The following is a 144,179-nucleotide window of genomic DNA, read 5'->3' as shown; positions in this document are numbered from 1 at the left end:
ATGACAAGGGCATGGAGCATTGTGATGAAAGGGGACATGTGGCATTGTGAAAACAAGGGCCATGGAGCATTTTGATGACACGTGCATGGAGTACTGTGATGACAAGGGATCTGGAGCATTGTGATGACAAGGGCATGGAGAATTGTGATTACAGGGGCCATAGAGCATTGTGATGACAAGGGCATGGTGCACTGTGATGACAAGTGCCATGGAGCATTGTGAATGAAACGGGTACTGGAGCATTGTGATGAAAGGGGTCATAGATCTTTGTGATTACAGGGATCATGGAACATTATGATGACAAGGGTCATGGAACATTGTGATGACAGGGGTCATGGAGCATTGTGATGAAAGTGGTCATGGGGCATTGCGATGCAAAGCGCCATGGAGCATTGTAATGACAAGGGCCATGGAGCATTGTGATGACAGTGGTCATGGAGCATTGTGATTACAAGGAAATGGAGCCTTGTGATGACATGAGTTGTGGAGCATTTTGATGACAAGGGCATAGAGAATTGTGATTACAGGGGCCATGGAACATTGTGATTACAACTGCATTTAACGTTGTGATGACAAGTTGAGTGGAGCATTGTGATAAACGGCGTCCTATAGCATTGTGGGGAAAGGTGTCATGCACCAGTGTGATTACAGCCATCATGGAGCATTGCGGTGACAGGGTTCATGGTGCATTGTCATGACAAGGGCCATGGAGCATTGTGATTACAGGGGTCATGGGGCATTGTGATGAGTGGCGTCATGGAGCATTGTGATGAAAAGGGTCATGGAGCACTGTGATTACAGGGGCCATGGAGCATTGTGATGACAAATGCCATGGAGCCTTGTGATGCCAGGTGTCATGGAGCATTGAGATTAAACGTGTCATGGATCATTGCGATGACAGGGGTCATGGAGAATTGTGATGACAGGGCCCATGAAGCATTGTGATGACAAGGGCATGGTGCATTGTGATCAAAGGGGTACTGGAACATTGTGAGGAAAGGTGTGATGGATCATTGTGATGACAGGTGTCATGGAGCTTGGTGATGACAAGGGCCATAGAGCATTGTGATTAAATGGGTTATGGAACGTTGTGATGAAAGTGGTCATGGAGCACTGTGATGAAGAGCGCCGTGGACCATTGTGATGACAAGAGTCCTGGAGCATTTTGATGGCCTTGTCATGGAGCATTGCGTTTACATGGGCATGGAGAATTGTGATTACAGGGACCATGGAGCATTGTGGTGACAAGGGCAATGACCACTGTGATGACAAGGGGCATGGAGCATTGTGTTGAAAGTGGTACTGGAGCATTGTGAAGAAAGGGTCATGGATAATTGTGTTGGAAAGGGTCATGGAGCTTTGTGATGAATGGGGTCATGGATCACTGTGGCGACAGGGTTCATGGAGCATTGTGATGATAGGGCCATGGAGAATTGTGATGACAATGGTCATGAAGCATTGTGACGAAAGTGGTCATGGAGCATTGTGATTAAAGGGAACATGGGGCATTGTGATGACAAGGGCATGGAGCATTGTGATGAAAGTGGTACAGGAGCATTGTGAGTAAACGGGTCATTGAGCATTCTGATGACAAGGTCATGGAGCATTGTGATGAAAGGGGACATGTGGCATTTTGACAACAAGGGCTATGGAGCATTGTGATGAAAAGGGTCATGGAGCATTGTGATGAAAGTTGTCATGGAGCATTGCAATGAAAAGCACCAGGTAGCATTTGATGACAAGGGCCATGGAGCATTGTGATGAAAAGCACCATGGAGCATTGTGATGACAAGTGCCATGGAGAATTGTGATGACAGTGGTCATGGAGCATTATGATGACAAGGGAATGGAGCATTGTAATGACATGAGTTCTGGAGCATTTTGATGACAAGACCATGGAGAATTGTGATTACAGGGGCCATGGAGCATTGTGATGACAAGGCGTGTGGTGCATTGTGATAAAAGGCGTCCTGGAACATTGTGGGGAAAGTTGTCATGCAACATTGTGATTACAGCAATCATGGAGAATTGTGATGACAGGGTTCAAGGTGCATTGTCATGACAAGGGCCATGGAGCATTGTGATTCCTGGGGTCATGGGTAATTATGATGACTGGGGTCATGGAGCATTGTGATGAAACGGGTCATGGACCACTGTGATTACAGGGGCCATGGATCATTGTGATGACAAACGCCATGGAGCATTGTGATGACAGGTGTCATGGAGCATTGAGATGAAACGGGTCATAGATCATTGAGACAACAGGGGTCATGGAGAACTGTGATGACAGGGGCCATGGAGCATTGTAATGACAAGGGCATGACGCATTGTGATGAAAGGGGTACTGGAGCATTGTGAGGAAATGTGTCGTGGATCATTGTGATGACAGGGGTAATGGAGCTTGGCGATGACAAGGGCCATGGGGCATTGTGATGACAGGGGTCATGTGGCATTGTGATGACAGTGGGCATGGAGCAGTGTGATGAAAGTGTACATGGAGCACTGTGATGACAGGGGTCATGTGGCATTGTGATGACAGTGGGCATGGTGCAGTGTGATGAACGGGTTCATGGAGCACTGTGATTACAGGCGACATGGAGCATTGTGATGAAAGTGGTCATGGAGCATTGTGATGCAAGGGGTCATGGGGCATTGTGATGCCCAGGGCCATGGAACATTGTGATTAAATGGGTTATGGAGCATTGTTATTAAAGTGGTCATGGAGCATTGTGATGAAAAGCGCCGGGGACCATTGTGATGACGAGTCATGGAGCATTTTGATGACACTTTTATGGAGCATTGGGATGACTCGGGCATGGAGAATTGTGTTGAGAAGAGTTCTGGAGCATTGTGATGACAAGGGAATGGAGCATTGTGATTACAGGGACCATGGGACATTGTGATGACAAGGGAAATGACAATTGTGATGACAAGGGGCATGGAGCATTGTGATGAAAGTGTTACTGGAGCATTGTGATGAAAGGGGTCATGGATTATTGTGATGGCAAGTGTCATGGAGCATTGAGATGACAGGGGTCATGGAGCATTGTGATAACAAGTGCAATGAGGCATTGTGATGATAGGTATCATGGAGCATTGTGATGACAAGTGAATGGACCATTGTGATGACATGAGTTCTGGAGCATTTTGATGACAAGACCATGGAGAATTGTGATTATAGTGGGCATGGAGCATTGTGATGACAACTACACTGAACATTTTGATGACAAGGGGTGTGGAGCATTGTGATAAATTGTGTACTGGAGCATTGTGAAGAAAAGTGTCATGGATCATTATGATTACAGCGATCATGGAGCATTGTGATGACAGGGGTCATGGAGCATTGTGATGAAAGGGGCCATGGAGCATTGTGATGACAAGGGCCATGGAGCATTGTGATGATATGTGGCATGGAGCATTGTGATAAAGGCGTCCTGGAACATTGTGGGGAAAGGTGTCATGCATCTTTGAGATTACAGCAATCATGGACCATTATGATGACAAGGGTCATGGAGCATTGTGATGACAAGTGCCATGGAGCATTTTGATTACAGGGCTCATGGGGCATTATGATGAGTGGGGTCATGGAGCATTGTGATGAATCGGGTCATGTAGCATTGTGATGACAAGTGAATGGAACATTGTGATGACATGAGTTCTTGAGCATTTTGATGACAAGGCAATGGAGAATTGTGATAACAAGGGCCATGGAACATTGTGATGACAACTGCATTGAGCATTGTGATGATAAGGGGCATGCAGCATTGTGATGAAAGGCATACTGGAGCATTGTGATGAAAGGAGTCATGTAGCATTGTGATGAAATGGGACAGTTGGCATTGTGACGGCAAGTTCCTTGGAGCATTGTGATGTAAGAGGTCATGGAGCACTCGGATGTAAGTTGTCTTGGAGCTTTGCGATGAAAATCAGCAGGGAACATTGTGATGACAAGGGGGCACTGGGCATTGTGATGACAAAGGCCATGGAGAATTGTGATGACAGGGTTCATAGAGCATTGTGCTGAAAGGCGTCATGGATCATTGCGATGACAGGGGTCATGTAGCATTGTGATGATATGGGCAAGGAGCATTGTGATGAAAATGGTCATGGGGCATGGTGATGAAAAGCGCCATGGAGCATTGTAAGGACAAGAGTCCTGGAGCATTGTGATGACATTTTCATGGAGCATTTTGATGACACGGGCATCAAGAATTGTGATGACAAGAGTTCTGGGGCATTGTGATGACAAGGGCATGGAGCATTGGGATTACAGGGGCCATGGAGTATTTGATGACAAAGGCATGGACCATTGTGACAACAAGGGGCATGGAGCATTGTGTTGAAAGTGGTACTGGAGAATTGTGATGAAATGGGTCATGGATCATTGTGATTACAGGGATCATGGAGCATTGTGATGACAAGAGTCAAGGAGCATTGTCAAGACAAGGGTCATGGAGCTTTGTGATGACAAGGGCCATGGAGCATTGTGATAACAGGTGTCATGGGGCATTGTGATGACAGTGGGCATGGAGCATTGTGATGAAAGGTGTCATGGAGTACTGTAATTTCAGGGGCCATCGAGCATTGTAAATACAAAGGCCATGGAGCATTGAGATGACAGGCATCATGGAGCATTGTGTTGTAAGTGGTAATGGATCATTGTGATGACAAGTGTCCTGGAACCTTGTGATGACACGGTTCATGGAGCATTGTGATGACAAGGGCCATGGCGAATTGTGATGACAAGTGCCATGGAGTATTGTGATGACACGGGCATGGAGCATTATGATGACAAGAGTTCTGGAGCATTGTGATGACAAGGGCAGGAAACATTTTGATGATAGGAGTCATGGAGCATTGTGATGAAAACTGTCATGTAACATTCTGATGACAGGTATCATGTAGCATTGTGATGAAAGGGGCCATGGAGTATTGTGATGACAGGCGTCATGGGGTATTGTGATGCCAGAGGACATGGAGAATTGTGATGACAGGGATCATGCAGCATTGTGATGACAAGGATCATTTGAGCATTGTGATGACAAGTGTCATGGAACATTGTGATGACAAGATTCATGAAGCATTGTGATGACAAGGCCATGGAGAATGTGATGACATGGGCCATCGAGCATTGTGAAGACAGGGGTCATGGAACATTGTGTTGACACGGGCATGGAGCATTGTGGTGAGAGGAGATCTGGAGCATTGTGATGAGATGGTATGGAGTATTTTGATTACAGTGGGCAAGGAGCATTGTGCTGACTAAGGCATAGTGCATTGTGATGACAAGGGGAATGGAGCATTGTAATGAAAGTGCTACTGGAGCATTGTGAGGAAAGGGGTCATGGATCACTGTGATGACAGGGGTCATGGAGCTTTGTGATGAAAAAGGCCATGGAGAAATGTGATGACAGGGGTCATGGGGCTTTGTGATGAGAGGGGGCATTGGGCATTGTGATGACAGGGGGCATGGGGCCTTGGAATGACTGGGGGCATTGGGCCTTGGAATGACAGGGTGCATGGAGCATTGTGGTAACAAGACCAATGGAGCATTGTGATGAGAAGTGTCATGGAGAATTGGGTTGACATGTGTCATGGAGTATTTTGGTGACACGGTCATGGAACATTGTGATGACAAGAATTCTGGAGCATTGTGATGACATGGGCAGGGAACATTGTGATCACAGTGGTCATGGAAAATTCTGATGACAAGTGTCATGGAACATTGTGCTGACAGGGATCATGGAGCATTGTGATGAGAGGGGCCTTCGAGCATTGTGATGACAGGCCTCATGGGGCATTGTGATGACAGTGGTCATGGAGCAGTGTGATGAAAGGTGTCATGAAGTGCTGTGATTACAGAGGCCATGGAGCATTGTGAATGCAAGGCCATGGGGCATTGAGATGACAGGGGCAATGGAGCCTTGTGACGAAAGTGGCAATGGATCATTGTGATGACAAGTGTCCTGGAACCTTGTGATGACACGGTTCATGGAGCATTGTGATGAGATGGGTCATGGCGAATTGTGATGACATGTGTCATGGGGCATTGTGATGACTGTGGCCATCAAGCATTGTGATGAAAGGTATTAGGGAGCACTGTTATGACAGGGGCCATGGAGCATGGTGATGACATAAGCCATGGAGCTTTGTGATGACAAGTGTCATGGAGCATTGTGATAACACGGGCAAGGAGCATTATGATGACAAGAGGTCTGGAGCATTGTGTTGACAAGGGCATGGAGCATTGTGATTAAAGGGGCCATGGAGCATTGTGATGACAAGGGCTGGCATTATTGTGATGACAGGGGTCATGGAGCATTGTGATGACAAGGGCAGGGAACATTGTGATGAAAAGGATCATGGAGCAATGTGATTACAGGGGCCATGGAGCATTGTGAATCCATAGAACATGGAGTATTGTGATGACAGGGGTTATGGAGCATTGTGATGAAAGTTGTCATGGATCATTGTGATGACAAGTGTCCTGGAACATTGTGATGACACGGTTCATGCAGCATTTTGATGATAAGTGCCATGGCAAATTGTGAGGACACGTGTCTTGGAGCATTGTGATGAAAGTGGTCATCTAGTATTGTGATGAAAGGTACCATGGAGCACTGTCATGACAAAGGCCATGGAACATTGTGATGACAAGTGTCATGGAGCATTGTGATGACACAGGCATGGAGCATTATGATGACAAGTGTTCTGGAGCATTGTAATGACAAGGGCATGGAGCATTGTGATTACAGGGGCCATGGAGCATTGTGATGACAACGGCATGGAACATTTTGATGACAAGGGTCATCGAGCATTGTGAAGACAGGGGTCTTGGAGCATTGTGATGACAAAGGCCATGGAGCATCGTGATGAAAATGGTCCTGGAGCATTGTGATGACAGCGGTCACGTAGAATTGTGATGTCAAGGATAATGAAGCATTGTGGTGACAAGGGTCATGGAGCATGGTGATGACAGGTGTCATAGAACATTGTGATGACAAGGTTCATGAAGCATTGTGAGGACAAGGGCATAGAGGATTGTGATGAAATGGGTCATCGAGCATTGTGATGACAGGGCTCATGGAGCATTGTGTTGACATGGGCATGGAGCCTTGTGATGCGAAGAGAACTGGAGCATTGTGATGACAAGGGCATGGAGCAATTTGATTACAGGGTCCAAGAAGCATTGTGCTGACAATGGCATGGAGCCTTGTGAAGCGAAGAGAACTGGAGCATTGTGATGTCAAGTGGCATGGAGCATTGTGATGAAAGGGGTACTGGAGCATTCTGAGGAAAGGGATCATGGATTATTGTGATGACCGGGGTCATAGAGCTTTGTTATGAGAAGGGCCATGGAGCATTGTGATGACAGGGGTCGTGGAGCATTGTGATGACAAGTGTCATGAAACATTGTGCTGACAGGGATCATGGAGCATTGTGATGAGAGGGGCCTTGGAGCATTGTGGTGACACGGGCATGGAGCATTGCGATGACAGGGCTCCTGGAGCATTGTGTTTACACGGGCATGGACCATTGGAATGAGAAGAGATCTGGATCATTGTGATGACAAGTGCATGGAGCATTTTGATTACAGGGGCCAAGGAGCATTGTGCTGAAAGGGGCATGGTGCATTGTGATGACAAGTGGCATGGAGCATTGTGATGAAAGGGGTACTGGAGCATTGTGATTACAGGGGCCATGGAGCATTGTGATGACAAGGGCAGGGAATATTGTGGTGATAAGGTTCATGGAGCATTGTGATGACAGGCGTCATGGGGCATTGTGACGACAGTGGTCATGGATCATTGTGATGACAAGAGTTCTGGAGCATTGTGATGACAAGTGCATGGAGCATTGTGATTACAGGGGCCACGGAGCATTGTGATGACAATGGTGTAGTGCATGGTGAGTACAGGGGACATGGAGCATTGTGATGACAAGGGCAGGGAACAATGTGATGAAAGGGATCATGGAGCAATGTGATTATAGGGGCCATGGAGCATTGCGAATACATAGGTCATGGAGCATTCTTATAAAAGTCGTCATGGATCATTGTGATGACAAGTGTCCTGGAACCTTGTGATGACACGGTTCACGGAGCATTGAGATGACAAGGGCCATGGCAAATTGTGATGACAGGTGTCATGGGGCATTGTGATGACAGTGGTCATCTAGCATTGTGATGACAGGTATCATGGAGCACTGTGATGACAGGGGTCATGGAGCATTATGATGAAAAGAGTTCTGGAGCATTGTGATGACAAGGGCATGGAACATTCTGATTACAGGGGCCATGGAGCATTGTGATGACAAGGGCAGGGAACATTGTGATGACAGGTGTCATGGAACATTATGATGACAGGGGTCATGGAGCATTGTGATGAAAGGGATCATGGAGCAATGTGATTACAGGGGCCGTGGAGCATTGTGAATACAAAGGTCATGGAGCATTATGATGACAGTGGTCATGGAGCATTGTGCTGAAAGTGGTCCTGGATCATTGTGATGACAAATGTCCTGGAACATTGTGATGACATGGTTCATGGAGCATTGTGATGACAAGGGCCATGGCGAATTGTGATGAAATGTGTCTTGGGGCATTGTGATGACAGTGGTCAGCTAAATTTGTGATGAAAAGTAACGTGGGGAACTGTGATGACAGGGGCCATGGAGCATTGTCATGACAAAGGTCATGGAATACTGTGATGAAAAGTGTCATGGAACATTGTGATGAGACGGGCATGTAGCATAATGATGACAGGACTACTGGAGCATTGTGATGACAAGGGCATGGAGCATTGTGATTACAGGGGCCATGGAGCATTGTGATGACAACGGCATGGAGCAATGTGATGACAAGTGTCATCAAGCATTGTGATGACAGGGATCATGGAGCATTGTGATGACAAAGGCCATGGAGCATTGTGATGACAGGGGTCATGGGGCATTGTGATGACAGGGGTCATGGAATATTGTGATGACAAGGTTCATGAAGCATTGAGATGAGAAGGGCATAGAGCATTGTGATGACATGGGCCATCGAGCATTGTAACAACTGGGGTCCTGGAGCATTGTGTTTGCACGGGCATGGAGCCTTTTGATGAGAAGAGAGCTGGAGCATTGTGTTGACAAGGGCATGGAGCATTGTGATTACAGGGGCCATGGAGCATTGTGATGACAAGGGCTGGCATTATTGTGATGACAGGGGTCATGGAACATTGTGATGACAAGGGCAGGGAACATTGTGATGAAAGGGATCATGGAGCAATGTGATTACATGGGCCATGGAGCATTGTGAATCCATAGAACATGGAGTATTGTGATGACAGGGGATATGGAGCATTGTGATGAAAGTTGTCATGGATCATTGTGATGACAAGTGTCCTGGAACATTGTGATGACACGGTTCATGCAGCATTTTGATGATAAGTGCCATGGCGAATTGTGATGACCCGTGTCTTGGAGCATTGTGATGAAAGTGGTCATCTAGTATTGTGATGAAAGGTACCATGGAGCACTGTGATGACAGGGGCCATGGAGCATTGTCATGACAAAGGCCATGGAACATTGTGATGACAAGTGTCATGGAGCATTGTGATGACACTGGCATGGAGCTTTATGATGACAAGAGTTCTGGAGCATTGTGATGACAAGGGCATGGAGCACTGTGATTACATGGGCCATGGAGCATTGTGATGGCAACGGCATGGAACATTGCGATGACAAGGGTCATCGAGCATTGTGAAGACAGGGGTCTTGGAGCATTTTGATGACCAAGGCCAAGGAACATTGTGATGAAAATGGTCCTGGAGCATTGTGATGACAGCGGTCACATAGAATTGTGATGACAAGGATAATGAAGCATTGTGGTGACAAGGGTCATGGAACATGGTGATGACAGGTGTCATGGAACATTGTGATGAAAAGGTTCATGAATCATTGAGATGACAGGTGTCATGGAACAGTGTGATGACAAGGTTCATGAATCATTGAGATGACAAGGGCATGGAGCATTGTGATTACATGGGCCATCGAGCATTGTGACAACTGGGGTCCTGGAGCATTGTGTTTGCATGGGCATAGAGCCTTTTGATGAGAAGAGATCTGGAGCTTTGTGATGACAAGGGCATGGAGCATTTTGATTACAGGGGCCAAGGAGCATTGTGCTGACAAGAGCACGGTGCATTGTGATGACAAGTGGCATGGTGCATTGTGATGAAAGGGGTATTTGAGCATTGTGAGGAAAGGGGTCGTGGATCATTGTGATGACAGGGGTCATGGAGCATTGTGATGACAGGGGTCATGTGGCATGGTGATGACAGGGGGCATGGAGCACTGTGATGAAATTTGTCCTGGAGCATTGTGATGAAAAGCACCATAGAGCATTGTGATGACAAGCGCCATGGAGCCTTGTGATGACAGGGGTCATGGAGCATTGTGATGACACTGGCATGGAGTATTGTGATGAAAAGTGTTGAGGAGCATTGTGTTGACAATGCATGGATCATTGTGATGACAGAGGCCATGGAACATTGTGAGGAAAACGGCATGGTGCTTTGTGATGACAAGGGCCATGGAGCATTTTGATGAAAGGGGTTAGGGAGCATTGTGATGAAAATGATCATGGAGCATTGTGATGAAAATCGCCATGGAGCACAGTGATGAATATAGCCATGGAGCATCATGATGTCAATGGTCATGGAGCGTTTTGATGACAGGGGTCATGGAGCATTGTGCTAAAAGTTGTCCTGGAGCATTGTGAGTAAAGGTGTCATGGATCACTGTGAGTACAGCGATCCTGGAGCATTGTGATGACAGGGGTCATGGAGAATTGTCATTACAAGGGACATGGAACATTGTGATTACAGGGGTCATGGGACATTGTGATCACAGGGGTCATGGAGCATTGTGATGACAGAAGTCATAGAGCATTGTGATGAAAGGGGCATGGAGCATTGTGATTAAATGGGTTATGGAGCATTGTGATGAAAGTGGTCATGGAGCATTGTGATGAAAAGCGCCATGGAGCCTTGTGAAGAAACGTGTCCTGGAGCATTGTGATGACACGGGCATGGAAAATTGTAATGAGAAGGGTTCTGGAACATTGTGATGACAAGTACATGGAGCGTTGTGATTACATGAGCCATGCAGCATTTGATAACAAGGTCATGGATCATTGTGATGACAAGGGGCATGGAGCATTGTGATGAAAGGTGTCATGGAGCACTGTGATTACAGGGGCCATGGAGAATTTTGATGACAATGGCCACGGAGCATTGTGATGACAGGCATCATGGAGCATTGTGATGAAAGGGGTCATGGATCATTGCGATGACAGGGATCAAGGAGCTTTGTGATGATAGGGGTATGGAGCAATTTGATGACAATTGTCATGGAGCATTGGGATGAAAAGTGCCATGGAGCGTTGTTACGAAAAGCACCATGGAGCATTGTGATGACAAGAGTCCTGGAGCATTGTGATGACACGAGCATGGAGAATGGTGATGAGAAGAGTTCTGGAGCATTATGATGACAAGGGCTTGGAGCATTGGGATGACAACGGGCATGGAGCATTGTGATTACAGGGACCATGGAGCATTGTGATGACAAGGGCCATGGAGCATTGTGATCAAATTGGTTATGGAGCGTTGTGATGAATGTGGTCATGGAGCATTGTGATGGAAAGTGCCATGGAGCATTGTGATGACAAGAGTCCTGGAGCATTGTGATGACATTTTCATGGAGCATTGTGATGACACGGGTATTGCGAATTGTGATGACAAGAGTTCTGGAGCATTGTGATGACAAGGGCATAGATCATTGGGATTACGGGGGCCATGGAGTAATTTATGACAAGGGCATGGACCATTGGGACAACAAGGGGCATGGAGCATTCTGATGAAAGTGGTCCTGGAGCATTGTGATGAAATGGGTCATGGATCATTGTGATGACAGGGATCATGAAGCATTGTGATGACAAGGGTCATGGAGCATTGTGATGACAGGAGTCATGGAGAATTGTGATGACAAGGGCCATGGAACATTGTGATGACAGGGGTCATGGAGCATTGTGATGACAAGGGAATGGAGCATTGTAATGACATGAGTTCTGGAGTATTTTGATGACAAGGGCATGGAGAATTGTGATTACAGTGGCCATGCAGCATTGTGATTACAACTGCATTGAGCACTGTGATGACAAGTGGCGTGGAGCATTGTGAAGAAAGGCGTGCTGGAGCATTGTTGGCAAAGTTGTCATGCATCACTGTGATTACAGTGATCATGGAGCATTGTGATGACAGAGTTCATGGAGCATTGTGATGAGAATGTCATAGAGCATTGTGATTACAGGGGTCAAGGGGCATTGTGATGAGTGGGGTCATGGAGCATTTTGATGAAACGGGTCATGGAGCACTGTGATTACAGGGGCCATGGAGCATTGTGTTGACAAAGCCATGGAGCATTTTGATGACAGGTGTCATGGAGCATTGAGATGAAACGGGTAATGTATCATTGCGATGACAGGGGTCATGGAGAATTGTGATGACAGGGGCCATGGAGCATTGTGAAGACAAGGGCATGGTGCATTGTGATGAAAGGGGTACTGGAGCATTGTGAGGAAAGGTGTCATGGATCATTTTGATGTCACGGGTCATGGAGATTGGTGATGACAAGGGCCATGGGGCATTGTGATGACAGGGGTTATGGAGCATTGTGATGACAGTGGGCATGGAACATTGTGATGAACGGGTTCATGGAGCACTGTGATTACAGGCAATATGGAGAATTGTGATGAAAGTGGTCATGGAGAATTGTGATGAAAGGGGTCATGGTGCATTGTGATGAAAAGGGCCATGGAGCATTGTGATTAAATGGGTTATGGAGCGTTGTGATGAAAGTGGTCATGGAGCATTGTGATGATAAGCGCCGTGAACCGTTGTGGTGACAAGAGTCCTAGAGCATTTTGATGACATTGCCATGGAGCATTGGGATGACACAGGCATGGAGCATTGTGATTACAGGGACCATGGAGCATTGTGATGACAAATACATTGAACATTTTGATGACAAGGGGTGTGGAGCATTGTGATTAAAGGCGAACTGGAGCATTGTGAGGAAAGGTGTCATGGATCATTGTGATTACACCGTCATGGAGCATTGGGATGACAGCGTTCATGGAGTAGTGTGATGACAAGGGCCATGGAGCATTGTGATTACAGGGGTTATGGGGCATTGTGATGAGTGGCGTCATGGAGCATTGTGATGAAACAGGCCATGTAGCATTGACATGACAAGTGAATGGAGCATTGTGATGACATGAGTTCTGGAGTATTTTGATGACAAGGCAATGGAGAATTGTGATTACAGGGGCCATGGAGCATTGTGATGAAAGGCGTACTGGAGCATTGTGATGAAAGGGGTCATGTAGCATTGTGATGAAATGGGACATGTGGCATTGTGATGGCAAGGTCCATGGAGCATTGTGATGAAAGTTGTCATGCAGCATTTCAATGAAAATCAGCAAGGAGCATTGTGAAGACAGGGGGCACTGGGCATTGTGATGACAGGGGCTTGGAGCATTGTGATGAAAGCGGTCTTGGAGCATTGTTATGAAAAGCACCATGGAGTATTTTGATGACAAGGGGCATGGAGTATTGTGATGCAAGGCGTACTGGAGCATTGTAATGAAAGGTGTCATGAGTCATTGTGATTACAGCGATCATGGAGCATTGTGATGACCAGGGTTATGGAACATTGTGATAACGGGACTCATGGAGCATTGTGATCACAAGGACCATGTAGTATTATGATGACAGGTGTCATGGGGCATTGTGATGTCATGGGCATGGAGCATTGTGATGAAAGGTGTCATGGAGCACTTTGATTACACAGGTCATGGAGTATTGTGATGAAAAAAGCCATGGAGCATTGTGATGACAGGTGTCATGGAGCATTGTGATAATAGGCCTCATGGGTGATTGCGATGACGGGGGTAAGGAACGTTGTGATGACTGGGGTCATGGAGCATTGTTTTGACAGGGCCATTAAGCATTGTGATTACAGGGGTCATGGGGCAATGTGATGACAAGGATTCTGGAGCATTGAGATGACGAGGGCATGGAACATTGGGATTACAGGTGTCATGGAATATTGTTATGACAGGGGTCATGGAGCATTTTGATGACAGGGGCGATGGAACATTGTGATAAAAGGGGTCATGGGGCATTGTGATGACAGTTGTCATGGAGCATTGTGATGACATGAGTTCTGCAGGACCGTGATGGCAAGGGCATGGAGCCCTGTGACTACAAGGGCCGTGGAGCCTTGTGATGACAGGGTTCATGGAGCATTTTGAAAACAGGTATCATGGGGCATTGTGAGGACAGGGGCATGGAGCATTTTTATGTAAGTGATCATGGAGAATTGTGATGAACGTGATCATGTGGAATTGTAATGACAAGGGCCATGGATCATTGTGATGAAAGAAATCATGGAGCATTTTGATGAAAGATTTCATGGAGCATTGCAATGAAAAGCACCAGGGAGCATTGTGATAACAAGTGTCATGGAGCATTGTGATGACAGGTGTCATGGAGCATTGTGATGAAAAAGGCCATGGAGCATTGTGATGACAAGTGTCATTGGGCATTGTGATGAAAGTGGTCATGGAGCACTGTGATTACAGGGGCCATGGAGCATTGTGATGACAAGGGACCTGGAGCATAGTAATGACAGGGGTCTAAGAGCATTGTGATGACAAGTGCCATTTAGGATTTTGACGACATTGGTCATCGAGCAATGTGATGACAGGGGTCACGGATTATTGTGATGAAAAGGATCATGGAGCACTGTGATTACAGGGGTCATGGAGCATTGTGATGAGAAGGGCCATGGAGCATTGTGATGACCGGGGTCATGGGGCATTGTGATGACAAAGGCCATGGAGCATTGTGATGACAGGTGTCATGGAGCATTGTGATGAATGGGGTCATGGATCATTGCGATGACAGGGTTCATGGAGCATTGTGATGATAGGGCCATGGAGAATTGTGATGACAATGGTCATGATGCATTGTGATGAAACTGGTCATGGAGCATTGTGATTAAAGGGAACACGAGGCATTGTGATGAAAGTGTTACTGGAGCATTTTGAGTAAACAGGCCATTAAGCATTGTGATTAAAAGGGCATGGAGCATTGTGATGAAAGTGGACATGTGGCATTGTGACAAGTGCCATGGAGCATTGTACTGAAAAAGGCCATGGAGCTTTGTGATGAAAGATGTCATGGAGCATTGTGATGAAAAGCAACAGGGAGGATTTGCTGACAAGGGCCATGGAGCATTGAGGTGACAAGTGTCATGGATCAATGTGATTACAGGGGCCATGGAGCATCGTGATGAGAGGGGTCATGGAGCATCGTGATGACAGGGGTCATGGAGCATTGTGATGATGAAGGCCATGGAGCATTGTGATGACAGGGTGCATTGGGCAATGTGATGAAAGTGGTCATGGAGCATTGGGATGAAAAGCGCCATGGAGCGTTGTTATGAAAAGCACCATGGAGCATTGTGATGACAAGAGTCCTGGAGCATTGTGATGACACGAGCATGGAGGATGGTGATGAGAAGAGTTCTGGAGCATTATGATGACAAGGGCTTGGAGCATTGGGATGACAACGGGCATGGAGCATTGTGATTACAGGGACCATGGAGCATTTTGATGCCAAAGGCCATGGAGCATTGTGATCAAATTGGTTATGGAGCGTTGTGATGAATGTGGTCATGGAGCAGTGTGATGAAAAGTGCCATGGAGCATTGTGATGACAAGAGTCCTGGAGCATTGTGATGACATTTTCATGGAGCATTGTGATGACAAGGGTCATGGAGCATTGTGATGACAGGAGTCATGGAGAATTGTGATGACAAGGGCCATGGAACATTGTGATGACAGGGATCATGGAGCATTGTGATGACAAGGGAATGGAGCATTGTAATGACATGAGTTCTGGAGTATTTTGATGATAAGGGCATGCAGAATTGTGATTACAGTGGCCATGCAAAATTGTGATTACAACTGCATTGAGCACTGTGATGACAAGTGGCGTGGAGCATTGTGAAGAAAGGCGTGCCTGAGCATTGTTGGGAAAGTTGTCATGCATCACTGTGATTACAGTGATCATGGAGCATTGTGATGACAGAGTTCATGGAGCATTGTGATGAGAATGCCATGGAGCATTGTGATTACAGGGGTCAAGGGGCATTGTGATGAGTGGGGTCATGGAGCATTTTGATGAAACGGGTCATGGAGCACTGTGATTACAGGGGCCATGGAGCATTGTGTTGACAAAGCCATGGAGCATTTTGATGACAGGTGTCATGGAGCATTGACATGAAACGGGTAATGTATCATTGCGATGACAGGGGTCATGGAGAATTGTGATGACATGGGCCATGGAGCATTGTGATGACAAGGGCATGGTGCATTGTGATGAAAGGGGTACTGGAGCATTGTGAGGAAAGGTGTCATGGATCATTTTGATGTCAGGGGTCATGGAGATTGGTGATGACAAGGGCCATGGGGTATTGTGATGACAGGGGTCATGTGACATTGTGATGACAGTGGGCATGGAACATTGTGATGAACGGGTTCATGGAGCACTGTGATTACAGGCAATATGGAGAATTGTGATGAAAGTGGTCATGGAGAATTGTGATGAAAGGGGTCATGGGGCATTGTGATGACAAGGGCCATGGAGCATTGTGATTAAATGGGTTATGGAGCATTTTGAGGAAAGTGGTCATGGAGCATTGTGATGATAAGCGCCTTGAACCGTTGTGGTGACAAGAGTCCTAGAGCATTTTGATGACAGTGCCGTGGAGCATTGGGATGACACGGGCATGGAGCATTGTGATTACAGGGACCATGGAGCATTGTGATGACAAATGCATTGAACATTTTGATGACAAGGGGTGTGGAGCATTGTGATAAAAGGCGAACTGGAGCATTGTGAGGAAAGGTGTCATGGATCATTGTGATTACACCGTCATGGAGCATTGGGATGACAGCGTTCATGGAGTAGTGTGATGACAAGGGCCATGGAGCATTGTGATTACAGGGGTTATGGGGCATTGTGATGAGTGGCGTCATGGAGCATTGTGATGAAACAGGTCATGTAGCATTGTGATGACAAGTGAATGGAGCATTGTGATGACGTGAGTTCTGGAGTATTTTGATGACAAGGCAATGGAGAATTGTGATTACAGGGGCCATGGAGCATTGTGATGAAAGGCGTACTGGAGCATTGTGATGAAAGGGGTCATGTAGCATTGTGATGAAATGGGACATGTGGCATTGTGATGGCAAGGTCCATGGAGCATTGTGATGAAAGTTGTCATGCAGCATTGCAATGAAAATCAGCAGGGAGCATTGTGATGACAGGGGGCACTGGGCATTGTGATGACAGGGGCTTGGAGCATTGTGATGAAAGCTGTCTTGGAGCATTGTTATGAAAAGCACCATGGAGTATTTTGATGACAAGGGGCATGGAGTATTGTGATGCAAGGCGTACTGGAGCATTGTAATGAAAGGTGTCATAAGTCATTGTGATTACAGCAATCATGGAGCATTGTGATTACCAGGGTTATGGAACATTGTGATAACAGGACTCATGGAGCATTGTGATCACAAGGACCATGTAGTATTGTGATGACAGGTGTCATGGGGCATTGTGATGTCATGGGCATGGAGCATTGTGATGAAAGGGGTCATGGACACTCTGATTACACAGGTCATGGAGTATTGTGATGAAAAAAGCCATGGAGCATTGTGATGACTGGTGTCATGGAGCATTGTGATAATAGGGCTCATGGGTCATTACGATGACGGGGGTAAGGAACGTTGTGATGACTGGAGTCATGGAGCATTGTTTTGACAGGGCCATTAAGCATTGTGATTACAGGGGTCATGGGGCAATGTGATGACAAGGATTCTGGAGCATTGAGATGACAAGGGCATGGAACATTGGGATTACAGGTGTCATGGAATATTGTTATGACAGGGGTCATGGAGCATTTTGATGACAGGGGCGATGGAACATCGTGATGAAAGGGGTCATGGGGCATTGTGATGACAGTTGTCATGGAGCATTGTGATGACATGAGTTCTGCAGGACCGTGATGGCAAGGGCATGGAGCCCTGTGACTACAAGGGCCATGGAGCCTTGTGATGACAGGGTTCATGGAGCATTTTGAAAACAGGTATCATGGGGCATTGTGAGGACAGGGGCATGGAGCATTTGTATGTAAGTGATCATGGAGAATTGTGATGAACGTGATCATGTGGAATTGTAATGACAAGGGCCATGGATCATTGTGATGAAAGAAATCATGGAGCATTTTGATGAAAGATTTCATGGAGCATTGCAATGAAATGCACCAGGGAGCATTGTGATAACAAGGGTCATGGAGCATTGTGATGACAGGTGTCATGGAGCATTGTGATGAAAATGACCATGGAGCATTGTGATGACAAGTGCCTTTGGGCATTGTGATGAAAGTGGTCATGGAGCACTGTGATTACAGGGGCCATGGAGCATTGTGATGACAAGGGACCTGGAGCATAGTAATGACAGGGGTCTAATAGCATTGTGATGACAAGTGCCATTTAGGATTTTGACGACATTGGTCATCGAGCAATGTGATGACAGGGGTCACGGAGTATTGTGATGAAAAGGATCATGGAGCACTGTGATTACAGGGGTCATGGAGCATTGTGATGAGAAGGGCCATGGAGCATTGTGATGACCGGGGTCATGGGGCATTGTGATGACAAAGGCCATTGAGCATTGTGATGACAGGTGTCATGGAGCATTGTGATGAATGGGGTCATGGATCATTGCTATGACAGGGTTCACGGAGCATTGTGATGATAGGGCCATGGAGAATTGTGATGACAATGGTCATGATGCATTGTGATGAAACTGGTCATGGAGCATGGTGATTAAAGGGAACACGAGGCATTGTGATGAAAGTGTTACTGGAGCATTTTGAGTAAACAGGCCATTAAGCATTGTGATTAAAAGGGCATGGAGCATTGTGATGAAAGGGGACATGTGGCATTGTGACAAGTGCCATGGAGCATTGTATTGAAAAAGGTCATGGAGCTTTGTGATGAAAGTTGTCATGGAGCATTGTGATGAAAAGCACCAGGGAGCATTTGCTGACAAGGGCCATGGAGCATTGAGGTGACAAGTGTCATGGATCAATGTGATTACAGGGGCCATGGAGCATCGTGATGAGAGGGGTCATGGAGCATCGTGATGACAGGGGTCATGGAGCATTGTGATGATGAAGGCCATGGAGCATTGTGATGACAGGTTGCATTGGGCAATGTGATGAAAGTGGTCATGGAACATTGGTATGAAAAGCGCCATGGAGCGTTGTTATGAAAAGCACCATGGAGCATTGTGATGACAAGAGTCCTGGAGCATTGTGATGACACGAGCATGGAGGATGGTGATGAGAATAGTTCTGGAGCATTATGATGACAAGGGCTTGCAGCATTGGGATGACAACGGGCATGGAGCATTGTGATTACAGGGACCATGGAGCATTGTGATGCCAAGGGCCATGGAGCATTGTGATCAAATTGGTTATGGAGCGTTGTGATGAATGTGGTCATGGAGCAGTGTGATGAAAAGTGCCATGGAGCATTGTGATGACAAGAGTCCTGGAGCATTGTGATGACATTTTCATGGAGCATTGTGATGACACGGGTATTGCGAATTGTGATGACAAGAGTTCTGGAGCATTGTGATGACAAGGGCATAGATCATTGGGATTACGGGGGCCATGGAGTAATTTATGACAAGGGCATGGACCATTGTGACAACAAGGGGCATGGAGCATTCTGATGAAAGTGGTACTGGAGCATTGTGATGAAATGGGTCATGGATCATTGTGATGACAGGGATCATGAAGCATTGTGATGACAATGGTCATGGAGCATTGTGATGACAGGAGTCATGGAGAATTGTGATGACAAGGGCCATGGAACATTGTGATGACAGGGGTCATGGAGCATTGTGATGACAAGGGAATGGAGCATTGTAATGACATGAGTTCTGGAGTATTTTGATGACAAGGGCATGGAGAATTGTGATTACAGTGGCCATGCAGCATTGTGATTACAACTGCATTGAGCACTGTGATGACAAGTGGCGTGGAGCATTGTGAAGAAAGGCGTGCTGGAGCATTGTTGGGAAAGTTGTCATGCATCACTGCGATTACAGTGATCATGGAGCATTGTGATGACAGAGTTCATGGAGCATGGTGATGACAGAGTTCATGGAGCATTGTGATGAGAATGCCATGGAGCATTGTGATTACAGGGTTCAAGGGGCATTGTGATGAGTGGGGTCATGGAGCATTTTGATGAAACGGGTCATGGAGCACTGTGATTACAGGGGCCTTGGAGCATTGTGTTGACAAAGCCATGGAGAATTTTGATGACAGGTGTCATGGAGCATTGAGATGAAACGGGTAATGTATCATTGCGATGACAGGGGTCATGGAGAATTGTGATGACAGGGGCCATGGAGCATTGTGATGACAAGGGCAAGGTGCATTGTGATGAAAGGGGTACTGGAGCATTTTGAGGAAAGGTGTCATGGATCATTTTGATGTCAGGGGTCATGGAGATTGGTGATGACAAGGGCCATGGGGCATTGTGATGACAGGGGTCATGTGACATTGTGATGACAGTGGGCATGGAACATTGTGATGAACGGGTTCATGGAGCACTGTGATTACAGGCAATATGGAGAATTGTGATGAAAGTGGTCATGGAGAATTGTGATGAAAGAGGTCATGGGGCATTGTGATGACAAGGGCCATGGAGCATTGTGATTAAATGGGTTATGGAGCAATGTGATGAAAATGGTAATGGAGCATTGTGATGATAAGCGCCGTGAACCGTTGTGGTGACAAGAGTCCTAGAGCATTTTGATGACATTGCCATGGAGCATTGTGATGACACGGGCATGGAGCACTGTGATTACAGGGACCATGGAGCATTGTGATGACAAATGCATTGAACATTTTGATGACAAGGGGTGTGGAGAATTGTGATAAAAGGCGAACTGGAGCATTGTGAGGAAAGGTGTCATGGATCATTGTGATTACACCGTCATGGAGCATTGGGATGACAGCGTTCATGGAATAGTGCGATGACAAGGGCCATGGAGCATTGTGATTACAGGGGTTATGGGGCATTGTGATGAGTGGCGTCATGGAGCATTGTGATGAAACAGGTCATATAGCATTGAGATGACAAGTGAATGGAGCATTGTGATGACGTGAGATCTGGAGTATTTTGATGACAAGGCAAAGGAGATTTGTGATTACAGGGGCCATGGAGCATTGTGATGAAAGGCGTACTGGAGCATTGTGATGAAAGGGGTCATGTAGCATTGTGATGAAATGGGACATGTGGCATTGTGATGGCAAGGTCCATGGAGCATTGTGATGAAAGTTGTCATGCAGCATTGCAATGAAAATCAGCAGGGAGCATTGTGATGACAGGGGGCACTGGGCATTGTGATGACAGGGGCTTGGAGCATTGGGATGACAACGGGCATGGAGCATTTTGATTACAGGGACCATGGAGCATTGTGATGACAAGGGCCATGGAGCATTGTGATCAAATTGGTTATGGAGCGTTGTGATGAATGTGGTCATGGAGCATTGTGATGAAAACTGCCATGGAGCATTGTGATGACAAGAGTCCTGGAGCATTGTGATGACATTGTCATGGAGCATTGTGATGACACGGGTATTGCGAATTGTGATGACAAGAGTTCTGGAGCATTGTGATGACAAGGGCATAGATCATTGGGATTACGGGGGCCATGGAGTAATTTATGACAAGGGCATGGACCATTGTGACAACAAGGGGCATGGAACATTCTGATGAAAGTGGTACTGGAGCATTGTGATGAAATGGGTCATGGATCATTGTGATGACAGGGATCATGAAGCATTGTGATGACAAGGGTCATGGAACATTGTGATGACAGGGGTCATGGAGCATTGTGATGACAAGGGAATGGAGCATTGTGATGACGTGAGTTCTGCAGTATTTTGATGGCAAGCAACGGAGAATTGTGATTACAGGGGCTATGGAGCATTGTGATGAAAGGCGTACTGGAGCATTGTGATGAAAGGGGTCATGTAGCATTGTGATGAAATGGGACATGTGGCATTGTGATGGCAAGGTCCATGGAGCATTGTGATGAAAGTTGTCATGCAGCTTTGCAATGAAAAATAGCAGGGAGCATTGTGATGAGAGGGGGCACTGGGCATTGTGATGACAGGGGCTTGGAGCATTGTGATGAAAGCTGTCTTGGAGCATTGTTGTGAAAAGCACCATGGAGTATTTTGATGACAAGGGGCATGGAGTATTGTGATGCAAGGCGTACTGGAGCATTGTAATGAAAGGTGTCATGAGTCATTGTGATTACAGCGATCATGGAGCATTGTGATGACCAGGGTTATGGAACATTGTGATAACAGGACTCATGGAGCATTGTGATCACAAGGACCATGTAGTATTGTGATGAGAGGTGTCATGGAGCATTGTGATGTCATGGGCATGGAGCATTGTGATGAAAGGGGTCATCGAGCACTCTGATTACACAGGTCATGGAGTATTGTGATGAAAAAAGCCATGGAGCATTGTGATGACTGGTGTCATGGAGTATTGTGATAATAGGGCTCATGGGTCATTGCGATGACGGGGGTAAGGAACGTTGTGATGACTGGGGTCATGGAGCATTGTTTTGACAGGGCCATTAAGCATTGTGATTACAGGGGTCATGGGGCAATGTGATGACAAGGATTCTGGAGCATTGAGATGACAAGGGCATGGAACATTGGGATTACAGGTGTCATGGAATATTGTTATGACAGGGGTCATGGAGCATTTTGATGACAGGGGCGATGGAACATTGTGATGAAAGGGGTCATGGGGCATTGTGATGACAGTTGTCATGGAGCATTGTGATGACATGAGTTCTGCAGGACCGTGATGGCAAGGGCATGGAGCCCTGTGACTACAAGGGCCATGGAGCTTTGTGATGACAGGGTTCATGGAGCATTTTGAAAACAGGTATCATGGGGCATTGTGAGGACAGGGGCATGGAGCATTTGTATGTAAGTGATCATGGAGAATTGTGATGAACGTGATCATGTGGAATTGTAATGACAAGGGCCATGGATCATTGTGATGAAAGAAATCTTGGAGCATTTTGATGAAAGATTTCATGGAGCATTGAAATGAAAAGCACCAGGGAGCATTGTGATAACAAGGGTCATGGAGCATTGTGATGACAGGTGTCATGGAGCATTGTGATGAAAAAGGCCATGGAGCATTGTGATGACAAGTGTCATTGGGCATTGTGATGAAAGTGGTCTTGGAGCACTGTGATTACAGGGGCCATGGAGCATTGTGATGACAAGGGACCTGGAGCATAGTAATTACAGTGGTCTAAGAGCATTGTGATGACAAGGGCCATTTAGGATTTTGACGACATTGGTCATCGAGCAATGTGATGACAGGGGTCACGGAGTATTGTGATGAAAAGGATCATGGAGCACTGTGATTACAGGGGTCATGGAGCATTGTGATGAGAAGGGCCATGGAGCATTGTGATGACCGGGGTCATGGGGCCTTGTGATGACAAAGGCCATGGAGCATTGTGATGACAGGTGTCATGGAGCATTGTGATGAATGGGGTCATGGATCATTGCGATGACAGGGTTCATGGAGCATTGTGATGATAGGGCCATGGAGAATTGTGATGACAATGGTCATGATGCATTGTGATGAAACTCGTCATGGAGCATTGTGATTAAAGGGAACACGAGGCATTGTGATGAAAGAGTTACTGGAGCATTTTGAGTAAACAGGCCATTAAGCATTGTGATTAAAAGGGCATGGAGCATTGTGATGAAAGGGGACATGTGGCATTGTGACAAGTGCCATGGAGCATTGTGATGAAAAGCACCATGGAGCATTGTGATGACAAGTGCCATGGAGCATTGTGATGACAGTGGTCATGGAGCATTGTGATGACAAGGAAATGGAGCATTGTGATGACATGAGTTCTGGAGCATTTTGATGACAAGACCATGGAGAATTTTGATTACAGGGCCCATGGAGCATTGTGATGACAACTGCATTGAGCATTGTGATGACAAAAGGCGTGGAGCATTGTAATGAAAGGCGTACTGGAGTATTGTGATGAAAGGGGACATGTGTCATTGTGATGAAATGGGACAGGTGGCATTGTGAAGGCAAGGTAAATGGAGCATTGTGATATAAGAGGTCATGGTGCATTGTGATGTAAGTTGTCATTGGGCATTGCGATGAAATTCAGCAGAGAGACTTGTGATGACCGGGGGCACTGCACATTGTGATGACAAGGGGCGTGGAGCACTGTGATGTAAGGCGTATGGCAACATTGTAACGAAAGGTGTCATGGGTCATTGTGATTACAGCGATCATGGAGCACTGTGATGAGAGGTGTCATGGAGCATTGTGATGACAAGGGCCATGGAGCATTGTGATGACAGGGGCCATGGAGCATTGTGATGACAAGTTCATTGAGCATTGTGATGACAAGTGGCATGGAGCATAGTGATGACGGGGACACAGAGCATTGTGATGACAAAGGCCATAGACCATTGTGATGACTGGGATCATGGAGCATTGTGATGACAAGAGTCCTGGAGCATTGTGATGACATTTTCATGGAGCATTATGATGACATGGGCCTGGAGAATAGTGATGACAAGGGTTCTGGAGCATTGTGATGACAAGGGCATGGAGCATTGGGATTACAGGGGCCATGGAGTTTTTGATGACAAAGGCATGGACCATTGTGACAACAAGGGGCATGGAGCATTGTGATGATTTTGGTAGTGTAGCATTGTGAAGAAAGGGGTCATGGATCATTTTGATTACAGGGATCATGGAACATTGTGATGACAAGGATCATGAAGCATTGTGATGACAGTGGTCATGGAGCATTGTGATGACAAAGGAATGGAGCTTTGTGATGACATGAGCTCTGGAGCATTTTCATGACAAGGCCATGGAGAATTGTGATTACAGGGGCCATGGAACATTGTGATGACAAGGCGTGTGGAGCATTGTGATAAAAGGTGTACTGCAGCATTGTGAGGAAAGGTGTCATGGATCATTGTGATGATAGCGGTCATGGAGCATTGTGATGAGTGGGATCATGGAGCATTGTGATGAAATGGGTCATGTAGCATTGTGATGACAAGTGAATGGAGCATTGTGATGACATGTGTTCTGGGGCATTTTGATGACAAGGCAATGGAGAATTGTGATTACAGGGGCCATGGAGCATTGTGATGACAACTGCATTGAATATTGTGATGAAAAGGGGCGTGGAGCATTGTGATGAAAGGTGTACTGGAGTATTGTGATGAAAGGTGTCATGTAGCATTGTGATGAAATGCGACAAGTGGCATTGTGATGGCAAGGTCCATGGACCATTGTGAAGAATGTTGTCATGGAGCATTGTGATGAAAATCAGCAGGGAGCATTGTGATGACAGGGGGCACTTGTCATTGTGATGACAGGGGTTTGGAGCATTGTGATGAAAGTTATCGTGGATCATTGTTATGAAAAGCACCATGGAGCATTGTGATGACACGGAGCATGGAGCATTCCGATGTAAGGCGTAGTGGAGCATTGTAACGAAAGGTGTCATGGGTCAATGTGATTACAGCGATCATGGAGCATTGTGATGAGAGGGTTCATGGAGCATTGTGATGACAAAGGCCATGGAGCATTGTGATGACAGGGATCATGGAGCATTGTGATGATAGGGCCATGGAGAATTGTGATGACAATGGTCATGAAGCATTGTGATGAAAGTGGTCATGGAGCATTGTGATTAAAGGGAACATGGGGCATTGTGATGACAAGGGCATGGAGCATTGTGATGAAAGGGGACATGTGGCATTGTGAAAACAAGGGCCATGGAGCATTTTGATGACACGTGCATGGAGTACTGTGATGACAAGGGATCTGGAGCATTGTGATGACAAGGGCATGGAGAATTGTGATTACAGGGGCCATAGAGCATTGTGATGACAAGGGCATGGTGCACTGTGATGACAAGTGCCATGGAGCATTGTGAATGAAACGGGTACTGGAGCATTGTGATGAAAGGGGTCATAGATCTTTGTGATTACAGGGATCATGGAACATTATGATGACAAGGGTCATGGAACATTGTGATGACAGGGGTCATGGAGCATTGTGATGAAAGTGGTCATGGGGCATTGCGATGCAAAGCGCCATGGAGCATTGTAATGACAAGGGCCATGGAGCATTGTGATGACAGTGGTCATGGAGCATTGTGATTACAAGGAAATGGAGCCTTGTGATGACATGAGTTGTGGAGCATTTTGATGACAAGGGCATAGAGAATTGTGATTACAGGGGCCATGGAACATTGTGATTACAACTGCATTTAACGTTGTGATGACAAGTTGAGTGGAGCATTGTGATAAACGGCGTCCTATAGCATTGTGGGGAAAGGTGTCATGCACCAGTGTGATTACAGCCATCATGGAGCATTGCGGTGACAGGGTTCATGGTGCATTGTCATGACAAGGGCCATGGAGCATTGTGATTACAGGGGTCATGGGGCATTGTGATGAGTGGCGTCATGGAGCATTGTGATGAAAAGGGTCATGGAGCACTGTGATTACAGGGGCCATGGAGCATTGTGATGACAAATGCCATGGAGCCTTGTGATGCCAGGTGTCATGGAGCATTGAGATTAAACGTGTCATGGATCATTGCGATGACAGGGGTCATGGAGAATTGTGATGACAGGGCCCATGAAGCATTGTGATGACAAGGGCATGGTGCATTGTGATCAAAGGGGTACTGGAACATTGTGAGGAAAGGTGTGATGGATCATTGTGATGACAGGTGTCATGGAGCTTGGTGATGACAAGGGCCATAGAGCATTGTGATTAAATGGGTTATGGAACGTTGTGATGAAAGTGGTCATGGAGCACTGTGATGAAGAGCGCCGTGGACCATTGTGATGACAAGAGTCCTGGAGCATTTTGATGGCCTTGTCATGGAGCATTGCGTTTACATGGGCATGGAGAATTGTGATTACAGGGACCATGGAGCATTGTGGTGACAAGGGCAATGACCACTGTGATGACAAGGGGCATGGAGCATTGTGTTGAAAGTGGTACTGGAGCATTGTGAAGAAAGGGTCATGGATAATTGTGTTGGAAAGGGTCATGGAGCTTTGTGATGAATGGGGTCATGGATCACTGTGGCGACAGGGTTCATGGAGCATTGTGATGATAGGGCCATGGAGAATTGTGATGACAATGGTCATGAAGCATTGTGACGAAAGTGGTCATGGAGCATTGTGATTAAAGGGAACATGGGGCATTGTGATGACAAGGGCATGGAGCATTGTGATGAAAGTGGTACAGGAGCATTGTGAGTAAACGGGTCATTGAGCATTCTGATGACAAGGTCATGGAGCATTGTGATGAAAGGGGACATGTGGCATTTTGACAACAAGGGCTATGGAGCATTGTGATGAAAAGGGTCATGGAGCATTGTGATGAAAGTTGTCATGGAGCATTGCAATGAAAAGCACCAGGTAGCATTTGATGACAAGGGCCATGGAGCATTGTGATGAAAAGCACCATGGAGCATTGTGATGACAAGTGCCATGGAGAATTGTGATGACAGTGGTCATGGAGCATTATGATGACAAGGGAATGGAGCATTGTAATGACATGAGTTCTGGAGCATTTTGATGACAAGACCATGGAGAATTGTGATTACAGGGGCCATGGAGCATTGTGATGACAAGGCGTGTGGTGCATTGTGATAAAAGGCGTCCTGGAACATTGTGGGGAAAGTTGTCATGCAACATTGTGATTACAGCAATCATGGAGAATTGTGATGACAGGGTTCAAGGTGCATTGTCATGACAAGGGCCATGGAGCATTGTGATTCCTGGGGTCATGGGTAATTATGATGACTGGGGTCATGGAGCATTGTGATGAAACGGGTCATGGACCACTGTGATTACAGGGGCCATGGATCATTGTGATGACAAACGCCATGGAGCATTGTGATGACAGGTGTCATGGAGCATTGAGATGAAACGGGTCATAGATCATTGAGACAACAGGGGTCATGGAGAACTGTGATGACAGGGGCCATGGAGCATTGTAATGACAAGGGCATGACGCATTGTGATGAAAGGGGTACTGGAGCATTGTGAGGAAATGTGTCGTGGATCATTGTGATGACAGGGGTAATGGAGCTTGGCGATGACAAGGGCCATGGGGCATTGTGATGACAGGGGTCATGTGGCATTGTGATGACAGTGGGCATGGAGCAGTGTGATGAAAGTGTACATGGAGCACTGTGATGACAGGGGTCATGTGGCATTGTGATGACAGTGGGCATGGTGCAGTGTGATGAACGGGTTCATGGAGCACTGTGATTACAGGCGACATGGAGCATTGTGATGAAAGTGGTCATGGAGCATTGTGATGCAAGGGGTCATGGGGCATTGTGATGCCCAGGGCCATGGAACATTGTGATTAAATGGGTTATGGAGCATTGTTATTAAAGTGGTCATGGAGCATTGTGATGAAAAGCGCCGGGGACCATTGTGATGACGAGTCATGGAGCATTTTGATGACACTTTTATGGAGCATTGGGATGACTCGGGCATGGAGAATTGTGTTGAGAAGAGTTCTGGAGCATTGTGATGACAAGGGAATGGAGCATTGTGATTACAGGGACCATGGGACATTGTGATGACAAGGGAAATGACAATTGTGATGACAAGGGGCATGGAGCATTGTGATGAAAGTGTTACTGGAGCATTGTGATGAAAGGGGTCATGGATTATTGTGATGGCAAGTGTCATGGAGCATTGAGATGACAGGGGTCATGGAGCATTGTGATAACAAGTGCAATGAGGCATTGTGATGATAGGTATCATGGAGCATTGTGATGACAAGTGAATGGACCATTGTGATGACATGAGTTCTGGAGCATTTTGATGACAAGACCATGGAGAATTGTGATTATAGTGGGCATGGAGCATTGTGATGACAACTACACTGAACATTTTGATGACAAGGGGTGTGGAGCATTGTGATAAATTGTGTACTGGAGCATTGTGAAGAAAAGTGTCATGGATCATTATGATTACAGCGATCATGGAGCATTGTGATGACAGGGGTCATGGAGCATTGTGATGAAAGGGGCCATGGAGCATTGTGATGACAAGGGCCATGGAGCATTGTGATGATATGTGGCATGGAGCATTGTGATAAAGGCGTCCTGGAACATTGTGGGGAAAGGTGTCATGCATCTTTGAGATTACAGCAATCATGGACCATTATGATGACAAGGGTCATGGAGCATTGTGATGACAAGTGCCATGGAGCATTTTGATTACAGGGCTCATGGGGCATTATGATGAGTGGGGTCATGGAGCATTGTGATGAATCGGGTCATGTAGCATTGTGATGACAAGTGAATGGAACATTGTGATGACATGAGTTCTTGAGCATTTTGATGACAAGGCAATGGAGAATTGTGATAACAAGGGCCATGGAACATTGTGATGACAACTGCATTGAGCATTGTGATGATAAGGGGCATGCAGCATTGTGATGAAAGGCATACTGGAGCATTGTGATGAAAGGAGTCATGTAGCATTGTGATGAAATGGGACAGTTGGCATTGTGACGGCAAGTTCCTTGGAGCATTGTGATGTAAGAGGTCATGGAGCACTCGGATGTAAGTTGTCTTGGAGCTTTGCGATGAAAATCAGCAGGGAACATTGTGATGACAAGGGGGCACTGGGCATTGTGATGACAAAGGCCATGGAGAATTGTGATGACAGGGTTCATAGAGCATTGTGCTGAAAGGCGTCATGGATCATTGCGATGACAGGGGTCATGTAGCATTGTGATGATATGGGCAAGGAGCATTGTGATGAAAATGGTCATGGGGCATGGTGATGAAAAGCGCCATGGAGCATTGTAAGGACAAGAGTCCTGGAGCATTGTGATGACATTTTCATGGAGCATTTTGATGACACGGGCATCAAGAATTGTGATGACAAGAGTTCTGGGGCATTGTGATGACAAGGGCATGGAGCATTGGGATTACAGGGGCCATGGAGTATTTGATGACAAAGGCATGGACCATTGTGACAACAAGGGGCATGGAGCATTGTGTTGAAAGTGGTACTGGAGAATTGTGATGAAATGGGTCATGGATCATTGTGATTACAGGGATCATGGAGCATTGTGATGACAAGAGTCAAGGAGCATTGTCAAGACAAGGGTCATGGAGCTTTGTGATGACAAGGGCCATGGAGCATTGTGATAACAGGTGTCATGGGGCATTGTGATGACAGTGGGCATGGAGCATTGTGATGAAAGGTGTCATGGAGTACTGTAATTTCAGGGGCCATCGAGCATTGTAAATACAAAGGCCATGGAGCATTGAGATGACAGGCATCATGGAGCATTGTGTTGTAAGTGGTAATGGATCATTGTGATGACAAGTGTCCTGGAACCTTGTGATGACACGGTTCATGGAGCATTGTGATGACAAGGGCCATGGCGAATTGTGATGACAAGTGCCATGGAGTATTGTGATGACACGGGCATGGAGCATTATGATGACAAGAGTTCTGGAGCATTGTGATGACAAGGGCAGGAAACATTTTGATGATAGGAATCATGGAGCATTGTGATGAAAACTGTCATGTAACATTCTGATGACAGGTATCATGTAGCATTGTGATGAAAGGGGCCATGGAGTATTGTGATGACAGGCGTCATGGGGTATTGTGATGCCAGAGGACATGGAGAATTGTGATGACAGGGATCATGCAGCATTGTGATGACAAGGATCATTTGAGCATTGTGATGACAAGTGTCATGGAACATTGTGATGACAAGATTCATGAAGCATTGTGATGACAAGGCCATGGAGAATGTGATGACATGGGCCATCGAGCATTGTGAAGACAGGGGTCATGGAACATTGTGTTGACACGGGCATGGAGCATTGTGGTGAGAGGAGATCTGGAGCATTGTGATGAGATGGTATGGAGTATTTTGATTACAGTGGGCAAGGAGCATTGTGCTGACTAAGGCATAGTGCATTGTGATGACAAGGGGAATGGAGCATTGTAATGAAAGTGCTACTGGAGCATTGTGAGGAAAGGGGTCATGGATCACTGTGATGACAGGGGTCATGGAGCTTTGTGATGAAAAAGGCCATGGAGAAATGTGATGACAGGGGTCATGGGGCTTTGTGATGAGAGGGGGCATTGGGCATTGTGATGACAGGGGGCATGGGGCCTTGGAATGACTGGGGGCATTGGGCCTTGGAATGACAGGGTGCATGGAGCATTGTGGTAACAAGACCAATGGAGCATTGTGATGAGAAGTGTCATGGAGAATTGGGTTGACATGTGTCATGGAGTATTTTGGTGACACGGTCATGGAACATTGTGATGACAAGAATTCTGGAGCATTGTGATGACATGGGCAGGGAACATTGTGATCACAGTGGTCATGGAAAATTCTGATGACAAGTGTCATGGAACATTGTGCTGACAGGGATCATGGAGCATTGTGATGAGAGGGGCCTTCGAGCATTGTGATGACAGGCCTCATGGGGCATTGTGATGACAGTGGTCATGGAGCAGTGTGATGAAAGGTGTCATGAAGTGCTGTGATTACAGAGGCCATGGAGCATTGTGAATGCAAGGCCATGGGGCATTGAGATGACAGGGGCAATGGAGCCTTGTGACGAAAGTGGCAATGGATCATTGTGAGGACAAGTGTCCTGGAACCTTGTGATGACACGGTTCATGGAGCATTGTGATGAGATGGGTCATGGCGAATTGTGATGACATGTGTCATGGGGCATTGTGATGACTGTGGCCATCAAGCATTGTGATGAAAGGTATTAGGGAGCACTGTTATGACAGGGGCCATGGAGCATGGTGATGACATAAGCCATGGAGCTTTGTGATGACAAGTGTCATGGAGCATTGTGATAACACGGGCAAGGAGCATTATGATGACAAGAGGTCTGGAGCATTGTGTTGACAAGGGCATGGAGCATTGTGATTAAAGGGGCCATGGAGCATTGTGATGACAAGGGCTGGCATTATTGTGATGACAGGGGTCATGGAGCATTGTGATGACAAGGGCAGGGAACATTGTGATGAAAAGGATCATGGAGCAATGTGATTACAGGGGCCATGGAGCATTGTGAATCCATAGAACATGGAGTATTGTGATGACAGGGGTTATGGAGCATTGTGATGAAAGTTGTCATGGATCATTGTGATGACAAGTGTCCTGGAACATTGTGATGACACGGTTCATGCAGCATTTTGATGATAAGTGCCATGGCAAATTGTGAGGACACGTGTCTTGGAGCATTGTGATGAAAGTGGTCATCTAGTATTGTGATGAAAGGTACCATGGAGCACTGTCATGACAAAGGCCATGGAACATTGTGATGACAAGTGTCATGGAGCATTGTGATGACACAGGCATGGAGCATTATGATGACAAGTGTTCTGGAGCATTGTAATGACAAGGGCATGGAGCATTGTGATTACAGGGGCCATGGAGCATTGTGATGACAACGGCATGGAACATTTTGATGACAAGGGTCATCGAGCATTGTGAAGACAGGGGTCTTGGAGCATTGTGATGACAAAGGCCATGGAGCATCGTGATGAAAATGGTCCTGGAGCATTGTGATGACAGCGGTCACGTAGAATTGTGATGTCAAGGATAATGAAGCATTGTGGTGACAAGGGTCATGGAGCATGGTGATGACAGGTGTCATAGAACATTGTGATGACAAGGTTCATGAAGCATTGTGAGGACAAGGGCATAGAGGATTGTGATGAAATGGGTCATCGAGCATTGTGATGACAGGGCTCATGGAGCATTGTGTTGACATGGGCATGGAGCCTTGTGATGCGAAGAGAACTGGAGCATTGTGATGACAAGGGCATGGAGCAATTTGATTACAGGGTCCAAGAAGCATTGTGCTGACAATGGCATGGAGCCTTGTGAAGCGAAGAGAACTGGAGCATTGTGATGTCAAGTGGCATGGAGCATTGTGATGAAAGGGGTACTGGAGCATTCTGAGGAAAGGGATCATGGATCATTGTGATGACCGGGGTCATGGAGCTTTGTTATGAGAAGGGCCATGGAGCATTGTGATGACAGGGGTCGTGGAGCATTGTGATGACAAGTGTCATGGAACATTGTGCTGACAGGGATCATGGAGCATTGTGATGAGAGGGGCCTTGGAGCATTGTGGTGACACGGGCATGGAGCATTGCGATGACAGGGCTCCTGGAGCATTGTGTTTCCACGGGCATGGACCATTGGAATGAGAAGAGATCTGGATCATTGTGATGACAAGTGCATGGAGCATTTTGATTACAGGGGCCAAGGAGCATTGTGCTGAAAGGGGCATGGTGCATTGTGATGACAAGTGGCATGGAGCATTGTGATGAAAGGGGTACTGGAGCATTGTGATTACAGGGGCCATGGAGCATTGTGATGACAAGGGCAGGGAATATTGTGGTGATAAGGTTCATGGAGCATTGTGATGACAGGCGTCATGGGGCATTGTGACGACAGTGGTCATGGATCATTGTGATGACAAGAGTTCTGGAGCATTGTGATGACAAGTGCATGGAGCATTGTGATTACAGGGGCCACGGAGCATTGTGATGACAATGGTGTAGTGCATGGTGAGTACAGGGGACATGGAGCATTGTGATGACAAGGGCAGGGAACAATGTGATGAAAGGGATCATGGAGCAATGTGATTATAGGGGCCATGGAGCATTGCGAATACATAGGTCATGGAGCATTCTTATAAAAGTCGTCATGGATCATTGTGATGACAAGTGTCCTGGAACCTTGTGATGACACGGTTCACGGAGCATTGAGATGACAAGGGCCATGGCAAATTGTGATGACAGGTGTCATGAGGCATTGTGATGACAGTGGTCATCTAGCATTGTGATGACAGGTATCATGGAGCACTGTGATGACAGGGGTCATGGAGCATTATGATGAAAAGAGTTCTGGAGCATTGTGATGACAAGGGCATGGAACATTGTGATTACAGGGGCCATGGAGCATTGTGATGACAAGGGCAGGGAACATTGTGATGACAGGTGTCATGGAACATTATGATGACAGGGGTCATGGAGCATTGTGATGAAAGGGATCATGGAGCAATGTGATTACAGGGGCCGTGGAGCATTGTGAATACAAAGGTCATGGAGCATTATGATGACAGTGGTCATGGAGCATTGTGCTGAAAGTGGTCATGGATCATTGTGATGACAAATGTCCTGGAACATTGTGATGACATGGTTCATGGAGCATTGTGATGACAAGGGCCATGGCGAATTGTGATGGAATGTGTCTTGGGGCATTGTGATGACAGTGGTCAGCTAAATTTGTGATGAAAAGTAACGTGGGGAACTGTGATGACAGGGGCCATGGAGCATTGTCATGACAAAGGTCATGGAATACTGTGATGAAAAGTGTCATGGAACATTGTGATGAGACGGGCATGTAGCATAATGATGACAGGACTACTGGAGCATTGTGATGACAAGGGCATGGAGCATTGTGATTACAGGGGCCATGGAGCATTGTGATGACAACGGCATGGAACATTTTGATGACAAGGGTCATCGAGCATTGTGAAGACAGGGGTCTTGGAGCATTGTGATGACAAAGGCCATGGAGCATCGTGATGAAAATGGTCCTGGAGCATTGTGATGACAGCGGTCACGTAGAATTGTGATGTCAAGGATAATGAAGCATTGTGGTGACAAGGGTCATGGAGCATGGTGATGACAGGTGTCATAGAACATTGTGATGACAAGGTTCATGAAGCATTGTGAGGACAAGGGCATAGAGGATTGTGATGAAATGGGTCATCGAGCATTGTGATGACAGGGCTCATGGAGCATTGTGTTGACATGGGCATGGAGCCTTGTGATGCGAAGAGAACTGGAGCATTGTGATGACAAGGGCATGGAGCAATTTGATTACAGGGTCCAAGAAGCATTGTGCTGACAATGGCATGGAGCCTTGTGAAGCGAAGAGAACTGGAGCATTGTGATGTCAAGTGGCATGGAGCATTGTGATGAAAGGGGTACTGGAGCATTCTGAGGAAAGGGATCATGGATCATTGTGATGACCGGGGTCATGGAGCTTTGTTATGAGAAGGGCCATGGAGCATTGTGATGACAGGGGTCGTGGAGCATTGTGATGACAAGTGTCATGGAACATTGTGCTGACAGGGATCATGGAGCATTGTGATGAGAGGGGCCTTGGAGCATTGTGGTGACACGGGCATGGAGCATTGCGATGACAGGGCTCCTGGAGCATTGTGTTTCCACGGGCATGGACCATTGGAATGAGAAGAGATCTGGATCATTGTGATGACAAGTGCATGGAGCATTTTGATTACAGGGGCCAAGGAGCATTGTGCTGAAAGGGGCATGGTGCATTGTGATGACAAGTGGCATGGAGCATTGTGATGAAAGGGGTACTGGAGCATTGTGATTACAGGGGCCATGGAGCATTGTGATGACAAGGGCAGGGAATATTGTGGTGATAAGGTTCATGGAGCATTGTGATGACAGGCGTCATGGGGCATTGTGACGACAGTGGTCATGGATCATTGTGATGACAAGAGTTCTGGAGCATTGTGATGACAAGTGCATGGAGCATTGTGATTACAGGGGCCACGGAGCATTGTGATGACAATGGTGTAGTGCATGGTGAGTACAGGGGACATGGAGCATTGTGATGACAAGGGCAGGGAACAATGTGATGAAAGGGATCATGGAGCAATGTGATTATAGGGGCCATGGAGCATTGCGAATACATAGGTCATGGAGCATTCTTATAAAAGTCGTCATGGATCATTGTGATGACAAGTGTCCTGGAACCTTGTGATGACACGGTTCACGGAGCATTGAGATGACAAGGGCCATGGCAAATTGTGATGACAGGTGTCATGAGGCATTGTGATGACAGTGGTCATCTAGCATTGTGATGACAGGTATCATGGAGCACTGTGATGACAGGGGTCATGGAGCATTATGATGAAAAGAGTTCTGGAGCATTGTGATGACAAGGGCATGGAACATTGTGATTACAGGGGCCATGGAGCATTGTGATGACAAGGGCAGGGAACATTGTGATGACAGGTGTCATGGAACATTATGATGACAGGGGTCATGGAGCATTGTGATGAAAGGGATCATGGAGCAATGTGATTACAGGGGCCGTGGAGCATTGTGAATACAAAGGTCATGGAGCATTATGATGACAGTGGTCATGGAGCATTGTGCTGAAAGTGGTCATGGATCATTGTGATGACAAATGTCCTGGAACATTGTGATGACATGGTTCATGGAGCATTGTGATGACAAGGGCCATGGCGAATTGTGATGGAATGTGTCTTGGGGCATTGTGATGACAGTGGTCAGCTAAATTTGTTATGAAAAGTAACGTGGGGAACTGTGATGACAGGGGCCATAGAGCATTGTCATGACAAAGGTCATGGAATACTGTGATGAAAAGTGTCATGGAACATTGTGATGAGACGGGCATGTAGCATAATGATGACAGGACTACTGGAGCATTGTGATGACAAGGGCATGGAGCATTGTGATTACAGGGGCCATGGAGCATTGTGATGACAACGGCATGGAGCAATGTGATGACAAGTGTCATCAAGCATTGTGATGACAGGGATCATGGAGCATTGTGATGACAAAGGCCATGGAGCATTGTGATGACAGGGGTCATGGGGCATTGTGATGACAGGGGTCATGGAATATTGTGATGACAAGGTTCATGAAGCATTGAGATGAGAAGGGCATAGAGCATTGTGATGACATGGGCCATCGAGCATTGTAACAACTGGGGTCCTGGAGCATTGTGTTTGCACGGGCATGGAGCCTTTTGATGAGAAGAGATCTGGAGCATTGTGTTGACAAGGGCATGGAGCATTGTGATTACAGGGGCCATGGAGCATTGTGATGACAAGGGCTGGCATTATTGTGATGACAGGGGTCATGGAACATTGTGATGACAAGGGCAGGGAACATTGTGATGAAAGGGATCATGGAGCAATGTGATTACAGGGGCCATGGAGCATTGTGAATCCATAGAACATGGAGTATTGTGATGACAGGGGATATGGAGCATTGTGATGAAAGTTGTCATGGATCATTGTGATGACAAGTGTCCTGGAACATTGTGATGACACGGTTCATGCAGCATTTTGATGATAAGTGCCATGGTGAATTGTGATGACCCGTGTCTTGGAGCATTGTGATGAAAGTGGTCATCTAGTATTGTGATGAAAGGTACCATGGAGCACTGTGATGACAGGGGCCATGGAGCATTGTCATGACAAAGGCCATGGAACATTGTGATGACAAGTGTCATGGAGCATTGTGATGACACTGGCATGGAGCTTTATGATGACAAGAGTTCTGGAGCATTGTGATGACAAGGGCATGGAGCACTGTGATTACATGGGCCATGGAGCATTGTGATGACAACGGCATGGAACATTGCGATGACAAGGGTCATCGAGCATTGTGAAGACAGGGGTCTTGGAGCATTTTGATGACCAAGGCCAAGGAACATTGTGATGAAAATGGTCCTGGAGCATTGTGATGACAGCGGTCACATAGAATTGTGATGACAAGGATAATGAAGCATTGTGGTGACAAGGGTCATGGAACATGGTGGTGACAGGTGTCATGGAACATTGTGATGAAAAGGTTCATGAATCATTGAGATGACAGGTGTCATGGAACAGTGTGATGACAAGGTTCATGAATCATTGAGATGACAAGGGCATGGAGCATTGTGATTACATGGGCCATCGAGCATTGTGACAACTGGGGTCCTGGAGCATTGTGTTTGCATGGGCATAGAGCCTTTTGATGAGAAGAGATCTGGAGCTTTGTGATGACAAGGGCATGGAGCATTTTGATTACAGGGGCCAAGGAGCATTGTGCTGACAAGAGCACGGTGCATTGTGATGACAAGTGGCATGGTGCATTGTGATGAAAGGGGTATTTGAGCATTGTGAGGAAAGGGGTCGTGGATCATTGTGATGACAGGGGTCATGGAGCATTGTGATGACAGGGGTCATGTGGCATGGTGATGACAGGGGGCATGGAGCACTGTGATGAAATTTGTCCTGGAGCATTGTGATGAAAAGCACCATAGAGCATTGTGATGACAAGCGCCATGGAGCCTTGTGATGACAGGGGTCATGGAGCATTGTGATGACACTGGCATGGAGTATTGTGATGAAAAGTGTTGAGGAGCATTGTGTTGACAATGCATGGATCATTGTGATGACAGAGGCCATGGAACATTGTGAGGAAAACGGCATGGTGCTTTGTGATGACAAGGGCCATGGAGCATTTTGATGAAAGGGGTTAGGGAGCATTGTGATGAAAATGATCATGGAGCATTGTGATGAAAATCGCCATGGAGCACAGTGATGAATATAGCCATGGAGCATCATGATGTCAATGGTCATGGAGCGTTTTGATGACAGGGGTCATGGAGCATTGTGCTAAAAGTTGTCCTGGAGCATTGTGAGTAAAGGTGTCATGGATCACTGTGAGTACAGTGATCCTGGAGCATTGTGATGACAGGGGTCATGGAGAATTGTCATTACAAGGGACATGGAACATTGTGATTACAGGGGTCATGGGACATTGTGATCACAGGGGTCATGGAGCATTGTGATGACAGAAGTCATAGAGCATTGTGATGAAAGGGGCATGGAGCATTGTGATTAAATGGGTTATGGAGCGTTGTGATGAAAGTGGTCATGGAGCATTGTGATGAAAAGCGCCATGGAGCCTTGTGAAGAAACGTGTCCTGGAGCATTGTGATGACACGGGCATGGAAAATTGTAATGAGAAGGGTTCTGGAACATTGTGATGACAAGTACATGGAGCGTTGTGATTACATGAGCCATGCAGCATTTGATAACAAGGTCATGGATCATTGTGATGACAAGGGGCATGGAGCATTGTGATGAAAGGTGTCATGGAGCACTGTGATTACAGGGGCCATGGAGAATTTTGATGACAATGGCCACGGAGCATTGTGATGACAGGCATCATGGAGCATTGTGATGAAAGGGGTCATGGATCATTGTGATGATAGTGGTCATGGAGCATTGTGATGAAAAGCGCTTGGAGCGCTGTGACGACAAGGGCCATGGAGCATTGTGATGACACGGGCATGGAGAATTGTGATGAGAAGGATTCTGGAGCATTGTGATTACATGGGCCATGGAGCATTTAATGACATGGTCATCGAACATTGTGATGACAAGAGGCATGAAGCATTGTGATGAAAAGGGTACTGGAGCATTGTGATGAAAGGCGTCAGGGATCATTGTGATTACAGGGATCATGGAGCATTGTGATGACAAGGGTCATGGAGCATTGCGATGACAACAGCCATTGAGCATTGTGATGACAGTGGTCAAGGAGCATTGTGATGACAAGGGTATGGAGAATTGTGATGCCCTCACTTCTGGAGCATTTCGATGACAAAGGTATGGAGAATTGTGATGACCTGAGTTCTGGAGTATTTTGATGACAAGGGCATGGAGAATTGTGATTACAGGGGCCATGCAGCATTGTGATGACAACTGCATTGAGCATTGTGATGACAAGGGGCGTGAAGAATTGTGATGAAAGGCGTTCTGGAGCATTGTGAGGAAAGGTGTCATGGATCATTGTGATTACAGCAATCATGAAGCATTGTAATGACAGGGTTCATGGATCATTGTGATGAAAAAGGTCATGGATCACTGTGATTAGAGGAGCCATGGCGTATTGCAATGACAAAGGCCCTGGAGCATTCTGATGACAGGTGTCATGCAGCATTGAGATGAAACGGGTCATGGTTCATTGTGATGACAGGTGTCATGGAGCATTGTTATGAAAGGGGTCATGGGGCATTGTAATGACAAGTATCATGGAGCACTGTGATGTATGGGGTCATGAAGCATTGTGATTAAATGGATCATGGGGCATTGTGATGAGAAGGGCATGTAGCATTTTGACGACAAGTGGCATGGAGCTTTGTGGTGGAAGGGCTACTGGAGCATTGTGAGGAAACGTGCCATGGAGCATTGTGATGACAGGGTCATGGAGAATTGTGATGACAGGGGTTATGGAGCATTCTGATGACAAGGACCATGGAGCATTGTGATGACAGTGTTCATGGAGCATTGTGATGAAAGGTGTCATGGAGAACTGTGATCACAGGGGCCATGGAGCATTGTGAAGAAAAGGGAATGGAGCATTGTGATGACATGGTCATCAACCATTGTGATGACAAGGGGCATTAAGCATTGTGATGAAAGTGGTACTGGAGCATTATGATGAAATGGGTCATGGATCATTGTGATTACAGGGATCATGGAGCATTGTGATGACAAGGGTCATGGAGGATTGTGATGAAAGTTGACATGGAGCATTGTGTTGACACGGGCCATGGAGCATTGTGATGACAATGGCCACTGAGCATTGTGATGACAGTGGTAATGGAACATTGTGATGACAAGGGTATGGAGAGTTGTGATGACCTGAGTTCTGGAGCAATTGGATGACAAGGGCATGGAGAATTGTCATGACCTGAGTTCTGGAGTATTTTGATGACAAGGGCATAGAGAATTGTGATTACAGGTGCCATGGTGCATTGTGATGACAACTGCATTCAGCATTGTGATGACAAGGGGTGTGGAGCATTGTGATGAAAGGCGTACTGGAGCTTTGTGAGGAAAGGTGTCATGGGTCATTGTGATTACAGTTATCATGGAACATTGTGATGACAGGGGACATGGAGCATTGTAATGACATGTGTCATTGAGCATTGTGATGATAGGGCCATTGAGAAACCTGATTACAATGATTATGAAGCATGGTGATGAAAGTGGTCATGGAGCACTGTGATTAAAGGGAACATGGGCATTGTGTTTACAAGGGCATGTAGCATTATGATGAAAAGTAGCATGGAACATTGTGATGAAAGGGGTACCGGAGCATTGTGAGTGAAGGAGCCATTGAGCATTGTGATGACAAGGGCATGGAGCATTGAAATGAAGGGGGACATGTGGAATTGTGACAACAAGGGCCATGGAGCATTGTGATGAAATAGGTCATGGAGCATTGTGATAAAAGTTGTCATGGAGCATTGCGCTGAAAAACACCAGGTAGCATTGTGATGACAAGTGCCATGGAGGATTGTGATGACAAGTGTCTTGGAGCATTATGATGACAGGGGGTAATGGGCATTGTGATGAAAGTTGTCATGGAGCACTGTGAATACAGGAGCCATGGAGAATTGTAATGACAATGGCCATGGAGCATTGTGAAGACAAGGGTCATGGAGCATTTTGATGAATGGGGTCATGGATCATTGCAATGACAGGTGTCATGGAGCATTGTGATGATATGGGCATGGAGAATTGTGATGACAGTGATCTTGGAGCATTGTGATGAAGGGCGTCATGGAGCATTGTGATGACATGGGCATGGATCATTGTGGTGACAAGTGTTCTGGAGCATTGTTATGACAAGGGCATGGAGCATTGTGATAACAGGGGTCATGGAGCATTTTGATGAAAAGTGCAAGGAGCATTGTGATGAACGATGTATTGGAGCATTGTGAGGAAAGGGGTCATGGATCATTGTGATTAAAGGGATCAAGGAGCATTGTGATGACAGAAGCCATAGAGCATTGTGATGACAAGGGCCATGGAGCATTGTGTTGACAGGGGTTATCGGGCATTGTGATGAAAGTGGTCATGGAGCATTGTGATGACAAGGTCCATGGAGCATTGTGATGACAGAACTCATAGAGAACTGTGATGACAAGGGCCATGGAGCATTGTCATGACAGGCATTATGGAGCATTGTGATGAAAGGGGCATGGAGCACTGTGAGGATAAGGGCTTGGAGCATTGGGATGACAAGAGTAATGGAGCATTGTGAAGACAGGGGTCATGGAACATTGTGATGACAAGGGTCATGGAATTTTGTGATTAATTGGGACATGGATCATTGTGAAGTCAGAGGTCATGGAGCGTTGTGATGACAAGGGCCATGGAGCATTGTCATGTCAGTGGTCATGGAGCATTGTGATGATAAGGGCATGGAGCCTTGTGATGTCAATGCTCATGGAGCATTTTGATCAAAGTTGTCATGGAGCATTGTGATGATAGGGGACATGGAACGTTGTTATGAAAAGGGGCATGGAGCATTGTGATGACAGGAGTCATGGAGCACTGTGATGGCAAGTGTCATGGATCATTGTGATGAAAGGGGTCATGGAAAATGGTGATTAAAGGGGCCATGGAGCTTTGTGATGATAAGGGCATGGAGCAATGTGATAACAATGATCAAGGAGCATTGTGATGAAAGGGATAATGGATCATCTTGATTAGAGGGATCATGGAGCATTGTGATGACAATGGTCATGGAGCACTGTGATGAAAGTGGTCAGGGCGCATTGTAATGACAGGGGTCATGGAGCATTCTGATAAGGGGTGTCATGGAGCATTGTGATGAAAGCGGTCATGGAGCATTGTGATGGCAAGGGCCATGGAGCATTGTGATGACAATGGCATGGAGCATTGTGATTACAGGGGTCATGGTGCATTGTGATGAAAGGGATGATGGTGCAATGTGATTACAGGGGCCATAGAGCATTGTGAATACATAGGCCATGGAGCATTGTGATGACAGTGGTCATGGAGTATTGTGATGAAAGTGGTCATGGAGCATTGTGATGACAAGTGTAATGGAGCATTGTCATGACAAGGACATGGAGCATTATGATGACAAGAGTTCTGGAGCATTGTGATGACAAGGGCAGGGAACATTGTGATGACAGTGGTCATGGAGCATTGTGATGACAAGTGTCATGGAACATTGTGCTGACAGGGATCATGGAGCATTGTGCTAAGTGTGGCCTTGGAGCATTGTGATGAAAGGCGTCATGGGGCATTGTGATGACAGTGGTTATGGAGCATTGTCATGAAAGGGGTCATGGTGCACCGCAATTATAAGTGCCATGGAGCATTGTGAATACAAAGGCCATGGAGAATTGAGATGACAGGGGTCATGGAGCATTGTGATGAAAGTGGTTATGGATCATGGTGATGACAAGTGTCCTGGAACCTTGTGATGATGCGATTCATGGAGCATTGTGATGAAATGGGCCATTGCGAATTGTGATAACAGAGGTCATGGGGCATTGTGATGAGAATGGTCATCTAGCATTGTGATGAAATGTTTCATGGAGCACGGTGATGACAGGGGCCATGGAGCATTGTGATGACAAGGGTAGGAAACATTGTGATGACAGGGGTCAGGGAGCATTGAGATGACCACTGTCATGGAACGTTTTGATGACAGTGGTCATGGAACATTGTGATGAAAGGGGCCATGGAGCATTGTGATGACAGGCATCATGGGGCACTGTGATGACAATGGTCATGGTGCTCTGTGAACAAAGGAATCATTGAGCAATGTGATTAAAGGGACCATGGAGCACTGTGAATACATAGGCCATGGAGCATTGTGATGACAGTGGTCATGGAGCATTGTGCTGAAAGTGGTCATGGATCACTGTGATGACAAGTGTCCTGTAACATTGTGATGCCATGGTTCATGGAGCATTGTGATGAAAAGGGCCATGGCGAATTGTGATGGAATGTGTCTTGGGGCATTGTGATGACAGTGGTCATCTAGCATTGTGAGGAAAGGTATCATGTAGCACTGTGATGACAGCGGCCATGCAGCATTTTGATGACAAAGGCCATGGAGCATTTTGACGACAAGTGTCATGGAACATTGTGATGACACGGGCATGGAGCATTATGATGACAAGAGTTCTGGAGCATTGTGATGACAAGGGCATGGAACATTGTGATTACAGGGGTCATGGAGCATTGTGATGACAAGGGCAGGGAACATTGTTATGACTGGGGTCATCGAGTATTGTGTTTACACAGGCATGGAGCATTGTGCTTACACGGGCATGGAGCATTGTGATGAAAAGATATCTGGAGCATTGTGGTGTCATGGGCATAGAGCATTTTGATTAGAGTGGCCAAGGAGCATTGTGCTGACAAGGGCATGGTGCATTGTGATGACAAATGGCATGGAGCATTGTGATGAAAGGGGTATTTGAGCATTGTGAGGAAAGGGGTCATGGATCTTTGTGATGACATGGGTCATGGAGCATTGTGATGACAGGGGTCATGGGGCATTGTGATGACAGGGGGCATTGGGCATTGTGATGACAGGGGGCATGAGTAATGTGATGAAAGTTGTCCTGGAGCATTGTGATGAAAAGCACCATGGAGCATTGTGATGACAAGAGCCATGGAGCATTTTAATGCAAGGGTCATGGAGAATTTTTATGACATGGGTCATGGAATATTGGGATGATAAGAATTCTGGAGCATTGCTATGAAAAGGGCATGGATAATTGTGATTTCAGGGGCCATGGAGCATTGTGATGAAAGGGATCATGGTGCAATGTGATTACAGGGGCCGTAGAGCATTGTGAATACTTAGGCCATGGAGCATTGTGATGACAGTGGTCATGGAGTATTGTGATGAAAGTTGTCATGGATCATTGTGATGACAAATGTTCTGGAACATTGTGATGACACAGTTCATGGAGCATTGTGATGACAAATGCCATGGCGAATTGTGATGACAGGTGTCATGTGGCACTGTGATGACAGTGGTCATCTAGCATTGTGATGAAAGGTGTCATGGAGCACTGTGATGACAGGGGCCATGGAGCATTGTGATGTCAAAGGCCATGGAGCATTGTGATGACAAGTGTCATGGAGCATTGTGATGAAACGGGCATGGAGCATTATGATGACAAGAGTTCTGGACCATTGTGATAACAAGGGCATAGAGCATTGTGATTACAGTGGTCATGGAGCATTGTGATGGAAGGAATCAAGGAGCAATGTGATTACAGGGGCCATGGAGCATTTTGCATACATAGGCCATGGAGCATTGTGATGACAGGTGTCATGGAGCATTGTGGTGAAAGTGGTCATGGATCATTGTGATGACAAGTGTCCTGGAACCTTGTGATGACACGGTTTATGGAACATTGTGATGACAAGGGCCATGGCGAATTGTGGTGACAGGTGTCATGGGGCATTGTGATGACAGTGGTCATCTAGCATTGTGATAAAAGGTATCATGGAGCACTGTGATGAGAGGGGCCATGTAGCATTGTGGTGACAAAGGCCATGGAATATTGTGATGACAGGTGTCATGGAGAATTGTGATGACACAGGCATGGAGCATTATGATGACAAGCGTTTTGGAACATTGTGTCACAGAGCATGGAGAATTGTGATTACAGGGGACCTGGACCATTGTGATGACAAGGGTATGGAGCATTGTGATGACAGGGATCATGGAACATTGTGATGACAAGGTTAATGAAGCATTGTGATGACAAGGGCATAAGGCACTGTGATGACAGGGGTCATTGAGCATTGTGTTGAAAGGGGTCATGGAGCCATTGTGATGAAAACTGTCATGGAACATTGTGATGACAGGGGCCATGTAACATTGTGATTAAAGGGGCCATGGAGCATTGTGATGACAGGCATCATGGGGCATTGTGATGACAGTGATCATGGAGCATTGTAATGACAAACGCCAAGGAGCATTGTGATGACCGAGGGCATGGAGCATTGTGATGAAAATGGTCCTGGAGCATTGTGATGACAGTGGTCACGGAGAATTGTGATGAGAGGGATCATCCAGCATTGTGATGACAAGGGTCATGGATCATTGGGATGACAGGGATCATGGAACATTGTGATGACAAGGTTCATGAAGCATTGTGATGAAAAGGCCATGGAGCACTGTGATGACAGGGGTCATTGAGCATTGTGATGACAGGGGTCCTGGAGCATTGTGTTTACACGGGCATGGAGCATTGTGTTGAGAAGAGATCTGGAGCATTATGATGACAAGGGCATGGATAATTGTGATTACATGGGACAAGGAGCATTGTGCTGAAAAGGGCATGGTGCATTGTGATGACTAAGGCATGGAGAATTGTGACGAAAGGGGCACTGGAGCATTGTGAGGAAAGGGGTCAAGGATCATTGTGAAGACAGGGGTCATGGAGCTATGTGACAACAAGGGCCATGGAGCATTGTGATGACAAGGGTCTTGGAGAATTGTGATGACGTGTGTCATGGAGAATTGTGATGACAAGAATTCTGGAGCATTGCTATGAAAAGGGCATGGATAATTGTGATTACAGGGGACATGGAACATTGTGATGTCATGGGCAGGGAACATTGTGATGACAGTGGTCATGGAGCATTGTGTTGACAAGAGTCAGATATCATTGTGCTGACAGCGATCATGGAGCATTGTGATGAGATGGGCCTTGGAGCATTGTGGTGACAGGCGTCATGGGGCATTGTGATGACAGTGGTCATGGAGCATTGTGCTGAAAGTGGTCATGGATCACTGTGATGACAAGTGTCCTGTAACATTGTGATGACACGGTTCATGGAGCATTGTGATGACAAGGGCCATGGCGAATTGTGATGCCAGGTGTCATGGGGCATTGTGATGAGAATGGTCATCTAGCATTGTGATGAAATGTAGCATGGAACACTGTGATGACAGCGGCCATGGAGCATTGTGATGATAAAGGCTATGGAACATTTTGATGACAAGTGTCATGGAGCATTGTGATGACATGGTCATGGAGCATTATGATGACAAGTGTTCTGGAGTATTGTGATGACAAGGGCATGTAGTATTGTGATTAAAGTGGCCATGGAGCATTGTGATGACAAGGGCATGGAGTATTGTGATGACAAGGGTCATCGAGCATTGTGATGACAGGGGACATGGATCATTGTGATGACACAGGGCATGGATCATTGTGATGAAAAGGGTCCTGGAACATTGTGATGACAGTGGTCACGGAGAATTGTGATGACAGGGACCATGCAGCATTGTGATGACAAGGGTCATGGAGCATTGTGATGACAGGGGTCATGGAATATTGTGATGACAAGGTTCATGAAGCATTGTGATAACAAGGGCATGGAGCATTGTGATGACATGGGTCATCGAGCATTGTGATGACAGGGTTCCTGGAGCATTGTGTTTACACGGATATGGAGCATTGTGCTGACAAGGGTATGTTGCATTGTGATGACAAGTGTCATGGAGATTTGGTATGACACGGGCATGGAGCATATATGACGACAAGAGTACTGGAGCATGGTGATGACAATGGCATGGAGCATTGTGATTACAGGGCCTTGGAGCATTGTGATGACACGCATCATGGGGCATCGTAATAACAGTGGTCATGGAGCATTGTGATGAAAGGGGTCATGGAGAACCGTGATTACAGTGGCCATTGAATCTTGTGAATACAAAGGTTATGGAGTATTGAGATGACAGAGGTCGTGGAGCATTGTGATGACAATTGTCATCTAACATTGTGATGAAAGGTATCATGGAGCACTGTGATGACAGGGGCCATGGAGCATTGTGATGACATGGGCATGGAGTATTATGATGACAAGAATTCTGGAGCATTGTGATGAAAAGGGCATGGAACATTGTGATTACATGGGCCATGGAGCATTGTGATGACAGGGGCAGGGAACATTTTTATGACTGGGTTCATGGAGCATTGTGATGACAGGGTACTGGAGCACTGTGATGAAAGGGGCCATGGAGCATTGTGATGACAGGCGTAATGGGGCATTGTGATGACAAGGGTTATGGAGCATTGTGATGAAAGTGTTCATGGAGTAATGTGATTACATGTGCCATGGGGCATTGTGATGAATGTGGTCATGGATCATTTTGATGACAAGTGTCCTGGAACATTGTGATGACACGGTTCATGGAGCATTGTGATTACAGGGGTCATGGTGCATTGTGATGAAAGGGATGATGGTGCAATGTGATTACAGGGGCCATAGAGCATTGTGAATACATAGGCCATGGAGCATTGTGATGACAGTGGTCATGGAGTATTGTGATGAAAGTGGTCAGGGCGCATTGTAATGACAGGGGTCATGGAGCATTCTGATAAGGGGTGTCATGGAGCATTGTGATGAAAGCGGTCATGGAGCATTGTGATGAAAGTGGTCAGGGCGCATTGTAATGACAGGGGTCATGGAGCATTCTGATAAGGGGTGTCATGGAGCATTGTGATGAAAGCGGTCATGGAGCATTGTGATGGCAAGGGCCATGGAGCATTGTGATGACAATGGCATGGAGCATTGTGATTACAGGGGTCATGGTGCATTGTGATGAAAGGGATGATGGTGCAATGTGATTACAGGGGCCATAGAGCATTGTGAATACATAGGCCATGGAGCATTGTCATGACAGTGGTCATGGAGTATTGTGATGAAAGTGGTCATGGAGCATTGTGATGACAAGTGTAATGGAGCATTGTCATGACAAGGACATGGAGCATTATGATGACAAGAGTTCTGGAGCATTGTGATGACAAGGGCAGGGAACATTGTGATGACAGTGGTCATGGAGCATTGTGATGACAAGTGTCATGGAACATTGTGCTGACAGGGATCATGGAGCATTGTGCTAAGTGTGGCCTTGGAGCATTGTGATGAAAGGCGTCATGGGGCATTGTGATGACAGTGGTTATGGAGCATTGTCATGAAAGGGGTCATGGTGCACCGCAATTATAAGTGCCATGGAGCATTGTGAATACAAAGGCCATGGAGAATTGAGATGACAGGGGTCATGGAGCATTGTGATGAAAGTGGTTATGGATCATGGTGATGACAAGTGTCCTGGAACCTTGTGATGATGCGATTCATGGAGCATTGTGATGAAATGGGCCATTGCGAATTGTGATAACAGAGGTCATGGGGCATTGTGATGAGAATGGTCATCTAGCATTGTGATGAAATGTTTCATGGAGCACGGTGATGACAGGGGCCATGGAGCATTGTGATGACAAGGGTAGGAAACATTGTGATGACAGGGGTCAGGGAGCATTGAGATGACCACTGTCATGGAACGTTTTGATGACAGTGGTCATGGAACATTGTGATGAAAGGGGCCATGGAGCATTGTGATGACAGGCATCATGGGGCACTGTGATGACAATGGTCATGGTGCTCTGTGAACAAAGGAATCATTGAGCAATGTGATTAAAGGGACCATGGAGCACTGTGAATACATAGGCCATGGAGCATTGTGATGACAGTGGTCATGGAGCATTGTGCTGAAAGTGGTCATGGATCACTGTGATGACAAGTGTCCTGTAACATTGTGATGCCATGGTTCATGGAGCATTGTGATGAAAAGGGCCATGGCGAATTGTGATGGAATGTGTCTTGGGGCATTGTGATGACAGTGGTCATCTAGCATTGTGAGGAAAGGTATCATGTAGCACTGTGATGACAGCGGCCATGCAGCATTTTGATGACAAAGGCCATGGAGCATTTTGACGACAAGTGTCATGGAACATTGTGATGACACGGGCATGGAGCATTATGATGACAAGAGTTCTGGAGCATTGTGATGACAAGGGCATGGAACATTGTGATTACAGGGGTCATGGAGCATTGTGATGACAAGGGCAGGGAACATTGTTATGACTGGGGTCATCGAGTATTGTGTTTACACAGGCATGGAGCATTGTGCTTACACGGGCATGGAGCATTGTGATGAAAAGATATCTGGAGCATTGTGGTGTCATGGGCATAGAGCATTTTGATTAGAGTGGCCAAGGAGCATTGTGCTGACAAGGGCATGGTGCATTGTGATGACAAATGGCATGGAGCATTGTGATGAAAGGGGTATTTGAGCATTGTGAGGAAAGGGGTCATGGATCTTTGTGATGACATGGGTCATGGAGCATTGTGATGACAGGGGTCATGGGGCATTGTGATGACAGGGGGCATTGGGCATTGTGATGACAGGGGGCATGAGTAATGTGATGAAAGTTGTCCTGGAGCATTGTGATGAAAAGCACCATGGAGCATTGTGATGACAAGAGCCATGGAGCATTTTAATGCAAGGGTCATGGAGAATTTTTATGACATGGGTCATGGAATATTGGGATGATAAGAATTCTGGAGCATTGCTATGAAAAGGGCATGGATAATTGTGATTTCAGGGGCCATGGAGCATTGTGATGAAAGGGATCATGGTGCAATGTGATTACAGGGGCCGTAGAGCATTGTGAATACTTAGGCCATGGAGCATTGTGATGACAGTGGTCATGGAGTATTGTGATGAAAGTTGTCATGGATCATTGTGATGACAAATGTTCTGGAACATTGTGATGACACAGTTCATGGAGCATTGTGATGACAAATGCCATGGCGAATTGTGATGACAGGTGTCATGTGGCACTGTGATGACAGTGGTCATCTAGCATTGTGATGAAAGGTGTCATGGAGCACTGTGATGACAGGGGCCATGGAGCATTGTGATGTCAAAGGCCATGGAGCATTGTGATGACAAGTGTCATGGAGCATTGTGATGAAACGGGCATGGAGCATTATGATGACAAGAGTTCTGGACCATTGTGATAACAAGGGCATAGAGCATTGTGATTACAGTGGTCATGGAGCATTGTGATGGAAGGAATCAAGGAGCAATGTGATTACAGGGGCCATGGAGCATTTTGCATACATAGGCCATGGAGCATTGTGATGACAGGTGTCATGGAGCATTGTGGTGAAAGTGGTCATGGATCATTGTGATGACAAGTGTCCTGGAACCTTGTGATGACACGGTTTATGGAACATTGTGATGACAAGGGCCATGGCGAATTGTGGTGACAGGTGTCATGGGGCATTGTGATGACAGTGGTCATCTAGCATTGTGATAAAAGGTATCATGGAGCACTGTGATGAGAGGGGCCATGTAGCATTGTGGTGACAAAGGCCATGGAATATTGTGATGACAGGTGTCATGGAGAATTGTGATGACACAGGCATGGAGCATTATGATGACAAGCGTTTTGGAACATTGTGTCACAGAGCATGGAGAATTGTGATTACAGGGGACCTGGACCATTGTGATGACAAGGGTATGGAGCATTGTGATGACAGGGATCATGGAACATTGTGATGACAAGGTTAATGAAGCATTGTGATGACAAGGGCATAAGGCACTGTGATGACAGGGGTCATTGAGCATTGTGTTGACAGGGGTCATGGAGCCATTGTGATGAAAACTGTCATGGAACATTGTGATGACAGGGGTCATGTAACATTGTGATTAAAGGGGCCATGGAGCATTGTGATGACAGGCATCATGGGGCATTGTGATGACAGTGATCATGGAGCATTGTAATGACAAACACCAAGGAGCATTGTGATGACCGAGGGCATGGAGCATTGTGATGAAAATGGTCCTGGAGCATTGTGATGACAGTGGTCACGGAGAATTGTGATGAGAGGGATCATCCAGCATTGTGATGACAAGGGTCATGGATCATTGGGATGACAGGGATCATGGAACATTGTGATGACAAGGTTCATGAAGCATTGTGATGAAAAGGCCATGGAGCACTGTGATGACAGGGGTCATTGAGCATTGTGATGACAGGGGTCCTGGAGCATTGTGTTTACACGGGCATGGAGCATTGTGTTGAGAAGAGATCTGGAGCATTATGATGACAAGGGCATGGATAATTGTGATTACATGGGACAAGGAGCATTGTGCTGAAAAGGGCATGGTGCATTGTGATGACTAAGGCATGGAGAATTGTGACGAAAGGGGCACTGGAGCATTGTGAGGAAAGGGGTCAAGGATCATTGTGAAGACAGGGGTCATGGAGCTATGTGACGACAAGGGCCATGGAGCATTGTGATGACAAGGGTCTTGGAGAATTGTGATGACGTGTGTCATGGAGAATTGTGATGACAAGAATTCTGGAGCATTGCTATGAAAAGGGCATGGATAATTGTGATTACAGGGGACATGGAACATTGTGATGTCATGGGCAGGGAACATTGTGATGACAGTGGTCATGGAGCATTGTGTTGACAAGAGTCAGATATCATTGTGCTGACAGCGATCATGGAGCATTGTGATGAGATGGGCCTTGGAGCATTGTGGTGACAGGCGTCATGGGGCATTGTGATGACAGTGGTCATGGAGCATTGTGCTGAAAGTGGTCATGGATCACTGTGATGACAAGTGTCCTGTAACATTGTGATGACACGGTTCATGGAGCATTGTGATGACAAGGGCCATGGCGAATTGTGATGCCAGGTGTCATGGGGCATTGTGATGAGAATGGTCATCTAGCATTGTGATGAAATGTAGCATGGAACACTGTGATGACAGCGGCCATGGAGCATTGTGATGATAAAGGCTATGGAACATTTTGATGACAAGTGTCATGGAGCATTGTGATGACATGGTCATGGAGCATTATGATGACAAGTGTTCTGGAGTATTGTGATGACAAGGGCATGTAGTATGGTGATTAAAGTGGCCATGGAGCATTGTGATGACAAGGGCATGGAGTATTGTGATGACAAGGGTCATCGAGCATTGTGATGACAGGGGACATGGATCATTGTGATGACACAGGGCATGGATCATTGTGATGAAAAGGGTCCTGGAACATTGTGATGACAGTGGTCACGGAGAATTGTGATGACAGGGATCATGCAGCATTGTGATGACAAGGGTCATGGAGCATTGTGATGACAGGGGTCATGGAATATTGTGATGACAAGGTTCATGAAGCATTGTGATAACAAGGGCATGGAGCATTGTGATGACATGGGTCATCGAGCATTGTGATGACAGGGTTCCTGGAGCATTGTGTTTACACGGATATGGAGCATTGTGCTGACAAGGGTATGTTGCATTGTGATGACAAGTGTCATGGAGATTTGGTATGACACGGGCATGGAGCATATATGACGACAAGAGTACTGGAGCATGGTGATGACAATGGCATGGAGCATTGTGATTACAGGGCCTTGGAGCATTGTGATGACACGCATCATGGGGCATCGTAATAACAGTGGTCATGGAGCATTGTGATGAAAGGGGTCATGGAGAACCGTGATTACAGTGGCTATTGAATCTTGTGAATACAAAGGTTATGGAGTATTGAGATGACAGAGGTCGTGGAGCATTGTGATGACAATTGTCATCTAACATTGTGATGAAAGGTATCATGGAGCACTGTGATGACAGGGGCCATGGAGCATTGTGATGACATGGGCATGGAGTATTATGATGACAAGAATTCTGGAGCATTGTGATGAAAAGGGCATGGAACATTGTGATTACATGGGCCATGGAGCATTGTGATGACAGGGGCAGGGAACATTTTTATGACTGGGTTCATGGAGCATTGTGATGACAGGGTACTGGAGCACTGTGATGAAAGGGGCCATGGAGCATTGTGATGACAGGCGTAATGGGGCATTGTGATGACAAGGGTTATGGAGCATTGTGATGAAAGTGTTCATGGAGTAATGTGATTACATGTGCCATGGAGCATTGTGATGAATGTGGTCATGGATCATTTTGATGACAAGTGTCCTGGAACATTGTGATGACACGGTTCATGGAGCATTGTGATTACAGGGGTCATGGTGCATTGTGATGAAAGGGATGATGGTGCAATGTGATTACAGGGGCCATAGAGCATTGTGAATACATAGGCCATGGAGCATTGTGATGACAGTGGTCATGGAGTATTGTGATGAAAGTGGTCATGGAGCATTGTGATGACAAGTGTAATGGAGCATTGTCATGACAAGGACATGGAGCATTATGATGACAAGAGTTCTGGAGCATTGTGATGACAAGGGCAGGGAACATTGTGATGACAGTGGTCATGGAGCATTGTGATGACAAGTGTCATGGAACATTGTGCTGACAGGGATCATGGAGCATTGTGCTAAGTGTGGCCTTGGAGCATTGTGATGAAAGGCGTCATGGGGCATTGTGATGACAGTGGTTATGGAGCATTGTCATGAAAGTGTTCATGGAGTAATGTGATTACATGTGCCATGGAGCATTGTGATGAATGTGGTCATGGATCATTTTGATGACAAGTGTCCTGGAACTTTGTGATGACACGGTTCATGCAGCATTGTGATGACAAGGGCCATGGCGAATTGTGATGCCAGGTGTCATGGGGCATTGTGATGACAGTGGTTGTCTAAAATTCTAATGAAAGGTATCATGGAGCAATGTGATGACAGGGGCCATGGAGCATTGTGATGACAAAGTGCATGGAACATCGTGATGACAATGGTCATGGAGCATCGTGATGACACGGGCATGGAGCATTATGATTACAGGGTCCATGGAGCATTGTGATGACAAGGGTAGGGAACATTGTGATGACAGGGTTCACGGAGCATTGTGATGACTAGGGCAGGGACCATTGTGAAGAAAGGGATCATGGAGCAATGTGATTACAGGGGCCATGAAGCATTGTGAATGAATAGGCCATGGAGTATTGTGATGACAGGGCTCATTTAGCATTGTGATGAATGTGGTCATGGATCATTGTGATGACAAGTGTCCTGGAACATTGTGATGACATGGTTCATGGAGCATTTCGATAACAAGGGCCATAGCGAATTGTGATTAGAAGTGTCATGGAGCATTGTGATGAAAGTGGTCCCCTAGAATTGTGGTGAAATGTATCATTGAGCACTGTGATGACAGGGGTCATGGAGCATTGTGATGAAAAAGGCCATAGAGCATTGTGATGACAACTGTCATGGAACATTGTGATGACTGTGGTCATGGAGCATTGTGATGAAAGGGATCATGGAGCAACGTGATTACAGGGGCATTGGAGCATTGTGAATATATAGGTCATGGAGCATTGTGATGACAAGGGCCATGGACATTGTGATGACCAGTTTCATGGAACATTGTGATGGCACAGGCATGGAGCATTATGATGACAAGAGTTCTGGAGCACTGTGATGACAAGGGCATTGAGCACTGTGATTAGAGTGGCCATGGAGCATTGTGACGACAAGTGTATGAAGCATTGTGATTACAGGGGACATGGAGCATTGTGATGACCTGGGCAGGGAACATTGTGATCACAGTAGTCATGGAGCACTGTGATGACAAGTGTAATGGAATATTGTGCTGACAGGGTTCATGGAGTATTGTGATGAATGGGGCCTTGGAGTATTGTGATAACAGGCATCATTGGGCATTGTGATCAGGGTGGTCATGGAGAATTGTGATAAAAGGTTTCATGGAGCACCACGATTATAGGGGCCATGGAGCATTGTGAATGCAAAGGCCATTTAGCATTGAGATGACAGGGGTCATAGAGCATTGTGATAAATGTGGTCATGGATAATTTTGATGACAAGTATCTTGGAATCTTGTGATGACATGGTTCATGGAGCATTGTGATGACAATGGCCATGAGGAATTGTGATGACAGGTGTCATGGGGCATTGTGATGACATTGGTCATCTAGCATTGTGATGAAAGGTATCATGGAGCACTGTGATGACAGGGGTCATGGAGCATTGTGATGACAAAGAACATGGAACATTGTGATGACAAGTGTCATGGAGCATTTTGATGCCACGGGCATGGAGCATTATGATGACAATTGTTCTGGATCATTGTGATGACACGGGCATGGAGCATTGTGATTACAGTGGCCATGGAGCATTGTGATGACAAGGGCAGGGAATATTGTGATGACAGGGGTTATGGAGCATTGTGATGACAGGCGTCATGGGGCATTGTGATGACAGTAGGTATGGAGCAATGTGATGAAAGGGATCATGGAGCAATGTGATTACATCGGCCAGGGAGTATTGAGAATACTTAGGCCTTGGAGCATTGTGATGACAGTGGTCATGGAGCATTGTGCAGAAAGTGGTCATGGATCATTGTGATGACAAGTGTCCGGGAACCTTGTGTTAAAACCGTTCATGGAGCATTGTGATGACAAGGGCAATGGCGAATTGTGATGACAGGTGTCATGGGATATTGTGATGACAGTGGTCATCTAAAATTGTGATGGTAGTTATCATGGGGCACTGTGATGACAGGGGCCATGGAGCATTGTGATGACAGGGGTCATGGGGCATTGTGATGAAAATGGTCCTGGAGCATTGTGATGACAGGTGTCATGGGGCATTGTGATGACTGTGGTCATGGAGCATTGTGATGAAAGGGATGATGGAGCAATGTGATTGCAGGGCCATGGAGCATTGCGAATACGTAGGCTACGGAGCACTGTGATGACAGTGGTCATGGAATCATTGTGCTGAAACTGGTCATGGATCATTGTGATGACAAGTGTCCTGGAACTTTCTGATGACACGGTTCATGCAGCATTGTGATGACAAGGGCCATGGCCAATTGTGATGACAGGTGTCATGAGGCATTGTGTTGACAGTGGTCATGGAGTATTGTGATGAAAGGTATCATCGAGCAATGTGCTTACAGGGTCCATGGAGCATTGTGAATACATAGGCCATGGAGCATTGTGATGACAGTGGTCATGGAGCATTGTGATGAAAGTTGTCATGGATCATTTTGATGACAAGTGTCATCGAGCATTGTGATGACAAGGGCATGGAGCATTGTGATGACAGCTGGTATGGAGCATTGTGATGACAAAGGCCATAGAACATTGTGATGACAAGTCTCATGGAGCATTGTGATGACACGTGCATGGAGCATTATGATAAAAAGAGTTCTGGAGCATTGTGATGACAAGGGCATGTAGCATTGTGATTACAGGGTCCACGCAACATTGTGATAACAACGGCATGGAGCAATGTGATGACAAGAGTCATCGAGCATTGTGAAGACAGCAGTCATGGAGCATTGTGATGACATGGTCACGGAACCTTGTGATGAAAAGAATTCTGGCGCATTGTGAGGATAAGGGCATGGAGCATTGTGATTACAGTGGATATGGAGCATTGTGATGACATGGGCAGGGAACATTATGAAGACAACTGTCATGGAACATTGTGATGACAAGTGTCATGAAACATTGTGCTGACTGGGATTCTGATGAGAGGGGCCCTGGAGAATTGTGATGACAGGCGTCATGGTGCATTGTGATGAAAGGTGTCATGGAGTACTGTGATTACGGGGTCCATGGAGCATTGTGAATACAAAGGCCATTGAACATTGAGATGACAGTGGTCATAGAGCATAGTGATGAAAATGGTAATGGATCATAGTGATGACATGGTTCATGGAGCATTGTGATGACACGGGCCATGGCGAATTGTGATGACAGGTGTCATGGGGCCTTGTGATGACAGTGGTTCTCTAGCATTGTGATGAAAGATATCATGGAGCACTCTGATGACAGTGGCCATGGAGCACTGTGATGAAAAGGGTCATTGAGCATTGTGATGACAGCGGTCACGGAGAATTTTGATGACAGGGATCATGCAGCATTGTGATGACAAGGGCATGGATTATTGTGATGACATAGGTAATCGAGCATTGTGATGACAGGGGTCTTGGAGCATTGTGTTGACACGGGCATGGAGCATTGAGATGAGAATAGATCTGGAGCATTGTGATGACAAGGGCATGGAGCATTTTGATGACAGGGGCCAAGGAGCATTGTGCTGACAAGGGCATGGTGCATTGTGATGACAATGATCATGGAACAGTGTGATGAAATGGGTCATGGAGTATTTTGATTAAAGGTGCCATGGGCCATTGTGATGACAAGAGCCATGGAACATTGTAATGGAAGGGGTTCTGGATTATTGTGATGAAAAGCGCCATGGAGCACTGTGATGAAAAAGTTCATGGAGCACTGTGATGACAAGGGCCTGGAGCATTGTTATGACAAGGGTCATGGAGCATTGTGATGACAAGGACCATGGAGCATTGTGATGTCAGTTGTCATGGAGCATTGTGTTGACAAGGGCATGGAGCCTTGGGATGACAATGCTCATGGAGCATTTTGACGAAAGTGGTCATGGAACATTGTGATGAAAAGCACCAAGGGGCATTGCAATGATAGGGTCCTGGAATATTGGGAGGACCAGGGTCATGGAATATTGTGATGAATGGGGTCTTGGATCATTGTGATGACAGTGGTCATGGATCATTTTGATGACAGTGTGTATCGAGCATTTTGGTGACATGGGACATGGAACATTGTGATGAAAGGGGTACTGGAGCATTGTGATGACAAGGGGCTTAGAGCATTGCGATGAAAGGATTAATGGAGTCTTGTGATGAAAGTCTTCATGGATCATTGTGATGACAGGGGGCATGGTGCACTGTGATGACAGGTGTTATGGAGCATTGAGATGAAATGTGTCATGGATCATTGTGAGGAAAGGTGTCATGGGGCATTGATATGACAACGGCCATGGAGCATTGTGATGACAAGTGTCATGGAGCATTGTGATGACAGGGGTCACAGAGCATTGTGATGGCAACGGTCATGTAGCATTGTGATGTAAGGGGTCATAGAGCATCTTGATGAAAGGGGTCATGGATCAATGTGATGATAAATGTGTGGAGCATTGCGATGATAAGGGCCTGGAGTCTTGTGATGATAATGGCATGTAGCATTGCGATGACAAAGTCATGGAGCATTGTGATGACAGGGGTTATGGAGCATTGTGGTGAATGGGGTAACGGACCATTGTGATGAAAGGGGTCATGGAACATTGTGACGATGAGGGCATGGAGCCTAGTTAGGGACAGTCTAGCAGCCTTGGGACTAAATTCAGTGCCTGAGGTAGGCACAGCATAAAGTCTTTAGTTAGCATAAGAGGTAGGACATTAGCTCGGGATACGGTTAGGGTAAAGGCTAGGAATCGTGTCAGGAAATGACCTAAGGATAGTGGAAAGACCTTGGTTACTGAGAATATCAGGGCCTTATTCAGAACCAGTGTTAGGGCTTCCGGTAGGGACAGCATCAGAGCCTGACTTAGGGAGAGCGATAGGGTCTGAATGAGGCCTAGCATCAGACCATTAGCGGGGGACACTGTCAGGGCATGACTTAGGAGCAGCATCAGGGCCTCTGTTGGATCAGCCTTAGGGTCTTAGTTAAAGACATGATCAGGGTCTGAGTTAGTCACAGCATCAAGGCCTGAGTTAGTTAGGGACAGCTGCAGGGCCTCACTTAGGGACAGTGTCAGGGCTTAGTTTGGTACAGTTTCAGGACCTTGGTAAGACATGGGTCAGGATATTAGCTCCGGATAATGTCAGGACTTTAGATATTGATGGCAGCAGCCCTTAGTTAGAGACAGTGTCAGGCCCTGAGTTACGACTAGCATCAGAGCCTTTGTTAGGTACAATGTACGGGACTGAGTTAGGAGTAGAGTCAGGGCCTTAGTTAGTGACAGTGCCAGGGCCTGACTTAGGGAGAGCGACAGAGCCTGAGTGAGGCCCGTCGTCAGGCCCTTTGCTGGGCACACTGTCAGGGCATGACTTTGGCGCAGCATCAGCGTCTTGGCTGGATCAGCATTAAGGTCTTCGTGAAATACATGATCAGGGCCTGAGTTAGTCACAGCTTCAAGGCTTCAGTTAAGGAAAGCTTCAGGGCCTGAGTTAGAGAAAGCCTCAGGTCTTCACTTAGGGACAGCTTCAGGGCTTACTTTGGGACAGTTTCAGGACCTTGGAAAGAGATAGGTCAGGATATTAGCTCAGGATAATGTCAGGACTTTACATACTGATGGCAGTAGGGCCTTAGTTACAGACAGTTTCAGGGCCTGAGTTAGGCCTCGCATCAGAGACTTTGTTAAGTACGGTGTAAGGGACTGAGTTAGGAGTAGTGTCAGGGCCTTGCTTAGGGACAGTGTCAGGGTCTGAGTTAGGTGTACTGTCAGAGACCTAGTTAGGGACAGTGCTAGGGCCTGAGTTAAGATTAGTGTCAAGGCCTTATTTAGGACCAATTTCAGGGCCTTAGTTTGGACTAGCATCAGAGTCATTGTTAGGAATCGTATGAGGGCCTGTGTTAGGCGTACTGTCAGGGCCTTAGTTAGGGACAGTGTTAGGGCCTGAGTTAGGATTAGTGTGAAGGCCTTATTTAGGACCAATTTTAGGGCTTTAGTTTGGACTAGCAACAGAGCCTTTGTTAGGTATCATGTCGGGCCTAAGTTAGGTGTAGTGTCAGGGCCATTGTTAGGGACAGTATCAGGGCCTGACTTAGGAGAAGTTCAGGGCCTTGGCCAGGGAAAGTGTCAGGGCCTTCTTAGTTAGGGACATTATCAGGGCCTGAATTAGCAGTAGTGTCAAAAGTCCTTAGTGAGGAGAGTAAGGAGTAAGTCAGAATTCAGGCCCTGACACTGTCCTTAACTAAGTTTCTGACACTACTCGTAACACAGGTCCTGATCTGATTCCTATCATAGGTCCTGATGCTGGTCTTAACTAAATCCCTGACACTGGTCCTAACTAAAGCTGTGACACTACTCTTAACTCAGGCACTGACACTGTCCCTAACAAAGCCTCTGACACTACTCCTAACTCAGGCCCTGACACTGTCTCTAACTAAGGCCCTGATACTACTCCGAACTCAGCACTGACACTGTCCCTAACATAGGCCCTGACTCTACTCCTAACTCAGGAACTTACACTGTCACTAACTAAGGCCATAACAGTATTCATAACTCACGCCCTAACACTACTCCTAAATCATGCCCTGGCTATGTCCCTAACTAAGGCCCTGACACTATTCCTAACTCAGGCCTTGACATTACTCCTAACTCAGGCCCTGAAAAGGTCCCTAACTAAGGCCGACACAACTTCTAACTCACACACTGACACTGTTCCTAAATAAGGCCCTGAAACTATTCCTAACTGAGGTGATGATACAATAGTTAACGAAGGCACTGATTCTACTCCTAACTTAGGTCCTGACACTACTCCTAACTCAGTCAATGACACTGTCCCTAACTAAGACCCTGACACTACTCCCAACTCAGGCACTGACAGTGTCCATAACTAAGGCCCTGACACTACTACTAACTCAAGCGCTGATAATATACCTAAAGAAGGCACTGATGCTACTCCTCACATAGGCCCTGAGATTTGCCCTAACTAAGGCCTTGACACTATTCCTAACTCAGGCAATGACACTGTCCCTAACTAAGGCTCTGAAAGTACTCTTAAGTCAGGAACTCACACTGTCCCGAACTAAGGCCCTGACAGTACTCCTAACTCAAGCACTGACACTGTCCTTAACGTAGAACCTGACTCTACTCCTAAATAAGGCCCTGACACTTCTCCTACCCCAGGCCATGACACTGTCCCTAACGATGGCCCTGACACTACTCCCAACTCAGGCACTGACAGTGTCCATAACTAAGGCGCTGACACTACTCCTAACTCAGGTACTGATAATATACCTAACGAAGGCACTGATGATACTCCTCACTTAGGCCCTGACATTCACCCTAACTAAGGCCCTGAAAGTACTCTTAAGTCAGGAACTCACACTGTCCCTAACTAAGGCACTGACAGTACTCCTAACTCAAGCACTGACACTGTCCGTAAATTAGGCCCTGACTCTACTCCTAACTCAGGCACTGACACTGTCCCTAAATAAGGCCCTGACACTATTCCTAAATCAGGTACTGACACTCTCCCTAACTAAGGCCCTGGCATTACTCCTAACTCAGGCACTGATACAATACCTAAGAAAGACAATGATGCTACTCCTAAATCAGACACTGACACTGCCCTAACTTAGGCCCTGACACTGTCCCTAACTAAGACCCTGACTCTATTCCTAACTCAGGCACTGACACAGTCCCTAAATAAGGCCCTGACACAACTCCTAACTCAGGCCCTGACACTGTCCCTAACTAAAGCCCTGACACTATTCCTAACTCAGGCGCCGATAAAATACCTAACATAGGCACTGATGCCTCTCATAACTAAGGCCCTGACACTCTCCCTAAATAAGGCCCTGAAACTAGACCTAACTCAGGCACTGATAGAGATCCTAACTAAAACCCGGACACGACTCCTAACTCAGGCACTGATAACAACTAAAGAAGGCAAGGATTCTACTCCTCACTTAGGCCCTGATATTTGCCCTAAATAAGGCCTTGACAGTATTCCTAACTCAGGACCTGACAGTGTCCGTAATTAAGGCCCTAACACTACACCAAACACAGTCACTGACAATCTCCCTAACTAAGACCCTGACAGTGCTCCTAACTCAGGCACTGATACTGTCCCTAACTTAGGCCCTGACACTACTCCTAACTAAGGCCCTGACACTACTCCTAACACAGGACCTGACACTGTCCCTAAGTAAGGTCCTGACACTACTCCTACCTCAGGCACTGACACTGTCCCTAACTAAGGCCATGACACTACTCCTAACTCAGGTCCTGACAAGGTCTCTAACTAAGTCCCTCACTCTACTCCTCACTCAGGCACTGACACTGTCCCTAACAAGGCCTTGACACTATTCCTAACTCAGGCACTGACACTGTCCCTAACTTAGGCCCTGACACTACTCCAAACATAAGCCCTGACACTACTCCTAGCTCATGCCCTGATAATGTCCCTAACGAATGCCCTCACACTACTCCTAGCTCAGGAACTGACACTGTCCGTAATTAAATCCCTGACAGTAATCCTAACTGAGGAGCTGATACAATTCCTAACGAAGGCACTGACACTGTCCCAAAATAAGGCCCTGACATGTCTCCTAACTCAGGCGCTAATACGACACCTAACGAAGTCTCTGACACTGCTCATAAATAAGGCGCTGGTAACATACCTAACGAAGTCACTGATGCTACTCCTCACTTAGGCCCTGATATTAGCCCTAACTAATGCCATGACACTGTCCCTAAATAAGGCCCTGACTCTACTCCTAACTCAGGCCCTGACCCTGTCCCTAAGTAAGGCCCTGATACTACTCCTAACAGAGGCACTGACACTGTCCCTAACTAAAGCCCTGACATTTTTCCTAACACAGATGCCGATCCAATACCTAATGTAGGCACTGATGCTCCTCTTAACTAAGGCCCTGACATTCTTCCTAAATAAGGCCCTGATAGTAGTCCTAATTCAGGCACTGACAGTGACCCTAAATAGAGCCCTGACACTACTCCTAACTCAGGCCCTGACACTGTCCCTAACTGAGGTCCTGACAATACTCCCAACTCAGGAACTTACACTGTCCCTAACTAAGGCCCTGACACTACTCCCAACTAAGGCACTGACACTGTTCCTAAATAAGACCCTGACACAACTCCGAACATAGGCACTGACACTGTCCCTAAATATTGCAGTGAAACTGCACCAAACATAGGCACTGACACAGTCCCTAACTAGACCCTGACACTACTCCCAAACCAGGCACTGACACTGTCCCTAACTAACGCCCTGACATTACTCCCAACTCAGGCACTGACACTGTCGTTAACTAAGGACCTGACACTACTCCAAACTTAGGCACTGACACTGTCCCAAATGAAGGGTTGGACACTACTCCGAACTCAGGCACTGGCACTCTCCCTAACTAAGGCCTTGACACTACTCTTAACTCAGGCCCTGACACTGGCCGTAATGAAGAACCTGACACTAATCCAAAATCAGGCACTGGCACTGTCCGTAACTAAGGCCCTGACACTACTCCCAACTCAGGCACTGACGCTGTCTCTAAGTAAGGCTCTGACATTACTCCCAACTCAGGAACTGAAACTGGCCCTAACTAAGGCCCTGACACTACTCCAAACTCAGGCACTGACACTGTCCCTAACTAAGGCCCTAACACTTCTCCTAACTCAGGCACCGACACTACCCTAATTAAAGCCCTGACTCTACTCCTAAACCAGGCATAGGCATTGTCACTAACTAAGGCCATTACACTACTCTTAACTCAAGAACTGACACTCTCCCTAACTGAGGCCTTGACACAATATTAAAATCAGGCCCTGAAACTGTCCTTAACTGAGACCCTGACAGTACTCCGAACTCAGGCACTGACACCATCCCTAACTAAGGCCCTGACATTACTCCCAACTTAGGCACTGACACTGTCCCTAACTAGGCCTTGACACTACTCCCAACACAGGCACTGACACTGTCCCTAGCTAAGGCCTTGACATTACTCCCAACTCAGGAACTGAAACTGTCCCTAACTAGGGCCTTGACAATACTCCCAACTCAGGCACTGACACTGTCCCTAACTAAGGCTCTGACACTACTCCCAACTCAGGCACTGACACTGTCCCTAACTAAAGCTGTGACGCTACTCCTAACTCAGGTCCTGACACTGTCCCTAACTACGGCCATGACAATAATGCCAACTCAGCCAGTGACATGGTCCCTAACAAAGACCCTGACATTATTCTCAATTCAGGCACTGACACTGTTCCTAAATAAGGCCAGGACACTTCTCCCAACTCAGGCACTGACACTGTCCCTTACTAATGCCCTGACACTACTCCCAACTCAGGCAATGGCGCTGTCCCTAACTAAGGCCCTGACACTACTCCCAAGTCATGCACTGACGCTATCCCTAACTAAAGCCCTGACTCTCTTCCCAACGCAGGCACTGACACTCTCCCTACCTAAGGCCTGGACACTACTCTTAAATCATGCCCTGACACTGTCCATAACAAAGACCCTGACACTATTCCCAACTCAGGCCCTGACATTCTCCCTAACTAAGACCCTAACAATACCCCCATCTCAGCCACTGACACTGTCCCTAAGGTCTTGACACTACTTCCAACTCAGGCACTGACATTGTCCCTACCTAAGGCCCTGACACTATTCTCAACTCAGGCACTAACACTGTTCCTTACTAATGCCCTGACACTACTGCCAACTCAGTCACTGACACTGTCCTTAACTAGGCCCTGACACTACTCCCAACTCAGGAACTTACACTGTCCCTAACTAAGGCCCTGACAGTACTCCTAACTCGGGCCCTGACACTATAACTAAGAAAGGCCCTGACACTACTCCTAAGTCAGGCACTGACACTGTTCATAACTTAGGCCCTAACACTACCCATAAATCAGACACTGACACTCGCCCTAAATAAGGCCCTAAGACTACTCCTACCTCAGGCCCTGACACTGTCCATAACTAAGGCCTTGATACTACTGCCAACTCAGGCTCTGACAGTGTCCCTAACTAAGGCTCTGAAGCTACTCCCAACTCAGGCACTGACACTGTCCCTAACTAAGGCCCTGACACTACTCCCAACTAAGCCACTGACACTGTCGCTAACTACGGCCCTGACGCTACTCCTAACTCAGGCACTGACACTGTCCCTGAATAATGTCCTGACACTACTCACAACTCAGGCACTGACATTGTTCCTAACAAAGGCCCTGACACTACTCCCAACATAGGCACTGAGACTGTCCCTAAATATGCCCTGACAGTACTCCCAACTCAGACACTGACACTGTCCCTAACTAAAGCCCTGAGACTACTCCTAACTCCCGCCCTAAAACTGTCCGTAACTAAGGCCCTGACAATACTCCCAACTCAGGCACTGACACTCTCCTTAAGGCCTTGACACTACTCTTAACTCAGGCCCTGACATTGTCCCGGGTAAAGAACCTGACAATAATCCCATCTCAGCCACTGACACTGGCCCTAACTAAGGCCCTGACACTACTCCCAACTCAGGCACTGACACTATCCCAAACTTAGACCCTGACACTACTCCCAACTCAGGCACTATCGCTGTCCCTAACTAAGGCTCTGACACTACTCCCAACTCAGGCATTGACACTCTCCCTAACTAAGACCTTGACACTACTCTTAACTCAGGCTCTGACACTGTCCCTAACAAAGACACTGACACTACTCCCAACTCAGGCACTGACACTGTCCGTAACTAAGGCCCTGACACTACTCCAAACTCATGCACTGACACTCTCCCTAACTAAGGCCTTGACACTACTCCCAACTCAGCCACTGACATTGTCCTAACTACGGCTCCGACACAGCTGCAAACTCAGCCACTGATATTGTCCCTAACTAAGGCCCTGACACTACTCTCAACTCAGGCACTGACACTGTCCATAACTTAGGTCCTGACACTACTCCTAACTCAGGCACTGACACTCTCCCTAACTAAGGCCCTGAGACTACTACAACCTCAGGACCTGAAACTGTTCCTCACTAAGTCTCTGACACTACTCCCAACTCAAGCACTGACATTTTCCCTTACTAAGGCCCTGACACAACTCCCAACACAGGCACTGACACTTTCGCTAAATAAGGCAGTGGAACTACTCCCTACCTAGGCAATTACACTGTCCCTAACTAGGCCCTGACACTATTCCCAACTCAGGAACAGACACTGTCCCTAACTACCGCTCTCACATTACTCCTAACCCTGGCCCTGACACTATTCCTAACACAGTTACTGACACTGTCCCTAACTATGGCCCTGATATTACTCCTAACTCACGCCCTGACATTGTCCCTAACAAAGACCCTGACACTATTCCCAACTCAGGCACTGACACTGTCCCTATCTAAGGCCCTGAAACTGTTCACAACTCAGGCACTGACACTGTCCCTTAGTAATGCCCTGACATTACTGCCAACACAGGCACTGACACTGTCCCTAACTAAGGCCCTGGGACTACTCCTAACTCATGCCTTGACACTATCTGTAACGGATGCCCTGACACTACTCCTAATTCAGGAAGTGACACTCTCCCTAACTAAGGCGCTGAGACTACTCCTACCTCAGGCCCTGAAACTGTCCCTAACTAAGGCCCTGATACTACTCCCAACTCAGGCTCTGACACTGTCCCTAACTATGGCCCTGACACTACTCTCAACTCAGGCACTGACTCTGTCCCTAACTAAGGCCATAACACTACTCAGAACTCAGGCACTAAGGCTCTGGATCATTGTGATGACAAGCGCCATGGAGCATTGTGATGTCAAGGGTCATGGAGAATTGTGATGATAGGGGCCATGGAGCATTGTGATGGCAAGGGTAATGGAGCTTTGTGATGACCGGGGTCATGGAGCATTGTGATGACAAGAGCATGGAGCATTTTGAGAGAAGTGTCATGGACCATTGTGATGACATAGGGTATGGAGCATTGTGATGACAAGTGCCATGGAGCATTTTGATGACGGAGCTCATGGAGCATGGTGATGACACGGTTATGGAACATTGTGATGACAAGAATTCTGGAGTTTTGTGATGAAAAAGGCATGGAGCATTGTGATGAAAATTGTCATGGAGCATTGCGATGAAAAGCACCAGGTAGCATTTGATGGCAAGGGCCATGGAGCATTGTGGTGACAATTGTCATGGAGCATTGTGATGACAGGGGTCATGGAGCATTGTGATGACAAAGGCCATGGAGCAGTGTGATGACATGGGTTATTGGGCATTGTGATGAAAGTGGTCATGGATCACTGTGATTACAGGTGCCATGGAGCATTCTGATGACAACTGCATTGAGCATTGTGATGAAAATTGGCATGGAGCATTGCGATGACAGGGGTCATAGAGCATTGTGATGACAAAGACCATAGAGCATTGTGATGAAAGAGGTCATGGTTCATTGCGATGACAGGGTCATGGAGCATTGTGATGATAGGGCCATGGAGAATTGTGATGACAATGGTCATGAAGCATTGTGATAAAAGTGGTCATGGAGCATTGTCAGTAACAGCGCTATGGAGCATTGTGATAACAAGGGCATGGAGCATTGTGATGACAAGTGGAATGGAGCATTGTGATGAAAGCGGTATTGGATCATTGTGACGAAAGGGGTCATGGATCATTGTGATTACAGGGATCATGGATCATTGTGATGACAAGAGTCATGGAGCATTGTGATGAGAAGGGCCTGGTGCATTGTGATGAAAGGGGTACTGGAGCATTGTGAGGAAAGGTGTCATCGATCATTGTGATGACAAGGGTCATGGAGATTGGTGATGACAAGGGCCATGGGGCATTGCGATGACAGGGGTCATGTGGCATTGTGATGACAGTGCGCATGGAGCATTGTGATGAACGGATTCATGGAGCACTGTGATTACAGGTGATATGGAGCATTGTGATGAAAATCCATGGAGCATTGTGATGAAAGTGGTCATGGAGCATTGTGATGAAAGGGGTCATGGGGCATTGTGTTGAAAAGGGCCATGGACCACTGTGATGACAAGAGTCCTGGAGCATTGGGATGACACGGGCATGGAGAATTGGGATGAGAAGAGTTCTGGAGCATTGTGATGACAAGGGCATGGAGCATTGATATTACAGGGACCATGGAGCATTGTGATGACAAGGGCAGTGACCACTGTGATGACAAATGGCATGGAGCATTTTGATGAAAGTGGTACGGGAGCATTGTGATGGAATGGGTCATGGATCATCATGATGGCAATGGTCATGGAACATTGTGATGACAGGGATCATGGGGCATTGTGATGACAGGGAGCATGGAGAATTGTGATGAAAGTTGTCATGGAGCATTGTGATGAAAAGCGCAATGGAGCATTGTGATGACAAGGCCATGGAGCATTGTGATGATGCTGGTCATGGAGCATTGTGATGACAAGTGAATGGAGCATTGTTATGACATGAGTTCTGGAGCATTGTGATGAAATAGGGCATGCAGCATTGTGATTACAGGAGCCATGGAGCATTGTGATGAAAAGGGCATGGAGCATTGTAATAACAGTGGTCATGGGGCATTGTGATGACAGGGGACAAGGAGCATTGTGATGAGAATGGTCCTGGAACAATGTGATGACAGCGGTCACGGAGAATTGTGATGGCAGGTATCATGCAGCATTGCGATGACAAGGGCATAGAGCATTGTGATGACATGGGTCATCGAGCATTGTGATGACAGGGTTCAGGGAACATTGCAATGAAAGGGCTCATGGATCATTGTGATGAACAGGGGTCATGGAGCACTGTTATGAAAGTGTTCATGGGGCATTGTGATGACAAGGGCCATGGAGCACTGTGATGACAGTGGTCATGGAGCATTGTGATCACAAGGGCCATGGAGCATTGTGATGAAAAGGCATTGAGCATTATGATTAAAAATGCCATGGAGCATTGTGATGACAGGGGTCATGGAGAATTGTGAGAAATTTGTCATGGAACATTATGATGGAAATCAGCAGGGAGCATTGTGATGAAAAGGGGCGTGGAGCATTGTGATGTAAGGTGTACTGGAGCATTGTAATGAAAGGTGTCATGGGTCATTGTGATTACATCTATCATGGAGCATTGTGATGACAGGGTTCATGGATCATTGTGATGACAGGTGTCATGGAGCATTATAATGAATAGGTTCATGGATCATTACGATGACAGGGTTCATGGAGCATTGTTATGATAGGGTCATGGAGAATTGTGATTACAGTGGTCATGAAGCATTGTGATGAAAGTAGTCATGGAGCATTGTGATTAAATGGAACTTGGGGCATTGTGATGACATGAGCATGGAGCATTGTGATGAAAGTGGTACTGGAGCATTGTGAGTAAATGGGCCATTGAGCATTGTGATGACAAGGGCTTGGAGCATTGTGATGAAAGGGGACATGTGGCACTGTGACAAGAAGGGCCATGGAGCATTGTGATGAAAAAGGTCATGGAGCATTGTGATGAAAATTGTCATGGAGCATTGTGATGAAAAGCACCAGGTAGCATTTGATGACAAGGGCCATGGAGCATTGTGGTGACAATTGTCATGGAGCAATGTGATGACGGGGTCATGGAGCATTGTGATGACTAAGGCCATGGAACTTTGTTATGACATGGGTTATTGGACATTGTGATGAAAGTGGTCATGGAACACTGTGATTACAGGTGCCATGGAGCATTCTGATGACAAGTGCATTGAGCATTGTGATGACAATTGGCATGGAGCATTGCGATGACAGGGGTCATAGAACATTGTGATGACAAAGACCATGGAGCATTGTGATGAGAGGTGTCACGGAGCATTGTGATGAAAGAGGTCATGGTTCATTGCGATGACAGGGGTCATGGAGCATTGTGATGATAGGGCCATGGAGAATTGTGATGACAATGGTCATGAAGCCTTGTGATGAAAGTGGTCATGGAGCATTGTGAATAACAGCGCTATGGAGCATTGTGAAAACAAGGGCATGGAGCATTGTGATGACAAGTGGAATGGAGCATTGTGATGAAAGCGGTATTGGAGCATTGTAAGGAAAGGGGTCACGGATCATTGTGATTACAGGGATCATGGATCATTGTGATGACAAGAGTCATGGAGCATTGTGATGACTGTTTTCATGGAGCGTTGTGATGACAAGGGCCATGGAACTTTGTGATGATATTTTCAAGGAGCATTGTGATGACAAGGGCCTGGTGCATTGTGATGAAAGGGGTACTGGAGCATTGTGAGGAAAGGTGTCATTGATCATTGTGATGACAAGGGTCATGGAGCTTGGTAATGACAAGGGCCATGGGGCATTGCAATGACAGGGGTCATGTGGCATTGTGATGACAGTGGGCATGGAGCATTGTGATGAACGGGTTCATGGAGCACTGTGATTACAGGTGACATGGAGCACTGTGATGAAAAAGCCATGGAGAATTGTGATGAAAGTGGTCATGGAGCTTTGTGATGAAAGGGGTCATGGGGCATTGTGTTGAAAAGCGCCATGGACCACTGTGATGACAAGAGTCCTGGAACATTGGGATGACACGGGCATGGAGAATTGTGATGAGAAGAGTTCTGGAGCATTGTGATGACAAGGGCATGGAGCATTGAGATTACAGGGACCATGGAGCATTGTGATGACAAGGGCAGTGACCACTGTGATGACAAGTGGCATGGAGCATTGTGATGAAAGTGGTACGGGAGCATTGTGATGGAATGGGTCATGAATCATCGTGATGGCAAGGGTCATGGAACACTGTGATGACAGGGATCATGGAGAATTGTGATGAAAGTTGTCATGGAGCATTGTGATGAAAAGCGCGATGGAGCATTGTGATGACAAGGGCCATGAAGCATTGTGATGACGCTTGTCATTGAGCATTGTGATGACAAGTGAATGGAGCATTGTTATGACATGAGTTCTAGAGCATTGTGATGACAAGGGCATGCAACATTGTGATTACAGGATCCATGGAGCATTGTGATGAAAAGGGCATGGAGCATTGTGATAACAGTGGTCATGGGGCATTGTGATGACAGGGGACAAGGAGCATTGTGATGAGAATGGTCTTGGAGCAAAGTGATGACAGCAGTCACGGAGAATTGTGATGGCAGGTATCATGCAGCATTGTGATGACAAGGGCATAGAGCACTGTGATGACATGTGTCATCAAGCATTGTGATGACAGGGGTCAGGGAACATTGTAATGAAACGGGTCATGGATCATTGTGATGAACAGGGGTCATGGAGCATTGTTATGAAAGTGTTCATGGGGCATTGTGATGACAAGGGCCATGGAGCACTGTGATGACAGTGGTCATGGAGCATTGTGATCACAAGGGCCATGGAGCATTGTGATGAAAAGGCATGGAGCATTATGATTAAAAAAGCCATGGAGCATTGTGATGACAGGGGTCATGGAGAATTGTGAGAAATTTGTCATGGAACATTGTGATGGAAATCAGCAGGGAGCATTGTGATGAAAAGGGACGTGGAGCATTGTGATGTAAGGTGTACTGGAGCATTGTAATGAAAGGTGTCATGGGTCATTGTGATTACATCGATCATGGAGCACTGTGATGACAGAGGCCATGGATCATTGTGATGACAGGGGACAAGGAGCATTGTGATGAGAATGGTCCTGAAGCAATATGATGACAGCGGTCACGGAGAATTGTGATGGCAGGTATCATGCTGCATTGTGATGACAAGGGCATAGAGCATTTTGATGACATGGGTCATCGAGCATTGTGATGACAGGGGTCATGGAGCATTGTGATGAAGGAGGTCATGGGGCACTGTGATTACAGGGGCCATGGAGCATTGTGAATACAAAAGCCATGGAGCATTGAGATGATAATTGTCATGGAGCATTGTGATGAAATTGGTAATGGATCTTTGTGATGACAAGTGTCCTGTAACCTTTTGATGACACGGTTTATGGAGCATTGTGATGACAAAGGCCATGGCAAATTGTGATGACATGTGTCCTGGGGCATTGTTATGACAGTGGTCATCTAGCATTGTGATGAAAGGTATCAGGGAACACTGTGATGACAGGGACCATGGAGCATTGTGATGACAAAGACCTTGGAACATTGTGATGACACGGTAATGGAACTTTGTGATGACAAGAATTCTGGACCATTGTGATGAAAAGCGCATGGAGCATTGTGATTACAAGGGCCAAGGTGTATTGTGATGCAAGGGCAGGGAACATAGGGATGACAGGGGTCATGGAGCATTGTAATGACACGGTCATGGAACATTGTATTGACAAGAATTCTGGAGCATTGTTATGACAAGTGTCATGGAACATTGTGCTGACAGATATCTTGGAGCATTGTGATGAGAGTGGCCTTGGAGCTATATGAAGACAGGTGTCATGTGGTATTATGATGACAGTTGTCATGGAGCATTGTGATAAAAGGGGTCATGGATCACTGTGAATACACTGGCCATGGAGCACTGTGAATACAAAGGCCGTAGGGCATTGAGATGACAGGGGTCATGAAGCGTTGTGATGAAAGTGGTCATGGATCATTGTGATGACAAGTGTCCTGGAACCTTGTGATGACACAGTTCATGGAACATTGTGATGACATGGGCCATGGCGAATTGTGATGACAGGTGTTATGGGGCATTGTGATGACATTGGTCATCTAGCATTGTGATGAAAGGTATCACAGAGCACTGTGATGACAGGGGCATTGGAGCATTGTGATGACAAAGGCCATGGAGCATTGTGATGACAAGTGTCATGGAGCATTGTGATGACACAGGCATGGAGCATTATGATGACAAGAGTACAGGAGCATTGTTATAAAAAGGGCATGGAGCATTGTGATTAGAGGGACCATGGAGCATTGTGATGACAAGGGCAGGGAACATTGGGATGACAGGAGTCACGGAGCATAGTGATGACAGTGGTCATCTAGAATTGTGATGAAATATATCATGGAGCACTGTGATGCCAGGGGCCATGGAGCATTGTGATGAGAAAGGGCTTGGAACATTGTGATGACAAGTGTCATGGAGCATTGTGATGACATGGGCATGGAGCATTATGATGACAAGAGTACTGGAGCATTGTGATGACAAGGCATGGAGCATTTTGATTACAGTGGTAATGGAGCATTGTGATGACAAGGAACATGGAGCATTGCTGTGACAAGTGCCATGGAGCATTGTGATTATAAGGGCATGGATACTTGTGATGACAATGGTCATGGTGTATTGTGTTGAAAGGGGTCATGTAGCTTTGTGAGGAAAATGGTATTGGGGCTTTGTGATGAAACTGGTCATGGAGCACTGTGATTACAGGGGCCATGGAGCATTGTGATGATAAGGCCATGGAGAATTGTGATGAGAATGGTCATGAAGCATTGTGATTAAAGTGGTCATGGAGCATTGTGATTAAAGGGATCATGGGGTATTGTGATGACAAGGGCATGTAGCATTGTGATGACAAGTGGCATGGAGCCTTGTGATGACAGGGGTCACGGAGCATTGTGATGACAAATGCCATAGAGCATTGTGATGACAGGGATCATGGAGCATTGTGATGACCTGGGCCATGGAGCATTGTGATGACAAGGATCATAGAGCTTTGTGATGATAAGGTTCATGTAGCATTGTGATGACACGGGAATGGAGCATTTCAATGACAAGAGATCTGGAGCATTGTGATGACAAAGTCACGGAGCATTGTGATTTCAGGGTCCATGGAGCATTGTCATGACAAGGGCATGGTGCATTGTGATGACATGTGGCATGGAGTATTGTGATAAAAGTGGTACTGGAACATTGTGAGGAAAGGGGTCATGGATCATTATGATGACAAGGGTCATGTGGCATTGTGATGTCAGCGGCATGGAGCATTGTGATCACTGGGACCATGGAGCATTGTGATGACAAAAGCCATGGAGCTTTGTGATGACAGGTGTCATGGAGCATTGTGATGAAAGGGGTCAGAGGGAATTGTAATGACAAGGGCCATGGAGCATTGAGATGAAAGGGGTCAGCGAGGATTCTGATGAAAGTGGTCATTGAGCATTGTGATGGAAAAGGCCATGGAGCATTTTGATGACAAATGTCATGGAGCATTGTGATGAAAGGGGTCATGGATCATTGGGGTGAAAGGGATCATGGGACATTGTGATGACAAGCGCCATGGAGCATACTGATGACAAGGGCCCTGGAGCATTTTGATGACACAGGCATGGAGCATTGAGATGACAAGAGTTCGGGAACATTGCCATGACAAGGCATGGACCTTTGTGATTAGAGGGGCCATAGAGCATTGTGATGAAAAGGGCATGAAGCATTGTGATGAATGGGGTCATGGATCAGTGTGACTACAGGGATCATGGAGCATTGTGATGACAAGGGTCATGGAGCATTGTGATGAGAAGGTCCATGGAGTATTGCGATGACAGGGTTCATGGGGCCTTTTGATGACAGGGGTCATGGAGCATTGTGATGAAAGGGGTCATGGAGCACTCTGATTACAGGGGCCATGGAGCATGGTGAATGACAAAGGCCATGGAGCATTCTGATGACAGGTGGCAAGGAGCATTGTGATGAAATGGGTCATGGATCATTGAGATGACAGTGGTCATAGAGCACTGTGATTTCAGGGGCCATGGAGCATTGTGATGAAAGTGGTCTGGAGCATTGTGATTAAAAGGGTCATGTCGCATTGTGATTACAAGGGTCATGGAGCATTGTGAAGAAAAAGGTCATGGAGCATTTTAATGAAAGTTGTCATGGAGCATTGTGATGAAAAGCAGCAGGGAGCATTGTGATGACAAGGGCCATGGAGCATTGTGATGACAGGTTTCATGGGGCATTGTGATGTCAGGGACATGGAGCATTGTGATGAAAAGGGTCATGGAGCACTGTGATGACTGCGGCCATGGAGCACTGTGATGACAAAAGCCATGGAGCTTTGTGATGACAGGTGTCATGGAGCATTGTGATGAAAGGGGTCATAGGGAATTGTGATGACAAGTGTCATGGAGCATCGTGATGACAAGGGTCATGGAGCATTGTGATGACAAAGGCCATGGAGCATTGTGATGACAGGGTTCATGGAGCATTGTGCTGAAAGAAGTCATGGATCATTGTGATGACATGGGTCTTGGAGCATTGTGATGATAGGGCCATGGAGAATTGTGATGACAATGGTCATGGAGCACTGTGATGAAAGTGGTCATGGAGCATTGGGGTGAAAGCGATCATGGGACATTTTGATGAAAAGCGCCCTGGAGCATACTGATGACAAGGGCCCTGGAGCATTCTGATGACACAGGCATGGAGCATTGTGATGACAAGAGTTTGGGAACATTGCCATGACACGGACATGGAACACAGTGATTACAGGGGCCGTAGAGCATTGTGATGACAAGCGCATGGAGCATTGTGATGAATGGGGACATGGATCAGTGTTACTACAGGGATCATGGAGCATTGTGATGGCAAGGGTCATGGAGCATTTTGATGAGAATGGTCATGGAGTATTGTGATGACAGGGTTCATGGGGCCTTGTGATCACAGGGGTCATGGAGCATTGTGATGAAAGGGGTCATGGAGCACTCTGATTACAGGGGCCATGTAACATGGTGATGACAAAGGCCATGGAGCATTCTGATGACAGGTGTCAAGGAGCATTGTGATGAAATGGGTCATGGATCATTACGATGACAGGGGTCATGGAGCACTGTGATTTCAGGGGCCATGTAGCATTCTGATGACAGGTGTCAAGGAGCAATTTGATGAATGGGTCATGGATCATTGCGCTGACATTGGTCATGGAGCATTGTGATGACATAGTTCATGGGGCTTTGTGATGAGAGGGAGCATGGAATATTGTGATGAAAGTGGTCAAAGAACATTGTGATGACAGTGTTCATTGAGCATTTTGATGACACGGGCATGGAGCCTTGTGATTACAGGGGCCATGGAGCATTGTGATGACCAAGGTCATGGAGCATTGTGATAACAGGGGTCATGGAGCATTGTGATCACAACGACCATGGAGTATTGTGATGACAGGTGTCATGGGGCATTGTGATGAGAAAGGCCATGGAGCATTGTGATGACAGGTGTCATGGAGCATTGGGATGAATGTGGTCATGGAGCATTGTGATGAAAATTGTCATGGAGCATTGTGATGAAAAGCACCAGGAAGCATTGTGATGACTCGGGCTTGGAGCAATGTGATTACAAGGGCCATGGAACATTGTGATGACAAGGGTATGGAGCATTGTGATTACAAGGGTCATGGAGAATTCTGATGGCTTGGATCATGGAGCATTGTGATGACAAGAGATCTGGAGCATTGTGATGACAAGAGATCTGGAGCATTGTGATGACAAGGGCAAGGATCATTGTGATTACATGGGCCATGAAGCCTTGTGATGACAAGGGCATGGAGCATTGTGTTCACCAAGGTCATGGAGCATTGTGATGACAGGTGTCAGGGAGCATTTTGATGAAATGGGTCATGGATCTTTGCGATGACAGGGGCATGGAGCATTATGATGACAGGGCTCATGGGGAATTGCGATGACAGTGGTCATGGAGCATTGTGATGAAATGGGTCATGGAACAGTGGAATTACAGGGGCCATGGAACATTGTGATGACAAAGACAATGGAGCATTTTGATGACAATGGTCATGGAGCATTGTGATGTAAGGGGTAATGGATCATTTAGATAACTGTGTTCATGGAACATTGGGATGATAGGGGAAGGGAGCATTGTGATGACAATGGTTATGGAGCATTGTGATGAAAGGGTTCATGGAACATTGTGATGAAAGGGGTCATGGTACATTGTGATGACAAGGGTCATGGAGCTTTGTGATGAAAGTGGTTATGGAGCACTGTGATGAAAAGCGCCATGGAGCATTGTGAAGACAAGTGTCCTGGAGCACTGTGATGACATGGGCAAGGAGAATTGTGATGAGAAGGTTTCTCGAGCATTGTGATGACAAGTACATGGAACCTTGTGATTACATGGGTCATGGAGCATTTGATGACATGGTCATGGACAATTGTGATGACAAGGGGCGTGAAGCATTGTGATGAATGTGGTACTGGAACATTGTGATGAAAGGGGTCATGGATATTTGTGATTACAGGGATCATGGGTCATTGTGATGACAAGGGTCATGGAGCATTGTGATGAAAGTGGTCATGGAGCATTGTGATAACAAGGGCCATGGTGCATTGTGATGACAACTGCATTCAGCACTGTGATGACAAGGGGCGTGGACCATTGTGATGAAAGGCATACTGGAGCCTTGTGAGGAAATGTGTCATGGGTCATTGTGATTACAGCGATTATGAAGCATTGTGATGACAGGGTTCATGGAGCATTGTAATGACATGGGTCATGGAGCATTGTGGTGATAGAGCCATGGAGAACCCTGATTACAATGATCATGAAGTATTGTGATGAAAGTGGTCATGGAGCACTATGATTAAGGGAACATGGGGCATTGTGATTACAAGTGCATGTATCATTGTGATGACAAGTGGCATGGAGCATTGTGATGAAAGGGGTACTGGAGCATTATGAATAAATGGGCCACTGAACATTGTGATGACAAGGGCATGGAGCATTTTGATGAAAGGGGACAAGTGACATTGTGACAACAAGGTCCATGGAGCATTGTGATGAAATAGGTCATGAAGCATTGTGATAAAAGTTGTCATGGAGCATTGCGATGAAAAGCACAAGGTTGCATTGTTATGACAAGAGCCATGGAGGATTGTGATGACAAGTGTCTTGGAGCATTATGATGACAGGGGTCATGGAGCATTGTGATGACAAAAGCCATGGAGCATTGTGATGACAGGAGGCATTGGGCATTGTGATAAAAGTTGTCATGGAGCACTGTGATTACAGGAGCCATGGAGAATTGTGATGACAATGGCCATGGAGCATTGTGATGACAGGGGTCATGGAGCATTTTGATGAATGGGGTCATGGATCATTGCGATGACAGGGGTAATGGAGCATTGTGATGATATGCGGATGGAGAATTGTGATGACAGTGGTCATGGAGCATTGTGATGAAAGGCGTCATGGAGCATTGTGATGACAAGGGCCCTGGAGCACTGTGATGACATGGGCATGGATCATTGTGATGAGAAGTGTTCTGGAGCATAGTCATGACAAGGGCATGGAGCATTGTGATTACAGGGGCCATGGAGCATTTTGATGAAAAGTGCAAGGAACATTGTGATGAAAGAGGTATTGGAGCATTGTGAGGAAAGGGGTCATGGATCATTGTGATTAAAGGGATCATGGAGCATTGTGATGACAGAAGTCATAGAGCTTTGCGATGACAAGGGCCATGGAGCATTGTGATGAGAGGGCTTATCTGGCATTGTGATGACAGTGGTCATGGATCATTGTGATGAAAGTTGTCATGAAGCACTGTGATTACAGGGGACATGGAGAATTTTGATGACAATGGCCATGGAGCATTGTGATGACAGGCATCATGGAGCATTGTGATGAAAGGGGTCATGGATCATTGTGATGAAAATGGCCATGGAGCAATGTCATGAAAAGCGCTTGGAGCATTGTGATGACAAGGGCCATGGAACATTGGGATGACAGAAGTCATAGAACACTGTGATGACAAGGGCCATGGAGCATTGTCATGACAGGTGTTATCTGGCATTGTGATGAGAGTGGTCATGGAGCATTGTCATGAAAGGTGTCATGAAGCACTGTGATTACAGGGGCCATGGAGAATTTTGATGACAAAAGCCATGGAGAATTGTGATGACAGGCATCATGGAGCATTGTGATGAAAGGGGCATGGAGCGTTGTGATTAAATGGGTAATGGAGCGTTGTGATGAAAAGCGCCATGAAGCATTGTGAAGACAAGTGGCCTGGAGCATTGTGATGACACGGGCATTGAGAATTGTGATGAGAAGGGTTCTGGAACATTGTGGTGACAAGTACATGGAGGGTTGTGATTACATGGGCCATGGAGCATTTGATGACAAGGTCATGGACCATTGTGATGACAAGGGGCATGGAGCATTGTGCTAAAAGGCATCCTGGAGCATTGTGAGTAAAAGTGTCATGGATCACTGTGATTACAGCGATCATGGAGCATTGCGTCGAGAGAGGTCATGGGGCATTGTGATGACAAGAGTTCTGTAGCATTGTGATGACAAGGGCATGGAGCATTGTGATGACAGGTGTCATGGAGCATTGTGATGACAAAAGCCATGGAGCATTGTGATGACAGGGGGCATTGGGCATTTTGATGAAAGTTGTCATGGAGCACTGTGATTACAAGCCCCATGGAGAATTGTTATGACAATTGCCTTGAAGAATTGTGATGACATGAGTCATGGACCATTTTGATGAATGGGGTTATGGAGCATTGCCATGACAGGGGTCATCGAGCATTGTGATGATATGGGCATGGAGAATTGTGATGACAGTGGTCATGGAGCAATGTGATGATAGGTGTCATGGAGCATTGTGATGGCAAGGGCCCTGGAGCATTGTGATGAGGCGGGCATGGATCATTGTGATGACAAGAGTTCTGGAGCATTGTCATGACAACTGCTTGGAGCATTGTGATTACAGGGGCCATGGAGCATTGTGTTGACACGGGCATGGAGAATTGTGATGAGAAGGGTTCTGGAGCATTGTGATGACAAGTACATGGAAGGTTGTGATTACATGGGCCATGGAGCATTTGATGACAAGGTCATGGACCATTGTGATGACAAGGGGCATGGAGCATGGTGCTAAAAGGCATCCTGGAGCATTGTGAGTAAAGTGTTATGGATCCCTGTGATTACAGCGATCAGGGAGCATTGTGATGATAGGGGTCACGGAGCATTGTCATGACAAGGGCCGTGGAACATTGTGATTACAGGGGTCATGGGGCATTGTGATGACAGGGGTCATGGAGCATTGTGATGAAACTGGTCATGGAGCACTGTGATTACAGGGCCATGGAGCATTGTGATGACAAAAGCCATGGAATATTGTGATGACAGGGGCCATGGAGAATTGTGATGACAAGGGTCATGGAGCTTTGGGATGACAGGGGGCTTGGAGCATTGTGTTGTCACCGGCATGTAGCATTTTAGAAAATGGTCATGGAGCATTGTGATGATAAGGGCATGGAGCCTTGTGATGACAATGGTCATGGAGCATTGTGATGACATGGCTCATGGAGCATTTTGATTACTGTGGAGCATTCAGCACATTGGTCCATGACCCCTTTCATCAGAATGTTCCATGGCTCTTGCCTTCACAATACCCCATGGCCCCTTTCATCACAAGGCTCCCTGACGTCTTTCATCACAATGCTCCATGATCATTGTCATCACAATGATCCATGACCCCTTTAATGAAAATGCTCCATGGCCCTTGTCATCACAATGCTCCATGATCATTGCCATCACAATGCTACATGCCCTTTTCATCACAGTGCTCCATAGCCCCTGTAATCACAGAGCTCCATGACCCCTTTCATCACAATGCTCCATAGCGTTTTTCATCACAATGCTCCATGACCACTTTCATCACAATGCCCCATGACCCCTGTAATCAAAATGTTCCTTGACCCCTTTCATCACAATGCTCCCTGCTGCCTGTCACCACAACGCTCCATTACCCCTGTCCTCACAATGCTCCACGGCCCTTGTCATCACAATGCTCCATGGCGCTTTTCATCACAATGATCCAGAGCCTCAGTGCCTGAGTTGGGAGTAGTATCAATTCCATAGTTAGGGACAGTGTCAGAGCCTGAGTTGGGAGTAGTATCAGGGCCTTAGTTAGGGACAGTGTCAGGGCGTGAGGTAGGAGTAGTCTCAGGGCCTTATTTAGGGAGAGTGTCAGTGCCAGAATTAGGAGTAGTGTCAGGGCCTAAGTTAAAGACAGTGTCAGGGCCTGAATTAGGAGTAGTCTCAAGGCTTAGTTAGGGACAGTGTCAGTGACTCTGTTAGGAACAGTGTTAGGACCTGACTTAGGAGTAGTGTGAGAGCGGTATTTAGGGACAGTGCCAAGGCCTGTGTTGTGAGTAGTGTAAGGGACTAAGTTAGTGACAGTGTCAGTACCTGAGTTGGGAGTAATGTCAGGGCCTTAGTTAGGAACAGTGCCAGTGCCTTACGTGGGAGTAGTATCAGGGCCTAGTTAGGGACAATATCAGTGCCTATGTTGGGAGAATTTTCACCGCCTTAGTTAGGGAGAGTGTCAGTGCCTGAGGTGGGAGTAGTGTCAGGGCATTAGAAAGGGACAGGGTCAGTGCCTGAGTTGGGAGTAGTATCAGGGTCTTAGTTAGGGACAGTGTCAGTGCCTGAGTTGGGAGAAGTCTCAGGGCCTTATTTAGGGACAGTGTCAGTGCCTGAGTTGGGAGTAGTGTCAGGGCCTTAGTTAGGGACAATATCAGTGGCTGAGTTTGGAGTAGTGTGAAGGCCGTAATTAGGGACACTCTCAGTGCCTGAGTTGGGGGTAGTGTCAGGGCCTTTGTTAAGGACTGTGTCAGGGCTTGAGTTGTGAGTAGTGTCAGGGACATAGTTAGCGACAGGTTCAGTGCCTGATTTGGGAGTAATGTCAGGGCCTTTTCTCTGGACAGTGTCAGTGCCTGAATTGGGAGTAGTGTCAAGGCCTTGTTAGGGACACTGTCAGTGCTTTTGTAGGGAGTAGTTTCACTGCCTTATTTAGCGAAAGTGTCAGTGCTGTGTTGGTAGTTGTGTCAGAGCCTTAGTAAGGGACAGTGTCAGTGGCTGAGATGGGAGTAGTGTCAGGACCTTAGTTACGGACAGTGTCAGTCACTGAGTTGGGATTAGTGTCAGGGTCTTTATTATGCACAGTGTCAGGGCCTGTGTTAAGAGTAGTGTCAAGGCCTTAATTTGGGAGACTGTCAATGTCTGATTGGGAGTATTGTCAGACCCTTAGGGACAGCGTCAGTGCCTGAGTTGGGAGTAGTGCCAGGGCCTAAGTTACGGACAGTGTTAGGGCCTGAGTTAGGAGTAGTCTCAGGGCCTTAGTTAGGAACAATGTCAGTGACTGTGTTAGGAATAGTGTCAGTGCCTGAGTTAGGAGTAGTCTGAGACCAGTAGTTAGCAACAGTGTCAGGGCCTGAGTTGTGAGTAGTTTCAGGGACTTAGTCAGTGAAAGTGTCAGTGCTGGTGTTGGGAGTAATGTCAGGGCCTTAGTTAGGGACAGTGTCAGTGACTGATTTGGGAGTAGTGTCAGGGCCTAGATAGGGACAGTGTCAGTGCCTGAGTTGAGTATAGGGTCAGGGCCTTAGGTAGTGACAATGTCAGTGCCTGAGTTGGAAGTAGTATCAGGGCCTTAGGGACAGTGTCAGTGGCTGAGATGGGAGTAGTGTCAGGCTCTTTGTTAGGGACAGTGTCAGGGCCTGAGGTAGAAGTAGTCACAGGGCCTTAGTTAGGGAGCGTGTCAATGCCTAAGAAAGGAGTAGTGTCAGGGCCTAAGTTAGGGACAGTGTCAGATCCTGAGTTAGGAATAGTGTGAGGGCCTTAGTTAGGGACAGTGTCAGTGCTTGAGTTGGGAGTGCTGTCAGGGCGTTTTAGGGACAGTCTCAGTGTGTATGTTGGGGGTAGTATCAGGGCCTTAGTTAGGGACAGTGTCAGGGCCTGAGGTAGAAGCAGTTTCATGGCCTTAGTTAGTGAGCATGTCAGTGCCTAAATAAGGAGTCGTGTGAGGGCCTAAGTTAGGGACAGTGTCAGAGGCTGAGTTAGGAGTAGTGTGAGGGCCTTAGATAGGGACAGTGTCAGTGCGTGAGTTGGGAGTAGTGTCAGGGCCTTACTTAGGGTCGGCGTCAGTGCCTGAGTTGGGAGTAGTGTGAGGGCCGTTGTTAGGGACACTGTCAGTGCCTGGGTTAAGTGTAGTGTCAGGGCCGTTGTTAGGGACACTGTCTGTGCCTGAGTTGGGAGTAGTGTCAGGGCCCTAGTTATGGACTGTGTCATTGCCTGAGTTAGGAGTAGTGTCAGGGCCTTAGTTAGGAGTAGCATCAGTGCCTTTGTTAGCTATTGTATCAGCACCTCAGTTAGGAATAGTTTCAGGGCCTTATTTAGGGACAGTGTCAGTGCCTGAGTTAGGAGTTTTGTCGGCTTTAGTTAGGGACCTTTTCAGGGCCAGACTTAGGAGTAATGTCAGGGCCTTCCTTAGGTATTGTATCAGCGCCTGAGTTAGGAATAGTGTCAGTGCCTTAGTTAGGGACATTGCCAGGGCATGATTTAGGAGTAGTGTTAAGGCGTGAGTTTTGAATAGTGTCATAGCCTTAGTTAGTGACAGTGTCAGTTCCTGAGTTAGGAGTAGAGTGAGGGCCTAAGTTATGGACAGTGTCAGTGCTGAGTTCGTAGTAGTATCAGGACCTTAGTTAGAGACAGTGTCAGGGACTGAGTTAGGAGTATTGTCAGAGCCTTAGTTAGGGACAGTGTCAGTGCCTGAGTTAGGAGTAGTGTCAGAGGCTTTGTTAGGGACAGTGTCAGGACCTGAGTTAAGAGTAGCGTCACAGCTTTAGTTAGGGCCAGTGTCAGGGCCTTAGTTAAAACCAGCGTCAGGGCCTACGATAGGAATCAGATCAGGACCTGTGTTACGAGTAGTGTCAGGGCCTTAGTTAAGGACAGTGTCAGGGCCTGAGACCTGACTTATTCCTTACTCTCCTCACTAAGGACTTTTGACACTACTGCTAACTCAGGCCCTGATAATGTCCCTAACTAAGGCCCTGACACTTTCCCTGGTTAAGATCCTGAACTTCTCCTAACTCAGGCCCTGATACTGTCGCTAACAATGGCCCTGACACTACACCTAACTTAGGCCCCGAAATGATACCTAACAAAGGCTCTGTTGCTAGTCCAAACTAAAGCCCTAAAATTGGTCCTAAATAAGGCCTTCACACTAATCCTAACTCAGGCCCTAACACTGTCCCTAGCTAAGGCCCTGACAGTACGCCTAACTCAGGCCCACATACAATTCCTAACAATGTCTCTGATGCTAGTCCAAACTAAGGCCCTGAAATTGGTCCTAAATAAGGCCTTGACACGAATCGTAACTCAGGCCCTACCACTGTCCCTAACTAGGTCTCTGACAGTACACCTAACTCAGACCCTGACACTGTCCCTAAGCAAGGCCCTGACACTACTCCTAACTCAGTCCCTTACACTGTATCTAACAAAGTCACTGATGCTAGGCCTAAATCAGGCCCTCAAAGTGTCTGTAACTAAGGCCCTGCTGCCATCAGTATGTAAAGTCCTGACATTATCCTGAGCTAATATCCTGACCTATGTCTTTCCAAAGTCCTGAAACTGTCCCAAAGTAAGCCCTGACGCTGTCCGTAAGTGAAGACCTGAGGCTGTCCCTAACTCAGGCCCTGAAGCTTTCCTTAACTGAAGCCTTGAAGCTGTGACTAACTCAGGCGCTGATCATGTATTTCACGAAGACCTTAATGCTGATCCAGCAAAGACGCTGATGCTGCTCCAAAGTCATGCACTGACAGTGTGCCCAGCAAAGGGCCTGACACTAGGCCTCACTCAGGCCCTGTCCCTCTCCTGATGTCAGGCCCTGACACTGTCACTAACTAAGGCCCTGACTCTACTCCTAACTCAGTCCCGTACATTGTACCTAACAAAGGCTCTGATGCTAGTCGTAACTCAGGGCCTGACACTGTCTCTAACTAAGGGCTGCTGCCATCAATATCTAAAGTCCTGACATTATCCGGAGCTAATATCCTGACCCATGTCTTACCAACGTCCTGAAACTGTCCCAAAGTAAGCCCTGACGCTGTCCCTAAGTGAGGCCCTGCAGCTTTCCCTAACTAACTCAGGCCTTGATGCTGTGACTAACTCAGACCCTGATCATGTCTTTAACTAAGACCCTAAGGCTGATCCAACAGAGGCCCTGATGCTGCTCCTAAGTCATGCCCTGACAGTGTCCCCAGCTAATGGTCTGATGCTAGGCCTCATTCAGACCCTATCGCTCTCCCTAAGTCAGGCTCTGATGCTGTCCCTGCCTGAAGCCCTAACACACTGGTTCTGAATAAGGCCCTGAGTGTCTCAGTAACAAAGGTCTTCACACTATCCTTAGGTCATTTCCTGACACTATCCCTACATGTTAAACTGACACTGTCACTAGCTAACATTCTGCCTCTTATCCTAACTGAAGCCCTTAGGCTGTGCCTGCCTCAGGCACTGAATTTAGTCCCAAGACCGTGAAACTGTCCCGAACTAAGGCCTAGATGCTCGTCCTACATCTGGCCCTGACACTGTCCCTAACTAAGGCCCTCACACTATTGCTAACTGAGGACCTGACACCGGATCTATCAGGGGCCCGCTACTCCTAACTAACGCCTTGACACTGTCCCTAACTTAGGCCCTGCTACCATCAATATCTAAAGTCCTGACATTATCCTGAGCTAATATCCTAACCCATCTCTTACCAAGGTCTTGAAAATCTCCCTAAGGAACCCCTGATGCTGTCCCTAAGTGAGGCCTTGAGGTTGTCCCTAACAGAGGCCCTGATAATATCTTTAACATAGCCCCTGAGGATGATCCTCCCCTGGCTCTTATGTTGCTCCTAAGTCATGCCCTGTCACTGTCCCTAGCTAAGGCCCTGACGCTAGGCCTCACTCAGGCCCTGTTGCTCTCCCTAAGTCAGACTCTGACGCTGTCCCTACCCGAAGCCCTGACACTCACTGGTCCTAAATTAGGCCCTGTTGCTCTAAGTAACTAAGGTCTTGACACTATCCGTAGGTCATTTCCTGACACTATCCCTAGACCTTAACCTAATCTTCTCTTTAGCTAATGTCGAGATTAGCTAAAGAGATTCATTAGAACGAGATTCTTTCATCTTCTTAATATAGCTTTCTTAAAAACATAATTTTTATAGTGTTACTAACTTTAAACAAAATATACTCAACTGCTGTGGAATATTCCTTCATAGGAGTGTGCATGGTTCACTTCTGCATGTGCTTGTGGTGGTGTTCAGGTTGCTTTCAGCTGTAGATCCTCTTATGCTAGCTAAATCCCTGATTCTGCCCCTAAATGAGGCCCTGAATTTAGGTCTGAGGCTGTGAACCTCTCCCTAACTGAGGCCTGGAGGCTCGTCCTAACGCAGGTCCTGACACTGTCCCTAACTAAGGCCCTGACACTACACCTAACTCAGTCACTGGCACTGTACCTAACAAAGGCTCTGATGCTAGTCCTAACTTAGGCCCTGATACTGCCTCTAACTAAGGCCCTGCTGCCATCAGTATCTGAACACCTGATATTTTCCTGAGCTAATATCCTGACCCATGTCTTACCAAGGTCCTGAAACTTTCCCAAAGTAAGCCCTGACGCTGTCCCGAAGTGAGGCCTTCAGGCTGTCCCTAACAGAGGCCCTGATAATATCTTTAACGAAAACCCTAATGCTGATCCTACAGAGGCGTTTATACTGCTCCTAAGTCATGCCCTGATACTGTCCCTTACTCAGGCCCTAAAGATAGGCCTCACTTAGGCCCTGTTGCTGTAACTTAGTTAGGCTCTGACGCTGTCCGTACATCAAGCCCTGGCACTGGTCCTGATTAAGGCCCTCACGCTGCTGCTCACTAAGGCCCTGATGCTCTCAATGACTAAGGTCTTCTCTTTATCCCTTGGTCATTTCCTTTCACTATCTCTGGCCTGGAACCTGACTCTGTCCCGAGATAATCTCCTGCATCTTATGCTGACTGAAACCCTAATGCTCTCCCTAACTAAGGCCTTGACTACTCCTAACTAAGGCCATCACACTGTCTCTAACAAAGGCCCAGAATCTGTCCCTAATATAGGCCCTGCTGCCAGCAATAACTAAAATCCTGACCCTCTGCTGAGCTAATATCCTGACCCATTTCTAACCAAGGTCTTGACACTGTCCCTAAGAAAGCCCTGTCGCTGTCTTTAAGTGAAGACCTGAGGCTGTCTGTAACTCAGACCCTGAAGCTTTCCCTAACTGAGTCCTTGACGCTGTGACTAACTAGGGCTCTGGTCATGTCTTTAACTAAGAGCCTAAAGCTGATCCAACAAAGGCACTGATGCTGCTCCTAAGTCATTCCCTGACAGTGTCCCCAGCTAAGGGCCTGACATTAGGCCTCACTCAGGCCCTGTCACTCTCCCTAAGTCAGGCCCCGATGCTGACCCTACCTGAAGCCCTAACACTGGTTCTGAATAAGGCCCTGATAGTCTCAGTAACAAAGGTATTCACACTATCCTTAGGTCATTTCCTGACACGATTCCTAGCCTTTACCCTAACCCTGTCCCGAGCTAATGTCCTACATCTTATGCTAACTAAAGACCTTATGCTGTGCCAACCTCAGGCACTGAATTTAGTCCCAAGGCCGCTAGACTGTCCCTAACTACGCTCCATGCCCTCATCGTCACAATGCTCCGTGACCACTCTCATCACAATGCTCCATGGCCTTTGTCCTCAAAATGCCCCATGCCCCTTTCATCTCAGTGCTCCATAACAACTGTCATCACAATGCTCCATGGTCTTTGTCATCACAATTCTCCATGGCCCCTGTAATTACACTGCTCCATGACTCCTTTCATCAAATGCACCATGAACACTGTCATCACAATGCTCCATGGCACTTGTCATCACAATGTTCCCTCGTGCTTTTCACCACAATGCTTCATGAAAACTTTCATCAACATGCTCCATGACCTCTTTCTTCACAATGCTCCATGACCATTGTCCTCACAATGCCACATGACCCTTTTCATCACAATGCTCCATGACCACTTTCATCACAATGCTCCATGACAATTGTTATCACAATGCTCCATGCCCTTGTCATCACAATGCTCCATGGCCCCTGAAATCACAGTGCTCCATGACTCTTGTCATCGCAATGATCCATGAGCCATTTCATCACAATGCTCCTTGACACCTGTCATCAGAATGCTCCATGGCCTTTGTCATCACCATGCTCCACGGCCCCTGTAATCAGAGTGCTCCATGACCCCTTTCATCACAATGCTCCATGACCACTGACATCACAATGCTCCATGGCCCTTGTCATCACAATGTCCCATGACCCAATTCATCACAAAGTTCCATGCCCTTGTCATCACAATTCCGCATGGCCCCTTTCATCACAATGCTCCCTGACCATTATCATCACAATGCTCCATTATACCTGTAATCACAACGATCCATGACCCCTTTCATCACAATGTTCCATTAATTCTTTCAACGCAATTCTCTATGAACCTTGTCATAACAATGCTCCATGTCCTCCTCTTCACAATGCTTCTTGACCCTTGTCATCACAATGCTCCTTGCCCCATGTCATAACAATGCTCCATGCCCTTGTCATCACAATGCTCCATGGCACCTGTTTACACAATTCTCCAGAACCCTTGTCATCACAATGCTCCATTGCGCCTGTTTACACAATTCTCCAGAACCCTTGTCACCACAATGGTCCATGCTCGTGTCATCACAATGCCCCATGACACTTTTCATCACAATGCTCCATTACCCCTGTCTTCACAATGCTCCATGACCCGTTTCATTTCAATGTTCCATTTCCCCTTTCATCACAATGATCCATGGCGCTTGTCATCACAATGCTCCATGATCCCTGTAATCACAATTATTCATGACCCATTTCATCACAATGCCCCATGATCCCTGTCATCCCAATGCTCCAAGGCCCCTGTATTCACAGAGCTCCATGACTCCTTTCATCACAATGCTCCATGACACCTGTCATCAAACTGCCCCATGACGCCTGTCATCACAATGCTCCATGGCCCTTCTTAGCACAATGCTCCATAACCCTTGTGATCACAATGCTCCATGATCCATGTCGTCACAATGCTCCATAGCCTTTGTCATCACAAGACTCCATGACCCCTGTCATCACAATGCTCCATGACCCCTTTCATCACAATTTTCCATGACACATTTCATCACAATGCTCCATGACACCCGTCATCGCAATGATCCATGATCTTTTCATCAAAATGCTCCGTGACCCCTTTCATCACAATGCTCCATGGTCCTTTTCACACATTGCTCCATTGCCTTATCATCACAATGCTCCATTACCCCTGTCATCGCAATGATCCATGATACCTTTCCTCAAAGTGTTCCATGTCCCTTGTCATCACAATGCTCCATGGCCTTTGGAATAACAATACTCCATGACACCTTGCATCAAAATGCTCCATGACCATTGTCATCACAATGGTCCAGTACCCATTTCATTGCAAAGCTCCATGCCCCATTTAATCACAATGCTCCATAACCCCTGTCCTCACAATGCTACATGGACATTGTCATGAAAATGCTCCCTGGCGCTTTTCATCACAATGCTCCATGACCACTTTCATCACAATGCTCCATGACTCCTTTCATCACAATGCTCCATAGCACTTGTCATCACAATGCCCCAAGACCCCTTTCATCACAATGCTCCATGACCCCGTCATCACAATGCTCCATTGCCTTTGTCATCACAATGCTCCATGTTCAGTGTAATCACAGTGCTCCACGACCCCTGTCATCATAATGCTCCATGGAATTTGTCATCATAATGCTCCATGACAATTGCCATCACAATGCTCCATGAGCCCTGTCATCACAAAGCTCCATTACGCTTGTCATCATAATGCTCCATGATCCCTGTCATCACAATGCCCCATGGCCCCTTTCATCACAATGCTCCCTGACGTCTTTCATCACAATGCTCCATGACCATTGTCATCACAATGCCCCATGACCCCTTTAATCAAAATGCTCCATGACCCATTTCATCACAATGCTCCATGATTATTGTCATCACAATGCTCCATGCCTATTTCATCACAGTGCTCCATGGCCCTTGTAATCACAGTGCTCCATGACCCCTTTCATCACAATGTTCCATGACCCCTCTCACCACAATGCTCCATGCCCCATTTCATCACAATGTTCCATGCCCCCTGTCATCACAATGCTCCATGGCCACTGTAATCACAATGCTCCTAGACCCTTATAATCACAACGCTCCATGCCACTTGTCATCGCAATGTTCCATGGCCCTTGTCATCACAATGCTCCATAGAGCTTGTCTTAAGAATGCTCCATGATGCCTGTCATCACAATGGTACCTGACCACTTTCATCACAATGCCCCATAACCCCTTTCATCAAAATGCTCCATGGCCCTTGTCATCACAATGCTCCTAGGTGCTTTTCATCACAATCCTCCGTGATCCCTTTAATCACCATGATGCATGACCCTTTCATCACAATGCTCCATGTCCCCTTTTCATCACAATGCTCCATGACCCCTTTTCATCACAATGCTCCATGAATATTTTCATCACAAGGCTCCATGCCCTTATCATCACAGTGCTCCATGAACCCTTTTATCACAATGCTCCATGGCCCTTGTCATCACAATGCCCCATGACCCCATCCATCACAATGCTCCGTTACCCCTTTCATCAAAATGCGCCATGACCATTGTCAACACAATGCTCCATGACCCATGTCATCGCAATGCTCCATGACCCTTGTCATCACAATGGTCCATGGCCCCTGTCATTCACAAAGCCAAATGACACCTGTCATCACAATGCTACATGGCCCTTATCATCACAGAGCTCCACACCCTTGTCATCACAATGCCCCATGACCCCTGTCATCACAATGCTCCATGACCCCGTTCATCACAATGCTCAAAATTACCCCTGTAATCACAGTACTCCATAACCCTTTTCATCACAATTCTTCATGCCCATTTTTATCACAATGAGCCATGCCCATTTTCATCAGAATGCTCCATTACCCCGTCTCATGTCCCCTTTCATCACAATGCATCACAATTACCCCTTTAATCACAGTGTTCCATAACCCCTTTCATCCCAGTGCTCCATGCCCCCTGTCATCACAATGCTCCATGACCCCTTTCATCACAATGCTCCATTAATCCTTTCATTGCACTGCTCTATGACTTTTGTCATCACAATGCTCCCTGCCCTTCTCATCACAATGCTCCATGACCCCTTTTATTACAATGCTCAATGCCCCCGTCATCACAATGTCCCATGATCTCTGTCATCACAATGCTCCATGACCCCTGTCATCACAATTCTCCATGATCCCCTTCATCACAATGCTCCATAGCCACCTTCATCACAAAGCTCCATGAACCTTGTTATAACAATGCTCCATGATCCGTGTCATCACAATGCTCCTTGAACACTTTCATCACAATGCCCCATGACCCCTGTCATCACAATGCTCCATGACCACTGTCAGCACAGTGGTCCATGACCCTTTTCATCACAATGTTCCATGGCTCTTGTCATCAAAATGCCCCATGGCGCTTGTCATCACAATGCCCCGTGGCGCTTGTCATCACAATGCTCCATGGCCCCTTGTCATCACATTGCCCCATGGCCCCTTTCATCACAATGCTCCCAGACGTCTTTCATCACAATGCTCCATGACCACTTTCATCACAGTACTCCATGTGCCCTGTTCATCACAATGCTCCATGACCCCTTTTCATCACAATGCTCCATGACCCCTTTCATCAAAATGCACCATGACCATTGTCATAACAATGCTCCATGACCTCGTTCATCACAATGCTCCATGACCCCTTTCCTTACAATGCTCCATGGCTCTTGTCATCACAAAGCTCCATGGCGCTTGTCATCACAAGGCTCCATGACTGCTGTAATCACAATGATCTATGACCCCTTTGATAAGAATTCTCCATTACACCTTTCATCACAATGATCATTGACCCCTTTGATAACAATTCTCCATTACCCCTTTCATCACAATGATCCTTGGCGCTTGTCGTCACAATGCTCCAAGATCCCTGTAATCACAATGATCCTTGACCCCTTTCATCACAATGTTCCATGGCCGCTTACATCACAATGCTCCATAACCCCTGTCATCACAATGTTCCATGACCCCTTTCACCACAAAGCTCCAAGATCCCTGTCATCAAAATGCCCCATGACTCCTATCATCACAATGCTCCATGGCACTTGTCATCACAATGCTCCATGACCCCTGTCATCACAATGCTCCATAGCGCTTTTCATCACAATCCTCCATGACCACTTTCATCACAATGCTCCATGACCATTTTCATCACAATGCTCCATGACCACTTTCATCAAAATGCCTCATGAACCCTGTAATCACAATTCTCCATGGCCCTTGTCATCACAATTCTCCATGACCCTTGTCATCACAATGCTCCATGCACTTGTCATCACAATACTCCATGACCCTTGTCATCACAGTGCTCCATGGCGCTTGTCATCACAATGATCCAGAGCCTTAGTTCCTGAGTTGGGAGTAGTATCATTGCCTCAGTTAGGGAAAATGTCAGTGCCTGAGTTGGGAGTAGTGTCAGGGCCTAAGTTACAGACAGTGTCAGGGCATGAGTTAGGAGTAGTCTCAGGGCCTTAGTTAGGGACAGTGTCACTGCCTGTGTTGGCAGTAGTGTCAGGGCACTAGTAAGGGACAGTGTCAGTGCCTCAGTTGTGAATAGTTTCAGGGCCTTAGATAGGGACAGTGTCAGTGCCTGAGTTGGGATTAGTGTCAGGGTCTTTCTTAGGGACCATGTCAGGGCGTGAGTTATGAGAAATCTCAGGGCCTTAGTTAGGGACAGTGTCAGTGACTGTGTTAGGAATAGTGTCAGGGCCTGCTTTAGGAGTAGTGTGAGAGCGGTAGTTAGGGACAGTGTCAGAGCCTGAGTTCAGAGTATTGTCAGGGACATAGTTGCAACACTTTCAGTGTCTGATTTGGGAGTAATGTCAGCGCCTTAGTTCTGGACAGTGTCAGTACCTGAGTTGGGAGTAGTGTCAGGGCCTTAGTTAGGGACAGTGTCAGTGCCTGAGTTGGGATTAGTGTCAGGGTCTTTATTATGGACAGTGTCAGGGCCTGAGTTAAGAGTAGTGTCAAGGCCTGAATTTGGTAGAGTGTCAGCGCCTGAGTTGGAAGTAGTATCAGACCCTTATTTAGGGACACCATCATTGCCTGAGTTGGGAGTAGTGCCAAGGCCTAAGTTATGGACAGTGTCTGGGCCTGAGTTAAGAGTAGTCTCAGGGCCTTAGTTAAGGACAGTGTCAGTGACTGTGTTAGGAATAGTGTCAGGGCCTGAGTTAGGAGTAGTTTGAGACTGGAAGTTAGGAACAGTGTCAGGGCCTGAGTTGTGAGTAGTTGCAGGGCCTTAGTTAATGACAGTGTCAGTGCCAGAGTTGGGAGTAGTGTCAGGGCCTTAGTTAGGGACAGTGTCAGTGTCTGAGTGGGGAGTAGTGTCAGGGTCTTTCTTAGCGACAGTGTCAGGGCCTTAGCTAAGAGTAGTGTTAAGGCCTTAGTTAGGATGAGTGTCAGTGCCGGAGTTGAGAGTAGTGTCAGGGTCTTTGTTAGGGACAGATTCAGGGCCTGAGGTTAGAGTAGTCTCAGGGCCTTAGTTAGGGAGAGTGTCAGTGCCTGAGTTAGTAGTAGTGTCAGGGCCTAAGTTATGGACAGTGTCAGTGCCTGAGTTAGGAGCAGCGAGAGGGCTTTTCTTAGTTATCGTGTCAGGGCCTGAGTTAGGAGTAGTGTCAGGGCCTTAGTTAGGTACAGTGTCACGGCCTGAGTTAGGAGTATTCTCAGGGCCTTAGCTAGGGACACTGTCACTGACTGTGTTAAGAATAGTGTTATGGCCTGATTTAGGAGTAGTGTGAGAGTGGTATTTAAGGACAGTGTCAGGGCCTGTGTTGTGAGAAGTGTAAGGGCCGAAGTTATCGACAGTGTCAGTGCCAGAATTGGGAGTAAAGTCAGGGACTTAGTTAGGGACAGTGTCAGTGCCTGAGTTGGGAGTATTGTCAGGGTCTTTTTTAGGGGCAGTGTCAGGGCCTGAGTTAAGATTATTATCAAGGCCTTAGTTAGGGAGAGTGTCAGTGTCTGAGTTTGGCGTAGTGTCAGAGCCTTAGTTACGGACAGCGTCAGTGCCTGAGTTGTGAAGAGAGTCAGGGCTTTAGTTACGGACAGCGTCAGTGCCTGACTTGGGAGTAGTGTCAGGGCCTTAGTTAGGGACAGTGTCATTGCCTGAGTTGGGAGTAGTGTCAGGGCTTTAGTTAGGAACAGTGTCAGTGTCTGAGTTGGGATGAGTGTCAGTGTCTTTATTATGGACAGTGTCATTGCCTGAGTTGGGAGAAGTGTCAAGGCCTTAGTTAGGGTCAGCGTCACTGCCGGGGTTGGGAGTAGTGTCAGAGCCTTATTTAGGGATAGCTTCAGTGTCTGAGTTGGGAGTACTGTCAGGACCTGTGATAGGAGTATTCTCAGGACCTTAGTTAGGGACAGTGTCAGTGACTATGTTAGGAAGCGTGTTAGGGCCTGATTTAGGAGTAGTGTGAGAGTGGTATTTAGGGACAGTGTCAGGGCCTGTGTTGTGAGTAGTGTGAGGGCCTAAGTTGTCGACAGTGTCAGTGCCTGAGTTGGGAGTAATGTCAGGGCCTTAGTTAGGGACAGTGTCAGTGCCTATGTTGGGAGTATTTTCACTGCCTAAGTTAGGGACAGCGTCAGTGCATGAGGTGGGATTAGTGTCAGGGTATTAGTAAGGGACAGTGACAGTGCCTGAGTTGGGAGTAGTGTCAGGGTCTTAGTTAGGGACAATGTCAGTGGCTGAGCTGGGAGTAGTGTCAGGGTCACTGTTAGGGACAGTGTCAGGGCCTGAGTTAAGAATGGTGTCAAGGCCTTAGTTAGGGAGATTTTTAGTGCCTGAGTTGGGAGCAGTGTCAGAGCCTTAGTTAGGGACCTCATCATTGCTTAACTTGGGAGTAGTATCAGGGCCTTAATTAGGGATAGCTTCATTGCCTGAGTTGGGAGTAGTGTCAGTGCCTTAGTTAGGGACACTGTCAGTGCCTGAGTTGGGAGTAGTGTCAGGGACATAGTTAGGGGCAGTGTCAGAGCCTCAGTTGGCAGTAGTATCAAGGCCTTAGTTGATGGACAGTGTCAGGGCCTGAGGTAGGAGTAGTCTCAGGGCCTTATTTAGGGAGAGTGTCAGTGTCTGATTTATGGGTAGTGTCAGGGCCTAAGTTATGGACAGTATCAGTGCCTGAGTTAGGAGTAGTGTGAGGGCCTTTCTTAGTTATACTGTCAGGGCCTGAGTTAGGAGTAGTGTCAGGGCCTTAGTTAGGGACAGCTTCAGTGCCTGAGGTGGGAGTAATGTCAGGGCCGTGTTTAGGGACAATGTCAGTGCCTGAGTTGGGAGTAGTGTTAGAGCCTTAGTTAGGCACATTATCAGTGCCTGAGATGGGAGTAGTGTCAGAGCCTTAGTTAGGGACGGTGTCAATGCCTGAGTTGGGAGTAGTGTCAGGGCCTTAGTTAGGGACAGTGTCATTGCCTGAGTTGGGAATAGTATCAGTGCCTTAGTTAGGGACAGTGTCAGGGCCTGAATTGGGAGAAGTCTCTGGGCCTTAGTTAGGAACAGTGTCAGTGACTGAGTTGGATGTAGTGTCAGGGTCTTAGTTAAGGACAGTGTCAGGGCATGAGTTAAATATTGTGTCAAGCCTTAGTTACGTAAAGTGTCAGTTCTTGTGTTAAGAGTAGTGTAATGGCCTTAGTTAGTGAGTGACAGTGCCTGAGTTAGGAGTTGAGTCAGGGCCTTAGTTAGGGTAGTGTCAGTTCCTGAGTTAAGAGTAGTGTCAGGGCCTTAGTTAGGGACAGTGCCAGTGCCTGAGTTGGGAGTAGTGCCAGTCCCTTAGTTAGGGACAGCCTCAGTGCCTGAGTTGCGAGTAGTGTCAGAGCCATAGTTAGGGACGGTGTCAGTGGCTGACATGGGGGTAGTGTCAGGGCCTGAGTTACGGACAGTGTCAGTGCCTGAATTGGGATTAGTGTCAGTGTCTTTATTACGGATAGTGTCAGGGCCTGAGTTAAGAGTAGTGTCAAGGCCTGAATTTGGGAGAGTGTCAGTGTCTGAGTTGAGAGTAGTGTCAGACCTTTAGTTAGGGACAGCGTCAGTGCTTGAGTTGGGAGTAGTGTCAGAGCCTAAGTTACGGACAGTGTCAGGGCCTGAATTAGGAGTAGTCTCAGGGCCTTAGTTAGGGACAGTGTCAGTGACTGTGTTAGGAGTCACTGTATTAGGAGCATTGTGATGAGAGGGGGCATGGAGAATTGTCATGACAGGGTCAGGAGGCATTGCGATGACAGGAGGCCTGGAGCACTGTGATGAAAGTTGTCCTGGAGCATTGTGATGAAAAGCACCATGGAGCATTGTGATGACAAGAGCCATGGTTCATTGTGATGATAAGTGTAATGGAGAATTGTCATGATATGGGTCACGGAGCATTGTGATGACACGGTCATGGAACATTGTGATGACAAGAATTCTGGATCATTGTGATGAAAAGGGCATGGAGCATTGTAATTACTGGATACATGGAGCATTGTGATGACATAGGCAGGGAATATTGTGATGACAGCGGTCAGGGAGCATTGTGATGAGAGGGGCCTTGGAACATTGTGATGACAGGCGTCATGGGGCATTCTGTTGACAGGGGTCATGGAGCATTGTGAAGACACGGTCATGGAACGTTGTGATGACAAAAATTCTTGAGCATTGTGATGAAAAGGGCAGGGAGCATTGTGATGACAAGTGTCATGGAGAGTTGTGATTATATTGGTCATGGAGCATTGTGATGACACGGTCATGGAACATTGTGATGACAAGAATTCTGGTGCATTGTGATGAAAAGGGCATGGAACATTCTGACGACATGGGCAGGGAACATTGTGATGACAGCAGTCATGGAGCATTGTGATGAGAGGTTCCTTGGAGCATTGTGATGACAGGCGTCATGGGGCATTGTGATGACAGTGGTCATGGAGCATTGTGATGAGAGGTGTCTTGCAGCATGGTGTTGACATGTGCATAGAGCACTGTGATCAGAAGAGATATGGAGCATTGTGATGACAAGGGCATGGTGCATTGTGATGACAAGTGGCAAGGAGCATTGTGATGAAAGGGGTACTGTAGCATTGTGAGGAAAGGAGTCATGGATCATTGTGAGGACAGGGGTCATGGAGCTTTGTGGTGACAAGGGCCATGGAGCATTGTGATGACAGGGTCATGGGGCATTGTGATGACAGAGTGCATTGGGCATTGTGATGACATGAGGCATGGAGCACTGTGATGAAAGTTGTCCTGGAGCATTGTGATGAAAAGCACCATGGAGCTTTGTGATGACAAGAGGCACGGACCATTGTGATGACAAGGGTCATGCAGAATTGTGATGACATGTGTCATGAAGCTTTGTGATGACACGGTCATGGAACATTGCAATGAGAAGAATTCTGCCGCATTGTTATGAAATGGGCATGGAGCATTGTGATTACAGGGGACATAGATCACTGTGATCACATGGGCACGGAACATTGTGATAACAGGGGTCATGGAGCATGGTGATGAAAAGCACCATAGAGCATTGTGATGACATGGGCCATGGAGCATTGTGATGACACGGGCAGGGACCACTGTGATGACAAGAGATCTGGAACTTTGTGATGAGAAGGACATGGAGCATTGTCATGAAAATGGCACTGGAGCATTGTGAGGAATGGCGTCATGGGTCACTGGGATGACAGGGGTCATGGAGGTTTGTGATGACAAGGGCCTTGGAGCATTGTGATGACAGGGGTCCTGGGGCGTTGTGATGACAGTGGGCATGGAGCATTGTGATGATAAGGGCATGGTGCATTGTAGTAACAGTGGTCATGGAACATTGTGATGAAAGGGGTCAGGGGGCATTGTGTTGATAGGGATCATGGAGCATTGTGATTACAAGAGCATGGACCATTGTGATGAAAGGGGTACTGGAGCACTGTGAGGAAGGGGGTCATGTATCATTGTGATTACATGGATCATGGAGCATTGTGATGACAAAGGTCATGGAATATTGTAATGAAAGTGGTCATGGAGCACTGTGATGAAACGGGAGATGTGTAATTGTGATGACAATGGCCATGGAGCATTGTGATGAAATAGGTCATGTAGCATTTTGATGAAAGATGTCATGGAGCATTGTGATGAAGCGCACAAGGGAGCATTGTCATGACAAGGGCCATGGAGCATTGTGATGACAAGAATCATGGAGCATTGTGATGACAAGAATCATGGAGCATTGTGATGACAGGGGGCATGGAACATTGTGATGAAATTTGTCCTGCAGCATTGTGATGAAATGCACCATGGAGCACTGTGATAACAGAGGGCATGGAACATTGTGATGAAAGTTGTCCTGAAGCATTGTGATGAAATGCACCATGGAGCATTGTGATAACAGATGCCATGAAGCATTGTGATGACAAAGGCCATGGAGCAGTGTGATGACAGGGGTCATGGGGCATTGTGATGACATGGGGCATTGTGAGGACATGGGGCATGGAGCATTGTGATGAAAATTGTCCTGGAGCATTGTGATGAAAAGCACCATAGAGCATTGTGATGACATGGGCCATGGAGCATTGTGATGACACGGGCATGGACCATTGTGATGACAAGAGATCTGGAACTTTATGATGAGAAGGACATGGAGCATTGTAATGAAAATGGCACTGGAGCATTGTGAGGAATGGCGTCATGGATCACTGGGATGACAGGGGTCATGGAGGTCTGTGATGACAAGGGCCTTGGAGCATTGTCATGACAGGGGTCCTGGGGCATTGTGATGACAGTGGGCATGGAGCATTGTGATGATAAGGGCATGGTGCATTGTAGTAACAGTGGTCATGGAACATTGTGATGAAAGGGGTCAGGGGGCATTGTGTTGATAGGGATCATGAAGCATTGTGATTACAAGAGCATGGACCACTGTGATGAAAGGGGTACTGGAGCATTGTGAGGAAAGGGGTCATGTGTCATTGTGATTACATGGATCATTGTGATGACAAAGGTCATGGAACATTGTGATGAAAGGGGTCATGGAGCACTGTGATTACATGGGCCATGGAGCATTGTGATGACCAAAGCCGTGGAGCATTGTGATGAAAGGGGTCATGGAGCATTGTGATGACAAGGGCATGGAGCATTGTGATGACAAAGGACATGGATCATTGTGATGAATTGGATCATGGATGATTCTGACTAAAACGATCGTGGAGCATTGTGATGACAGGGTTCAGGGAGCATTGTGATCACAATGGCCATGGAGCATTGTGATGACAGGTGTCATGGGGCAATGTAATGAAAGGAGTCATGGAACAATGTGATTACAGGGGCCATGGAGCATTGTGATGAAAAAAGCCATGGAGCACTGTGATAACAGGTGTCATGGAGCATTGTGATGAAAAGGGTCATGGGGAATTGTTTTGACAAGGACCATGGAGCATTGTGATTACAGGGTTCATGGAACATTGTGATGACAAGAATCATGGAGCATTCTGATTACAGGGGGCATGGAGCATTGTGATTAAAAGGATCATGGAGCAGTGTGATGACAATGGTCATGGAGCATTGTGGTTACAGGGGACATGGAGCATTGTGATGAGAGTGGTCATGGAGCATTGTGATGAAAGGGGCAATGGATCAATGTGATTACAGAGATCATGGAGCATTGTGATGACAAGTGTCAAGGAGCATTGTGATGACAGGTGTCCTGGAGCATTGTGATGACAAGGGTCATGAAGCATTGTGATGACAGGTGTCATGGAGCATTGTGATGAAAAGGGTCATGGATCTTTGTGATGACAAGGTTCATGGAACATTGTGATGATAGGGGCATGGAGCATTTTGATGACAATGGTCATGGAAAATTTGATGAAATGGGTCATGCGGGATTGTGATGACAGGCATCATGGAGCATTGTGATGAAAGGGGTCATGGAGCACTATGATTACAGGGCCCATGGAGAATAGTGATGAAAAAAGCCAAGGAGCATTATGATGACAGGGGTCAAGGGGCATTGTGATGAGAGGGGCATGGAACATTGTGATGAAAGATGTCATGGAACACTGTGATTACAGGGTCCTGGGAGCATTGTGATTACAAAGGCCATGGAGCATTGTGAAGAAAGAGGTCATGTAGCATTGTGATGAAAGGTGTCATAGAGAATTGTGATGATAAACACCAGGGAGAATTCTGATGACAAGGGCCATGGAGCATTGTGATGACAAGTGTCATGGAGCACTGTGATGACAAAATCCATGGAACATTTTGATGACAGGGGGCATTGGGCATTGTGATGACAGGGGGCTCGAAGCATGGTGATGAAAATTATGGTGGAGCATTGTGATGAAAGGCACCATGGACCATTGTAATGACAAAGGCCATAGAGCATTGTGATGACAAGGGCCATGGAGCATTATGATGACAAGGGTCATCGAGCATTGTGCTGACAGGGGTCATGTAGCATTCTGATGACACGAGCATGGAGCATTGTGATGACAAGAGATCTGGAGCATTATGATGACAAAGGCATGGAGCAGTATGATTAGAGGGGCAATGGAGCATTGTGATGACAAGGGCATGGTGAATTGTGATGACATGTGGCATGGAGTACTGTGATGAAAGGGGTACTGGAGCATTGTGAGGAAATGAGTCATGGATCATTTTGATGAGAGGGGTCATGAAACTTTGTGATGATAAGTGCCATGGAGCATAGTGATGAAAGGGGTCATGGGGCATTGTGATGACATTTGGCATGGAGCATTGTGATGAAAGGGGTAATGGAGCACTGTGATTACAGGGGCCATGGAGCATTGTGTTGACAAAACCACTGAGCATTGTGATGAAAGGGTTCATGGATCATTGTGATGACAGGGATCATGGAGCATTGTGATGATAGGGGAATGGCACATTGTGATGACAATGGTCATGGAACATTGTAATGAAAGTGGTCATGGAGCACTGTGATGAAAAGGGAGAGGTGTCACTGTGACAACAATGGCCATGGAGCATTGTGATGAAATAGGTCATGTAGCATTTTGATGAAAGATGTCATGGAGCATTGTAATGAACCGCACAAGGGAGCATTGTTATGACAGGGGCATGGAACATTGTGATGAAATTTGTCCTGCAGCATTGTGATGAAATGCACCATGGAGCATTGTGATAACAAATGCCATGGAGCATTGTGATGACAAAGGCCATGGAGCAGTGTGATGACACGGGTCATGGGGCATTGTGATGACATGGGGCATTGTGATGACATGGGGAATGGGGCATTGTGATGAAAATTGTCCTGGAATATTTTGATGAAAAGCACCATAGAGCATTGTGATGACATGGGCATGGACCATTGTGATGACAAGAGATCTGGAACTTTATGATGACAAGGGCATGGAGCATTGTGACTACAGGGGCCATGGAGCATTGTGATGACAAAGGCATGGTGCATTGTGATGACAAGTGGCATGGAGCATTGTAATGAAAATGGTACTGGAGCATTGTGAGGAATGGCGTCATGGATCACTGGGATGACAGGGGTCATGGAGGTTTGTGATGACAAGGGCCATGGAGCTTTGTGATGACAGGGGTCATGGGGCGTTGTGATGACAGTGGGCATGGAGCATTGTGATGATAAGTGCATGGTGCATTGTAGTAACAGTGGTCATGGAACATTGTGATGAAAGGGGTCAGGGGACATTGTGTTGATAGGGATCATGGAGCATTGTGATTACAAGAGCATGGACCATTGTGATGAAAGGGGTACTGGAGCATTGTGAGGAAAGGGGTCATGTATCATTGTGATTACATGTATCATGGAGCATTGTGATGACAAAGGTCATGGAACGTTGTGATGAAAGGGGTCATGGCGCACTCTGCTGACAGGGGCCAAGGAGCATTGTGATGACCAAAGCCGTGGAGCATTATTATGAAAGGTTTCATGGAGCATTGTGATGACAAGGGCATGGAGCATTGTAATGACAAATGGCATGGAGGACTGTGATGACAAAGGGCATGGATCATTGTGATGAATGGGATCATGGATGATTCTGACTACAATGATCGTGGAGCATTGTGATGACACGGTTCATGGAGCATTGTGATGACAGGTGCCATGGGGCAATATAATGAAAGGGGTCATGGAACAATGTGATTAGAGGGGCCATGGAGCATTGTGATGAAAAAAGCCATGGAGCACTCTGATAACAGGTGTCATGGAGCATTGTGATGACAAGAATCATGGAGCATTCTGATTATAGGGGCCATGGAGCGTGGTGATGACAAAGGCCATGGAGCAATGTGATGACAGGGTCATGGGGCATTGTGATGAAAGGGGTCAAGGTGCACTGTGATTACAGGCGTCATGGAACATTTTTATAACAAACCATGGAGCATTGTGATGAAAGGGGTCATGGATCATTCCGATGACAGGGGTCATGGAGCATTGTGATGATAAGGGTATGGTGCACTGTGATGACAATGGTCATGGAACATTGTAATGAAAGTGGTCATGGAGCACTGTGATGAAAAGGGAGAGGTGTCATTGTGATGACAATGGCCATGGAGCATTGTGATGAAATAGGTCATGTAGCATTTTGATGAAAGATGTCATGGAGCATTGTGATGAAATGCACAAGGGAGCATTGTGATGACAAAGGCCATGGAGCTTTGTGATGACAAGTGTCATGGAGCATTGTGATGACAGGGGGAACAGAACATTGTGATGAAAGTTGTCGTGCAGCATTCTGATGAAATGCACCATGGAGCACTGTGATAACAAATGCCATGGAGCATTGTGATGACAAAGGCCATGGAGCAGTGTGATGACAGGGGTCATGGGGCATTGTGATGACATGGGGCATTGTGATGACATAGGTCATGGGGCATTGTGATGACAGGGGTCATGGAATATTGTGATGAAAGACGTATTGGAGCATTTTGAAGAAAGGTGTCATGGACCATTGTGATTACTGCGATCATGGAACATTGTGATGACCAGGGTCATGGAGCATTGTGATAGCAGGGCAAATGGAGCATTGTGATCACAAGGACCATGTAGTATTGTGATGACATGTTTCATGGGGCATTGTGATGTCAGGTGCATGGAGCATTGTGATGAAAGGGGTCATAGGGAATTGTAATGACAACGGCCATGGAGCATTGTGATGAAAGGGGTCATGGAGCATTTTGATGACAAGGGCATGGAGCAATGTGATGACAAATGCTATGGAGCATTGTGATGAAACTGGTACTGGAGCATTGTGATGAGAGGGGTCATGGATCATTGTGATTACAGGGTTCATGGAGCATTTTGATGACAAGAATCATGGAGCATTCTGATTACAGGGGTCATGGAGCATTGTGATGACAGGGGTCATGGAGCATTGTGATGATAGGGTTATGGAGAATTGTGATGACAATTGTCATGGAGCATTGTGATGAAAGGGGTCATGGAACATTGAGGTGAAATGGATCATGGGACATTGTGATGACAAGTGCCATGGAGCATACTGATGACAAAGGCCCTGGAGCATTCTGATGACACAGGCATGGAGCATTGTGATGAAAAGTGGTCGGGAACATTGCCATGACAAGGGCATGGAGCATTGTGATTTCAGGGGCCATAGAGCATTGTGATGACAAGGGCATGTAGAATTGTGATGAATGGGGTCATGGATCAGTGTGACTACAGCGATCATGGAGCATTGTGATGACAAAGGTCATGCAGCATTGTGATCACAATGGCCATGGAGCATTGTGATGACAGGTGTCATGGGGCAATGTGATGAAAAGGGTCATGGAACAATGTGATGAAAAAAGCCATGGTGCATTGTGATGAAAAAAGCCATGGTGCATTGTGATGACAGGTCTCATGGAGCCTTGTGATGAATAGGGTCATGGAGAATTGTAATGCCATGGGCCATGGAGCATTGTGATGAAAGGTGTGAGCGAGGATTCTGATGAAAGTGGTCATTGAGCATTGTGATGAAAAGGGCCATGGAGCATTGTGATGACAATTATCATGGAAAATGGTGATGAAAGGGGTCATGGATCAATGCGATGATAGGGGTCATGGAGCATTGTGATGAAAGAGATATTGGGGAATTGTAATGACAAGGGCTATGGAGAATTGTGATGACAGGGGCCATTGGGCCTCGTGATGACAGGGGTCATGGAGCATTGTGATGAAAGGGGTCATGGATCAGTGTGACTACAGGGATCATGGAGCATTGTGGTGACATGGGTCATGGAACATTGTGATGACAGGGGTCATGGAGCATTGTGATGACAAGGGCCATGGAGTATTGTGATGATAGGGGCCATTGGGCCTTGTGATGACAGGGGTCATGGAGCATTGTGATGAAAGGGGTCATGGAGCACTCTGATTACAGGGGTCATGGAGCATGGTGATGACAAATGCCATGGAGCATTCTGATGACAGATGTCAAGGAGCAATGTGATGAATTGGGTCCTGGATCATAGCGATGACATGGGTCATGGAACATTGTGATGAAATAGGTCATGGGGCATTGTGATGAGAGGGTGCATGGAATATTGTGATGAAAGTGGTCAAGGAGCATTGTGATGACAGTGCTCAGTGAACATTGTGATGACAGGGTCATGGAGCCTTGTGATTACTGGATTCATGGAGCATTGTGATCACAAGGACCATGTAGTATTGTGATGACAGGTGTAATGGGACATTGTGATTTCAGGGGCATGGAGCATTGTGATGAAAGGTGTCATGGAGCATTGTGATGAAATGGGTCATAGGGAATTGTAATGACAAGGGCCATGGAGCATTGTGATGAAAGGTGTCAGGGAGGATTGTGATGACAGGGGACATTGAACACTGTGATGAAAGTGGTCTTGGAGCATTGTGATGGCTGGGGTCATGGAGCATTGTGATGACAGGCGTCATGACGCATTGTGATGACAGTGGTCATGGGGCATTGTGATGACAGTGGTCATGGGGCATTGTGATGACATTGGTCATGGAGCATTGTGATGACAGTGTCCTGGAACATTGTGATGACACGGTTCTTGGAGCATTGTGATGACAAGGGTCATGGCGAATTTTGATGACAGGTGTCATGGGGCATTGTGATTACAGTAGTCATCTTGAATTGTGATGAAAGGTATAATGGAGCACTGTGATGAAAGGGGCCATGGAGCATTGTGATGAGAGGGGACATGGAGCATTGTGATGACATGGGCAGGGAACGTTGTCATGACAGTCATCATGGAGCATTGTGATGAGAAGTGTCATAGAACACTGTGTTAACAGGGATCATGGAGCATTTTGATTAGAGGGGCCTTGGAGCATTGTGATGACAGGCTTCATGAGACATTGTGATGACAGTGGTCATGGAGCATTGTAATGAAAGGGGTCATGGAGCACTGTGATTACCGGGGCCAGGGAGCATTGTGATGACAAGGGCCATGGCAAATTGTGATGACAGGTGTCATGGGACATTGTGATGACACCATCATGGAGCATTATGATGACAAGAGTTCTGGAGCATTGTGATGACAAGGGCATGGAATATTGTGATTACAGGGGCCATGGAGCATTGTGATGACAACAGCATGGAGCACTGTGATGACAAGTGTCATAGAACATTGTGATGACAAAGGCCATGGAGCATTGTGATGACAGGCGTCATGGGCCATTGTGATGAGAGGGGGCATGGAGCATTGTGATGAAAATGGTCCTGGAGCACTGTGATGACAGCGATCACAGACAATTGTGATGACAGGGATCATGCAGCATTGTGATGACAAGGGTCATGGAGCATGGTGATGACAAGGGCATAGAACATTATGAATACAGGGGCCATGGAGCATTGTGATGACAAGGGCAGTGAACATTGTGAGGACAGGGGTCACTGAGCATTGGGATGACAGGGGTCATTGAGCATTGTGATGAAAGGGGCCATGGAGCATTGTGATGACAGGCGCCATGGATCAGTGTGATGACAAGGGCATGGAACATTATGAATACAGGGGCCATGGAGCATTGTGATGACAAGGGCAGTGAACATTGTGAGGACAGGTGTCACTGAGCATTGGGATGACAGGGTTCATTGAGCATTGTGATGAAAGGGGCCATGGAACATTGTGATGACAGGCGCCATGGATCATTGTGATGACAGTGGTCATGGAGCATTGTGATGAAAGGGATCATGGAGCAATGTGATTACAGGGGCCTTGGAGCATTGTGAATACATAGGCCATGGAGCATTTTGATGACAGGGGTCATGGAGCATTGTGATGAAAACGGTCATGGATCATTGTGATGACAAGTGTCCTGGAAAATTGTTATGAAACGGTTCATGGAGCATTGTGATGACAAGGGCCATGGCGAATTGTGATGACAGGGGCCATGGAGCAGCGTGATGACAACAGTTTGGAGCATTGTGATGACAAGGGCCATGGAGAATTGTGATGACACAGGTCATGGGGCATTGTGATGACTGGGGGCATTGGGCATTGTGATGACAGGGGGCATAGAGCACTGTGATGAAATTTCTTCTGCAACATTGTGATGAAAAGCACCATGGAGCATTGTGATGACAAGCGTCATGGAGAATTGTGATGACATGTTTCATGGAGCATTGTGATAACACGGTCATGGAACATTGTGATGACAAGAATTCTGGAGCACTGTGATGAAATGGTCATGGAGCATTGTGATTACAGGGGACATGGAGCATTGTGATGACAAAGGCCTTGGAGCATTGTGATGAAAAGTGTCATGGAGCATTTTGATGACAAATGTTCTGGAGCATGGTGATGACAAGGGCATGGATCATTGTGATTACAGGGGCCATGGAGCATTGTGATGACAAGGGCAGGGATCATTGTGATGACATGAGCTCTGGCACATTGTGATCACAAGGACATCGAGCACTGTGATTACTGCGACCGTGGAACATTGTGATGACAGGGGCATAGAATATTGTGAAGAAAGTGGTACTGGAGCATTGTGATGAAAGTTGTCATGGATCATTGTGATTACAGGGATCCTGGAGCATTGTGACCACAAGTGTCGTGGAGCATTGTGCTGAAAAGGGCCATGGAGCATTGTGATGACAGGTGTCCTGGGATATTGTAATGACAGATGTCGTGGAGCATTATGATGACTGGGGTCATGGAGCATATGTTGAAAGGGTCATGGAGCATTGTGATGACAAGGACCATGGAGCGTTGTGATGAAAATGGTCACGGAGCATTTTGATGACAGGAGGCATGGAGCATTTTGAAAAAAGGGTACTGGATAATTGTGATGAAAGGGGTCATGGATTATTCTGATGACAGGAATCATGGAGCACTGTGATGACAAGGGTCATGGAGCACTGTGATGACAGTGGTTGGAGCATTGTGATGACAATAGCCATGGAGCACTGTGATGACAAGGGTCATGGGGCACTGTGATGACAGGCGTCATGAAACATTGTGGTGAAAGGGGATGGGGACACCGTGGAGATTCCAGCACTGACACTGTTCGTAACTTTGGCCCTGACAATACTCCTAACTCAGGCACTGACACTCTCCATAACTAAGGCCCTGATACTACTCCCAACTCAGGCACTGACACTGTCTCTAACTAAGGTCCTGACACTACTCCCAACACAGACACTGAGAGTGTCCCTAACTAAGGCTATGACGCTACTCCCAACACAGGCACTGAAGCTGTCCCTAACTAAGGCCTTGACACTACTCTTAACTCAGGCTCTCACACTGTCCCTACCAAAGACCCTAACACTAATCCCAACTCAGACATAGACACTCTCCCTAAAAAAGTCCCTGACACTATTCCCATATCAGCCACTGACACTGTCCCTAACTAAGGCTTTGATACTACTCTTAATTAAGGACCTGACACTGTCCCTTACAAAGACACTGACACTATTCACAACTCAGGCAATGAAGCTGTCCCTAACTAAGGCAATGAAATTACTACCAACATAGGCACTGACACAGTCCCTAACTAGGCCCTGACACTCTTCCCAACTCAGACACTGACGCTGTCCCTAACTAAAGCAGTGACATTATTCTCAACTCAGGCACTGAAGCTGTCCCTAACTAAGGCTCTGACACTACTCCCAACTCAGGCACTGACAATGTCCCTTACTAATGCCCTGACATTACTCCCAACACAGGCAATGACACTGTCGCTAACTAAGGCACTGACAGAACTCACAACTCAATCGCTGACACTGTCCCTAACTACTGCTCTAACACTACGCCTCACACAGGCCATGACACTATTCCTAACACAGTCACTGACACGGTCCCTAACTAAGGCCCTGAGACTACTCTTAATTCACGCCCTGACACTATCCCTAACTAAGGCCCTCACAATAATCCCAACTCAGGCACTGAAGCTGTCCCTAACTAAGGCCCTGACACTACTCCTAACTCTGGCACTGACACTGTCCGTAACTAAGGCCCTGACAATACTCCCAACTCAGACACTGACATTTTGCCTAATTAGGGCCCTGACACTACTCCCAACTCAGGCACTGACACTGTCCCTAACTAAGACCCTGACACTACTCACAACTCAGGCACTGACGCTGTCCCTAACTAAGGCTCTAACACTACTCTCAACTCAGGCACTGACACTGACCCTTACTAATGTCCTGGCACTTCTCCCAATTCAGGCACTGACATTGCCCCTAACAAAAGCCCTGACACTACTCCCAACATAGGCACTGACACTGTCCCTAAGTAAGGCCCTGACATTACTCCCAACTCAGGCACTGACACTATCCCTAACTAATGCCTTGACATTACTCTTACCTCAGGCCCTGACACTGTCCCTAGCAAAGACCCTGACCCTACTCCCAACTCAGGCACTGACACTGTCCCTAAGTAAGGCCCTGACATTACTCCCAACTCAGGCCCTGACACTGTCCCTAACTACCACTATCTCACTACTCCTAACACAAGCCCTGACACTATTCCTAACTCAGTCACTGACACTGTCCCTATCTAAGGCCCTGACACTACTCCCATCTCAGGCACTGAAACGGTGCCTAAATAAGGCCCTGACACTATTCTCAACTCAGGCTCTGACATTTTCCCTAACAACGGCCCTGACAATACTCCCACATCACGCACTGAAGCTGTCACTATCTAGAGGCGCTGACACTACTCCCAGCTCAGGTACTGACGCTGTCCCTAATGCCCTGACACTACTCCCATCTCAGGCACTGACACTGTCCATAACTAAGGCTCTGTCACTACTCCCAACTCAGGCACTGAAGTTGTCCCTAACAAAGGCCCTGACACTACTCTCAACCTAGGCACTGACACTGTCCCTAACTAGGCCCTGACAGTACTCTGAACTCAGGCACTGACACTGTCTCTATCTACCGCTCTCACACTACTCCGAACTCAAGCCCTGACATTATTACAAACTCAGTCACTGACACTGCCCCCAACAAAGGCCCTGAGACTACTCTTAACTCAGGCCCTGACACTGTCCCTAATTAAGGCCCTGACACTACTCCCACTCAGGCACTGACACTGTGTCTAACTAAGGTCCTGACTCTACTCCCACCTCACGCGCTGAAGCTGTCCCTATCTAAGGCGCTGACACTACTCCCAACTCAGGCACTGCCACTCTCCCTAACATAGGCCCTGACATTACTCCCAACTCAGACACTGACACTGTCCCTATCTAAGGTGCTGACACTACTCCCAACTCAGGCACTGACTCTGTCCCTAACTAAGGTCGTGACACTGTTCCTAACTCAGGTCCTTAAAATATCCGTAACTAAGGCCCTGACACTACTCCTAACTCAGGTGCTGATACAATAACTAATGAAGGTACCGATGCTACTCCTAATTCAGGCTCTGACACTGTCCCTACAGACAGCTCTCACGCTACTCCTAACTCAGGCCCTAACACTACTCCTAACTCAGACACTGACACTGTCCCAAACTAAGACCCTGACACTACTCCCAATCAGACATTGACGCTGTCCCTGACTATAGCTCTGACACTATTCCCAACTCAGTCACTGACAGTTTCGCTAACTAAGGTCCTGACACTACTCACAACTCAGGCCCTGACACTGTCCCTAACTACCACTCTCACACTACTCCTAACTCAGGCCCTGACACTATTCCTAACACAGTCACTGACACTGTCCTTAACTAAGGCCCTGACACTACTCCCACCTCAAACACTGACACTCTCCCTATCTAAGGCGTTGACTCTACTCCCAACTCAGGCACTGCCACTGTCTCTAACGTAGGCCCTGACACTTCTCCTAACTCAGGCACTGACACTCTCCTTAGCTAAAGCCCTGAGACTACTCCTACCTCAGACCCTGACACTGTCCCTATCTAAGACTCTGACACTACTCCCAACTCAGGCACTGACACTGTCCCTAACTAAGGCTCTGACACTACTCCTAACTCAGGCACTTACGCTGTCCGTAACTAAGGACCTGACAGTACTCTTAACTCAGGCGCTGATACAATAACTAACGAAGGCACTGATGCTACTCCTAACTCAAGCCCTGACACTGTCCGTACAGACAGCTCTCACACTACTCCTAACTCAGGCCCTGAAACTACTTCCAACTCTGGCACTGACACTGTCCCTAAGTAAGGCCCTGACATTACTCCCAACCTACGCACTGACACTCTCCCTAACTAAGGCCCTGACACTACTCCTAACTCAGGCCCTGACACTGTCCCTAACATATGCCCTGACACTACTCCTAACTCAGGCGCTGACACTCTCCCTATCTAAGGTCCTGACACTGTCTCTAAATGATGCCCGGAATCGGTCCCTAATATAGGCCCTGCTGCCGGCAATGAATAAAATCCTGACACTATCCTGAGCTAATATCCTGCCGCATTTCTAACCAAGGTCCAGACACTGTCCTTAAGAAAGTCCTGTCGCTGTCCCTAAGTGAAGACCTGAGGCTGTCCCTAACTCAGGCCCTGAAGCTTTCCCTAACTGAGGCTTTGACGCTGTGACTAACTCAGGCCCTGTTCATGTCTTTAACTAAGACCCTAATGCTGATCCAACAAAGACTGTGAGGCTGCTACTAAGTCATTCCCTGACAGTGTCCCCAGCTAAGTGCCTGACTCTAGGCCTCACTCAGGCCTTGTCACTCTCCCTAAGTCAGGCTCCAATGCTATCCTTACCTGAAGTCCTGACACTGGTTCTAAATTAGGCCCTGATACTCTCAGTAACTAATGTCTTGACACTATCCTTATGTCATATCCTGACATGATCCCTAGCCTTTACCCTAACCCTGTCCCTAGCTAATGTCTTGCCTCTTATGCTAACTAAAGCCCTTATGCTGTGCCTACCTCAGGCACTGAATTTAGTCCCAAGGCACCTACACTGTCCCTAACTAAAACCCTAACACTATTACTAACTCAGGCCCTGACCCTGTATCTAACAGAGGCCCTGATGTTAGTCCTAACTAAATCCTTGACACTGTCCCAAATAAGGCCCTGCTGCTGTCAATATCTAAAGTCCTGACAGTATCCTGAGCTAATTTCCTGACCCATCTCTTACCAAGGTTCTGAAACTGTCCCTAAGTAAACCCTGACGCTGTCCCTAACTGAGGCCCTGAGGCTGTCCCAAACAGAGGCCCTGATAATGTCTTTAACAAAGCCCCTGAGGCTGATCTTACTGAGGCAATTATGATGCTCCTACGTCATGCCCTGACACTGTCCCTAGCTAAGGCCCTGACTATAGGCCTCACTCAGGCTCTGTCGATCTCCCTATGTCAGGCTCTGACGCTGTCCCTACCCGAAGCCCTGACACTCACTGGTCCTAAATTAGGCCCTGATGCTCTAAGTAACTAAGGTCTTGACACTATCCCTAGGTCATTTCCTGACACTATCCCTAGACCTTAACCTAACCTTCTCTTTAGCTAATGTCGAGATTAGCTAAAGAGATTCTTGAGGATGAGATTCTTTCATCTTGTGAATATAGTTTTCTTAAAAAAATAATTTTTATAGTTTTACTAACTTTAAACAAAGTGTACTCACTTTCTGTGGAATATTCCTTCAGAGGATCCTGCATGGTGCACCTCTGCATCAGCTTGTGTTGGCATTCAGGTTGCTTTCAGATTTGGCTCCTCTTATGCTAACTAAATCCCTGATGCTGTCCCTAACTAAGGCCCTGAAATTACTCCCAAGCCCGTGAACCTGTCCGTAACTGAGGCCTGGAAGCTCGCCCTAACTCAGGCCCTGACACTGTCCCTAACTAAGGCCCTGACACTACACCTAACTCAGTCACTGACACTGTACCTAACAAAGGCTCTGATGCTAGTCCTAATTTTGGCCCTGACACTGTGTCTAACTGAGGTCCTGCTGCCGTCAATATCTGAAGTACTGATATTATCCTGAGCTGATATCCTGACCCATGTCTTACCAAGATTCTGAAATTTTCCCAAAGTAAGCCCTGACGCTGTCCCTAAGTGAGGCCCTGAGGCTGTCCCTAACAGAGGCCCTGATAATGTCTTTAACGAAGACCCTAATGCTGATCCTACAGAGGCCTCTGTCTACTCCTATGTCATGCCCTGACACTGTCCCTAACTCAGGCCCTAAAGACAGGCCTCACTCAGGCCCTGTTGCTGTACATTAGTTAGGCTCTGACGCTGTCCGTACATCAAGCCCTGCCACTGGTCCTGATCAAGGCCCTGACACTGGTCGTAACTATGGTCCTGATGCTCTCAATAACTAAGGTCTTCACGCTCTCCCTAGGTCATTTCCTGAGACTTTCCCTGGCCTGGAACCTGACTGTCCCTAGCTAATGTCCTGCATCTTATCCTAACTGAAACCCTAATACTCTCCCTATCTAAGGCCTTGACTAGTCCTAACTAAGGCCTTGACACTGTCTCTAACTGAGGCCCGGAATCTGTCCCTAATATAGGCCCTGCTGCCAGCAATAACTAAAATCCTGACACTCTCCTGAGCTAATATCCTGACCCATTTCTAACCAAAGTCCTGACAGTGTCCCTAAAAAATCCCTGTCACTGTCCCTAAGTTAAGACCTGAGGCTGTTCCTAACTCAGGCCCTGAAGCTATTCCTAACTGAGGTCTTGATGCTGTGACTAACTCAGGCCCTGATCATGTCTTTAACTAAGACCCTAATGCTGATCCAACAAAGGCCCTGATGCTGCTCCTAATTCATGCCCTGACAGTGTCCCCAGCTAAGGGCGTGACACTAGGCCTCACTCAGGACCTGTCGCTCTCCCTAAGTCAGGCTCTGATGCTGTTCCAACCTGAAGCCCTGACACTGATTCTAAATAAGGCCCTGATACTCTCAGTAACTAAGGTCTTGACACTATCCCTAGGTCATTTCCTGACAGTATCTCTGTCCTGGAACCTGACTCTGTCCCAAGCTAATATCCTGCATCTTATCATAACCAAAACCCTAATACTCTCCCTAACTAAGGCCCTGACTAATCCAAACTAAGGCACTGACACGATACTTAACAAAGGCTCTGATACTAGTCCTAACTAAGGACGTGACACTGTCTCTAACTAAGGCCTGGAAGCTGTCCCTAATATACACCCTGCTGCCGGCAATAACTAAAGTCCGGACACTATCCTGAGCTAATATCCTGACCCATCTCTAACCAAGGTCCTCACACTGCCCCGAAGTCAGCCCTGATGCTGTCCCTAAATAAGGCCCTGAGGCTGTCCCTGACACTGGCTCTGAAGCTATTCCTAACTGAGGTCCTGACACTGTAGCTAACTCAGGCCCTGATCATGTCTTTTACTAAGACCTTAATGCTGGTCCTACAAAGGCCCTGATTCTTCTCCTCTCATGCCCTGACACTGTTCCTAGCTAAGGCCCTGATGCTGTGCCTCACTCAGGCCCTGTTGTTCTCCCTACATCAGGCTCTGATGCTCTCCCTACCTGAAGCCCTGACACTGGTCCTGAATAAGGGCCTGATGCTGATGCTCAATAAGGGCCTGATGCTCTCAATAACTAAGGTCTTCACACTATCCCTAGCTCATTTCCTGACACTATCCCTAGCCCTTAACCTGACGCTGTCCCTAGCTAATTTCCTGCCTCTTATCCTATCTAAAGCCATAGTGCTGTCCCTAACGAAGGCCCTGACGCTACCCCTAACTCAAGCCTTAACACTGTCCCTAACTACGGCCTTCAAGTTAGTCTTAATTCAGGCCCTGACACTAGTCCTAACTCAGGTCCCACTCTGTGCCTAACCTAGGGCCTACTGCCATCAATAACTAAATCCCAACACTATCCATAGGTAATGTCCTGGTGCCTCTGTTATCAAGGTCCTGACACTCTCCCTAAGTAAGCCCTGAGGCCTTCACTAACAAAGTCCCTCACACTAGCCATAACTCTAGTCCTGACATTGCCCCTAATAAAGGCTCTAATGCTAGTCCTAACTAAGACCTGGAAACTATCTCTAACTAAAGCCCTGAAGCTAGACCTAACTCAGACCCTGACGCTAGGTCTAACTCAAGCCCTGATGCTACGCCTGACTCAGACCCATGCACTGCCCCTAAAAAGGGCCCTATGCTAATCCTAACTCATGTCCTAAAGCTAGGTCTAAGTCAAGCCATGAATTTAGGCCTAATTCAGGCCCTGACGTTGTCCCTAACTAAGGCCCTGAAGCTGTCCCTAACGTCAGCCTTGCTGCCGTCAAAACTAAAGTCCTGACACTATCCTGAGCTAATATCCTGACCCATCTCTTACCAAGGTCCTGACACTTTCCCTATGTAAGCCCTGATTCTGTCCCTAACTGAAGCCATGAGTCTGTCCCTAACTCAGGCCCAGACTCTGTACCTAACTTAGACCCTAAAAAGTGTTTGAGACCCTGATGCTGCTCCTAAATCGTGCCCTGCCACTCTCCCTAACTAAGGCCCCAACACTGGTTTTTAACTCAATCCCTGAGTCTACCCCTCACTCAGGCCCAGACATTGTCCCTAAGTAAGGCCCTGATGCTATCCCTAACTCAGGCTCTGATGCTGCCCTTGCCTGAAGCCCTGATGCTGGTCTTAAATAAGACCCTGATGCTCTCAATAACTAAGGTCTTGACACTATCCCTAGGTCATTTCCTATTTATTTATTTATTTATTTATTTTTGGCCGTGTTGGGTCTTCGTTTCTGTGTGAGGGCTCTCTCCAGTTGCGGCAAGCGGGGGCCACTCTTCATCGCGGTGCGCGGGCCTCTCACTATCGCGGCCTCTCTTGTTAGGAGCACAGGCTCCAGACGCGCAGGCTCAGCAATTGTGGCTCACGGGCCTAGTTGCTCCGCGGCATGTGGGATCTTCCCAGAGCAGGGCTTGAACCCGTGTCCCCTGCATTGGCAGGCAGATTCTCAACCACTGCGCCACCAGGGAAGCCCCCCTAGGTCATTTCCTTACACTATGCCTAGACCGTAATCTGACCCTGTCCCTGGCTAAAGTCTGGCCTCTTTTCCTAATTCAAGCCCTAATGCTGTCCCTAACTAAGTCCCTGACTAATCCGAACTAAGGCCCTGACACTGTCTCTAACTAAGGCCTGGAAGCTGTCCCTAATATAGGCCCTGCTGTGGGCAATAACTCGTCGTGACACTATTCTGAGCTAATATCCTGACCCTCTCTAACCAAGATCCTAACTCTGTCCCTGTATCAGCACTGACACTGTCCCTAAGTGAAGCCCTAGGCTTTCCCTAACTCAGGCTCAGACGCTGTACCTAACTCAGACCCTCAAAATGTCTTTGAAACCATGATGCTCTTCCTAAGTCATGCCCTGGCGCTCTCCCTAGCTAAGGCCCTGACGCTAGGTCTTACTCAGGCCCTGTCGCTCTCCCTAAGTCAGGCTCCGACTCTGTCCCTACCTGAAGCCCTGACACTGGTCCTAAGTAAGGCCCTGATACTCTCTGTAACTAAGGTCTTGACACTATCCCTAGCTCATTTCCTGACACTATCCCTAGACCTTAACCTAACCCTGTCCCTAGCTAATGTCATGCCTCTTATGCTAACTAAAGCCCTGTCTCTAACTAAGGCCCTGAAATTAGTCCCAAGGCCCTGACACTGTCCCTAAGGCCTTGACACTACTCCTAACTCAGTCCCTGACATTGTGCCTAACAAAGGCTCTGACGCTACTCGTAACTAAGGCCCGGACACTGTCCCTAACTAAGGCTCTGCTGCTATCAATAACTAAAGTCCTGACACTATCCTGAGCTAATATCCTGACCTATCTCTTACTGATGTACTGACACTGTCCCTAAGTAAGCCCTGACGCTGCCCCTAAGTGAGGCTCTGAAGCTGTCCCTAACTAAGGCCCTGATGCTCAGCCTAACTCAGGCCCTCATGCTAGGCCTAACACTGGCCCTGAAATTGTCCCTAACAAAGGCCCTGACCCTAGTCTTACCCTAGGCCCTGATGTTTGGTCTAACTCAGGTTCTGACACTGTCCCTAAGTAAGGCCCTGAAGCTGTCCCTAACGTCAGCCTTGCTGCCGTCAATAAATAATGTGCTGACACTATCTTGAGCTAATATCTTGATCCATCTTTTACCATGGTCCTGACGCTGTCCCTACTAAAGTCCTGATTCCGTCCCAAAGTGTGACCCTGAGGCTGTCCCTTTGAAGCCCTGTTGCTGTACCTAACTCAGGCCCTGATAATGTCTTTAACTAAGGCCCTGATGCTGATCCTACCTAACAGCCTGGCACTAGGCCTCACTGAGGCCCTGAAGCTGTCCCTAACTCAGGCTCTGACACTTTGCCTAACTCAGGTCCTGGCAATAACTTTAACTAAGACTGTGATGCTGATCCTAACTACAGTCCTGATGCTGGTCCTATGTCATGCCCTGACACTCTCCCCAGCTCAGGATCTGATGTTGTCTGTAATATCTTGGTCTCTCCCTCCCTAATTCCCTGAGGCTTTCCATAACTATAGACCTGACACTGTTTCTAACTAACTGCCTGACTCTGGACCTAACTGATACTGAATAATCAGCCTTTCTGCACCGGTTCTGAATCAAATCTCGAGAACCGTGTTTTGGAAAAATAGAAAAGATTAGTTTTATCACTCTGCCAGCCAATGGAGGACATAGCAGGTTCATACCCTCGACAGCTGTGTGTCTCAATGCGGGAGGATTTGGTGTTTTATAGAGATGGTTCAAGGGTGTGGTTGCTCATAAGGATCAGTGTGTATGCAGCGCCTGCACTCCTTTAGTCCGGTCTCAGATGGTTTCTTGATGAGCTCCTCTGGAATGAAGAATGCTAACATCTTCCATTTGTTGGGGGTTTTAGTTCTTTAAGGAGCTCAAAGATCCTGTTATGTGTATCCCTTGAGGCAGAACCAGGACACTGCCTCAAGGCTGCACTATTGTTTCTTGACTCTTCCTCCCTGTCTCTGCATCCCCTCACTTCCCTGATTAGCAACTGTTCGAATTTGCCCTTTGGAACTCAGGGAAGGCCCTGGAGTCTCTAGTCTATTCCCTACAAACAAGTTAGGAGGCACACAGAAAGGCTTCTGTGCCCAGGAGACCACAGAGTCCCTCTCAGTATCACTCCTCCTCTTCTGGATACTCCTCAATCTTGAGGAGAACAGATTTTTGACAAGAAAAGGAATAATCATTTCAGATTGAGACATTAATCATAAAATTGGCACAGGAACTCGTTTTTAATCCCCACTTCACTTTTATCTTTCCCCACATCTTTCAGGGAACAGGGTGACGACCGCTCTGGCTACTTCCTGCTGAAATGGGGCACAGTCCTGCTTAAATCTACGGGAATGGATACCAAGTTAGAAATATTTGAGTTCCAAGTCCTGTACCTGAGACTTGTATGATTAACATCTCAGTCCCTTGGCCCCCTATTTTGGTGCAACCCATCCAGTTAAAATAGGAGGAGTAACAACTGAAAATTTAATAGCAAAAGTAGATCTCATTCCCTTAGGAATTCAGGAGAATAAGTCTGAAACCTGGTCTGAAACTGGAACTTCAGAGAGACTTCGTAGCCAGTTGTCTAATTCTACCTAAGTAGGTTTTAAATTCTGATGTAGTATTAACGTATCCATAACAGGAGCTATTGCCCACTACACATATGTCTCATCTTTCTATTAGTATCTGATCTAACATCATTGTTTGAAATTTAATAGTTAAGAGAGGAGTCCTTGAAAACGTACGGTTGCAGCTACCAGCAGACATTGTTTTGAGAATGGCTAGTGGCATCCCGAGTCTGATATAGCTCAGAAATTCAAGTTGAACAATACAGGAATGCGGGGACTTCCCTGGCAGTCCAGTGGTTAAGACTTCATCTTCCAACACAGGGGGTGCCGGTTTGATCCCTGGATGGTGAGCTAAGATCCCACATGCCTCGTGGCCTAAAAACAAAATATGAAACAGAAACAATACTGTAACAAATTCAATAGACTTAAAAAATGGTCCACAGCAAAAAAAAAAAAAAAAAACAACGTAAAAAGAAAACAAAACAAAACAAAAATACAGGAATGCATCTAAATCACATCTACAATGGTCACTTAGGTTTATCTTGGATGTCTGAACCATAGTTACTCCTTTTTGACTGTCAAATGCATTCTCCTCCTCAATGCCAAAGCAGATGTACAACTCATATCCAAAAGATCACAAAACAGGCCACTTTGGTCAGTAAAATTTAAGTTAAACCATGTGTAAGCCAGAGTGACTTCCTCACACCTCAATACGTGAAGAGTTTTTTCCCTTTTGATTACAAGTTTTTCAATAGAAATCATTGATGATCAAAATGTCAATCTCTCAGTGCCACAATGATTCAGCTGTTTGGCCCAGGTGTAGATCATGTCCCTCAGTGCTAGGCCTCCTTTATATTTGCCTAGTTAATCCACATTGGGGGAATACTGATCAGGTATCGTGAACATGCTCAGATGTATGTTAATGAGAAAACTCTTTATATAGGCCATACATTTTATTATTCCTACCCAATTGTCACACAAGCATTGTGTATGTGCTTTTAGCATTAGACCTAAAGCAAACAGTGATACATCATGAGTAATTACATTCTGATAACTTCACTAAGTAACTTTCCTTTTCTCTTAAACATCAGGGCAAAGTGAAGGCAACACAGTAACTTTTATAAATACAGACTTCAATACAGAGGTGTCATTTATCCAATTGCTGCAAGTCCTAAGTAGCTTGAGGGGAAGGACTTCTCTGTGTCTGGAAAACACAGATCAAAGCCAGTAACAAAAAATCAAAAACATTATAACCATATTCACCAGTTCACTCAGTAACCAATCCTTTTGTTAATTTTTTATGAAGCCATCAGATTCTCCATTAAGATTTTTCATTTCTTACCCAGTTTGGCATTATGATATGAAATTTATCAGAGACCTGTGCTTGCCAAAAGGTCCTTCACATAGATCTTCTTGAAGATGGAGCATTTTGCAAAGTGTTAGAGCACAACAGTAACTATCTATAAATCACATAAAGACTTAAAATGTCATGGTTAAACACTGGATCACAATGTAAATGACAAAAGAAACCATTATTGCTGTTACATACAACATTTAAAAATAACTAGAATTATGACTGATAAAATTTTACCAGGACATACTAGATTTTTAGGAATTCCATGTAATTTAACATACTAATCAAACATTTCTCTCTGAGATGGCTCAAGGGCCTTCTAAAGCATCTCAAAGTTAGCTGGAGATCAAAAGAACTGTTAGAATTGGCCAAACAACACTTATTCACTGAACCAAAGTAAAGAGATTTCAAACAAAAATAGAGATCACAGACACAGGCAAAGGAACACACAAGCTGTTATCAAAAGCAGCATTCCAAGAAAACTTTAGAGGGAGAAACCAAATCCAGGCTTGCCCTAACCCACTTCCAACAAAATCCATCTTAGAAAATCCCGGTCATGCACAACTCTTTCCTCAGTGTTCTCTTTTCACAAATGTTCATCACCTTCTGTATCCATCTTATGTTGCCCCTTATTTTTTTCTGCATTCAGACACAACCAGCTCTAGTACAAAGTGACTTTCTTTTCTCTTTGTACCATCAGCCTGTTACCTAGCTGCTCACTTTGTTTATTATGTAGCTTCATAAATGTTTGAACATATGGAACTTCTTTTGTCTTTCTCTTCCTGTGGCAAAATAACTCTAGCTGAAGGATAATATAGTCATTTAGGCTACCATTCAAAGACCACCTTTCCTCATTTTTCAAGAATGTATCCATACATTGGCCAGACAAAATTACAATAGAATTTCATTCTTTTCTTAGTCTTAGGTTTACAACTATAGGTTGACCAATGTGTCAGAGTTTTGCCCATTGGCTATCAGATGGAACTGAAGAAGAAGCACTTCTTATGTTTAAACCATAGAACACTCACACGCAGACTAAGAACAAAACAAAATCCTAACACCAATGGAAGCCTCAAACCAAAGGAACCAAAAACCAAACAGCACAGGAATCAAATCAGCTTCCAAGTCTCAACTTAGCCTGTGACCTCTGTCCAAGTGGTGCACCTTCCAAATGAGATTTCCTGGAATGAAAAGTCACCCAAATGGGAACCAAGTTTCCCCCAAATGTACAGGGCTAAAAGGAACTCAGAGTGCATGCCAGGGGACTTACCACACGCTGGTTGAGGTGTTGCAACATCCCAAATGCTATTTTTCTGGTTCCCCCAAACAATCCCTTGACATTCGGGGAAGTCCAGCAGGAGGAAGAGAGGAATGTCCTCAAGGAAAAGGCAGCCTCGGAAGCTGCTAGGTTGGTCCCTCTTCCACCATCTACTCCTGCCCCAGAGTTCTAACTGCTGGGATGACTGGGGCTCGGCCTTTCGAGGCAAGGGTCCCAGGTGGTCTGGCCTCTAAAGGAATTCTCCAACCCTACACTCTCTCAAAAGAGGCTGGCGTGGAGAAAATCTCAGAGTGTCCGATCAAGTCAGACGACCCACAGGGGCCATCCTCAAGTCAGCCCCACATTGGGTACTAAATTTGATGTCGAAAACTCGACCTCTGTGCACCAGTGCCGAATCGAATCTCAGAGAGAGAGGTTTGGAGGAAGTAGAAAAGAATAGCCTTACTGCTTTGACAGCCAAAGGGGGACACAGAAAACTCGTGCCCTCAAAAACAATGCGTCCCAATGCAGGAGGATCTGGTGAGGAGTTTTACAGCAATGGTTTAAGGACACACTTGCTCCTAAGGATTAGTGTGTGTACAGGGCCTTAACTTCCTTTAATCTGGCCTCAGATGGTCTCTTGATGAGCTTCTCTGGAATGGAGAACACTAAAATCTTCCATTTTGTGGGGGTTTTAGTTTGGTAAAGAGCCCAAAGATACTCTTACGTACATTCCTTGAGGCAGAACCAGGATCCTGACTCAAGGCTGCACTACTGTTTCTTGATGGTTCCTCCCTTGTCTCTACATCCCCTCCCTTCCCTGATTAGTAACTGTTCGAATCTGCCCTTTGGATCTCAGGGAAAGTCGTGCAGCCTGGAGCCTATCCCCAACAAACAGGAAACAGGAGACATGGGAAAGGCTTTCGTGCCCAGGAACCCCACAGGGCCCTGCTTGATTTCACCACCAGGGCCTGACCCTGACACTGACTATGGCCCTGAGCTGTCTAGAATGGCGTGAGCTTTCCCTAACTATGAATTTCTCTGTCTCCCTAACTAAGGTCCTGATGCTGTCTCTAAGGACTGAGGCTGTCCCTAACAAAGGTCCTGATTATGTTCCTAACTATTGGCCTGTACTGTCTCTAACTAAAGCCTTGACACTGACCTTAATTAAGGTCCTTGTGCTCTTCTTGAGGCCCCGAGGCTGTCCTTAACAAGGCCCTCAACTTATCTTTAACTGAGGCCCTGACACTCTCCCTAACTAAGGACTGAGGCTGTCTCTAACTAAGGCCCTGAGTCTGTCTTTAACTAATGGCCTCACTCTTTCCCTAACAAAGGCCCTGACACAGTCCCTAACTAAGGCCCTGATATGCTCCCTAATAACATGAGCTGTCCCTCATTAATGCCCTGATGTGGCCCATAAATGATGTACTGAAGACAGCACTAAGGTCCTGATGATGTCACTAATGACCCAAAATGTCTCTTACTAAGGCCCTCAAATTACCTCTAACTGAGGCCCTAAGGATGTCCATAACTAAGTCCCTGACACTATCACTAACTAAGACCCTCAAGTTATCTTTAAATGAGGCTATAATGGTGTCCTTAATGAAGAACTTGACATTGTCTCTAACTAAGGCCCTGAGTCTGTCTTTACCTAACGGCCTCACTCTTTCCCCAACTGCTCCCTGACGCTGCCCCTATCCAAGGCCCTGACGGGGTGCCTAATTGCCTGAGCTGTCTTTCACTAATACCCTGACCCTGTCCATAGCTAACGCCCTGATGATGTCCCTAACGAACAGCCTGAAGTGTCTCTTACTAAGGTCCTCAAGTTTTCTCTGAGGCCCTGACACTATCCCTAATTAAGGCCTTGACACTGTCTTTAAGTAATGGCCTGATGCAGTTCCTACCTGAGGTGCTGATGCTCTCACTAAGACCTTGAAGTCTCTACCTGAGAAGGTGACACTGCCTGTAACTAATTTCCTGACTTTTTCCTTAACTAACATCCTAATTTTGTCACTAAATAACGCCCTGACACTGGTCCTAAGTACCACCCTGATGCTGACCCTATCTAAGGCCCTGATGATGTCCCTAATAGACTTAGATGTCCCTCACTGTGGTCCTGATCCTTTCCATTACTAAGGCCTTGAATATGTGCCTAAGTAAGTCTCTGACCCTGTCCTAAGGCCCTGACCCTCTTCCTAACTAAGGGCCTTGATGCTGTCTCTACAAAAGGCCGTGACAATGACCCTAAATAATGGCCTGACAATGGTCCCAAGTATGGACCTGATCCTGTCCATAACTAAGGGCCTGAAGATGTCCCTCATTAAGTCTCTGACACTGCCCTTAATAAGTCCCTGACACTGTCCCTAGTTAATGGCCTAAGCTATAACTTACAAAGTCCCTAACACTATCCCCAAGATGCTGACACCCTCCCTAACTTAGGCTTTGATGCTGTCCCTTAGTGCCTAAGTGGTCACAAAATAACACCCTGATTCTATTACTAAGGCCCTGAATATACCGCTAAGAAAGTCTCTGAACTGTCCTAACTAACGGCCTAAACTGTTTCTTACTTAGGCCCTCAAGTTATCTCTGAGGGCCTGACAACACTGTCCCTAACTAAGGCCCTGTTGCTGGCCCTAACTAACGTCCTGATGCTGAACCTAACTGAGGCCTTGATGCTCTTCCTAACTAAGGCCTTGTTGCCGATTCTACCTGAGGCCCTAAAACTGTCTGTAACTAATGACCTGACTCTTTCCCTAACTAACACCCTAATTTTGTCCCTCATTAATGCCCTGACACTGGTCGACACTACAGCCCTGATGCTGGCCCAATCTAAGGTCTTGACGATGTCCCTAATAGCCTTAGATATCCCTCACTGTTGGCCTGACCCTGTCCCTAAACAAGGCCCTCATCCTCTTCCTAACTAAGGCTGTGATGATGTCTCTACCTGAGGAACTGACACTGTCTATAACGGCCGACTCTTTCCCTAACACCCTGATGCGGTCCCTAGTAGCCTCATGTATCTTTCAATAACAACCTGATCCTGTGTATAACTAAGGCCCTGAATAGTCCCTAGGTAAGTCTCTGACGTTGTCCCTAACTAAGGCCCTGATGCTGTCTCTACCTCAGAATCTGACATTCGAATGTCCTGACTCTCCCTAACTAACATCCTGATGCTGCCCCTAAGTGAGGCCCCGACACTCTTCTTAACTAAGGATTTGCTGCTGTTCCTACCTAAAACCCTGACACTGTCTGTAACTAATGACCTGACTCTTTCCCTAACTAACACCCTAGTTTTGGCCCTAACTAACGCCCTGACACTGATTCTAATTATGGCCATGATGCTGGCTCTAAGGCCCTGAAGATATCCTTAAGTAACAGCCTGAACTCTGTCTAACTAAGGCTCTCATGTTATCTCTAACTGAAGCACTGACACTGTCCCTAACTTAGACCCTGACGCTGTCCCTTATAGTCTAAGCTGTCACTAAATAACGCCCTGAACCTGTCCATAACTAAGGCCCTAAATATGTCCCTAAGTACATCTCTGATGATGTCCTTAAAGCCTGAACTGTCTCTTCAAGTTATCTCTGAGTCTCTGACACTGGCCCTTCCTAAGCCCTCACCCTGGGGTTGTCCCAGGCTGCTGGTCAGCTGCCTGCCATTGGCCACTCTAAGATTCTGTGACGCAGTGGTCCCGCGTGGGATGTGCCTGTGTAGGGTCACCTGCGGGAGGAGAGTAATGGCCACTTCGCCATCCAGGGGACTGCGGCTCAGGGTAGGAATCTCTCAGCCAGTGTCTGGACACAGGGTTCTGTGTCCTTGTTTGTTGTAAATCCCTTGGAGTTACCTCTAACATTTTTTAAATAGATATCCCCTTCAGCATATTTATAATTTAAATTATTTACCACATTAAAATTCAGGAATGACATTACTGGAATGAGCAGGAAGACATCGGATGCCCTCCCAATGATCTATTACTTGGAGGATTTAAAATTCTAATGAGAAAACACTCACTCTCCTCACACTCTTGGGCGTCAGCACAAGGAGGGAATCAGCTGCATTCTTTATTTATCCCTCTGATTTTCCAGAACCTTTCCTTCAAGGAGAAATATCTGGGCTCTGTGGGAACTGTGAGTGGTGACCATCAGGTAAATCTGAGACTGAAAAACAAGAGGAAAAGAGATAGAGGAGGAGATGAGAATTGGTGATGGGGAGAAGCAGGGGAATCCACGTTCAATCTCAGGCTGAGAGTCTGGGTGAATCTCCAACGAAGCTAAGGACCACCAGGATCTGGCCCCACTGGCCTTGTCACCTGGTGTGGGGATTAGGGACAGCCAAACCACCATGGCCAATTTCAGAGAAATAAAGAAGGTGGAAGGGCACCCCTGGGAGCCAGATTGAAAATGGTCATGCTGTGAAATAATAAGATGCCCTTTTCAGAAAAGTGAAGACGGTTCTCTTGGTTCTCAAAGACTTGCAAATACTCTGTGCCCTTCTGGAGGCATGCTGAAGCCTTCAGCCTTTGAGGGCAGTACTCAGAAAACTATAAAGCATTGATAAATAAATTGAAGACACAATAGAAAACAATATTCTATGCTCATGCATCAGAAAAATTACTGTTATTAAAATGTTTATTCTACCCAAAGCCATCAACAAAGAGTGCCAGGAAAACTAGACACCAGACTCCAAAGAACGACACTGGTCACCACCTAAACTGCACATAAAACTAACTAAAAGCACACAATATTCCACATTAAACCCTTTCTCTCTTGAGTCACCTGAAGATGCACCCCACCCACCCAGCAGTCAGCTGCACAGGAAGATTCTGCACACTTGCTCATTTTTCCTCTTGTGGAGTCTCCTCACCAGTGGTTCCTGAGAAAACCCAGCTCCTGTCAGTGTGGATAGTGCCTCATGGTCCAGAAACCTAAGCCCTGACAGGAAGCAAAGCTCCTGTCTGCTTCTCACAGAGCAAAGTCTGTGGGCAGGGTGCACCTGTGCCCCCAGGGTCAGACAGGGGGGTTCGGCGCCCCCTGTGGGGCGTCAGAGAAGTACTGGGAGTGCCGCACTCCAAACCCAGAGACTCATCCGGATTGCAGTTCTGCTGTATATACTAAGTTTGGAAATCCAAACTGAAATGGAGCCAAGTATCTCACTGTATCTTCTCAAAAGATGCTTAAGGAGCAATTAATTACAAACCATATGTAATGAAATGAATGTAGACACAAACTTTACAACTTAAACCAAAATTCATTCAAAATTGCCCATAGACAAATTTAAATGACCACACTATAAAAATCCTAGAAAAAAAAAAGATAATCTATATGACTTTGGGTCTGGTGACTTTATTCAGAAAACCGAAAGACAAACCACAAACTGCAAGAAACTATTTCCAAAACACATATCTGATAAAGGATTTGTACTCAAATTATGTCAACAACACCATTAAAATTTGGTAAAGATTGAAACACACACCTGGCCCAAGAAGATAAACAGGCAGTAAATAAGCATATAAGAACATACTCAAGATGCTGGTGGAATGAATGCATGTACAACCAACTTTGGAAGACAGTTTGGTAGTTTTTTTCCAAATCTAAAAAGCCTCACCTTAGGATCCAAGAAGTGTACCTCTTGTATTTAGACAACTGCTTTGAAAAACTGTGTTCAAACCAAAACTAACATCAAGTAATGCACATCAGCTCTATTCATAATGGCTAAAAACTTAAAGCTATCAGGATGTCCTTCTGTAGATGAATTCATAAGCAAATTAAGGCACATACATGTCAAGGGGAGCAGAATACACCACCCCAAAATATGCCCATTTGACAAAAACATTATTTTGGACTGATTAATTTAAGAAACAGCAGACCCAGAAGAATCTTTCAAAACCAAGTAGAAAATGCCCTTTTAAGAGGTACATTTACATTTATTAAGGATATTTCCATTTGTAAAGATATGTCCCTCTCTGGACCAGGAATTGAATGATAACTAAATATCAAGAAAAGCTGGTTGGGACTTCCCTGCTGGTCCAGTGGTTAAGACTCCATACTCCCAATACAGGGGACCAGGGTTCAATCCCTGGTCAGGGAACTAGATCCCACATGCTGCAATTAAGAGCCCGCATGCCACAACTAAAGACTCCACAGGCCGCAACTAAGACCCGGCATAGCCAAATAAATAAATGTGTTTTTTTTTAAAACAAAAAGCTTGTCAATGAAATAGGCCTGGATGTAACTCTGTGTAACAACCATACCCTTGTTTACTGGACTTTGCCTAATAACATCCCTTAAATGGCTTCCTCCATTCCCTAACATCTTTTTTTTGTTCTCAGCAGAAGATAGCACTTAAGGTAACGGCTTGGGCCATTTCAGGGAGTGACTCAGTTTTCCTGGGTATCTTTCAAGTATACAGGAGGTATGCATGGTATATATTAAACTTCTGATTGTTTTCTCCAGTTCGTCTCTTTTTTATTACAAGGCAGATCTCAATAAAGAACATAGAAGGGTAGAGGGAAAATTATTTTTCCTCTCACATACATGCAATGCAATAGTATTCAGAGATATAAAGGAATGGACCATCAACCCGTGCAAAAAAAAATAAAAAAATAAAAGATACATCTAACACTTACATTGCTAAATGAAAGAATCCAGTCTGAAGTGCTACACACTGTATGACCTCATTTGTATGCCATTCGAGAAAAGGCAAAATTGACATGGTAAACAGTTTACGGAATATGTGGTTGAAATAGTCCATATGATAATTTAGTGGTGAATACCTGTCACTATGCATTTGTCTACACCCACAGATTTTTACAACCCAACAAGTAATTTACCATCTATTCAAACTTAGCTACTTAGGATATGGGAGTGTCAAAGACTGGAATACAGAATGTAACAAAGAATCTAACTGATTCAGAAATGTATGAAAAAACTCACTGTTGGTAGTGGGACAAATGGCCTGACCTAAGTTAACTTTGGAAATGTACAGAATCTGTAGGCCAAAGACAAAATGTGCCATACATACACAGTGGACTCTGTGTCCTTTCCCATGAAGGGTAGTAGCTAACAGTACTGAAACTACTATATCAGTAATCAAATGGAACAAGCTCTGAATTTAATAAATGACAAATGGTGGAAGCCAGGTTTCTTACCACTGGAGTGGTATGTTACAATCAAACAAAAGGAGAAGGTTACAATATCCATGTCATAACAGATCCGGTTGGAGATATCAGTATGAACTATCTTTAGCCTACACATAGTTCCACATGGAAATCTTTATAATTATGTGTATATGCGTAGGCTGTGATACATGCATATATTTCTGTACACTGTCAGCTGAGCATATTTAACTCCCACATGTAAGTTTTTAATACCATTCTCTAATAAAAGGAACAAGGGCTCTTTGAAGAAAGGGCTGATGCTAGGACTGAGATGGTAAATATATGAAGCAGGATAATCTTAAAATATCAGAAAGTAAAAAGGTACCAAAAATTTTAAAAACCCACACAAGAAAAATTATGTAAAATGAAAACAGGAGCAAATGGAAAAAGTTCTCAACAGCCAAAGCAAAAATTAACTAAGCAGTCTAATAATGTAGTGCTGGATTATAACCAAAAGATTACAATAATTATTCATGTGTCCAAAGTGGTAAAAATAAATTACACAGTTTTTGATGAATGGTGTTAAATAGAAATCTCCTATGCAGAAAGCTTCTAAACAATGTATATAGCCACTCAGCTGTCCATCAAGGATGTGAAGATAAGCCCTCTCTCCTCAAGTGTGGGTTCTGCATTATGACTTCCTCCTAAATAAGACACACAGGATGGACATGGGAAAAAATTAACCTCACTGTGGGAAAACTTGACAAACACTACTTCAGCTAGGTGACCAAAGTTAAGAATATAAGTGAGAAGTTTCCTTAAGAACCTGTCCTCTTGATATATAGTGAAGAGGAAGCACTTCACCTCTGTGATCTGCTTTTTCAAAGCCAAGTCTAACCACAACAAAACCACCAAGCAAATCCCAGTGCCCGGCAGTCTATAAAATACCTGACCAGTCCTCCTCCACACTGTCAAGGTCATGGAAACAAGGAGAGTCTGAGCAACTGTCAAAGCCCAGAAGAGACTAAACCGACATGATGACCCCATGTCCTTTGAGATCCTGGAACAAGGAAAGGTATAACAAAGGGAACATGAATAGGGACTTCAGTTAATAATAAAGTATCAATATTTGTTCATTATTTGTCATGATTCTGTATAAAATTAGACAGGAAAAATTAAATGTCAAATAAGAGAAACCTACAGTAACAAACTGGAAATCTAGAGGACCCGGGTGATTTCTTTGTAAAAACACATTACCAAAATGAACCCTAAATTAAGGAAAATACAAAAAGACCAATTAATCACTGAGGAACCTCTTCCCCATACTGGTTGTCCTATCACTGTTCCAGGGTTTCCCTCTCCCAGGACAGGGAAGGAACAGGGACAGAGCTGTTTGGCAGCTCCACTAACATCTGATCCCACCCAGTGTCTTCATCTCCCCCAGCCATGCCTACCCAGTGAGGACACCTGAGGAAGGATCAGGGATTATTGATTCAGATGTATCAACTAGGACTTTTTCTTTTCCCAGCGACTGGACACACTTACTGAAGTAAAATAAATTAATATTTCTCGTAAAGGTAGAAATAAATTAATACTTGCAAGTGGCAAGTTGAAGAATGGATTTGGACCTGGCAGGTCCAGTGGCTCACACTATCTCAGTGTGACCTTGCTTCTGCCAAAACTTTGTCCTGCTCAGTGCCTTTGGGGGACCCCATTCACAGGCACAGGCTCTCTCACTGCCCTTGGGCCAACAGCAATTCTAAGCTGACAACCACTTACCATCCATTTTCCGAGAAAGAGTTTCTCCTTTTCTTAGATTCCAAGAAAGTCATGGTTTTAAATGCCTTTGATCTGGCTTGGGTTGCATTCTCATCCTTGGCCCATCACCAGAAGACGGAAAATGGGACTGGCTAGATGTGGGTTGTAAACCCATCTTCGAGCTGAGTGGAACATGGGGTCATCCTTCTGCAACTGTTTGGACTGGAAGCAGGTGAGATGTAATTCCCAAAGGAAAACTGAGGCACTTGGGGATGAGAACAGATGCTGGCTGGAAGAAAGCAACAGATTCTAGGAGAAAGCAACAGATTCTAAGTCAACGACAGCTCACTGCACAGCATAGAATCTGACACAAAAGGAAGAAAGAGGTTCACTTAGGGTCAGGGGCTGCAGCTACTCATCCAGTGTTCTTACTGTCCCTCCCAAGACTGCAAGAAGTTCTTTCACTTGCTGAAAACTCAGGATCATTGGTGGTGGTAAACTCAAGTCTCTTTCCTTGGGCATCAGGTCCTCACATCTCAGAGGTTGGCCCAGAACAGCCCATGTGCCCTCAGAAAACACACAGACCTCATTCCTGCCCCTGAGAGGTGGGAGCCCTTGAGTTATGCCATCTCCCTGGCCATATTAATTGCCCATCCCTGAAAAACAATACTGCTCCTTTTCCAGTTTCTTCTCTCTCGTTTACTAAGTGAAGAAACCAAATGCTAAGGTGGTAAGGAAATTCTTGTGCGATGAAGTAATGGGAGGCTCAAGAATTATTCCATGCCATGGAACCCATAATTGGCAGGCTTTCCGGAGGCCACATGGATGCATATGGCTCTCCAAGACAATGCAGTCTCAGTGTGAACCTCCCATTGTGAGGTCCAGGTGCTCCCATATCTTTGATTCTTAATGAATATGAATGTCAAAAGTTTCTAATGACTGAAAGGACAAAGGATCGCAGGGCCATGGTCTGCTGTATGGTTGTTGTGTCAGGGACACACTCCAATGTTTAGAGGATTATTACTTCTCTTGGCAGCCTATGAGGCTGTGAGGGGGAGGCCTTTTTCTCAACCACATGCATGTTGGTAGTTGAAACTTCTCAAAGGAATGTCTACCCTGCCCAGGTAGCTGTTGAATTGTCTGGCATCCTGGTCAGCTCTGTAACTGTACATGAGGGCCTGACAATGCCCAGGCTGGACTGAGCTAGAGGAACACAGATGCCTGCCTGGATAGTCAGAGGTCAAGGGCTGTCCTGCCTGAGACTTGGTCATCTATTCATGCCCACTCAGATGGGACAAAGGATGCCTCCAGTGCAAGGAGGGCCCCACCAGCCCTTAAGAAGGCAGCATCTGGGGGCTGGCAGGTCACTGCACCCAGTCCTGTATAAATCCACACATGTCCACTGAGTGCCCTGCTGTCTGGGCTGTGCTGGAACCTGGGGCTGCCCAGGCAGAGTAGGGCCAGCATCACCCTTCCCAGGTAGGAGGGCAGAAGGAAACCATGCATGACTTCTGACACCCTCCCCAATCCTTGACAGAGGTTGAGTTGGATAAGAAACAGTCCGAGACAAGAACAGACATTTCATTCTTCTCTCAGAGCCCAGGACTGGGGGAAGGGAGGCCAGAAAAACAGTTACTGACCTCAGCTCCCTGACTCCTGTTTGACCTTGGGCAAGTCCTATCCATTCTGGAGGCTTCAGAGAGAAGGAGAGGGGAAGGCAATGAGGGCCAATTGTGCTTAAACCTAACTCTAACCTTTACCCTAAGAACCCTAACCTCTAACCTTAACCCCCTAACAACCCTAGCCCCAGACCGCTAGACCCTCACCCCTGACGCCTAAACTCTACTCCCCGACCCTAACCCTTTAACCACAGCCCCCTACCATGACTCTCCAACAATGACCCGTAACCCTAAACCATGACCCCTGAACCCTCGCACTGACTCAACCCCAGGCCTAAAGCCTGGCCTAGTGGGTACCGAGGGATGACTGTATGAACTCTCAAATAAACCAAGGAATTAAATCTTCCTGACCATGAAGTTAGCAATGGTTTCTTAGATTTGACAGTAAAGCATAAGAAATGAAAGGAAAAAATAGACAAATTGGATTTCCTCAAAATTACAAACCTTTGTGCATCAAAAGAGGCTATCCAGAAACTAAAAAAACAGCCCACAGAATAGAAGACAATATTGGCACATTATATATCTGATAAGACTCTTTACCTAGAATATACCCAGGACTTTTCCAACTCATTAACAAAAAGACAAACAATAAAACTTTTGAAACAGACAAATGACTTGCATGGACTGCTCTCCAGGCAAGATATACAAATGGTCAACAAGGACATGAAAAGATGACAAACATCAGTAGTCATGATGAAAATGCAAATTAAAGCCACAGTGTGGTGCCCCTTCACACACACTAGAATAAAAATAAACATTAAAATAAATTTTTAAATATATAAATAAAAATAATAAATGTTGGAAACAATGTAGAGAAATTGGAACCCTTAAAAGTTACTTGTGGAAATGTACAATGGTGCAGTCTATGTGTACAAAACTTTAGCATTTACTCAAAAATATAAAATATAATTACCATGTGGTTCAACCACTCCACTCCTGGATATATACCCAAAAGATGGAAAACAGGTTTTCAAACAAAAACTTGTACACCAATTATTCATAGCAGCACTGTTCACAATAGCCCAAGGTAGAAAAGATTTAAATGTCCAACAGCAGGTAAATGGATAAGCAAAATAAGGTATATCCATAAGCTGCATTATTCTGTCATATAAAGGAATAAAGTAAAATTATACAGCCGCTGTGGAAAACTGTATGGTGGCTCCTCAAAAACATGGAAAATGTATGATCCCTTGATTCCGCTCCAGGGTGTACACACAAAATATTAGAAAGCAAGGACTGGAACAGATATTTGTACCCCATATTCATAGCAACATTATTCACAATAGCCAAAAGGTGGAAGCAACACAACACATCCTTCAACAGATGAATGGATAAGTACAGTGTAGCATATACACAATGGAATATGATTCAACCTTTAAAACTAAGGTAATTCTCACACATGCTACAATGTGGATGAACCTTGACGTCATTACGCTAAGTGAAACAAGCCAGACACAAAAAAGGACAAACGTTCTATGATTCCACTAGTATGAGGTATCCAGATAAGTCAAATTCAAAGACAAAGTAGAATAAGGTTGCCAGGTGTTGAGGTGAGTTAGTGTTTAATGGCTACGGTTTCACATGGGGAAAATAAAGTTCTGGAGATGGATGGAGAGGATATTTTTACAACAATGTGAATGTAGTTAATGCCATAGAACTGTATACTTAAAAATGGTTTAAATGGGGCTTCCCTAGTGGCACAGTGGTTAAGAATCCGCCTGCCAATGCAGGGGACACGGGTTCAAGTGCTGGTCCTGGAAGATCCCACATGCCACGGAGCAACTAAGCCCGTGTGCCACAACTACTGAGCCTGCGCTCTAGAGCCTGCGAGCCACAACTTCTGAAACCTGTGCACCTAGAGCCCGTGCTACGCAACTAGAGAAGACTGCACACGGCAACGAAGAGCAGCACCCCCTCGCTGCAACTAGAGAAAGCCTGTGTGCAGCAACAAAGACCCGACACGCAAAAAATAAAAAATAAAATAATTTTTTTAAAAGCTTTAAAAAATGGTTTAAATGGTAAATGTTATGTGTTTTTTTTTCTTTTTTAATTAAAAAATAAATAAAAAATAAAAAAAACCTTGTGTCGAGGGCTGACTTTCAATAGATCGCAGTGAGAGAGCTGCTCTGCTACGTACGAAACCCCGACCCAGAAGCAGGTCTTCTAAGAATGGTTTAGCACCAGGTTCCCCACGAACGTACGGTGCGTGATGGGTGAGGGGGATGTTATGTGTTTTTAATCACAATGGAAAAAATGAATGAAATAATGATCAATGTTACAATGCGGATAAACACTGAAAACATCCTAAGTGAAAGAAGCCATACAGAAAAACCACCCAGATCATGCTCATCTTGTACACTTTAAATCCAACAAGGTTTTTATAGTGAGGAAAAGCCCCAGTGATGGTTCCAGGAAAGGAAAACTGGATTCGAATGGGAAAATACATTTCCACAAAGCTGGGGCAGCTGGTGAAATTTGAAGCAGGTCTGTGGATAGGATTATAATGTGGAAACCATAATTATTCCTCATTTTGGAGTTATGTGCTGGTTCCCTGGCAGAGTGGCCCTCCCACTCTCACAGGGTAAAACAAACTGGAGTATTTTGTGAATGTGGAAAAGTTTATACTGCTATTTAAAGTTATTTATACACTTGAAATTTACTAGAAAATAAAGTACTTATCAGAACAACCATGTCGTACCAAGCCAGAAATACAGACAGCAAACTTTGTTATAGAGGCCAAGCTCTACCCAGATCCAGCTCACCCGCAGTGGGGATGCCAATCACCCTTGGAGGAGTCCACATACTACAAGAGGCACCATGGGAAGATTATATTGGGAGCCACTATGTCTTGGGTGCTGTGGATGACCTGGATGCAGTTGAAACAGTGGGATTTCTGAATTCTAGTTTTCCACATTCAACCACCAAAAAACTGTTACAACTAAAAAATGAATTCAGTAGAGCTGCAGGATACAAAAAAAGAAAAAGAAAAATCAATGCACAAAAGTCATTTGTGATTCTATACACTGATCATGAACCATCAGAAAAAGAATTAAAAAAAAAAACCCACTTACAATTACATCCAAAAAGATAACTAGGAGTAAATTTAACCAAGGACGTGAAGGACCTGCACACTGAAAACTGGAAGACACTGATAAAGGAAAATGAACAGACAAAAATAAATGGAAAGATACCCCGTGCTCATGGGTAAAAAGAATATTGTGAAAATATGCATTCTAAGGTGGTACTTCCCTAGCCGTCCAAGGGTTGGGACTCTGAGCTCCCACTGCAGGGGGCGCAGGTTCGATCCCTGGTTGGGGAACTAAGATTCTGCATCCTGCATGTCACATGTTGTGGTCTCCAATTTTTTTTAAGTAAACAAAAGTGGCACATTTATACAATGGAATATTACTCAGCCATAAAAAGAAACGAAATGGAGGTATTTGTAGTGAGGTGGATGGAGTTACAGTCTGTCATACAGAGTGAAGTAAGTCAGAAAGAGAAAAACTAATACAGTATGCTAACACATATATATGGAATCTAAGGGGAAAAAAAAAGGTCATGAAGAATCTGGTGGCAAGATGGGAATAAAGACACAGACCTACTAGAGAATGGACTTGAGGATATGGGGAGGGGGAAGGGTAAGTTGTGACAAAGTGAGAGAGTAGCATGGACATATATACACTACCAAACGTAAAATAGATAGCTAGTGGGAAGCAACTGCATAGCACAGGGAGATCAGCTCTGCGCTTTGTGACCACCTAGAAGGGTGGGATAGGGAGGGTGGGAGAGAGGGAGATGCAAGAGGGAAGAGATATGGGAACATATGTATAGGTATAACTGATTCACTTTGTTATAAGGCAGAAACTAACACACCATTGTAAAGCAATTATACTCCAATAAAGATGTTTAAAAAAAAGAAAAAATATATATGCATTCTAGACAAATTAATGTACACATTCAATGCAATCCCTACCAAAAGTCTAATGACATTTTCCATAGAAACAGCACAAACAATCTTAAGATGTGTGTGGAACCACAAAGGACCCAGAAGAGCCAAAGCCACTCTGAAGAAGGAGAACGGGCTGGAGGCATCTCGCTCCCTGGCTTCACACTTCATGATGAAGCTACAGTCCCCCAAAAGTGTGGAATTGGCACAAAAACAGGCGCACAGACCAGAGGAACAGAGCAGAGAGCCCAGGAATCAACCTACAGGTATGTGATCAGTTAATTCACAAGAAAGGAGCCAAGAACATACACCAGGGAAAGGACAGTCTCCTCAATAAACGGTGCTGGGAAAACCAGATGCCACACGCCAAAGAACAACACTGAACTCTGTCTACACCACACACAAAAGGGGCCAAAAACCCAATTTTCCACATCAAGCCCTTCCTCTCCGGGGTCCTCTGAAGACAGACACCCTCAGCGGTCAGCAACGTACAGGAACCTTCTGCCCACTTTTCCTCACCTTTTCCCTCAGCGGCATCACCTCCCGGCAGGTCCTGAGGAGACCAGGCTCCTGTCAGCATGAACTGGACCCCACAGTGTCCCAAAGCTGAAGCCCCAGGGGGTCCTGAGAAGACCCGGCTTCCGTTAGTGTGGACTCGACCCCGGGTTGTCCTGAAGCCCGGCCATCAGTGTGGACTCAGCCCCGCGTGTCCCAGAAGCCAAAGCCCCAGTGGGTCCTGAGGAGACAGGGCTCCTCTCAGCATGAACATGAACAGCATGATCTGAACAGACATCCCGCCAAAAAAGATATACAGATAGCAAAAATCATACAGAAACAAGCTCAACATCATATACCATTAGGGAATTACAAATTAAAATCATGAGATATCACAGCACACCTATTAGCACTGCTAAGCTCCAAATATATGACAATACCAATTGCTAGAGAGTGAGGAACAACAGGAACTCTCCCTCATAGCTGGGGGGATGCATGTGCAGCCACTTTGTAAGACAATTTGGCAGTTTTTTCCAAAGCTAAACAAGTCTCACGTTGGGATCCAACAATCATGCTTCCAATATTTAGGCAACTGCTTTGAAAATCTATGTCCAAATGCAAACGAGGATGCAATTATGCACAACAGCACTTTCATAATGGCTAAAAACTTGAAGAAATCAGGATATCCTTCAAAAGATGAATGCATAAGCAAATTGGGGTACATCCATGTCAAGGCAAGTAAAATATGCCACCCCAAAATAGGTCTCTCTGGCATAAGGATTATTGGTCTGCTTTAAAAAAAAAGGGGGGGGCTTCCTTGGTGGCTCAGTGGTTAAGAGTCTGCCTGCCAATGCAGGGGACACGGGTTTGAGCCCTTGTCCGGGAAGATCCCACATGCCTCAGAGCAACTAAGCCTGTGAGCCACAACTACTGAGCCTGCACTCTAGAGCCCACGAGCCACAACTATTGAGCCGGTGTGCCACAACTACTGAAGCCTGCACGCCTAGAGCCTGTGCTCCACGACAAGAAAAGCCACCACAATGAGAAGCCCACGCACCACAATGAAGAGTAGCCCCTGCTCTCCACAACCAGAGAAAAGCCTGCACGCAGCAACGAAGACCAAATGCAGCCAAAAATAAAACAATCAATTTATTTAAAAAAAAAATCTCAGAAAACTGAGATTGCCGTTTTATGAAGGACATTTACAATTTATAAGGGTATGTCCCTCTTTGCACCAAAAACAGAAGGATAATTAAATCTTAAGTAACTCTTTTCAATGGAGAAGTCCTGACTTAAATGTGCAAACAATCATACCCTTGTTTACTGTGCTTTGATTGATAACCTGCCATTACTGGTCTTCCCTCCTTCCCCAGAATCTTTCTTCTGCTTTTAGCTGAAGACGGTATTTAAGGGGATGGTTTTGGTCATTTCAGGGAGTGACTCAGTTTTCCGTGGTATCCCCCCTGTATTCACAAGGTATACATGTTATTAAACATCTGCTTTTCTCCTGGTAATCTGTCTTTTATTATAGGGGCAGGGGGGCCTCAACCAAGAACCTAGAAAAGTGTTTTTCCTCCCATACACATGCAGTGGAATACTACTGAGCAAAAAGGAATGCACCATCAACCTATGGAAAGACATGGATAAATCTTCAGTATATATTGTTAAGTGAAAGCATCCAGGCTGAGGAGGCTGCACACAGTATGACCCCATTGGTGACATTCTGGGAAAGGCAAAGCTACACAGATGATAAGCAGATCATGTGGTGGGGGGTTTGAAGTGTTCCATGTGACACTCTAGGATGGATACCTGTCACTATGCATTTGTCTAAGCCCATAGATGTGTGTAGCCCAAGGGGTCAATCATAATCTATCCAAATTTAGTTATTTAGAATGTAGGAGTGTGGCAGGACGGAATACATAATGTGACAGAGTCTAACTGTATTAGAAATATATGGAAACAACTCATTGTAGGGGATGGGGTAAAAGGTGCTGACCTAAGTTACCTTTGGAAATGAATGGAATCTGTAGACTAAAGGCAAACTGGACCGTACATATACAGTGGGCTTCATTTTACGAAGTTCTTTCCAGGGTGTAGTAGCTAACAATTCTGAAACCTCTGCACATGTAACCTGGAAAGGAGCAATGCATACATAAATGGCAGATGGTGGGAGACAGGCTCCTCATTGTGGGAGTGAGAAGTTACAGATAAGTAAGGGGAGAGCCTCTGCCCTCGTAATCCTGGATCTGGGCTTCCTGGGCGGATGTTGACTGGCCGGGGGAAACACACACAGATCTTCACGCTGGGAAGACCCTGCAGACACAGGAACTTCACGCCCCATCTTTCCACCCATACCTGCTGGAAACACTCAGCCCTCCATCATCAGTCAATTGCAGCGTTTAAGACATTCTCACCCCCAGGCAGATAAAGGAGCATGAGGGTCTTGCTTACCCCTAAGCTGTCCCAGAATCCAGGCCCTGGAGGTGGAGCCAGTTTGGAGGTTCCTGGGCCTCTGACCAGCAGGTGAGAGGAAGGAGGAAGACCAGTCCTGAGGACAGAGGTTCCCTCAAGTCTGTGAGCCCAGTAGCCCCGATGGGATTCATTCCCAGTGAGGACATGGGCAGGGCCTGCAGTGGTTCTGTGTTCCCCCTGGGCCCCTTTGATGAGGCCATGGCAGCACTGGGCCCAGACATCTACTGGCAGTGTCTCAAACTCTGACACAGTGGTTTTACAAAGGAACAAGGGAATGGAGCTGAGCCCCTGACGGCCACTCCTTTCTGGCTCTGAGTTGCTTCCACCAGGACCACAGTCACCTGCAAGTAGTCTGCTGTGACCCATCTGTCCCCACTTTGCCTTTTCTCTTCCTCCCTGTGATGATTCCAGTGACATTTCCAGCCTGGACCCCTCTCCCAGGCCAGACGCCTCTGTCCAGCCACTGCACTCCCATCTCACCTTGGGGGCTAACAGGGCCCTCAGGGGACCTGGATCCTGCAGCTCCCCACACCCAGGAGCAGCCCCACCTTCCCAGGTTGCTGAGCCCAGGCACCGGGTATAACCGAGCAGGACCCTATGGGGCCTTCCCAGGACAGACCCCTCCCCGACATCCTCTGCTGTAGCTCCTCTCTGAAGTACCTGGATAACAGTATCTGATGCACGCTTCCTGAGGTGTTTTACAGATGCTAAAACCACCACCAAACGGAAGAAATGAACTACCTGATGATCTTGAACAGGTAGCCCCAGAACTTCTGGTGCCTAAGAATTTAGAGTGTTAACCACCTGTTACCTCACCATCAACCAGAGAACTGTGCACCAGCTGATCACATACCCTGCGACCCCCCTCCTTCACCTGGCCTTTAACATTGCTGTGCTGAAATCCTTCAGGGGGTTCGGGGATTTAGAGCACAAGCCGCCTGTTCTCCTTGTATTGGCACTTTTACAATTAAAGCTGCACTTCCCTTCACCACACCCGGTGTCAGTAGACTGGCTTTACTGCACTCGGGCAAGCGGACCCAAGTTTTGTTCAGTAACACTGGGGTCTCCCAGGCTCCCAGTCTCCTTGTGCCCCATTGACTGTCATCTGCTCCTCCAGAGTCTTGTTGCAGCAAAAATAGAAATGAAGTTTTCCCTCCCCTGAGAACAAGGAAAACAAAAGGAATAGCGAACAGGCTAGAGAAGAACATAACCTGGCCTGAAAGAGTTCATCACTCCTTGTTTTACTTTGTCACTAATTTGTAGTAACTAGATTTGTACTTCACAAAGCGAACCTCACTCCCTGACACTACGTAATTTACCTCTGGCACCCATCACCCCGAACTCTGTGTGAGTTACATCCCCTGCCTCTCACTCCCTAACCTTATTATGTCCAGCACTTACATTCTATATGCCCCTCATAACAAATCACCTCCTATAGTTTTTCATTTCAGAAACAGGTCACCGGCCGATAAACCAGAGGCAAACGGATGCAATTCTCAGACTGCTGGACCCCAATTACCGGGCGGCCTGATGCCAACTATGACTGTTTTGAAATAATGCAAAGGAAAGGAGGAATGCAAGACCTTCACTACTTTGATCCTCATCCTATACCCCGGACTGCGAGAGCCCCACGTATAAAACCTTCCCTGATTCTCAAGGAGGGGATGCCCAGTTCTTGAGGTGCTAGCCGGCTGTGTCTTCCCTGCTGCCTGGCAGAAAAATAAAGCCATCTCTCTCTTCCTCCAAAATCCCTGTCTCCGTATTTCTGTTCGGCCTCGTTGCACAGGGAAGCCGATATTTCAACAACAGTCTGTGGCCAATTCCCACACTAATTCCCCTCTACACCCACAGCCCTGGCCCAAGCCCGATCTTGTGCCTGGTTCCTCCATCAGGCCCTGACAAAACTCCCTGCCTGCACGGTGCACCTCACATCCTACCCCAAAGTGGTCTTTCTGAAACATAAATGAGACTGTGACTCTCTCCCAGCTGTAATCCCCCAAATGTTTCCCCACTTCCGCTAGGGTATCTGCTGGGAGAGACATCTGCCAAGGCCCTGGGAGTCCCCGGCATCCCCACGAGGCTGCTGACTCCTGAGTTCCCTGACAATGAGCACCTCAGCAGGCCAGGCGACATGGCAGGAAACCACAGAACTGCTCACCTCAGGAGGGGACTGGCACTGCCACTGCCTGATCAGAGAGAGCAGAGAAGGGTTCCGCAGCTGGGACACAAACTCTGCACGAGTGGCCTCTCCCTGAGCCATTACATCACCTTGTATGACTTGAGGGAAGGAAGGACCGAGGCACACTTGGTTCCTAAGGAGGATGGTATAGGCTCAGCCATGTCCCCCCAAATTCACATGCTGATTCCCTAACCCCCAGGACCCTAGGATGTGGTGGTATTTGGAGATGGGATTTTTAAAGAGGTGATCAAGTTAAAAATGAGGTCACTAGGGTGGATCCTAATCCAATAGGATTGATGTCCTACAAGAAGAGATTAGGACACAGATAGGCACACGGGGAGACCACGTGAGGACCTGGGGAGAAGACGGCTGTCTAAGCACCAAGGAGAGAGGCCTCAGGAGAAACCAGCCTGCATACACCTTGATCTCAGACAGCATCCAGGACTGGGAGATCGGTCCGTTATTCAAGCTGCCCAGTCTGTGGTATTTGTTACGGCGGTCCTGAGCAGACTCACACGCAGGGTAACTCAGGGCTCAGACTGGACAGAGCCCACTCTCCATCCCCCTGTACGGGAGTTACAGGATCCTCAGGAACTGAGGAGGGGGTCCCTGAGGAGAGGCACAAGATAGAATATGCTAGGCCTTAACATGACTGCACTCATGTTAAACGTGCCTGAAGTCCATTCACACGAGATGGTCTTGTCCTGTATGTACATCGGCACCTTCAGTCTGAACTGAGATCTTTGGCTTCACCACCTCCACTAAAGGCATTAGCTTCACCTGCTGTGGACCGTTTCCTATAGGATTTCCAGAACCACAACACATCGAAGCTTCACAGGACCCAGAGTCTGTGCGCTACCGTCCAGGTGACCCTCACAGCAGAGCTGCGCAGCTGCCCACCCGATCCCATTTCCCTTTTTCCTGTTCACAGCTACCCTGCACCTCCCAGCCTTCCCACCCCTTACAACTGGGGCATAGTGTCTCATGTTACCAAGGGGAAGGGGTGGAGGTGGTGAGGGCCTTGACCAGCCTGCATCCTAGGACTGAGGGCAGGATGCCAACCTGGTCACCCCACCCTGCTGGTTGGAGCCCTCACCTGGAAGCAGGGAGGAGAAACAAGGGGGACAGAGCCTGGGACCTGACACCCACCTGCCCTGGACTCTCACAAGAAGGGGACAGAGACATCTTGAGCTTCAGCCCAGTTTTGGGAGACACTTTGTGCAACAAACTTTGCTTTAAAAGCCAAGGTGCTTTACAAACTCCTCCCCAGCTGTCACAGAAAGTCAGGCTTAATCTCATCACACTTTTCTCAAACCCCAGCTCACGCTGAGACCACCTCTCAGGTGATGGTGCTTCAGAGCAGCCCCTTTAAATGATCCCTGGAGTTCAGCTCTCCCAGCCCTGCCTTCAGTTTAAGGGAGAAGTTTCCTTGACAAACCTGCTCAGTTTCCTTGACAACCAAGCTTCACCATTTCCCAAATTCTTCTTCTTCAAACATTCCTATTCTAGGCTTGATGAGCCTAAAGTGACAGTGCTGTCATCATGTGCCAGAGAGTGACTCCTCCAAGCCCATAGTTATTGGTTACATGATGCTACTGATGATGAAATCCCAGAAGAGCCAGCTTTGCAATATAACCATTTCTGGACTCGGCACTGGCTCCCTTTCCACGGACAGAGTAGAGTGGCTGTTTCCATGGACCACGTGGTGGAAGAGCTCACCTAATGCAGCCAGGACTTCATCCCTTCCAGGAGATTCCAGGGTCCTCATTCTTCCCAGAACCCCACCCACATGGCTGCTCTCTGTGCCAGTCTATACGGGACCTTGGTAATCTCCTAAAAGAGGGTTATTTTATACACAGATAATGGGTTGAATGCTGGCCTCAAAAGATGTGCCCCCCCCTCAGAACACGTGAAAAGGACCTTACCTGGGAAAAGAGTCTTTGTATATGCAGTTCAGTATCTCAAGGTGAGGTCATCTTGGGTTAGGGTGGCCCTCAATTCAATTGAGAGAGTCCTTATGAGAGACAAAAGAGGAGAAACACAGACATAGAGGAGAAGCCACGTGAAGACAGAGGCAGAGATGGGAGGGATGCAGCCACAAGCCTGGGGACTCCTGAGCCCCCAGAAGCTGGAAAAGGCAGGAAGAACAGTATCCTGGAGCCTCTGGAGAGACTTCCATCCTGCAACACCTTGATCTCAGATGTCTGGTCTCCAGGACTGTGGGAGGATGAATTCCTGTTGTTTTAAACCACACAGCTTGTGGTCATTTGTTACACAAGCCACAGAACGGTCACACAGACCCTACTCTGTAGGATCCTGGAAGTGCGGATCTCATTAAAGGCCGACAGAGGCTGGATTGCAGAACCCTTAGAGTCAGCATTGGGCCCCAGAAATCCTAAAGCAGTGGCTGGACACCAGAACGTTGAGGGGTCAGTCGGAAGCCCGTCCCTAAGGGTGCCAGCTGCACATGGCCTCCCCAGGTTTTTACGCCTATACAAGTTGGGGATAAGTATTTCCATCCTGATTCAGGACTTCTGATGTCACCCTTCACGTTGCTAATTAGAACCCACTAGTTATACAGATGAAACCTTATCAGGACACTTGCTCCAGTGGTAAACAATTCTGAAGTTGGTCAGAGGTGGGGAATCGTCTCCCATGCAGCCAGCAGCCCCCCCGCCAGGAGCGTCCTAATTTCAAGGCTGGGGGACCGTGCCGAGGCATCTCTGAGTAAACGTGAGCTGAACCCCCCGGCCAGCTGCTCCTGAACTTTTTCCACCTTTCCCAGATAAAACACCTGAATATGTACAAAGACTTTAAAGCCCAGAGGAAAGGTCTTGGAGTCACACCAGCGACAGCACGCAGGCCGAGTTGGTGCCTGCAGGCCAGGCAGGATGGTCCTGGCCCCGGGCACTCTTCTGGAAGCTTTCCATTTCCCTACCTGAGGTACCCCTCCTCGCCTGGCCCCCACTGCTTTTTTCTTTCCTCACCTCTACCAGGGAGAAATTCCAACGGCAGGTATGGGTGACACATCCTCTTCTTTAGCAGGGAGCAGACTGGCAACTCCTGCAGAAAGTCCAGCAGAGACCCACTCACACCGGGCCACCCACAAAGCCGTGGGCCCTCCCTCCCTCCCACCAGCCCAGCCCCGAGACTGCTGACGGGGCAGAGAATATGGCGTCAGGCACAGCTGCAGGGGCTCTTGCTGCCTGGAGGGGTGTTTATGTTCACCTCAACCCAGGCACACCTTGGGAGGGCTGGCCGGCCGGGTCAGGCTGCACAGGTCAGCCAATCCTTGCCCATCAGGGACTCAGAGTTGCAGAAACTGGGCCTTGCTTCACCGGCCAGGTCCAAGGAACAAGTGTGGGGTCCTGAAGGTCAGGATAGACACGGGGCTGCAGCTCTGGCTTGTTTTCTAATCATTTTGTCTGGTCCATGAGTGGGAGACAACTTCAAGAAGACCCTCTCCTAATGAGAGGGACCGAGGAGTCAGGGAGAAGAGGGGTGGTGGGTGGAGACAGAGGCCTGGTGCCCCGGCTGCAGTGGAAGCCTCTGGAAGACCCAGTGGAACGAGGCTGCACAGAGTGAAGCCCAGGGCCACAGACCTATCGGAGCTGCTGTTTGT

At 46.6% G+C, this 144,179-nt stretch overlaps 4 long non-coding RNA genes across 5 annotated transcripts; all 4 read left to right on the top strand.

Moving 5' to 3' along the window:
- Nucleotides 1–31,558: 31,558 nt before the first annotated feature.
- On the top strand, nt 31,559–105,730 carry LOC309667434. 2 transcript variants are annotated; one of them, XR_014267772.1, is made up of 3 exons: nt 31,559–31,701; nt 72,657–72,779; nt 105,669–105,730. It is a non-coding gene; the product is annotated as an uncharacterized lncRNA (long non-coding RNA). The 2 variants fall into 2 exon arrangements; XR_014267773.1 differs by lacking the exon at nt 31,559–31,701 and adding an exon at nt 50,547–50,584 and having other exon boundaries at nt 72,634–72,779.
- On the top strand, nt 75,224–97,188 carry LOC309667433. The gene is made up of 2 exons (XR_014267771.1): nt 75,224–75,263; nt 96,725–97,188. It is a non-coding gene; the product is annotated as an uncharacterized lncRNA (long non-coding RNA).
- Nucleotides 105,731–114,674: 8,944 nt separating the features above from the next.
- On the top strand, nt 114,675–124,597 carry LOC309667343. The gene is made up of 3 exons (XR_014267725.1): nt 114,675–115,432; nt 115,736–116,768; nt 123,258–124,597. It is a non-coding gene; the product is annotated as an uncharacterized lncRNA (long non-coding RNA).
- Nucleotides 124,598–127,990: 3,393 nt separating this feature from the next.
- On the top strand, nt 127,991–134,455 carry LOC309667364. The gene is made up of 2 exons (XR_014267728.1): nt 127,991–133,483; nt 133,684–134,455. It is a non-coding gene; the product is annotated as an uncharacterized lncRNA (long non-coding RNA).
- The last annotated feature ends 9,724 nt before the right edge of the window (nt 134,456–144,179 follow it).

The sequence above is a fragment of the Balaenoptera physalus genome (assembly GCF_965194825.1).
Source record: "Balaenoptera physalus genome assembly, chromosome: 9".
Lineage (NCBI taxonomy): Eukaryota > Metazoa > Chordata > Mammalia > Artiodactyla > Balaenopteridae > Balaenoptera > Balaenoptera physalus.
Note: the sequence above shows the minus strand (reverse complement) of the source record. Positions and strands in the feature narration are given on the sequence as shown.